Genomic DNA, 142,897 nt, shown 5'->3' with positions numbered 1-142,897 from the left:
GTGGATTAGAGGTTTGATATTATGAAGATGTTAGTACTACCCAAAGTGATCCATGGATTCACAAGAAGCCTATCAAAATCCTAATTTTTTTGCAAAAAGAGAAAAACCTATCCTATGCATCACAGGTAAGTTTCAAAACTTACTACAAAGATATGGTAATCAAATACCATATGGCATAAAGACTGACAGATAGATCAGTGGAATAGAGTAGGGAGCCTAGAAATAAACCCTCACATGGATGGTCAAATGATTTTTTTGATGAAGTTGCTAAGACCATTCAGTGGGTGAAAGGACAGTCTTTCCAACAAATGGTGTTGGGAAAACTCTACATCCAAAAGACCCTTATCTAATATTTTATATAAAAATTAACTCAAAATGGATCAAGGACCTAAATGTGGGACCTAAAACAGTTAAACTCTTATGAGAAAACTTAGGAACAGAAGCTTTATGACATTTGATTTGGCAATGAGTCCTTGCATATGACATCAAAGTCACAGATACACAAAAGAAAAAATAGACAAATTGGACTTCATGAAAATTTAAAAATTTTGTGCATTAAAAGACACTATCAGGGCTCTCTTGTCCCCTTCTGGTGTGAGCCAGGAGCTCTGTCCTCTCACTTTATTTCTAAATAAAAACTTCTGCCCTGGCTCTCCTACCTTGAAAAAAAAAAAAAAGACACTATCCACAAAACAGGAGAAAATATTTGCAAATTATATACCTGATAAGGGATTAATATCCAAAATACAGTTGATCCTTGAGCAACACGGAAATTAGGGGTGTCAATTCCCTGTGTAGTAAAAAATCTGCATGTAACTTTTGACTCTCCCAAAGTTTACTAATAGCTTACTGTTGACCAGACGCCTTACCAATAACATAAACAGCTACTACATATTTTGTGTTATACATATTATATATTGCATCCTTAGAGTAAAGCAAGCTAGAAGAAAATGTTTTTTCAAAGTTTTGCAAATCTGCAAAAAATTTCCCAATATAACTATTGAAAAAATTGCATGTATAAGTGGACCTGTACAGTTATAACCTATGTTATTAAAGGGTTAACTGAGTACAGAGAACTAAAACTCAACAACCAAAACACCAACTTGACAAAAAGTGGGCAAAGGACCTGAATAGACATTTCTCCAAAGAACATATATATTTGGCCTATAAGCACATGAAAAGACGCTCAACATCACTAATCATTAAGGAAATGAAAATTAAAACTACAATGTGATACCACCTCATATCCATTAGGGTGGCTAGTATTTTTTTTTTAAATAATAATGTTGACAAAGACATGGAGAAACTGGAGCCTTTATGTACTGTTGGTGGGAATATAAAATGGCATAGCCACTGTGGAAAATAGTTACGGTGGTTCCTCAGAAAAATGAGTAGAACTATCATATGATCCAGCAATTCCACTTCTGGGTATATACCCAAAAAATTTGAAAGTAGGGTCTCAAAGAGAATTTTGTACCTCCATGTTCATAGCATCATTATTTGAAGTAGCTAAAACATGGAAGAAAATCAGGTGGCTGTTAATGGATGAATGGATAAACGGCAGGTACTATGCCCTGGAGCCTGCCAGCCAGTGGTCCCCAGGCATTCTAACTTGTAACAAGGGTGACAGGCATCTGATGCACTCACTGGTTGCGGCTCGATGTGGCCCTCTTGCTGGTAGCCCTCTGTGGTCCACAGCCACTTCAGGATGATGGCAGTAAAGCTTCCTCCAAGTCTGGCTCCAGCCCAGATTCAGCATCTCTCCTGGTGTATCCTTACTGCCTTCCTGGTGGTGTGGACTCCAAAGTGTGAGTGCGGTGGGGGTGGGAGGTGCACAGAAAGGGGCACACTTGTGCAGCACTCAGGGGGACCTCTCCCAAGAACCCATAGATACCCCTGGAGAGACTTCTGTCCTAGCTGGGCCTAAGGATGGGCAGACGGGACCACTGGAGGAAACACATGGGGTCCTGGCACTGTGGGAGTCCACACCACACTAGCTGATGTGCAGCTAGGAATTCCCACTAAGAAGTGAAGTTACCCAGGAAAATCTGTCTGCAAACTGAGGGATGGGCAGCCTGCAATATGCTGCAACTCAGGTTGAGAAAAAGCACTGGAGGCAGCCTGCGCCTGTTTACAATCCCCCTGTGCTGCTCTGAGACAGCTGCCGGTCTGAGATGATACCAGTTCCTGCCTTCTGCTAATCGGTAAGACACACCTGGGAAATGAGCCTTATGGTTCCAATTCACATACAACTGTATCCTGATCATGTGTTTCTGCTCCTGATGACAGGCCACCTGCCATGAAGGGTTTCTCCATGACAACTGATAAAATGACACAGACGTAATGTTCCTATGATCTTGCCAAAAGAACTGTATTCTTTCCTGAATACACAGTGTTCTGCTTAAGCAAGTATCTGTGTCCGCACGCCCGCACCCCTTCTCACACCCTCTCTGAAGCAGCAGACTTTGGTCATCCGGCTGGTACCTTGCTAACAACTTAATAATAAATCTGACATACTTTCAAGAAAAAAAAAAGTACCAGACATATGAATGTCTTGCCAATGGGTTTCAGCCCCAGGCAAGTTCGCTATGGATTCAATGTGACGAAAGAAATTGACAGCAAATATTCTTTGGGTAAAAGGGTTATTTATACCTAACTTTATTTCCAGATGGCAGGTCAGTCACTAGACTCCCATTCACTCAGAGTGAGTCTGCATTGCAGCCAGCCGGTCTCTGCCTCTGGGCACCTCTGTCTGCACAGCCGTCCCCAGGGCCTCTGTCCTCGGCGCTGCCACCACTCCAGCCTCTGCTCTGCTCCCCTGCAGCCTTGCAGCCCTGCCATCGTGTCGCACGTGGAGCACTGGGCAGAGCTCTTTTTATAGAGTCAACAGCCATGTATTGCCCACAGGTGTGCAGTGAGCTGGTCAACCAGGGTCAGGTGAGAATCCCGGCCACAGGAACTCTCACTCTATCCACACTCCACCCCTCCAGGACTCTCTCCTCTCACTCTATGTGCCCTGAGTCCTCTGCACTGGTCCCTGTGCAAGGAAGCTGGAATATTGTTCTCCAGCCTCTCCAGCAAAAAGTCCTGCAGACACACAAGCCGGACGCGTGGCTCTGTCTCTGACCTCCGCCTCTTTGGTCTTAATGGCTGGACCTGCTGCTCTGGTTTCAGCTGCTGCCATAGCTTCAGGAAGATCCTATTTGGCTTCCCATCTAATTTCCTTTCATCTACTCCTGCCCGTATCAAATCAACCCACATCTGGGTCCTCGTAACCCTCATGAGGCCCCTCAAATTCCTCCTGTAACAGGTCTTATTTCTTTCTGGGTTCTCGTTGCTTCAGCTACTGTATGTGTCACCTTGCATTTTGTAATCACTGCCTCAAGGCGGGCTGCACTGCCAGGGAAGACAGCTTTCCCATCTCGGATCCCGACAGAACTATCCCATCCACCCCTAAGTCCCACAGCCACCAGCTCAGCCTGAGAATAGGGGTGCACCATAGAGTGCTCCCCGACCTGGGGAGGGGCTGCTCCTCTCCTTGGGGAACTCTCAGCTGCTGGGTCTTTATTTTTTACAACCACTGGGCGTGCTTTCAATACAGGAGGGGCCAGTGCCTCCGGCACCACCCCTTCATCCTTCCCCAGCTCCTCTACTTCTGGGGCTGATGGCAACTTTCTCTCCCCTCCCCCGAGCACCTGTCTGCTGCAATCTTTACCTTTTCTCCTGTGCCTCGCAGCAATGCCGGCTCAGTCTCCAGGTCTCTTACCTTCAGCTCAATGCCTCACAGCTGATGTTCTCATGCCACCTCCGCCTGTGCTTCCCTCAGGAGTTTGTCCGTTTCCTTGATGGCCTCTTCCTCCTTCAGGACACCTGGCAGCGCTGCTGTCTCGTCTCCAATGGCTCCTTGCTCCCTGCGCTCTCGTGCCGCTTCCTCCCACATCCAGGCCATCTCCTTCCTCAGGGCATCCACAGAAGTCTGCAGCTCATGTTCTCGTGCCGCCATTCCTTGGGTCTCCTCTGTAGACCTTTTTAAAACTGTGAGAAGCAGCCAACCCACAGTCCCCGCTGCCTCCCGGGCACTCCGCTTCTCAAAGGATCCGCTGACTATACCAAGGGCCACCCCTGCTGCCTCAGGGGTCACCTCCCCTTGACTCCAGTCCTGGGGTGGGGCCCAGCCCTCTAGGAGGCAGTCACCTCAGACCACATACCCATTGGGGGACGATCCACTGTCTCCCCATTCACAGGGGCAGCCCGCTGAAGCACCCCTCCCATAAGGGCAGCCTGTCTTTTTCCTTGGTCAACAATGAACCCTGCCGACTTTGGTCAATTGTCTTGCCAGTGGGTTTCAGCCCCGGACAAGTTCACTATGGATTCAGTGTGACCAAAGAAATTCACAGCAAAACATTCTTTGGGGTAAAAGGGTTTGTTACCCGGCTTGTTCTCCCGGTGGTAGGTTGAGCACTAGCGTCTCTGTCCCCGCCCAGAGCACTGGGCCGAGCTCTCCGTATAGCACAATAATAGCTTATTGCCTAAAGGCGTGGAAGCGGCAGCCCAGCAACAGGCCAGTTACACCATCAGGTGGTTTAAGTTCAGTGAGGATCCTGGCCAGAGGAGCCCCAACTTCCCCACAGCATGTAATTAAGGTTCTAGAAGGGAGAGAGGGAAGGACAGGAAAAGATTTGAAGAATTAATGGCATAAATTTCCCAAATTTATAAAAATTACCAATGATTACAAAAAAGCTCAATGAACCCCAAACAGAAGAAACATGAAGAAAACTACAGCATGGTGCACCATATTCAAATTGCTTAAAAACAGTGATCTTCAAAAGACACTCTTCACAAAATTAAAAGGCAATCCATAGCCTGGGAATAAATCTAAAATATCCTATAAATACAGGTCTAGACGATTTACAAACATTAGCAATAAAGTTAGGAAATGCAATTTGAACATTTACAATAACAATGAAAAATATGATAGTTGAAAATAAATCTAACACAAGATGTGCAGGACCTTTATGTAGAAGATTATATAGAGCACCTTACTGGAAGACAACAAGAAACCAAACGGAGAGCAACATGATGTTCACAGATAGAAAGATTCAGTACTATAAAGTTGTTATTTCTCCTCAATTTATCTATAGCTTATTACTTATTCCAACCAAATCCTAACAGAATTTTTCACACATAAAAATAATAATAATAATATTTGTAGCCAGGTCCATTAATGCATTAGGAAGACAGTACAATAGAAAAAATTTTCAAAAACATGAGCAGGCATTTCACAGAAGAGAAAACACAAATGGGTCATTAAATTTACACTCAACTTTATTAGTAAAAACGGAAATGCAAGTAAAACCACAAATTACTATTTCATGCCCACTGGTTTGGAAAAAATTAAAAGACTGGCAAAATGCTGGTGAGATGCACCAAACTGATGTGGGACTAAAAATTATTACACTCATTTTGAAGAACAATTTTGCATTATTTAGTGAGGGTGAACATTCACATACCCAAAGACCCATCAGCTCCACTCCTGGAGACATGAACAGAATATTCACAGAGCTCTGTTTATAATAGCAAAAAAAAAAAAAAGGAAACAGCCAAATGTCCATTGCAGTAGAGTGAATATATTGTAGTTCAATCACACAATAGAATAGTATAGTAAAACAGAAAACTCCATGCTCAATGAGGATGTAGCCCATTATATGTCCCAAACATGGCCACCACAATACATCCCGTACCGTATGTTCTTCCTTCCTTCTTAGGCACCGACACAAATAGTAGATCTTTTGTTACAGTCCTACAGATCCCTGAAGCTCTGTTCACTTTTTTTTAGTCTATCATCTCTCTGTTATTCAGATTTGGGTTTCTTTAAAACCAATATAATTTCTTCCAGTTCTTTCTTCTGAAGGAGATTCTCCCCTCTGTCACCCTCCATTCTCCTGTTGAGCACATCCACTGGGTTTTTTCATTCTGGTTATCGTATTTTTTGGTTCTAAAATATCTATTTGGTTCTTCTTTATACCTTCTTTTTCTTTGCTGAGACTTTCTCTTTTTTCCCTTTGTCTCAAGTGTGTTCATAATTGCTTATTAAAGCATTTTATGACAGCTGCTTTAAAATGTTCAGTTAATTCTAACACCTCTGTCATTCTGAGGTTAGGATCAATTTGTTGTCTTTTTTCATTCAGTGTGAGATCTTCCTGGTTCTTAGTAGGGCAAGTGATTTTTTACTGAAACCTGCGCATCTTAGGTATTATGTTATAAGATTCTGGATCTTACTTATACCTTCTGTTTTACCTGGCTTCCTCTGACACTGCTCCAGCAGAGGAGGGGAGGTGCCACCTCATTACTATAAGGTGGGGTTAGAAGTCTCGGTCCCCTAAACTGGTGGTTGCCATAGGAGAAGTGTGTGAGGAGACAGAGAAGATAGGTGGAGGGAATAAAGAGGTACAACCTTCCGATTACAAAATAAATAGATCATGAGAATGAAAAGTACATCATAGGGAATATAGCCAATAATATTGTAATAACTTTGTATGGTAACAGTAACTACACTTACTGTGTTGAGCATTATATAACGTATGTGATTATTGAATCACTATTTGTACACCTGAAACCAATATAATATTGTGTATCAACTATACTTCAATTTAAAAGAAAAAAAGAAGTTCAGGTCTCCCACTCAGCCTCTGAATTAGTCAGGTAGAGTTTAAACAACAGAAATGCATTCTCTCACAGTTCTGGAGGCTGGAAGTCCAAGATCAAGGTGTCGGCAGGGTTGGTTTCTGATTGGCTTCCCTCCTTGTCTTGCAGACAATGGCTTTCTCGCTTTGTCCTCACATGGCCTTTTCTCTGTGGGCACATCCCTGGTATCTCTTCCTTTTCTTATAAGGACACTAGTCCTGGGGACTTTTTAGGGTCCCATGCTTATGCCCTCATGTAACCTTAACTACCTGTTTAAAGGTCTTATCTCCAAATACAATCACATTGGTGGGGGAGAGCTTTAGTTTATGATTTGAGGGAACAAAATTCAGTTTATAACATCCATCAACTCTTGAGATGGGGGTACTGCTCGACACTGCAGAGAGGGCATGGCAGTTCTGGCTCCTACAAGACCTCCACTGCTACCTCCCTGGCTGTTGGGGTAGGTATGTCTCCTTACCGCTCCCCGTATGGCTTCTACTTACATCAGATGATTCAGGATAGTAGGAACCTGGGGAGTGGAGAGAGGAGATGTGATTAAGGAGGATACCAGGAAGCTTGAGGAGTTTATTTTTTAGTTGGGAAATAGATGTACAAGTGTTCATTTTATTGTTATATTGTTATTATTTAGGCTGTACATATATGTTATATAAGGCATACTTTTGTATATATGATATATTCCAAAATGTTAAAAATAAAAACATAGAAAAACCTAACCACAGCAAACTGGAAACATAGTCTCTGTACTTGTAAGTGGGCAGAGGATCTGAATAGACATTTTTCCAAAGAAATCATACAGATGGCCAACAGATAAATGAAAAGATGCTTAATATCTGATCATCAGAGAAATGCAAATCAGAAACACAAAGAGATATCAATTCACAACTGTTAGAATGGCTATTATCAAAACAACAAGAAATAACAAGTTTCAGCAAGGATGTGAAGAAACGGAGCCCTCACACACTGTTGGTGGGAATGTAAATTGGTGCAGCCAGTAAGGGGAAAACATTACGGAGGTTCCTTAAAAATTTTTAAATAGAAATACCCTATGATCCAGCAATTCCACTTCTGGGTATTTATCTGAAATAAAAAAACAGTAACTCAAAAAGATGTGTACAGCCTCATGTTCACTGCATTATTTATAATAACCAAGATATGGAAGCAACCTAAGTGCCCATTGATGGATGAATGGATAAAGAAAATGTGTGTGTGTATACACACACACACACACACACACACACACACACACACACACACACACATGCAATACAGAAACACAATGGGATATTATTCAGCCATAAAAAAGAAGGAAATGTTGCCATTTGTGACAACATGGATGAAACTTGAGGGTGTTATGCTAGTGAAATAAATTAGAGAAATACAAATACCATATGATCTCACTTATAGGTGGAATCTAAAACAAAAAAAAAACAGAGAACAGATTGCTGTTTGCCAGAGGCAGGGGTTGGGGGTGGGCAAAATGGGTCAGAAGATGCAATCTTCCACTTATAAATAAGTCATAAGAATGTAATGTATTGCATGATGACTATACTTAATTAAATTGTATTGTGTATTCGAAAGTTGCCAAAAGAGTAGATCTTAAGAGTTCTCACCACAAGATTAAAAAATTTTGTAACTATGTATGGTTATAGATGTTAACTAGACTTATTTGGTAATCATTTTACAATATATACAATTATCAAATCATTATGTTATGCATCTGAGCCTAATATTATGTTAATGTCCTTTATACATCAATTAAAAAAACATTTGTAACATAGTTGAGCTCCTCAAAAATAAAAATCTATCGTCTGTGTTATTAAGCATTATCTGTGTACCAGGCATTGTGCTAAGCACTTCACATACATCTTATTTACTCCTCACAACACCCCTAGGAAATAAATATTAACCCATTTTACAGATGAAGAAGTTCATGTTGAAAGACGTTAACTCACAAGTCCAGAATCACAGAGATGGCATTCGCACCCAGGCCTGTCTGCAGATCTCATTCTCTTCAACCCCATAGCACACTGAAGTTAAAACCAGTTAGTATCTTTCATCACGATCATCATGTGCCATGCACCTGCCACAGCTGATAATGTCTGACAGAGAACATTAGACTCCAGCAGGACAGACAATGACTCCTGAGGGCAAGGTGAATACAAGTGGTGGCTATACCCAAACTAGCCCAGGTCATGACCTGAAGTGGGTCAGAATCCACCCAGGTGAGAAGGGCTTAGGGCTGGCCAGGAAGAGCTGTGGCTGAGGCTTGTTAAACCATGTGGGCAAGGCCTTGAAGAGCAGTAGAATGGGGAGGAAAAGGAGCCAGAGATGGAGAAAAAAGTTCTCCTCTTTCAGAGGGAGAGATTCCAACAATGCGGCAAGAGCAGGTGGAGCTGGAGAGATGGAATGGTGTCTGAAGGAGGAAAGTTCTAGAGATCAGAGCTCCCAATTGAGGCAGGGGCCAGACTAGGGCCACAGAGAGACCCAGACACAGTGTGACCCAGCCTGTATCACTTCTTTCTCTGTGGCACAGAAGAGGGAGACCACAGAAATAAAGTGACGGTAACCTAAGGTCTATCAGCCATGAATTGTGGCCTATTGGGGAGCTGCAGGTCCTATCGAGCTTGTCCAACAAGTCGGGGACAAAGACCTGCCTCTCCAGTGGTGACAGGAAGAGGCCAAGCCACCAGTCAGGAGCCAGTACATCCTGGGGATAGGCAAGGGCGGCCAGTCCGTAGCTAGTAAAGACCTGGAACCTGGTCTACTCTATGAATTGGGCCAAATAGACAATGACTTAGGGATTTTATTATTATAAAAATTCCTCTTTTTCTCTCAGAATACTTCTGAACTTAAAGTCTACATTTCTAATATGAAGGTATCCATATCAGCTTTCTTTTGGTTAGTGTTTACATGACATATTGCTTTCTAACCTTTCACTTTGACCTTTCTGTGTCCTTCTAATTAAAGTGAACCTTTTGTAAACAGCAGGGTTGGATCTTGTTTTTTATCAAATTGGATCCTTTTCTTTTTTTTGAAATCTCAGGAAGATTGATGAGTTCAGTTTCACTTGGATGCTTCTCTTTTAATAGCATATTTATACTATGTACATTACTTGTAATTACTCATACTGTTGGGTTATCTTGCTATTTGTTTTCTACTTATCCTTTGTACTTTTATTTCTCCTTTTCCATTTTCCTTTGGGTTAATCATGTTTTTTATTATTATATAATTTTGTTCTACTATTTGCATTCAAACTGTATATTCTTTTATTGTCATTTTAGTGGGCACCCTAGAGATTAGAATATGCATCATTGATTTACTTCAACTTACTTCAAATCAGTACTTTTACAGAGATAGTATTTAAGCAATGCAACAACCCTGGAATAGCTAATTTCATTTAGTCTCCTCCCATTTCTGGACTATTGTCATCATATGTTTATTTTTATGTTAAAAATCTTATGAGATATTATTATTTTAAATAGTCAATATTCACCTACAATTACATACATTTTCCCCCTTTGTTGTGCTGTTCCTCCCTGCAGTTCCATCAGGGGTTATTTTCCTTCAGCCTATAGAACTCTAAGATAATTTCCTGTAGTGCGGATGTCTAATAGTGACAAGTAGAATTCTTTTGAATGTTGTCTGTCTGAACACATTTATATTGCTTCCCATTTTGAAGGGTATTTTGCTGGGCATCGAATTCTAGATTGGCAGGGTTCTTTTTTTCTTTTAGCATTTTAAAGATATCATTTCATTGTCTTCTGGCTTCCACAATCAGCCATCAATTATATTCTTGATATCCTCTCTCTCTCTCTCTTTTTTTTTGTTATTTTTTTAAATTTTATTTTGGTATCATTAATCTACAATTACATGAGGAACATTATGGTTACTAGACTCCCCCCATCACCAAGGCCCCCCGCATACCCCATCACAGTCACTGTCCATCAGCATAGTAGGATGCTATAGAGTCACTACTTGTCTTCTCTGTGTTATACAGCCCTCCCCATGCCCCCCTACATTATGTCTGCTAATAGTAATGCCCCCCCTTTCCCCCCTTATCCTTCCCTTCTCTCTCTCTCTTTTTAAAAATGTATTTGCTTCTGAGATTTTCTGCTTTGTCTTAGATTTTCAGGAATTTAACCCTGACGGGCCTAGGTGTAGTTTTCTTTATACTAACCCTGCTTGGAGCATATTGACATTCTTGAATCTGTGTCTTGATGCCTTATCATTTTTGCAAAATTCTCAGTCATTATTTCTTCAAATATTGCTTTTGTCCTATTCTCTCTTGTGCGAGAAAATATTCTTGGCACCATCTCTTCTCTCCTTGTGAAACTCCAAATACATATGATAGATACTTTGAGCATTTCCCACACATTCCTTATGCTCAGTTCTGTTTATTCCTCTATTGTTTTTCACTCTGTGCTTCAATTGGATAATTTCTATTGACTGGTCTCTATTCCTGTCTTCTACTTTTAAACAGTCTCTTGTTAATACCATCCAGTGAGTTCTTAAGTTCAGATACTATATTTTGCAATCTTGAGTACCAATTATTTTCGTTTTTATAGATTCAAATTTTCTGTTTACTCAGACTTTTCAACCATTTTACCCATTTTTTGCTCTATTCTCTTTTACATATTAATCTTACTTATTTAAAAGCCCTTGCTTGCTAAATCCAATATCTGAACCATCTCTATCTGTTTTTATTACCTCTTTTGTCTTTTGATTTTTGTGCCACTTTTTCCTGCTTCTTCACACTATCCAGTAATTCTTGATTGTAGTTGGTATATTTTAGAACCTGTGCATGATATTATCATCCTCCAAAAAGTATTAGGTTTTATTCTGGTAAGCGCTTAAATTACTACTGGATCACCTTCATTCGTAGAGGCTTTGTTAGGATAGGTCTTTTCTGTTTTGCCCTTTCTCCTAGAGCATAGCCTTTCTGGAATTCCAACTGAATCTCCGGGGCATTCACCAAGATCTCCCTCTTCCGCCTGGATCTGGATTCCAGGACTGTTTGGCCTCTGAAGTCTGTTCAGCAATCCAGCTTCTCAATGGCTACTGTCTGCAGGATCTCTCAGAGTCTCACCCTGAACATGCGCAGGTTAGTTGTTGGCCAAGGAATGAAGGGGAATTTTTAACAAAGATTTTTGTATCCTACACTCTAAATCCAATAGCAGATATCCATTTTCTTGACTCCGTGAGACTATTAATTCCAGCTTGGTCCCGCTTCCCACACCTCAGCTTGGAAAATGGCCTCGGGGAGAAAGTGGGTAAATGTGGGGCTCGCCTCATGGGCCCTCTATCTGTCAAAGATCATAGACCTGCATTGGCTGATGTCTAGTGCCTGAAAACGGTTGTATATATTTTGCTTAGCATTTATAGTTGTTTACCGTGGAAGGTTCAACCTAAATCCAGTGATTCTGTTAAGGCTGGAAGTTCCTTCCTGGTTGGGGATTTGAGAGGTTGGGGCTGAGTAAGTTGAGAGGGTGAGTGTCAAAGAGACCATGGAGCTATGTCTGGACTTGGAGGTCATGCCCAGCAAACTAAAAGATGAAAAAGTAGAAAAGATGAACTTACAGGAGCTGCAGGAAAGAGAAAAGGCAGACATATGGTACAGGCTGTGAGAAGAGACCCTGAAGGAAGTCAAGATGTGCCAAAGGACCATCCACTATGCCCTGACGTCCTGACCCAGTAGTGCCCTCCAACCAATGCCACACTCCAGCCTCAAAGTCCATGCAGCAGGGAGAGCAGAGCATCTGAGCAGAGGTGGAGGTGCAGAATGTCAAGCCTCAGGGCTCCGGTAGGCCATAGAGGCCCCTGTGGGTGGCTGAAAGAAGACACAGGGAAGCAAAAGCAGCCCTTGGGCCTGGGTCTCCCATCCAGAGGGACCCTGGGGAAAACCTGGGAGGAGGTCAGGGCAGCTCTGTTGGCACTACCCTCCACCCAGAGGAAGCCAGTGTCCCCCGTCCATCAGGAGCACCGGGGCCCTGGCTACTGTCCTCATGTATTTACATCTTTTTGCATGTCATTTGTCATTTGCATGGGGTCTCATTTTATGTCAGACTCACAGATTAGAAATTCTACTTATTTCTCCCTGTTTGGGTACAGAAGAAGTACACCTTTAGTCAAATCCCCTTGAGGAATTTCATTTTAACTCTAAGTATACCATCAGGACCCATTAGACCCAATTTAAATTTTTTAGTTTCTTTTTTGAACAGTTCTAAATATTTGTAAGGATTGATATTTTATTACTTTTATTCTGTCACAGAGGGTTTCCAAAAATCAAAGAGAAATTTCAATCAGTTTTTAGTAGAATGAAACTTACTCTCTTAGATCCATTGGATCCTTTATAAATCTAAGGTACATCATAAGATTTTACTGATCTTATTTTTCCTAAAAAAATATTTAGTATTTCACCTTCCTAGGAACTATTCCGTCATACTCACCAACTATTCCCAATATGCTTAAACATAAAAATGATGGAATTGCCTGGCAGGACAATTCAGCAGTGATATGAATCGTTATTACACCATCCTTCAGTTTTCTTACTACTTTGTCCAAAGTACGGCCACCTTTCAAGAAGGCATAAAAGACGTCTGGAGATGTCACCTTTGGTTTTTTTTTAGCTTTCATTGCACACGGATGAGAATTCAGAATATCTCATTTTCTTACAATGAGGAAAGGGAAGAAAACTGACAGAGGAAGACATTTCAGTTACTGGAAGCATCAGTAGGTGAATGCAGTGCAAGACAGCAGCCCTCTAGACTATCATGATGATGGTGAAATTACTGCACAAGCAAAGTTGCTGACTATGAGTCTACAGATAAGGATATCCTAGATGAATTTTTTCAAATTCAAGAATTGCCCCCATCTTCCCAGGAAAGTGGGGAGACCAGCGAGGGTCTTTCCCCAGGGCTTACCAGCTCCACCCTGTTTCTTGCACAGAGACCCAGGAGTCAGTATTTCTCACGACATCCAACAGGTGCTGCCCTGCAAGATGGAGCAGTGCTGGCCTGTGAGGTGACAGGCTGTCCACATGCCCGCTCCCGAGTGCCGGCTCTCACCCGGCTCACCCGCCACCTTTCCTTGGGTCTTCGGGCTCTTGAAGCTGTGGTTTTCCTCTGGACAGTGACCAAGTGCCCATGGCCCACCCAGCAAGCGCTCCTCCCGTCCCCTTGGCCTCACTGACCGCTCTGAGGAAGAGGCAGCTGTGTTTTCCCCTAAAGCAGCAGCCACAAATTGTCAAGCCCGCCCCACCTGTCCTCCACTACCCACTGCACCCCTCAGTGTGCTAGCCCCAACCACAAGGTGCCCACTCAAAGAGAACTGGGGAGGCTTCATACATCCACGGGACATGGTGCTGATAGTGAGCTTTGCCTTTCACAGCATGAGTGTAGAAGTGTAGAAGATCTATTTAATAGATGGGGAGAGTGAGGCCAAATGCCTTAGGGGCTTCTTTCAAGGTCATCTGTTTATTCATTCATTCAGTCATTCATTCAAAAAGCATTCTTGAAAAGCTCACTAAAACCCAGGAGAGTAGGCATAGAGATGCGATGCCCTGCTCCCCTTCGGGGAAGGACTTCTTGCCTGGCAGCAGGAGTGCCGCAGCTGTCAGCTCCTCCAAGGAGTCCCTCAGCTGCAGATGCTTGCCTCACCAGAGGTCATGCCCTTCTCTAAGAGATCTACGTCCAAAGACTAACCCAGGTGTGGCAAAAGGGCCCGGCTATTGTAACCCAGTATGGGACTGTGACAGGCCGTTCCCGCTCCAGAGCTCCCGGTGAGGCGCCGAGGCTGGGCCTGCATTGCAGCTTGACTTCTCCTTCTGCCCAGTTTTGCCTCTTCCACCCCCTTCCACAGGGTTCACGTCAAGAGCTCCCCCTAAAAACATCCAGCACGCTGAGCTTCAAGCCAGTGTCTGCTTCCTGGAGGGCCCACTCCGCAGCGCTTGACTTTCAGAGAGCTGCCAGCCTAGTGGCAGAGAGCTGCATGACCAGCCACAGCGGGGAGACAATGGGCCTAGGGCGACAAGGCCACCAGAGGCCCAAAAAACAGCATTGGGATGCAGGCTGGGAGGATTTGGGGTGGTACTGGGAAGGCCACTGGGGCAACAGCCCAAGGGCCTCTTTCCACCCTGAAGCTGCAGCCCAGCCCCTTGGCTTGGAGGAGGGGTAGGGCTCCCACCTGTCTACCATGATCTTCTCCAACCAAGTCTGCTCCCACAGGCCGCCTCCACCAGGGTGACCCTCTCCCAACTTCCCTTTTCAAACACATACTCTCACTGTGGGTCCGGAAGTCTCTTGCATCTCCAGTGCCTCGGGGCCACCCACGGGTAACTGGAGGGCTGGGCAGCCACTCAAGGGAGCTGCTCTCAATGTGGAGGACTCAGAAGTGAAAGAAGACCCTTAGGTTAAGCAGAGGAATCCCACAATTGTGGGGAACACAGCTGGGTTCCAATCCCAGAAAGGGAAACATGGCCAAGAGAGCGAGTGAGCTCTCCCCTGGAAGACTGGATACAGCCCCATACTGTGATCCAACCAATCCTAGCCATGCATCTGATAATGAGGAACTATGACCCTCCGTGCCCTCCACTAGAGCTGCCGGGGCTGGGCAACTCAGATAGTTAAGGCCTTCCTTCCCCGGAACCTCTTTCTGTCTCCCTGAGCCTTCTCCAGGAGTCCTCTTCTGGCCTGCCCAAGGCTTATCGTCATCACCAAAAATCCACACTTTGGGCCCCCATTCAGTTCCCGAGTCACTGTGGGATCTTGGGAAATTCCTTCACCAGGGACCTATATCTCCATCTGTCTGATGTGGAGTCAGGAAAGGAGGGCTTTGAGCTTCCTGACAGTCCTAGTATTTTATCACTCAGTGGTGTATCAAGACCATGATCCTGTGCCTGCCCCCTTGTCTTCTCCCCTTCAGGTTGCCCAGACCCAGTATCTGCCCCTGCCCCTCCCTTGACCTTCCACCTTCTCCTGGGCCTAAGAGATGAGAATGGTTAGAAATCAGCCTTCCAACTGACCCTAGAGGACTGCCTGGAGGAGGTGCCTGTCACTAACAGCAGGGCAGCAACTGTAACAAGCCAGCATTCTGGCGACTCCTGGAAATCACGGTGGAGAAATGCTTCCCTGGTGAGAGATGGGAGTAAAGATTCCAGGGTGGGAAACAACCAATTCATAGTCGTTCTTGATTGATGAGGTTACTCTCTTGAAACTGAGAAGCCAGAAAGAATGCTGCCCATACCAGACTTCCTTGTTTTGAGCAAGAATGACTCATCACAGACGATCTTTGCTCAAAGTGTACCATGGGTCTCACAGTCCTCCACCCACACAAAGAGGAGCAGTGTGAGGGCACCGACATGGATTCACAGGCTGTGGCCAGGATGGAGTGGAGCCATAAGAGAGTCTGGCCAGGACACAGCTACACATCTCTGCCCTTGAGACAGCACTGGAGAGGGACAGAACCCATCCACCCATGTCTTCTACCCCAGGCCCAACTTATGCTCAATTGTAAACTTTATTAAGGGAGTTAGTGGCAAGGGATAGGGGCTCAGTCTTTGACCAGCATCTGGGCTCAGCCTATGACCAGGATGAGAGCTTGATGGGTGACAACATCAAGGGCCCTCACATTAAGGATCACCGCCAGGTGGGGCTCAGAGCCAGGGAAGTTGTGGAAAGTGTCTGCAGGCAAGGTGGGGTCAGATGGGGGAGAGGGGAGATGCGGCAGCATGAGTGCTAAGAGGCACCTGGGCCTGATGCCAGCCGAGTGCAAAGAGGACAGGGAGCCATCATCCCAGCTCAGCCACCACCTGGCTGTGATTTGGGGGGTTAGTTCCCTTTTGGGGGTCTCTGTTTTCTAGTATATGAAATGGGGGTATTTACGTCTGTCTTCCTTGATAAACATGCAGCTTCATATTTTACAGAGCACCATCTCTTTTGACCCCATGATGTCTGCCTCCTGGGGCTCCTTTTAAGGGTGAGGATGCACTTTACAAGACATCTTAAAAAATGGAGAGGGTTGTTTGCTCAGTTTTAAAAGGGGAATTGCTTCAGAGGACAGGAAAATCTCAAAAGGGAAGACCCTTACTGTCATGGTTTCCCCTCATATATCCTTCATTAATTTTTATTTTCCCAAAGTAATACATGCAGAATCAAACAGTGCTAAAGGGTTATAACAAAAACAGCACTCTCCTACCCCATTCCATCCTGTTCTCCAAAAGCAACCACTTCAACTCATTTAGTTATTCTGGTTTTTATCCCCTAAATAAAGTATTTATTGCTATCATTGCTATCTCCAGAGAGGTCCAATTTAGATACTGTCTCTATCATGACAGATGAGGTTCACTTACACCCTTTCTCTTCACCTTTCAATATCAAAAGACCATATTTCTTCATTACATTCACAATCAGTAAATAGTGTTTAGAGCTGAACCAACAAATATGCTCTCATTACCTTCCCTTTGTAAACTTCTTTTCTCCAGATTTAATCACTGACTCATTTTTTTCCATTTGCTTTTTTTCTTTTGAACCATAGTTAAACCTTCCACATCCTGCAAAAGTCCTAAAAAGCAATTCTCAACATATATTTTCACTAACAGTTCCAGATCTTTTTAAATTTTTTTTTTCCTCTGAAAAAGAATTCGGTTCTCCTGCCTCCATCTGAACTGATAGATCATGGCCCTCATCCTTAAACTTCTCTTCGTCAACATCCTGAAACTATTTTTCTTCTCTTTCCTTAATGGATCTCTGGCTTCCCCAGATTCTATTTCTTCTTTCTTGGTTTATGCCCATCTATGGCTGGATCATGACCTCCAATAACTTCCTGAGGAAATTTGCATGGGATATAAATTTTTTCAAGTCTTGCATAACTGAAAATGTTTACATTCTACTCTCACACTGTAGTGATAGTTTTTCTAGGTATAGAAGTCTCAGTTGAAAATAATTTTCCCTCAGAATCTTTAAGGCATTGCTTCACAGACGACTAGATTTTAATGTTGCTATTGAGAGATCTGAAGACGATTGGACCCCTGATGCTTTGAATAATATTCAATGTCACTCTCTGCAGTCTTCTAGGATTTTCTCTCCATTTTTTTTGTGTGTGTGTTTTTTTTTTTTTTTTTGAGAGGGCATCTCTCATATTTATTGATCAAATGGTTGTTAACAACAATAAAATTCAGTATAGGGGGGTCAACGCTCAATGTACAATCATTAATCCATCTCAAGCCTAATTCTCGTCAGTCTCCAATCTTCTGAAGCATAACGAACAAGTTCTTACATGGTGAACGAATTCTTACATAGTGAATAAGTTCTTACATGGTGAACAGTACAAGGGCATTCATCACAGAAACTTTCGGTTTTGATCAAGCATTATGACCTATAAACAATCAGGTCAAATATGAATATTCGTTTGATTTTTGTACTTGATTTATATGTTGATCCCATTTTTCTCCTTCTATTATTATTATTATTTTTATTTTTAATAAAATGCTGAAGTGGTAGGTAGATGCAAGATAAAGGTAGAAAACATAGTTTAGTGCTGTATTTCTCTCCATTTTTTAAAAACAGCTTTAGTCAGCATTAGACTCATAGACACTGAGAAGTGACTAGTGGTTACCCAGCGGGAGGAGAACGGGCAGGGGCAGAGGGAGGGGGGCTGTTGAAACACTGTGATGTACATTTGATAATAAAAAATAATAATTACAAAAAGCAGCTTTACTGAGGTACAATTCACATACCCTACAATTCACCCACATAAAGTGTGCAATTCAATGGTTTCTAATGCATTCAGAGTTGTACATCTATCATGACAATTGATTTCAGAATATCTTCAACATCCGTAGAACACTTTGTATCCACTACCAGTTACTCCCCACCCCTCCCAAAGCACCCAGCCTTCGGCAACGACTATCATTCTCTCTATATATAGATTTGCCTTCTGGGGACATTCATATAAATGAAATAATGTAATGAGGAATGAAATGTCTTTTGTGCCTGACTACTTTCACTTAGCATGTCTTCAAGGATCATTCATGTTGTATCATGCACCTACTTCATGCCATTTTATGTCTGAATAATATTGCATTGTATGGATATGCCTTATTTTGTTTATCCATCTGTCAGTTGGTGGACATTTGGTTTTTCAGCTCTTTGGCTACTGTAAATAAGGCTTCTCTAATTATTCCTGCACAAGTTTTTGTGTGGACTTATGTTTTCATTACTCTGGGGTACATACCTAGGAGTGGGATTTATGGCTTATAAGGTAACTCTTGTTTAATCCTTGAAGGAGCAGCCAGACTGTTTTCTATAGCAAATGCACCATTTTGCTTTCCCACCAGCAATATATAACGGTTCCAATTTCTCACATCCTTGCCAATACTTGTTATTATCTGTCTTTTTTATTATTGTGGATGTGTTGTGGCATGTCGGCATGATTTTAATGTGCACTTTCTTAATGGTTAATGATGTTGAGCTTGTTTTCATGTATTTACTAGTCAATTGCATATCTTCTTGGGAGAACAATCTATTCATCTCCTCTGCCCATTTTAAATTGGGTAAAGTTTGTCTTTTTATTTTTGGGTTGTAAGAGATCTTCATATATTCTAGATACAAGACCCTTATCAGATACACAACGTGCAGCTGCTTTCTCCCATTCTTTGGGTTCTCTTTTGGCATTCTGTTTTTTTTTTTTTGTATAATTAATCTACAGTTACATGAGGAACATTATGTTTACAAAGCTTCCCCCATCACTAAGTCCCCCCACAACCCCATTACAGTCACTGTCCATCAGCATAGTAAGATGCTGTAGAATTACTACTTGTCTCCTCTGTGTTGCGCAGCCCTCCCCATGTCCCCCACGCACTGTACATGCTAATCGTAATGCCCTCTTTCTTTTGTCCCCGCCCTTATCCCTCCCTTCCCACCCATGGTCCCCATTCCCTTTCCCTGTGGTAACTGTTAGTCCATTCTTGGGTTCTGTGATTCTGCTGCTGTTTTGTTCCTTCAGTTTTTTCTTTGTTCTTATACTCCACAGATGAGTGAAATCATTTGCTATTTGTCTTTCTCTGCCAGGCTTATTTCACAGAGCATAATACCCTCCAGCTCCATCCATGTTGTTGCAAATGGTAGGATTTGTTTCCTTCTTATGGCTGAATAATATTCCATTGTGTATATGTACCACATCTTCTTTATCCATTCATCTACAGATGGACACTTAGGTTGCTTCCATTTCTTGGCTATTGTAAATAGTGCTGCAATAAACATAGGGGTGCATCTGTCTTTTTCAAACTGGGCTGCTGTATTCTTAGGGTAAATTCCTAGAAGTGGAATTCCTGTGTCAAATGCAATTTCTATTTTGAGCTTTTTGAGGAACCTCCATACTGCTTTCCACAGTGGTTGAACTAGTTTACATTCCCACCAGCAGTGTAGGAGGGTTCCCCTTTCTCCACAACCTCACCAACATTTGTTGTTGTTTGTCTTTTGGATGGTGGCCATCCTTACTGGTGTGCGGTGATATCTCATTGTGGTTCTAAGTTGCATTTCTCTGATAACTAGCGATGTGGAGCATCTTTTCATGTGTCTGTTGGCCATCTGAATTTCTTCTTTGGACAACTGTCTGTTCAGCTCCTCTGCCCATTTTTTAATTGGATTATTTGCTTTTTGTTTGTTGAGGTGTGTGAGCTCTTTATATATATTGGATGTCAACCCTTTATTGGATCTGTCATTTATGAATATATTCTCCCATACTGTAGGATGCCTTTTTGTTCTATTGATGGTGTCCTTTGCTATACAGAAGCTTTTCAGCTTGATATAGTCCCACTTGTTCATTTTTGGTTTTGTTTCCCTTGCCCAGGGAGATATGTTCATGAAGAAGTTGCTCATGTTTATGTCCAAGAGATTTTTGCCTATGTTTTTTTCTAAGAGTTTTATGGTTTCATGACTTACATTCAGGTCTTTGATCCATTTCAAATTTACTTTTGTGTATGGGGTTAGACAAAGGTCCAGTTTCATTCTCTTGCATGTAGCTGTCCAGTTTTGCCAACACCAGCTGTTGAAGAGGCTGTAATTTCCCTATTGTATGTCCATGGCTCCTTTATCATATATTAATTGACTGTGTATGTTTGGGTTAATACCTGGAGTCTCTATTCTATTCCACTGGTCTGTGGGTCTGTTCTTGTGCCAGTACCAAATTGTCTTGATTACTGTGGCTTTGTAGTACAGCTTTAAGTTGGGAAGTGAGATCCCCCCTGCTTTATTCTTCTTTCTCAGGATTGCTTTGGCTATCAGGGTCTTTTGTGGTTCCATATGAATTTTTGAACTATTTGTTACAGTTCATTGAAGAGTGTTGTTGGTATTTTGATAGGCATTGCATTGAATCTGTAGATTGCTTTAGGCAGGATGGCCATTTTGACAATATTAATTCCTCCTAGCCAGGAGCATGGGATGAGTTTCCATGTGTTAGTGACCTCTTTAATTTCTCTTAAGAGTGTCTTGTAGTTTTCAGGGTATAGGTCTTTCACTTCCTTGGTTAGGTTTATTCCTAGGTATTTTATTCTTTTTGATGCAATTGTGAATGGAATTGTTTTCCTGATTTTTCTTTCTGTTAATTCATTGTTAGTGTATAGGAAAGCCACAGATTTCTGTGTATTAATTTTGTATCCTGCAACTTTGCTGAATTCAGATTAGTCCTAGTAGTTTTGGAATGGACTCTTTAGGGTTTTTTATGTACAATATCATGTCATTTGCAAATAATGACAGTTTAACTTCCTCTTTACTAATCTGGATGCCTTGTATTTCTTTGTTTTGTCTCATTGCCATGGCTAGGACCTCCAGTACTCTGTTGAATAACAGTGGGGAGAGTGGGCATCCCTGTCTGGTTCCCAATCTTAGAGGAAAAGCTTTCAGCTTCTCGCTGTTAAGCATGATGTTGGCTGTGGGTTTATCATATATGGCCTTTATTATGTTGAGGTACTTGCCCTCTATGCCCATTTTGTCGAGAGTTTTTATCATGAATGGATGTTGAATATTTTCAAATGCTTTTACAGCATCTATGGAGATGATCATGTGGCTTCTATCCTTCTTTTTGTTGATGTGGTGGATGATGTTGATGGATTTTCAAATATTGTACCATCCTTGCATTCCTGAGATGAATTCCACTTGATCATGGTGTATGATCCTCTTGATGTATTTTTGAACTCGGTTTGCTAATATTTTATTGAGTATTTTTGCATCTATGTTCAACAGGGTTATTGGTCTGTAATTTTCTTTTTTGGTGGTGTCTTTGCCTGGTATTAGGGTGATGCTGGCTTCATAGAATGAGTTTGGGAGTATTCCCTCCTCTTCTATTTTTTGGAAAACTTTAAGGAGAATGGGTATTATGCCTTCTCTATATATCTGATAAAATTCAGTGGTGAATCTATCTGGCCCAGGGGTTTTGTTCTTGGGTAGTTTTTTGATTACCGCTTCAATTTCTTTGCTGGTAATTGGTCTGTTTAGATTTTCTGTTTCTTCCTTGGTCAGTCTTGGAAGGTTGTATTTTTCTAGGAAGTTGTCCATTTCTTCTAGGTTTTCTAGTTTGTTAGCATACAGATTTTCATTGTATTCTCTAATAATTCTTTGTATTTCTGTGGGGTCCGTCATGATTTTTCCCTTCTCATTTCTGATTCTGTTGATATGTGCAGATTCTCTTTTTCTCTTAATAAGTCTGGCTAGGGGCTCATCTATTTTGTTTATTTTTTCAAAGAACCAGCTCTTGGCTTCATTGATTTTTTTCTAGTATTTTATTCTTCTCAATTTTATTTCCTCTCTGATCTTTATTATGTCCCTCCTTCTGCTGACTTTGGGCTTCATTTTTTCTTTTTCCAGTTTCAGTAATTGTGACTTTAGACTATTCATTTGGGAATGTTCTTCCTTCTTTAGATAGGCCTGGCCTGGATTGCTATGTATTTTCCCCTTAGAACTGCCTTTGCTGTGTCCCACAGAAGTTGGGGCTTTATGCTTTCAGTGTCATTTGTCTCTATATTGCTTGATCTCTGTTTAATTTGGTCATTGATCCATTGGTTATTTAGAAGCATGCTGTTCAGCCTCCATGTGTTTGTGAGCCTTTTTGCTTTCTTTGTACAATTTATTTCTAGTTCTATGCCTTTGTGGTCTGAGAAGTTGGTTAGTAGAATTTCAATCTTTTTTAATTTACTGAGGCTCTTTTTGTGGCCTAGTATGTGATCTATTCTGGAGAATGTTCCATGTGCACTTGAGAAGAATGTGTACCCTGCTGCTTTTGGGTGTTGAGTTCTATAGATGTCTATTAGATCCATCTGTTCTAGTGTGTTGTTCAGTGCCTCTGTGTCCCTACTTATTTTCTGTCTGCTGGATCTGTCCTTTGGAGTGAGTGGTGTGTTCAAATCTCCTAGAACAAATGCATTGCATTCTATTTCCTCCTTTACTTCTGTTAGTATTTGTTTCCCATATGCTGGTGCTCCTGTATTGGGTGCATATATATTTAGAATGGTTATATCCTCTTGTTGGACTGACCCCTTTATCATTATGTAATGTCCTTCTTTATCCCTTGTTACTTTCTTTGTTTTGAAGTCTATTTTGTCTGATACCAGTACTGCTACACCTGCTTTTTTCTCCCTATTGCTTGCATGAAATATCTTTTTTCATCCCTTGACTTTTAGTCTGTGTATGTCTCTGGGTTTGAGGTCTCTTTTAAGCAGCATATAGATGGGTCTTGCTTTTTTATCCATTCTGGTACTCTGTGTCTTTTGATTGGTGCATTCAGTCCATTACATTTAGGGTGATTATTGAGAGATATGTACTTATTCCCATTGCAGGCTTTAGATTTGTAGTTACCAAAGGTTCAAGGTTAGCTTCTTTACTATCTAACTGTCTAACTCAAGTCACTTATTTAGCTATTGTAAGCACAGTCTGATGATTCTTTCCCTGCCTTCTTATTTCTCCTCCTCCAATCTTTATATGTTAGGTGTTTTATTCTGTGTTCTTTTGTGTTTCCTTTGACTCCTTTTGTGAGTAGTTGATTTTATTTTTGTGCCTTTAGTTAGTATTTGGTTGGTCTTCTTTGCTGTGATTTTATTTTCTCTGGTGACATCTATTTCTTCCATCTAGAGCAGTCCCTCTAAAATACCCTGTAGAGGTGGTTTGTGGGAGCCAAATTCCCTCAACTTTTGCTTGTCTGGGAATTTTTAAATCCCTCCTTCATATCTAAATGATAATCATGTTGGATTCAGTATTCTTGGTTCAAGGCCCCTCTGTAACAGCTCTTGCACCTCATCCAGTCTGCTCTTAAGTCCTTCCAGAGATTGTTTTACTTCTGTCGTCTCCCTCTGTACTTGTTCCTTTAGCTCTTGCATATTTCTCTGCAGATCCATCAGCATGGTTATGACCTTTATTTTGAATTCTTTTTCAGGGAGACTGGTTAAGTCTATCTCCCCAGGCCGTCTCTCGGGGGTTGTCTGGGTGATTCTGGACTGGACCAAATTCTTCTGCCTTGTCATGGTGATAGAGGTAGCTGTAGGCAGGCAGCGCATGTGTCAGCTGGGAGAACAAAGTCCCTTCCTGCTTGCTGGTCCCTTTGCCCTCCTCCGCTACCTGTGTCAGTTACCCGCACACCTGGAGCAGCCTCCAGGTTAGGTCTCTGTGTGCGGGGTCTCTGTCAGGGTAGCACAGAGCCCTGCAGGGAGTGGCAGGGACACCAGGTGTGCTCTCCTGTGAAAGTGGTGCCCCCCCTGGGCAGCTGTGTGCTGGTGGCGGCCTTTGGGTCTGGCCCAGGCAGCTGTGTGCCGGGCTGAGATTCTGGGTGGCCACTGGGGGTGCGGCTACTCCTGGGCTGCTCCTCTGCCACTGCTGCGGGCTCGCACGGGCCGCCCCCAGTCCCCTCTAATGCCATCACCGCTGGCGCACGCGGGTCACTCAGCCCCCGCAGCCACGGGCTCACACGGGCCGCTCCGCTGCTACCGCCACCAGTTCACATGAGCTGGTCCCAGGTCACCCGGCCTCCACCACTGCAGGCTTGTGCATGCGCTCCCAGGCCCCTCTGGCGCCACCGCAGCAGGCTCTCTTGGGCCTCTCCTGGGCCCCTTTGGTGCCACCACCGCCGGCGTGCATGGCCACTGTCCCGCTACTGGGCTGGTGTGTTGGGGTCCACACCAGTTGGGGGAATGACTGGCAGGCTGTTTATCGCTGTGAGAGGCTTCAGAGCTGCGCTGCTGCCCAGGGGCTTAGGTCGTGTAGAGTTCCCCAGGATTCCCAGGTGCTGGGCTGAGTGTGCCCGGATGACTTCGTCCTGCTGTGAGGTCCCTGCCCCTTTAAGACTTGCAAAAAGCACTTGCTTTTCTTTTGTCCCAGGGGCGCCCGTTGCAGGGACCCACTCACAGGTTTTGCTTTTCTGTTTCTCTGCTATCCAGCACACTGTGCACCATGTGTCTGTGCTCCCGGTGTGGATTACTAGAGTTGGTTGTTTAGCAGTCCTGGGCTTTCACTCCCTCCCCACTCCGACTCCTTTCTCCCTGCCAGGGGGCTGGGGTAGGGGGGATGCTTGGGTCCCACCGGGCCACGGCTTGTATCTTACCCCCTTTGTGTGATGCTGAGTTCTTGCAGATGTATATGTAGCCTGGCTATTGTACTGTATCCACTGGTGTCTCTTTTAGGAATAGTTGTATTTGTTGTATTCAAAAATATGTATGTTTTTGGGAGGAGATTTCCACTGAACTACTCACACCATCTTGGCTCCTCCCTCTTTGGCATTCTTGATAGTATCTGTTATGGGTGGCATTGTGCTCTCTGAAAATATATGTTGAAGTCCTAACTCTCCAGGATCTTAGAATGTGAACTTATTTGGAATAGAGTCACTGCAGATATAATTAGTTAAGCTAAGGTCAAACTGGAATAGCAGGCCTTAATCCAGTATAACTGATGTCCTTATAAGAAGATGATGTGAAGACATACATGGAAACCCTTGTATCCATTTGCAGTTACTGTGATGCAAGAGAACACCCTGTTATGACAGAGGCAGAGATTGGAATTATGTAGCTGCAAGCCAAGGAATGCCAAGGATTGATAACTACCACACCAGAAGCTAGGAAGTGGCACAGATTCCCTCCTGCCGGTTTCAGAGGGAATGGCTCTGTCAACACTTTCACACTTCTAGCCCGTAGAAGTGTGAGACAATAAATTTCAGTTATCCTAAGCTACACGGTTTGTGGTACTTTGTTACAGCAGCCCTAGGAAATTAATACAGTGTCCTTGTAGTATAAGTGCCTGACATTAAGCTTTTGATTGTTGAGGCATCAATTTCAAAGATATCCATCTTGAAAAAACATATTGCAAGCTATATGACATAGCTACTAGATAAACAACTAGATAAGGAGCCAGGCTTCCCCCACCCATGAATTTCTGCTTTCAGAAAAAGCAAGGTAACCTAGATAACTAACCACTTGACTGACTGCCCTGATTCCCTTCCCACGCCCGAATGTGTTTTGAATTTGCCAATAGTGAACCCATGAAACACTAGGCACTCCACCCTCAACCCAGGCATGCGTTTCTCAATCTCTCTCTAACTGAAAGCCTTTCTGTGTGACCTTAGGGGATGCTGTGTACCCTCTATCTAGGACTTGTAAGTAAAAAACCTTGTTTTATCTAAGTTCTCTAATGGTTGTTGCTAAGATGTGTCTTGCAATCAAAATACGAACCACAAGGGCCAGGCCAGCCTCAACACTGGCTCCAGCTGGGGAAATGTCTGTGGAAGTTTGCCAAAAGTATAATGGGCCCAGGTGAGTATCGTAGGCATTTCCAGCCAATAACATCACTATCAATAGGCTGAAACTAACACAAAACAGTCCTTTGGTGCACAAAGGATTTAATATTGATGAAGTCTAATGTTATCTGTTTTTTTTTACTTTGTTGCTCATGCTTTTGGTGTCATGTCTAAGAATACTTTACCAAATGCACAATCATGAAAGTTTACCCTATATTTTCTTCTGAGGGTTTTTTAGCTTTATCTCTTACACTTAGGTGTTTGATCCATTTTGAGTTAATTTTGTATATATGATGTGAGGTAAGGATTCAACTTCATTCTTCACATGTAGATATCCAGTTGCCCCAGAACCATTTATTGAAAAGACCATTCTTTCCCCACTGGATGGTCTTGTCACCCTTGTTGAAAACCAATTGACCATAGATGTATGGTTTATTTTGGGACTGTCGATTCTGTCCCCTTGATCCATATTTCTATTCTTGTGCCAGTACCACACTGTCTTGATTATCATTGATTTGTAGTAAGTTTTGAAATCCAGAAGTATGAGTCCCCCAACTTTGCTCCCTTTTTTCAAGATTGGCTATTCTTGATTCCTTGAATTTCCATATGATAACCAGCTTGCCAATTTCTATAAAGAAGCCAACTAAGATTTTATTACAGATCATATTAAATTTGTACATCAGTTTGGGGAATATTGCTATCTTAACCCTATCAGTTCTTAAACACTGGATGTCTTTCTACTTAGGTCATCTTTCATTTATCTTAACAATGTTTGAGTTTTCAGATATAAGTTTTGTACTTCTTTAAAAAAATTTACTTCTAAATGTTTTATTCTTTTTGTTGTTAAATGGAATTGTTTTCTTAATGTTCATTTTACACTGTTCATTCTAATGTCCATTCATAAAAATTCAGTTGAACTTTGTATATTGATATTATAATCTGAAAACTTCCTGAACTTGCTTATTAGTTCCAGCAGTTTTAGTATATTCCTTAAGATTTTCAATATTCAAGATTATTGTCCTCTGCAAGTAGAAGTTCCTTTCCAATTTCAATGACTTTTATTTCTCTTTCTTGGCTAATTGTCCTGGCTAAAACCAGTACTATGTTGAATAGAAGTGGTGAGAGTGGACATTCTTGATCATAGGAGAAAGTTTTCAGTCTTTTACCACTAAGTATGTAGCAGTAGTGTTTTCATAGATGCTTTATATCAAGGTAAGGTAGTTTCACTCTATTCCTAGTTTAGTTTTTTTTTTATCATGAAAGGGTATTGGGTTTTTTCGAATGTTTCTTCTGTAAGGTAGTTTCACTCTATTCCTAGTTTAGTTTTTTTTTTATCATGAAAGGGTATTGGGTTTTTTCGAATGTTTCTTCTGCATCTACTGAAATGATTGTGTGGTTTTTGTCCCTTATTCATTAATTTGGTATATCACATTGATTGAATTTTTTGTTGAACCAACCTGCATCCCTGGGAAAACTTCTAGTCGGTCATGGTATAAAGTCCTTTTCATGCTGTTAGGCTTAGTTTGCTAGTATTTTGATGATTATTTTTTGCATCTCTATCATAAGAGATATTGGTTTGTAATTATATTTTCTTGTTTTGTCTGGTTTTGATATCAAAGTAATACTGGCCTTACAGAATGAGTTGGGAAGTTTTCCCTCTTCCATTTTTTGGAAGAGTTTGTAAAGAATTGGTGTAAATTGTTCTTCAATGTTTGGTAAAATTCACTAGGGAAATCTGGGCTACTTTTGTGGGAACTTTAAAATTATTAATTCAGTCTCTTTACTCCTCATAGGCTATTAATATTTTCTATTTCTTCTTTTATCAGTTTCAGTAGTTTTTGTCTTTCTAGGAATTTGCCCACTTCATCTAAGTATCTAATTTGTTGGTGTACAGTTGTTCATAGTATTGATTTATAATTCTCTTTATGTTTCTAAGGTCAGCAGTGATGTTTTCTCTTTCATTCCTGATTTCAGTATTTTGAGTCTTCTCTTTTTTCTTTGTCAGTCTAGCTGAAAGTTTGTTCAAATTTTGTCTGCTTTTCAAAGAATTGATTTTTTTTGTTGCATTGATTTTTCTCTTTGTTTTTCTACTCTTTAGTTCATTAATTTCCACTCTAATATTTATTATTTCCTTCCCTCTGCTTGATTTAGGTTTAGTTTGTTCTCCTTTTTCCAGTGTCTTAAGACAGAAAGTGGGATTACGGATTTGTGAAATTTTGTTTTTTAATAGAGGCATTTAAAACTATCTTTCCCTCAAAGCACTACTTTAACTGCATCCCATCAGTTTTGATATGTTGTCTTTATTCTTATTCACTTCAAAGTATTTTATAATTTCCCTTGTAATTTCTTCTTTGCTTCATTGGTTTTTTTAGGAGTATATTCTTATCTTCCCCTTACTTGTGAAGTTCTCAAATTTGTTACTGATTTCTAATTGTGTTCCATAGTGACCTGAGAACATACTTTGTATAATTTCAGTCCTTTTACATCTAATGAGGGTTGTTTTATGGCTACCATATGGTTTATATCAGAGAATACTCCATGTGCAGTTGAGAAGAATATATATTGTTTTCTTTGAGAGTCTCCTGGATATTTCTTAGGCCTATTTGGTTCACAGCGCTGTCCAACTCTTACATTTACTTGTTAATCTGCCTGGTCGTTCCACCCGTTACTTAGAGCAGGATATTGAAGTCCAACTATTAGTACTGAATTGTCTATTTATCCCTTCAATTACGTTAGTTTTTATTGAATGTATGTTGGTGTTCTGTTTTCAGATGGATATATGTTCTGAAATTGTTATGTCTTCCATATGGTTTGGCCCTTTTATCACTATGATATGCTCCTCTTTATCTCTACTTACATATTTTAAGTCTTTGATATTAGTATAGCCAATCCAGCTTTCTTTTCTTTGTTATTTTTTGTTTTGTTTTGTTTTACATAACAGATCTTTATCCATACTTTTACTTTCAATCTATTAGTATTTTTTCATCTGAACTGGGTCTCTGGCAGACAGCATAGAGTTAGATCTTGGGGGAGTGTGTGTGTTGTGTGTGTGTGTGTGTGTTGTGTTGTGTTGTGTTGTTTTTGTCCAATATCACCACCTCTGTCTTGTGACCAGATTGTGTAATCCATTCACATATAGTGTTATATTGAAATAGTTGGATTTATGTCTGCTATTTTACCTTTTGTTTTCTATTATAAATTTTGTATCTTTTTTGTTCCTTATTCCTCTTTTACTGCTTTGTTTTTCACTAATACACACTAGTATAACATTTTAATTTCTTTAATAATTTTTCACTATATTTTCACTTTTTTTGAGTTATTTTCTTAATGGTTACCCTAGGATCTATCATACACATCTTAATTTATCAGAATGTAGTTAAGATTTATCCTAGTTTAATTGCAGTAAGATATAAAATGTTACTGCCATACAGCTTTATTCCCTCATCTTTCGGCTATTTGGTTATTATATATTATATGTAGTTATTATGTATTACTATTTATAGGTCTATATAAGTCACAAATCCAATAACACCCTGTTATAATTATCACTTTTATATATTAGTATGTCTTTTAAAGAAGCTGAGGGAAGAAAGGAGAGCAAGCACATATTTATAGAGTTTCTTATTTACCAATTCTGGTTCTCTTCACTTGTTCCCATTGATCCAATTTATGATCAGTTATCATTTCCTTACTCCAATACAGCTTCGTTTCCATCCACTTCCTTTGTGCTGTTATTGTCAAATATATTACATTTTTATATATTATAGGCCCAAAAATACAACTATAAACATTGTTTTAAATAGTTGTTTTTTAAATCAGTTAAGAGAACAAAGAAACAGAAATATACATGTACAGTGTCTTTTGTAACTATACAGCTTACCAGCATTCTGTTTTCTCATCTGGTTTCAAATTATAGTCTGGTATCACTTGCTTTCAGCATGAAGAACTTTTAGCATATTGTGTAAGGTAGGGTTGCTAGCAACAAATTCTCTCACGTTTTGTTTGGGTCTGTCTGTATTTCACTTTTACTTTTGAAAGCTTATTTTGCTGAATATAAAACTCTTAAGCTTTTTTCTTTCAGCATTTTTAATGTATCATCCCTCTGCCTTCATTGTTTCTGATGAGAAGGCAGCTGTTATTTTTATTAAGGTTTCCTTTGAGATGATGTCATTTTTCTCTTACTGTTTTCAAGATTTTCTCTGTGTTTGACTTTACTACAATGTGTCTGGGTGTGCATCTCCACATGTATCCTACTTGGAGTTCATTAAGCTTCTTCGATGTATAATTAATGCTTTTCATCAAATTTGGGAAGTTTTTCAGCCATTAGTTCTTCAAATATTTTTTATGTTCTTTTCTCTTTTCCCCTCTGGTACTCCTATTATACTTATGTTGGTGCACTTAATAGTATCTCACTTTTCTCTAAAGCTCTGTTCATTTTTTTTTTTTCATTCTTCTTTCTCTTTGTTCTTCAGTGTTGAGTCTCTCTAGTGGGTTTTCATTTGAGTTCTTGTACTTTCCAGAATTTCCATTTGGTTCTTGCTTAAAATGTCTCTTTATTGATATTATCTATTTGACAAGATGTTATCATCATATTTGCCTTTCTTTCTTTACACACGGTTTCCTTTGGTCTCTGAACACACTTTTACTGGCAGCCGCGCGGTCTCCGCCTCCTGTGTCCGGCACACTCGCCCTCTCAGAGGCAGCTCTGTTGCCTGCTTTTTTTCTTGCACATTGGTCACACTTTCCTGTTTCTTTTCATGCCTCATAATTTTTTTTTGCTGAAATTATATTTCATTTATATATATGTGTGATACAAAAATACATGAAGATTTTAGGTAATATATCACAGCGACTCTGAACACTAGCCACGATCCACACACACAGCTGCTGCTTCTTGCTGTTCGTTTATTTTTGACCTGGCTGGACAGCTTCGAAGTTTATTTCCTCTTCAGTGTGCGGTCTCTGATGTCACTCCTAGGAGCCAAAGCCTTGGGATGTCACCCTGGGCTGACTGTGGTTTTAAGAGCGCTCTGCCCCTTTCCTTGATCGGTTGTCTTTATTGGTGTCACACCCAGCTGTTAGCCCCCGCTAATTGCCGACTGATCGCTCTATTGTTTTCAACGATACCCTGGGGCATAAATTGCTTCACAGCCTGATCCAGTTAAAGTACGCTCCTTCAGAGACAGTCTTTGAGGCCAGTCTTTGTGGTTTGTTCTGACCCCAGGAGGGCTCTTCTCAGCTGTCTCTTACCCTGCTTCTCTCTGGTAAATTCTAGTTGTTCTTATGTTTAGCTTATTTTTCTCACAGAGTTAACAGACTTTTTAAAATTTCTTACCACCAGTATCTCCATTGCTTTTGAAATCACCTGTAGATCACTCTATTACAAATAAAGTCAGTTTCCCTGGAAAGCGTGTCAGAGCTCTGTTCTCATGACACTCCTTTCCCTGTACAAAACCTTTGTGCCCCTGCTCTGAAGCTTGGAATGGCACACCTTGCTTTACAAGATGCTGGGTTGGGGCGTGTCTTGCCAACGGGTTTCAGCCCCTGGCAAGTTCAGTATGGATTCAATGTGACCAAAGAAATGACAGTAGAACATTCTTGGGGTGAAAGCGTTTATACTCAACTTTATTTCCACGGTGGCAGGTCAATCACTAGAAGCCTGTCCATTCAGAGCGAGTCTGCATGCTGCAAGCCGGTCTCTGTCTCTGGGCCTCTCTGCCCACACAGCCATCTCAGTCTCTGTCCTCAGTGTTACCACTCCAGTCTCGTCTCTGCTCTCCTGCAGCCTTGCAGCCCTGCCACCATGTCTCTCAGAGCACTGGGCGGAGCTCTTTATATAAAGTCACTAACAACATATTGCCCACTCGTGTATAGCGAGCTAGCCAACCAGAGCCAGGTGAGAGTCCTGGCCATGGGAACCTTCACTTTATCCACAGGGCAGTAGCCTCTCATCTTGTAAACTGGCTTCTCCCAGCATGGAACATCTGCTCTGAGTGAATTGGGGTGAGGGTGGTCAGGGTACCAGATTTCTCAGCCTGCCATGCCTGTTCCATCTATGAGTTAGAGAAAGAGAGATGAGAAAGAAAGCTCCAGGCTTCTCACCTACTGTTACCTGAATACATCTTCTGCAGAATGGAGGTGGGGGAGATGAGAAATGCTGGTGGGTCTGGCAGTTCCAGGGAGATACAGTAGCTCTCTGTGGATAAAATGAGAGTTCCTGTGGCCAGGATTCTCACCTGGCCCTGGCTGACTAGCTCACTGTACACCTGTGGGCAATTCATGGCTGTTGACTCTATATGAAGAGCTCCGTCCAGTGCTCTGGGCACGACACTGTGGCAGGGCTGCAAGGCTGCAGGAGAGCAGAGGCTGGAGTGGTGGCAGCGCCGAGGACAGAGGCCCAGAGGACGGCTGTGCAGAGAGGCTTGGAGGATAACTGTGTGGGATGGCTGTGCAGAGGGGCCCAGAGGCAGAGACCAGCTTGCTGCCTGCAGACTCACTCTGAGTGAATGGGATTTTAGTGACTGACTTGCCACCTGGAAATAAAGTTGGGTATAACCCTTTCACCCCAAGAACATTTTGCTGTCGATTTCTTTGGTCACAGTGAATCCATAGCGAACTTGCCCAGGGCTGAAACCCATTGGCAAGACAACTGACAAAAGTCGGCAGGGTTCACTGTTGACCAAGGAAAAAGACAGGCTGCCCTTATGGGAGGGGTGCTTCAGCGGGCTGCCCCTGTGAATGGGGAGCCAGTGGATCGTCCCCCAATGGGTATGTGGTCTGAGGTGACTGCCTCCTAGAGGGCTGGGCCCCACCCCAGGACTGGAGGCAAGGGGAGGTGACCCCTGAGGCAGCAGGGGTGGCCCTTGGTATAGTCAGCGGATCCTTTGAGAAGCGGAGTGCCCGGGAGGCAGCGGGGACTGTGGGTTGGCTGCTTCTCACAGTCTTAAAAAGGTCTACAGAGGAGACCCAAGGAATGGCGGCACGAGAACACGAGCTGCAGACTTCTGTGGATGCCCTGAGGAGGGAGATGGCCTGGATGCGGGAGGAGGCAGCACGAGAGCGCAGGGAGCAAGGAGCCATTGGAGAGGAGACAGCAGCGCTGCCAGGTGTCCTGAAGGAGGAAGAGGCCATCAAGGAAAAGGACAAACTCCTGAGGGAAGCACAGGCGGAGGTGGCACGAGAACATCAGCTGTGAAGCATTGAGCTGAAGGTAAGAGACCTTCTGGAGACTGAGCCGGCATTGCTGCGAGGCACAGGAGAAAAGGTAAAGATTGCAGCAGACAGGCGCTCGGGGGAGGGGAGAGAAAGGTGCCGTCAGCCCAGGAAGTAGAGGAGCTGGGGAAGGATGAAGGGGTGGTGCCGGAGGCACTGGCCCCTCCTGTATTGAAAGCACGCCCAGGGGTTGTAAAAAATAAAGACCCAGCAGCTGAGAGTTCCCCCAGGAGAGGAGCAGCCCCTCCCCAGGTTGTGGAGCTTTCTATGGTGCACCCCTACACTCAGGCTGAGCTGGTGGCTGTGGGACTTAGGGGTGGATGGGATTGTTCTGTCGGGATCAGAGATGGGAGAGCTGTCTTCCCTGACAGTGCAGCCCGCCTTGAGGCAGCGATTACAAAATGCGAGGTGACACGTACAGTAGCTGAAGCAATGAGAACCGGAAAGAAATAAGACCTGTTACAGGAGGAATTTGAGGGGCCTCGTGAGGGTTACGAGGACCCAGATGTGGGTTGATTTGATACGGGCAGGAGCAGATGAAAGGAAATTAGACAGGAAGCCAAATAGGATCTTCCTGGAGCTATGGCAGCAGCTGAAACCAGAGCAGCAGGTCCAGCCATTAAGACCAAAGAGGCGGAGGTCAGAGACAGAGCCACGCGTCCGGCTTGTGTGTGTCTGCAGGACTTTTTGCTGGAGAGGCTGGAGAACAATATTCCAGCTTCCTTGCACAGGGACCAGTGCAGAGGACTCAGGGCACATAAAGTGAGAGGAGAGAGTCCTGGAGGGGTGGAGTGTGGATAGAGTGAGAGTTCCTGTGGCTGGGATTCTCACCTGACCCTGGTTGACCAGCTCACTGCACACCTGTGGGCAATACATGGCTGTTGACTCTATAAAAAGACCTCCGCCCAGTGCTCCACGTGCGACATGGTGGCAGGGCTGCAAGGCTGCAGGAGAGCAGAGCAGAGGCTGGAGTGGTGGCAGCGCCGAGGACAGAGGCCCTGGGGACGGCTGTGCAGGCAGAGGGGCCCAGAGGCAGAGACCGGCTTGCTGCACGCAGACTCGCTCTGAGTGAGTGGGATTTCAGTGACTGACCTGCCACCTGGAAATAAAGTTGGGTGTAACCCTTTCACTCAAGAACGTTTTGCTGTCGATTTCTTTGGTCACACTGAATCCATAGCGAACATGCCCGGGGCTGAAACCCATCGGCAAGACACCCTGAAATGGGAGGGGGGTGTAGAGAGAAGCCTGTGCTCTTGGCTGTACCTGCCCACACGGTCACAAACAGCTGGAAGAGGGAGGGAGGGGTGGATCACAGTGCAAATGCTGTAGCCTCTCACTCTTCTTACCAAGATTTAGTAGGTTTTCTTGAATAAATATTTCTTGATTTGCTCTATGCCTTTAGGAAAATTTCCAGAGAATTTACATGTTTAAGTGCACCTCATCAGTTATGCTTTTTAGCTGGGGAGAGTATCTGCAGAACTGCTCATGTCACCATTTCAGGAATCATCTTCCTAATCTCTCTTTAATCCTGGTGTTCTAAGATTTCAGAATGATGAGCCTGGGTGAGAGGTTTCACTTTTACATTCATGCATTGTGGACTCTTACTTAGAAATCTTTGTCTTTTCTTAAAATGTTTTATTGCATGTTTTTTAAAAAACGTCTTTCTCCTCGCTGTTCTCTCTCAGGAAACTGAATCAGTCAGATGTTGAATCTCAGATTGATCTCATTTTCTTATCTCTTTTATCCAACTGTTTCTGCTGAACTTTCTGAAAGGTTTCCTTGATTATCTTTCTAGCACTGTTACTACATTGTGTTTTACTTGTTCTCTGCCTGTTCCCCTTTTTGTGTCATCTTGCTCTTGTTTCAGGACACAAAGATCTCTTTCAGTCTTCCTGAAATTATCAGTAGTAGTTTCTTTGAAGTTTTCTTCTGTTCTTTGCAGCACCTTTGTTTCTGAGTTCCTTTCTTATGTTGTTTTAGCTTCTCCTACATGTTGAAGACTTCCCTCAAACGTCTGGAGATTGACTTTTTGTTTTGGGGTTAATACATCCCAACCTGAAATCATGCTCATGGCACCTGGAGATCACTTTCCACGGGAGAGAGGGGAGCCGGCCTTGGAACTGGACATACCTGGCTCAAAGCCCATGTCCACGTCTTCCTGCTTTTCACACTAATTGGGTGAATCCCCTGAGCATCAGTTTCCCTCTTAGCAAAATAAGGATAATAATACACCCTCTCAGATCACACAAAGGCAAGTGACTTGCACAAAACAGACACTCAGGAAATGCTGACATCCCAGCCTTCCCCATTCAGAAGTTGATCTAGGGTATTTGAGTCGATCCTGACCATCTGATGTGCACTTCTCTTCCTTCTCTCACCTTTTCCTATTTGATTTCACGTGCTCATGGTCATATCTGTACATGTCATGGAAGGACAGGCCATCCCTAATAACACTTTGCCACCATGCTGTCTTAGAGTGGTTAACAAGACAAATTTTGGTGTCAGGTGGATCTGTGATCCATGCTCTGCAATGAACCCTGAAATAATAGACACGATGTAAAAGCAAATGCTTGCCCAGTGTCCCCAAGCCTTGGGTAGGAGCCCTATTTGTTACAGTCAAAGAGATGAAAGGAGGCAGGAGCAATATGGTCTGAGTGGCTTAGAGCCCACCCAAGGGGAAGACCCTCCATAATAATTGGCATCTGGACCCCAGAAAAGAAATCCCTCTATGCTCCTCAAAGAACTGGAGGGCTGTGTCTTAGAGCAAAGAGTGCAACTTCAATCTCCCAAACACCCTGGAGATATGGTTTCCAGGACAGCTGTCGGGCTTCATGTACCACATACCCACGCTACCCTGCCTTCCCACCTCCCTCCAACTCCTTCCTGCTGCCCCATTTTTCTGTTCAAGCCCAGGCCAAGGCTCTGTTTCCTTAGGCATACCATCTCCCAAGAAAAGCAATGAACCAAGAAGTAAGGGACACTCTCCCAACAAGGGCAGCCAGCCGGCCAGGGAACTCCTGGCATCCGAGTGAGAATCTGTGTGCTCAGACCTCCCTCAGAGCATTCTGCATCAGGCATCCGAATTCAAAGGCTCCTCCCTTCAAAGGCCCCATTCCTTCAGCTCTCTGAACTTGCTTTGGTGGGTGCTCAAGCCAGGGATCTCTGGGCCCAGGATGGGAGCTTAGCCAGCTCCATGCTATAGCCAGTGCCCCATATGAAAGGCCTGAATCTAGAACACCCATTAAGCTAAGCAGGTGCCTTCTCCCAATCTGGTCCTGAAATATCCTGCTCAGATATCTCCAGAGCAGGAGGCTCACTCCCTCACAGCAGCTCACTTTAGTTTTCAAAAGCCCTTGCTACAAGGAAGTTTTTCCCTCTATGGGTTGAATTTTGCCTCCAGGAGATTCCTCAGTGATCTGGGACACACCCCTATCCCCTGAGGCTGCCCCTCTCTGCTCATCCAGCCCAGTTTTTGTGTACCCTTTCTGCATTCTGGCTCTTCTCCTGCAGATGTTGGGCAGTGGAAGCCCTGACAAGATCACAACCCTTCAGGTACAGTCTGAGCCAAAAAGGAGGAAAAATCACCTCCTTTGGCCTGAATGCTATGCTACTATTAATGAGGCCCAAACTTTTGGGAAAGCTATATATATTGTTGTGTTTTCTCATTTAGCTCATGGGAAAGAGAGAAAGCTCTCATTTCACAGTCATCTGCTTTGGTTTCCTACAGCCTCTTACTGCTCCCCACATCCCCAGACGCTGCCCCACTGGGCTTCTGTCCATCCTATACCCCTTCACCCATTACCCTCTGCCCTGTTCACAACCCTTTCAGTTCCCTGCTAGCCTACTCCTTCCCACCTTTGTACATACAGTATCCTTGGCCTAGAATGTCCTGGCTAACTCCTCACCACTCACCTTTCTTCTGCTCACTTCCTCCAGGAAGTCTTCCCTGAAGCTCCCTTCTTGCCCTCACTAAATTAAGCCCTCAGTTATCCCTCTCATAACACCCTGTACTTTTCTTTCATGATGCTTATCAGAGTGTCTCTTTTTCCTTATTCAATAAAGGTCTGCCTCTCCCACTAGATAGTTAGCCCCTGAGGGCAGAGAACACACTGCTTCTACTCCTCCACTACATTCCCAACAGCCATTACTGCCCGACATGAGGTGTACGTACAATAAGGTGGATCAAGTAAATGAATGAATGAATGAGGCACACTGTCATCCTACCTGCTCAGGCAGAACACTTCAATTGCCACAGCGCCCCGCCCCACTGAGACGGAGCAAGAGGATGCAGTAGGGCACGCGGGCCGGACTCCAGCACTGCCACCTACCAGCTGGTGCCCTTGGTGTGTCACTTCCTCTCTCCACACCTTCACTCGTCAGTGAAGCTGGGATGGTAATAATACCCACCTCCCAGGATGGCAGGTGACATAGTTTTGTATGTAGAGGGCCTGGACCTAATGCTCAGAATATGCGAGTCTCCTTTCCAGGACACTGGCGAGAGGGGCATCCCACAACCTCTGACAGGTCCTTGTCACCTGGACGGGGCCCCACTGCTGCAGGCCCAGAGCACAGGCCAGGAAGGAGGGCTTCTCTGGGAACTCTTTAATCAAGGACGGGACCACCTTTGCCCTCAGATGGCATTAGAGCCCCTTCATCCTTGTTCCTCTTTCAGAGCCACAGGGAAAGGGCATAGTTTACTACTTCCATTTTCTGAATGAGCAAGCCGAGGCCCCGAGGCCTGGCTCCATGGGGGGCCCTGGCATACTCCAGGCCTGGCTGTTGCCCCTCATGGGGGCCCAAGGGGGCCAGGTGACTCTGGTTGTGCCTTAGGCTTGCTTGGGGAAAGGGGTCCAAGTCCTTGCCCTCCCTGTGCCTTGGTTAGCCCAGTCTATTAGAAAGGGGTTCCTTTTTCTCATGTACCTTTTTCCTGGAAACACCACCAGGGATGAATAAATGGAGAAAATCTGACATGATCCAAGAAGCCCTTCTAGACACAGACTTGCACCAAGTGGGCCTTATCTTCTTCTTTGTAAGATGTGACTGTTGGTCAAAGTTATATCTGTGCAGAAGGGAAGTGGGCACCAGCCCCCGGGCCATCACAAAAATGACCCTATCCTCAAGGGGCTGGCACTTGAAGCATCAAAGTCTTGATCATTTTCAGAACACATTTAAAGCCACAAATCGCACAACCCAGTACCTCAGCTTTCCCAGATTCTCCCAAGGGTTAGTGCTGGCACCATTCACACCCATAAGCCCCTCCTGCCCGCTCTGGCCCACCTGAGCTTTAAGCTCTGCGGGATGGGGCTCCTCCTGCCTCCACCCACCTCACAGCCAGATGCAGAACCTGAGTCGGATGGGCTATCGCGCCCCAGGCTTTTGCACACATTGCACCCCACTCCTGCCCTCCCTGCCATCTTTGCTAATATCTACACCTCCTTTAGAATTCAGCCTAGGTAGAAGCCCTCATTCCTCAGACCCCCTACAGCTGAGTAGGCTGTCCTGCAGGGCTCCCTTGGCACCCTAGGCTTGCTTACCGCCACCTCTTACCCCCTCCCAGGGCTGGTCTATCTATTCTTTCATTTCACTGAACTGGAAGTGCCTTGAGGACAGGGTACGGCTTTGGTCCAGGACACTGGACACAGAGTTTAAAACATGGATGAATACAGGGAGGCTGTACATGTGTGGGCATGGGGGTATATGGGAACTCTCTGTACTTTCCACTCAATTTTGCTGTAAACCTAAAACTGCTCTAAAAAAAACAAAGTCTACATGCATGGAGGAAAGAAGAAGCATGATCAGCCCCGATTATTGGCCTGCAGAGGCTTCATGTTGCTGTGCCTGTTTAAGGTATCCCAGGCAGACTGGTCACCCTGAGGGCAGGGACTTCCCTTGCCTTGACCGCCCTGACAGCCTGTAACCTGCCCAGGCCCGAGTACACACAGGTGGTGTGGTCTTGCTGGATAGATGACCAGCGGCCAATTCCCTGACCATCCATCTGTGATGCGGCAAGTCAAGGGGCCTGCAAAGGACATCTGAGCTTTGCACTGGGCCCTCTGTTGTCTGTACTACAGCTGCTGACCCACTCCTGCAAGGTCAGGCTGGCTAAAGAACATAGCAGAAACTAGCCCTGACGTTCACAAACCCTCCATGCATGCACTACCTTGCACTTTCTGCCACTAACCTACAGTATCCATGTATCTCAGGCCACATTCTCTCTGGGAATCCCAGCAGGACTGAACTGGTGCCAGGGAGGATCTGTAGACCAGAATAGTCCTGGCTCCACAATACTTGTCGTTTGATTTCCCAGTATTCCTGTTCACCAGGCATAGAAATGGGACAATTATGTGGACATTTTTTCTTAGAAATTCCCTGCCTTGACCACTGCCCTCTGGAGGTCCACGTAGGTCAGGGAAGGCTACAGAAGCCTTTGAGGACTCTGCCCTGCCCCAGACCCCCACAGCACACTCACTCACTTTTTCCAGCCACTACTCACGTGCCAATCCTGGGAGAGGCCACACAGTGACTGTAGAGACAGCCTGCTAAATGACCCTTCCCACGCCAAACCTGAACCTCCTATAGCTCTGTTTCTCCAGCGGGTCTCTTCCTCTGATCTTCCTCCAAAGGCCCTGGGCCTGGGCGGCAGGGGCCTGAAGCCGGCCAGAACCTCTGCCACTTAAAAGCTGTGGGACCCTGAAAAAAATCTCTAAGTCTTTTCGCTCATCTGTCCAATGGGGATAACAATAGCCACCTTAGGGATTGCTATAAGGATCATAAATGGGGGCTGCTGCTTCAGAGCAGCACCTCCTTCTGGTGCTCTGTATACAGGGTGACCACGCAACCGGGTTTGTCCAGGACAGTCCTAGGGGATATCTTTTGTCTTAGTGTGTTTTATTAGCCCTTTTGACTCTCAGAAGTGCCCACTTAAGACAACAAAACACATGGTCAGCCTACTGTACCTCTTTCCATCCCCAACTCAGATGAGCCTGTGTGAGCACCACCACCCGTTTCTACTCTCCCCTCTTGAGGCCACATCTTGGTTGGTAGTTAGGACAATTTTTACACCCACGTCTGTGAGCCTCAGGTTCTTTTTTTTTTCTTCAATGGGGATAACAATGACTATCTTGAAGGATGATTAGGAAGATTAAATGAGATAAGGCATGCAAAGCATACATCAGGTGCTTTGCCAGATGCCGAGTAACTATGCGTTCCTGCCGTGGCTTTCTCTTGCTGGTACCATTCTCTCAATTTCCCCCTGGAGTGGGGCTCTGAGCTCAACTTCTCCCCGACCAAGAGAGTGATTTTCAGCAATTCCTGGTTAACATGTGAGCTCCCAAGCCATGATCTCTCCTGAGAGCAAGAAATGATCTTTACTTCCACCCCCAAGTGCCACTGCAGGCTTTGAGGGACAGCCCAGCCTCCCCTTCATACATGCACCCACGTGATTCTGCCACTGCCAGCTGCTTCCAGGCCCACTGCTACAGCTGCAAACCTTTCAGCCCTCACCCACCTAGCCCACCGCAGCAGAAGGCACCTTGGAGCTCTGCTCCCTCTTCCAAGAATCCAGAGGCCCAAAAGGGAGTCTGCCGGGCCTTCAATCCCCAAGGACCTGCTATCTGGGCCAGCAGGCATAGGGTAACCACGTAATGTCAGCAGATGAAGCCACCATGAGGCCAGCCTGTTGCAGCGCGGAGATGACATGCTCCCAGATCACACCTGAATTAGCAGCACGGCCTCATGAGGGCTGTGAAGCTGAAATCTCCCATCTGCCTCTTGCGCTCACACCTATCTACTCCCAACATTCCTTTGCTATTAGGCAACTGGCAGTCCTTCTGGCCTGACCCTTCCTGTTGCTTTGCCCCAGGTAGTACCAAACCTGCCTTGAATATCGCAGAATATTTGGTTCCACCAGGAAGCTCTCGGTGTAAACAACCTGTCAGTCACTGGGATCTGATTCCAGGGTTCTTTGTTCAGAGGCAGTTGCGTGACATTTTGGATTTTTGTGCTGCCCTAGAAACCACAACATAAGTATGAAGGAAGGTACAGAAAGAAAAAGGTAATGAAGCAGCTGCTATATTAGGATGAAAAAACAGGTACCTGGTGGCGGCAGTGGTGGTGGTGGTGGTGGAAGGAGGTTTCAGCAGACTCAGGGAGATAAATGCTCATGAGTTCGCAGGAGCAGACTGTTTGGGGGTCGCTGTAGAGCAGAAAGAATGGCTGGGGGACCCTGACTTTCCCATCTATAAAATGGAATTATTACTAGTTAACTCTATCACGAAGCTGCTCTATTGGAGGGTGAAAAGAGATCAAGGCAACTGTTAGCGGTGCAGAGAACATGTGACACATGTGAATGACTTGAATACAATCTGGGCTCCATATGGCTCAATCCTGCCAAGTCACACTCAGAGAAGCACACACTGACAAAGGGATTTAAAGGGACTCCAATCTTTACTTGGTTGTACTAAAGAACATTAAAGTATATCCAACTCACAATCCTCTGGAACATTCCCCAAAAGTCCCTTTATCCCCCCATCTTCTTGTACCTTCTACTGGCTTGGAGACACTATTAGGACAACCCCCAAACTGTACCCCAACTGCTGGCAGGCCTGCATGGCTCTGCTGCCACCCTCTCCACTCAGGCCCCTTTCAGCTCTTTATTATGGAGTAATCGAGTCTCTGCTCCTTACTTTCTCTCCACCTTTACTCATCACCAGAATCTACCACACAAAGGAGATGCAACCTAAAAAGGTAAGACTCCCTTCCCCTTCCCATCTTCTCAGTTCAGTATCTCAATCATTTTTTCTACTTCCACACAATGCCCAAGAACCATGAAGGCAGACTGGACAATCCTGAGAGAAAAAAACTGTAGTAAGCAAAGCAAAATTCTTTTTAGTGGGTGGCACTATGGACTGTTGTTAAATCTTGCACCAACACACACACAACTGTCATTAAGTTCCCTTCCCCACTAACCACAGGGTAGTTTTTTACACTTTTTAATCATGCTGACTGTCCTTCGCATTGTCCCTCACTTCCACACCCCCTCCATTTCCAGAAGCACAGGTGCAGCTTCGGCACACCCTTGCTTTCCCTCCGTAGCAGCTGGCTTCCTTCCTGACCCCAGATTCTCAATTGTCCAATCTGACCCGCACACCACACAGCCGATCCTCGCCGCACTCCTCGCTCCCCATGCTCCCCTGCCGAAGCTCTCAACTCGCTAGCATGTGGAGTCTTAGGCACCCCACACCGAGCATGAGGCAGCACGTTTCCACGCTTTGGATCCACTTTTAACAGGCTGGCCGGCCCCCCAGTGAGCACGAGCCCCAGCTCTGCTCGCTCCACAAGGCCCCCCTGACTACTTCTGGCTCTGAACCACTGCACTCCACTGTCGCACTTTTGATTTTCACTGTCATTTGTGTTGTTTCATAGCTTTGAAGTCTTTTTCCCATAAGACCATGAGCTCCCTGGGATAAGAAGCCCCCAGTAGTGCTCAGGTCATCTTCCTCTGTTAGCTCATGACAAGAAGAAAGACCCGTTCCTACTCCAAAGGCCTTGACGGAAATCCCCAGATGCCTTCTGCCGAGTCTCTTGCATTAACTCCCTGTCAAGTAATTTTTGAGAACTTCTGGATAAAGGGAAGAAGGAACCCTTTTCTAAAATATATGTATTTACTGCTTTCATGGTAGAGAATACATTCTTCTGGCTCAAAACTTAAAATGAAATTAGTCTTCCATCTTTGTTTCTCAACCACCCAGTCCCCCTCCCAGAAGGCAAAAAAAATGTTTTCCTGTTTGTTTTTCAATCGGTATTCGATGCATTTATAAGCCACTATGAATACGTCCTCCTTTTCTCCCCCTACTTTTTTTACCCACAAGCTAGCATGTGATTACAGTGTTCAGCATCTTGCACCTTCTGTTCAGCAGTTTATCTCAGGCATCATTCTGTATCAGCAACTAGGCAGTGTCCTCACACTTTGTCTCATGGCTGTGTAATGTTCCAGTGGGGGAATGACCCAATTTATTTAACCAATCTCCATCTGTTAGATGGGGAGGGTATTTCCAGTCTTTTACTACCATGTACAAGGCTGCAATGAACAGCCTTGTTCAGACATAATGAAATATAGGTGAGTGTATCTGTGGAACAAATCCCGGAAGTGGAATTGCTGGGTCAAAGGGTAAGGCATATATATCGTTTTGATAAATATTTCCAAATTGTTCTCCAAAGAAGTTGTGAAAATTTACACTCCTACCAGCAATTTATGAGAGTGCCAGTTCTCCACACCCTCACCAATCTACTAGGTGAAAACTTGTTTCAGTGAAGTTTGTCTCTTCACGAATGTGGGTGAGCACCGTTTTGTTTAAGGGCTGTGGGATGGGGACCCTGTTTTTATCCTCTGCTTACTTTTCTTTTATGTTCTTGGTCTTTTTCCAATTCATGTATAGGAGCTCTTTACATATTAGAGGAATTAGCCCTTTGTTATATGAGCTGCTTGTAATTTTCTGACTTTGTTGTCTTTTGACCTTGCCTAGGATAAATTGTTTCCCTGTAGTCAGATTTCTCAGTCTTCTTTGACGGCTCCTAGGCTGTATGCCTTGCAGGACCCCCAGCCCCGCCCTCCACACACACCTGGTTTTATTTGTTAGTACAAGACGCTTGGAATGACTTACCAGGTGTTGCAAGGACAAGACAACTACTGCCCTCCAGGAGCCCTGAATTTCAGGGGGACATTTGCATTCCATGTTATAATAAATAGAAGGGGGGCACAATGGCAACCTGGGCAAGGACCACCTAATCCAGCCTGAGTTGGCCAGGGCAGGCTTTACACAGGAGTTGGCACCCAGGTGCCCCACAAGCACGAGCAGGAGTCAGCCAGGTGAAGAATGGCGTTCCAGTAAAGTGGCGGCATGTGCAAACGAAGAACACAAAGCGGTGGGGCTCTGTCCAGGTGGTCCAGCCTGGCGGGAGGACAGGGAGCTCTGCGGGGCTGACAGGTGGCGAGGGGTGGAGCTAGAAAGGTGGGCAGGGAACAGATCACAGAGGGTCCAGGGTACACTGCCCAGAATCCAAGGCCTTCCCCGGAGGCAGCAGGGAGGCAGCAGAGGGGCACAAAAGAAATGCAGACAGTGCAGACACTGGGCCCTGGCTTGGCGGCTTCTGCCTCCTGTCCAGCAGCAGCCACAGAAGCCGAGAGAGGCTGCAGCCTGCCAAACAAGACTGCGAATTTCACACCCAAATGTTCTACTCTGTCGAACTTCCAGAATTCTATAAAAATCATCAGGGAAACTAGCATCTTCTCTGAGATTTCTACCCAAGATGACAACTTCAAGAGCTTGGACTCTTGGGTGGTGAAAGTTGTGGCATCACTCCTACTTCAGCCCTCTTCTGGCAAGTAGGGCCAGGAAAATGCAGCCTGGACACTAACCCTCTCCTCTTAGCTCCAGCCGGGCTCAGCGAACAGCTGGGCTCTTCAGTTTCAGCCCACGTCCATTCACCCAGACCCCGATTCAAAATGCGCAACAGGGATGGGGCCTCCAGCTAGTCCCATCCACGGGACATCTCTGTCCTTCCAGCCAGCAAGGCTATGTTGGTCTGAGCAGCCAAAGCTATTTTCAGAGGTAGCAGGCAGAAGCCTATCAACTTCTCTGCTCCTGTGGTCTTTTAAGACAGGCATTTTATAGCGGGTCTCCTGGGCAACTGTCTTCCCTGAAGTGCCCAATACAGAGTCTTGTACACTGTAAGCACTCAGTACGTGAGCAGTTTCTGTTAAAACTGGAAAGCCTCACCATTTATGAGCAGCTTGCTGAGGGAAAGGAAGAGCAATGTGGACAGGAGGGGCGAATCTGGAAACCATTTAAGTCGAACTTTGGGATTGCCTCTGGATTTCAATTGTCCAGGCCCTCCCTGCGCCCCAACACCCAGAGAGGGTGGTTCTTGATGCTATCATCTGGGTTGTATTTTCTTTAGTGCCCTAAGGGAATTTAATCCCAAAGGGTCCCTTGGTTAAGTCAAGTCTATAGAGACAAAGCTCTTAGAGGCCACTGGACGTCTTGCTTATGGCCAACAGGCCTGGTGTTCCCTGAAGGAACCTCTACACTCAGTGGCCCGAAGGCGCGCACAGGGTGCCCACTCTCCCCGCCTGGAGGGCAGGAAGCCAGCCCAAACAGCAGCTCCAAATAGGCAAACAAGCCCCTCCCCACTGCAGCCACCAAACAGCAATTAGGTCAAAGGCAAGGGGACAAGGGTTTCAAGAGCAGAGCATGTTTCTCTGTGGAGTCTGCTCCCCTCGTTCCTGTGTGCCGTGACAAGGCGGCGTGGGGGGGGGGGGGTTAGGAAGAGGCACGGCCACCAGGCCCTGGTCTCGGTAACGTAAAGCTGATGAGGACGATACCAGGAAGCAAGGGGCCTGGGGTCCAGGGCAGGTGCCAACCCCGCTGGCTATATTCCTGTCACTTGCATAAATGCCATGTCTGCTTGTGGTCGAGGATTTTATTTCTCCGAAAATAAGAATGTTAGATGCTCTATTTCAATAAATGTTAGAAAAGCTCCCTGGTATGAATACATACCTAGATTTAACTTCTATTTATTTGACATTTAGTATGTAAAAGGCAGTGGATCAGGTATTCTGCAGACACTATCACATTTAACCTTCCCAACAACTCCACAAGGGTGGGATAACACAGATGAGAAAAGTGAGGGTCAGAAAGGCTGAGCTCTGAGCCAAGTTCCCACTGCTAGTATGGCGGAGCTGGGATTCGAACTAGGGGCTAGCTGGCTTCAAAGCCTTTAATCACACTAGTACGGGGATGAAGAAGCGCCGGTCAGTCGTCAGCCCAGACCCTTCCCCAGCCACACCTACAACGCCCTCATCTCTGAGACCACAGACCGGCTGTAAAGGAAGGACAGTCCCCCAAAGGTCACTTTTCTTTATTCCCCAGTACCCCCAATCTCACAGCATGGTCTGGGCAAATCTAAGGGTCGTGCCAATTCACCCACGTGTGAGCAGGCTTAACTTATTCCGTGTGGGACCTGGGCACCCCATAAGGGGCTGAAGCTCCAAAGGCCTGGCCAAGGCCCACCACCCTGGGGGTCTCCACAGCGACTGTTTCTGAAAGCAGCTCCCGGGAATGATGCAGAATCAAGGTTTCTCAGTCACTTCTCAGGCCCCTTCCAAGAGCACAGGGCGACACAGAGGCTGACTCCTCCGGCTGCCCGTGCCCACCCCAAGAAGGAGCTCCAGAAAGCATGTGTCTTCTAGTTGGAAAGAAGTCTGGATTTGGTCTAATTCAACCTGGGGCAAGTCAAGCCCCTGGGGAGGGTCCAAAGCAGACCCAGGCCAGACCCCTACTCAGCAAATGTAGGAGTCTTCACCGGATTTTGCCAATGTCCACCTTCTTCACCAACTCGGCCTGAAACACGCTGAGTACAGACAGATGCATGTGACAGAAATCCCAGTTCAACTCTTCTGGGAGCCGCAGTGCCAGGAAAGGACTTCTTTCACTTTGTCCACAATGGTGCTCACCTCAGCCATGGCCCCCAGACCTGGGGAGCAAGGTTCTGTTGTGGCCTGTAGAATGAGGCAGGGGCCCAGCCCCCACCTCCACCCCAACCCTGCACAGTGCTCCCAAGTGCTCCACCCAGAGCCCAATACCTGAGGAGGCCAAGACCACCTCGGCCTGCGCCAGACTCATCAAATCCCTTCTAAAATGCCCCCAGCTCCCAGGAAGAGTTGCAGCAGCCATCATGAGTACCATGCTTGTGTGGCACGGACGATACCGGGCACCTTGCATATACCATTTCATTTAATCTAAGAGGGAGACATCATGATTTCCATTCCCCAGATGAGAAAGCTGAGCTTAAGGACAGTTTTGCCCAAGACCACAAAGGGCTGGGATCTAAAAGCAGAGCTAATCCCCAAGCGGAGCCCTTCCTCAGCCCCAGGCCGCAAGCCTGGCCAGATGCTCACCTTGGTCTCCACACACCAGCTTCTTGGCCACACACTGGATCTCAACGTAGCCAAAGGCCTTGAGCTGGTCCACCTGCCGTGCAGTGACGGGGTGCTCCCACATGGTGGTGTTCATCGCAGGGCAGAAGAGCAGGGGCTTGCTGGGGTCCCAGGCCCGGATGACACAGGTCTGTGGAGAGGGGCCAAGGTCGGGGTGGGGGGCATGCTGTAGCTCTGCCTGCCAACACTCCCCAGCCCTTCCACATCCTACCCACTGTCCCCTGAGTCACAGCCAACTGTGGGCTTGGGATGACTAGGTGTTGCCTGTCTGCAGGGAGCTGCCTCATGTCCCTTAGCGGGTGGGGCCACATCTCCTCACCCCTCTTTGCTTTCCCACCTCCCCTGGCCTGGGGCCCTACACACAGGACGTCCCCCACCAGCACTTGCAGTAGTCCAGACACTCGAGCAGACCTCACTCGTGAGCAGAAAGGTCTTCCTGAGCCCAAGTGTGATGCCTCTCCACAGCAGGCCACCCCTCACAGACAGAAGCAACTCTGGGGGGCAGAAGGCAAGCTGTGTAGTGACCCATAAAGCTAAGGACCAGACTGCTCATCAGGCGGGGCCCACCTGCCCCATACCAGCCCTACTCTAAGGCCAATAAAGCCTGGTAATGAAAACAGTATCTTGTACATGACAAAAATCCTTTCACATATAGCACTGCCTGAACTCTCACTGTGACTCTGTGAAGAAGGTGCTGCCCTGTTTCCCGGATGGGGAAGCTGAACTCCCCAGAGGTGAAAGACCACCCAAGGTCACACAGAGACAAGGATGCAGGGCACGAGGCCTCGTGCGGCCCACGCAATCCTCAAGTGCACCGCGCAGCCTTACCAGTGCCCACTCCAGGCCATCCCACCAGTTTCAGGGCAGAGCAGCAGTGAAAGGGGCACATCAGCTCACAGTCCTCGGTGCTACGGGCTGTGAAATCGGAGCCTGCGTTCAGATGCCTCTGTGCTATCTACTATTACGGGCCAGCAGAATTCAAGACAACTCAGTGTCAGGAGTCAGCTTTCTGTCTGCAAAAGCCTCCTCACTGGGGGGCTGTGAGGGCGGAAGCTGAAAATGCTGGAAGTTCTTTGCACAGGGCCTGCCACCAAGTATAGGCTCCAGAAATGGTGGCTCCTGTTATCATTAAAGGCTCAGGCTCCCTAGGCCACAGGCTGCCTGGGGGAGAAATGAACTCTGGGGACCCCAGGTGTGAGCTCTCCTGTGCTCTGACTGCTCCACGTACCTCTTCCCCAGCTGTGGGCCCTTCAGGGAGACAGTGGCTGCACACCCCTTTTTTAAAGTGAAGCCCATCTGGGGAAAGAGTGAAGAGTCCAGAGAACAGTGCCCTGACAGGCTAGGGTCGGTGCCTGCCCTCAGAGCTCCTGCCCTCTCCTGGGCACAGGAAGGACACGGCAGCACACAGCCTCAGGACCTGGATGCTTGCGCAGTCCCACCCCAGCGCTTGTTTCCCACCAACTCCTCTCGGCACCCGGGCAATGAGTGGACAGTTTCAGTCACACTTCCTCTTGGCCCTGGGCCAGCTGCTGCTGCTGCAGAAGTCATGAACACACCTACAAGAGCCTCCTGAGTGCGCATGGGGTGGGATGGGGGCTAGGCTGAGGTTTCTGAGTGTCCTCCGAGCAAAGCACAGCAACCAAAGCAGAGACCTAGTAACCCCAGGGCGCACACCCTCCAACTTCTTCCGCCTCATCTTGGAGCTCAGTGCTTCCTGGACAGACCAGAGCACGTCCGAACCCGCCGGCAGCAGGAGGGATGAGAAGAGAGATCAGTTCCCAAGTCCCTTCTGTTTGGCCAGTGGTGTGGTTCGGCCCATCAGGCTCTGCCCCTGGAAACCCACTTGGACAGAGAGAAGGCCTAGATCCAGGCCAGGAGACCAGCTCCTGGCTAGGCTGGGGACCCAGAGAAGGCACCTCCCCTTTCTGGGTCTGCTTGGCTATTTAGCGCAAAGAAGGACCCAGAGCCTGAGCAGGCCAGAGGGCAGATGGAGATGCACGTCACTCAGGCCCAGAGCCACGAGGCTGAGGGCCCAGGACCCCACCCAGCACGCTGCTCCAACAGCACCCCGAGTTCCGGGCGCTAGAAAGGGAAGAAGTCTGAGGAAGTAGGCAGCAGGATGAGCTGCTGTTCAGGGGTAGAAGGAAAAGACACCTTTTGAGAGAGAACAGAGCCACAGACCAAGGATGCTGACAGTTTAAACTTCGTAGGATTTCTAATTTCTTTAAAAAGGTGAGACTTGCAGTGAAGCCCTTTGAGACAGATGGCCTAGGGTCTGGTCTTGGGAACATATTCCACTGCTCAGCCAATGCAGAAGGATTTCTGAAACCCCACAGACTTGGGAGACGGGGCAGGCAGGGCTCTCATGAGGAAGGAAGGGCCCTCAGAGAGCTGGCCGAGGCCCAGGCTTAACTCCCCCGCGTGTGCTTCCCCTCTCAGCTGGCTGCTGGCCAGATCGCGGGAAGAGCCGGTGAGATGGCGCTGGTCACGCACGCCTCGGACCCACGTGGGTGAAGGTGGCCAGGAGCCTCACCTACTCCAGCTGCTCCCTGAGCCCCGGCTCCAGCCCCTGGGAGCCTTCTTGCTAACGCGGCCGCCCGGCTCACCCCTCTCCCACACCTCCGCTCCTGGCCGCGTCATCCGCATGGCGCTCATCTTCTGGCCCCTCTGAGCTCTTATTCAAATGATGCTTCAATTACCAGTAGATTCTTTGAAAAATGTATTAAGTGCCGTTCAGTAAGCATACAAGGAGACTAACCTCCTGTCTTACCTCAAAAAATCTTGACCCAGCTTCATGATTCACTTCTTCACCATATTAAACTCTGGGAAACCCCTGGCTCTTTGCCAAGTAAAATCACTAATCACCTCACATAGATAATAAGCGCTTATTGAGCACTTGCTATACACCCTGCACTATGCAAGGTGGTGCGCCGTTGTCAAGGGACTGACTGGGGCCGTGTAAGATTGCATCACACACCAGAGCATAGTCCCTTCTTCCCTGTATTGGCAACTAAAAGTCCTCTCCTTCCAGATTCTGAGCACCCTGTGTCCAGTGCATCCCCCATCCTGGTTCACTGTTGGTAAAAGCTCAACTCCTGAGGGCAGAGCGATAATAAGGGGGAGGGAAGGAGGGGAGACATCACACTAACTTTTCCCAGGATGACCAAATAAACAAAGGCTCTTTAGGACAGCAGATTCCTGGAGGTCCCGCGGGCCTAAGACAATCCCCGCTTCATGCGGCTGGACTTGTGTCCTCTCCTCCACCGTCCGTTAGCTCGCGCCCCTCACCTTGTCCTTCTCTCTCTAAGCTTTCCATAATATCCAGGAAAACCATATCTGTCTGTGGCTAAAGCTATAGGAGAGATAAGCGTTCATGAAAGATCCATGAGGAAGTGACACACTATCACACTGCCCGTGTGGGTATTCAAGTCCTGGGGAGAAGGCAAAGCTGGGCGAAGGGGCCGGCAGTGGGTCTGGGCAGGGAGGCCAAGGGAACGGCACTCTGAGGGCAGCCTGTCACAGAGGACGAAGGGAGAGGAACTGATGCCAGGGAACAGGGAGGCGTGGACACCCTCAGGGAGTCAGCCTATCAGGCCTAGGTGTTCCGCCCACGTTACCAGAGGACAGGTGAGACCAGGGTATGGTGGGGAGGGGCCAGGGGGACTGTAGCAAACCAGCCTACCCCAAAAGGATTCCGAAGCAGAAACCTTGCATAAAGGCAGTCCGGCAGCTCAGCACACTGAGAATGAGGCCCAGGGAGGGAGGGGGGCACAGGGAGTCACTCACAAGCAAGTTGTCACAGATGCCACTGGCTACCTTCCCCAGGGTGTTGGCATCAAGAGGAGCCACCAGCATGAGGTCTGCCCACCTCCGTAGGTCAATGTGGAGAACTGGGTCAGACCGGTGCTTCCACATCTGGAGGATGAAAAGAAATGGGGTCGCAGGGCAGATCGCCCTCTCAGTGTGTAGGGGGAGGGGGTGGGCCAACGCAGACCAGGCACACAGAGTCAGGACCCCGAGGAGACCACCTGAGCAACCCCTGCCCGACGCCAGTGCCACTCCTCCCGCAGCATGGCTGCTGAGCATCGGCCGTGCAGCCACAGCCTGAGAGAAACCAGGCCCAAGGAAACAAACACCCCCTGTCTCTCCAAGCTATTCCCTTTATGGTTTGGTTTTCAAGAGAACTGACATCTGGCAGGGAACTCCTGGCCTGTCTGCTAGAGGCGGATGCCTGGGTTGTCTGAGCCAGTGGAAGCGCTCTGGGGCGGTGAGAAATGGAGGGGGTGGGGTGGGGAGGACGGCCAGCCAGAAATGTTCTAGGCTGAGAATGTTTAAAAACGCCTGGCAGGGCACCCTGGTGAGGCCCACACTCGATGTCTGGTGAACTGGCAGTGCCCGCCCCTCTGCAGGAGAGCAGAAGCAGAGCCCAGTGGCCGTGGGAAGTGAGGCGCTCTCAACAGGCCTGACACTGAGAGCCACGTGGACAGGGGTGGTGGGAACAGAGCTCCTCTGTGGTTTCATCAACCCAGATAAGTACAAGGACAGACCTCAGGCTCAGGGCCAAAGCTGAGCTCTGCCTGGGGTGGGAGGAGCCTGTGGGCCTCCCACAAGCCAGAAACTACACAGATGTTTTCCTCGTTGCCTGTGTCCAGAGGGCCCTGACCGCTGACTGGAGCCTGGCCTGCCTGCTCCAGCCATCATGCCCGTAAGATGCAGGGAAGACAGTCCTGTCCTGTTGGTAAAAACACAATGGAACTCAGCCCTGGGGCCCCCAGCACTGACCTCCCATTCATCGGCGTCGCTGTACAGGGTGACAGGAACATCCTGTGGGCTGTAGAAATGTTTGGCTCTCTCAGTTGTGACCACGGCTACTTCCAGCTGTCACCAAGAAAAAGTGGACAGGGGAGAGAAATTGTTGCCAGAGCCACCAGCCTGAAGGCCATAGGAGGCCAGGCCAAGCAAGTGCTTTCCTCCTAGCCTGGCTGGGTAGAGGACTTCTCCCTCCATGGCAGCAAGTCCTATGTTTGCATAGCTATTTCCGCTGTCACCCAAAGGTCAGGCCCCACCAGATGCAGCCGTTTCACTTCCCTATCTGCGGGGCTGCTGAGGAAGGAGTTACCAAGTGCCCAGTGTATATAAAGCTGCAGAGCGAGGTGAGCTCAGGGCACGGGGGCCACCCCAAGAGGCTCACTGGTCCTGTGGTCTGGGCCACCCGCAGCCCTGCCCCCCGCAGGCCACAGCACTGGGAGGCTGGGGCCCCGCCTGTGGTGTCTGCACCCATGCCCGAGCGAGACAGCAGGCAAGGTCCTTTCTTGTACTTCTGGTAACACAGCCTCATGGGCTCCAGCTGCAGACAGTCTCCAGTGAAACAGACCTGTGCACCCCACACTCAGGGAGCAAGAATGAAGTCATCTTCACACTCCTCATTTACTAGATAAATGAATGATGTACACAAAGGGGTGGTTAAGGGGCTGAACGAAGTAAGTGGCTGTGAGAAACAGCACTCGGTAGTTTGAGCCACACCAGACCAGCTGCCATCATTTGCAAAATGAGACGTTAGAGTAACAAGCTGGCAGAATAAAGGGGCCCAACCGAGGTGGCGGGAGGGAAAGGGTGGAGGAAATCACATCTTCAACAGATGCTTGTCCAGGAAGGAAAAGAGTCAAGGGGGACAAGGACAGAATCAGCGACTAACCAGAGCAATGTCTGGGTAGCAATGTCTGGGCCAGATACAGCCTGCAGACATGCTATTTGGCCTGCATGAAATTATAAACATTTTTAAGCCAATATATACAAACCGGGAGACTTCACATAGAAAATCCAATTTCCTGGCCTCTCTTGAAAAACTGAAAGCTCTGGCATTGCTGGGCCCGTATTCCTACTTGATAATGACTTGGTGGTATTGAGTAGCAGCTGCCTCTTTGGATGGGACATACCTGTGCCAATCCAACCCGGTCCCCTATCGCCTCACTGTGGTCTCCCTCTCTCCTCATCTGTTTCTGGCCTGTCGCAGGACAGTGTTCGGCACAGCACCTAGTAGCAAAGCTGGCGCCAGGGAGCAGAAGTCTCAGAGAGGCAGACTGTGGAAGAACTTCAGAAGGTCCGGCACTCCCAGCTCTACCAGAGAGCTCAGACTTGCCTGTTGTCTCTCTCCCTCCCCGTTAGAATCTGCCACCGAAAGACCTTGCACAAAACCTCAGGGACCTTTCTGTAGGTTATTTAAACAGAACTCCCACTGAGCACTGGAGACCCCTCTAGGATAACCCTGTAAAAGCCTTGTCCAGTTCTGAACAAGATGGCAAGTGAACAGGGCTGCCCTCCCTCCACAGAACCCAGCCCTGGAGGATCCACGGGTCCAGCGCAGGCCGGGAGAACAGAGGGTGAAGTCAGGATGGTGCTGACACCCCTGGGATGCAAGACAGCAATAAGGTAAGACAGGGGGCATGGGAAGTCAGACACGAGAAGAATATATGACTTTGACACAGCAGAAGAAAATTCAATCTATACAAAGGAAGGCGGGGGGAAGAAGCAGAGAGAACATATGGTAAGTAGAAAGCATTAAATAAGATAGGAGAAGTAAGTCCTAACATGGTAATAATTATAGTAAATATATAATGGTCTAAACTCCCTGATCAAAATTCAGACTCCAACACTGAATGTTTTGAAATCCACAAACCACCTCAAACTGTGTCTAAAAAGACACATTCAAAACAAAGGGATATATAAAAGTTAAATAAAACAATAAACTTTCAGTTAAATAAGATAAACTCTATTCCCTCCCAAAAGTCTACTGAAATAAAAAGAAAGGGATTTTTTTTTTAAGGTAGGAATCACCAAGAACAAAGAGAAAATCAAAACAAAACAAAAAAACATCACTTAAGATAGGTAAACACAGTTTTGGAAGATGGCAGTAGGAGGCATTAGCAGATCAGATCATATCAGACAAGATCAGATGCTTTTTTTTTTTTATGAACATTCAGACAACAAAAAAGAACTCTTGGAAATTAAAATTATAAATAGTAAAATAAAAAACTCAATAAAAGTATAGAAGAAACCTTTCAGAAGGTAGAGCAGAGAGATGAAGAGATATATAATATTAGAAAAAAGGGTGAAAAAAAAACCAAGATCAGCTCAAGAGGCCCAAAATCTGACTAATAATGAGTTTTAGAAAGAGAACAGAAAAATCCAGTCAAGAAAATTATGAAAGAAATGAGACTAAAGTTCCCAGAACTGACGAATTCAGAGGTAGGAGCCATCTCTTCTGCACTTCGGGGTTCGAGAAGGCGTCACATCGTTAAGGCTCAGGGAACATGGAGCATCCCTGGCACCTGAGTTCCGCCCATGACGCCTGAGCCCACATCAGCTCTTCTGGAAGCCACATCCTCCTCCCGATGTATTTAGGGTTTGCAACCAGCAGAAACTCAAGAGTTCTTCTCTCCCATGACGCTACTGAGCCACAAGCCCCACACTGTACCTGCACAGTCACTTTTCTGGCCCCTCACATCGCCCTGGTAAATTCCACCCTTGCAGAGTTGGCCGCTGTTTGCTTGCTCTATGGAGAGCTTCTCGGATCTCAATCCCGCTCTTCCTGGTCTGCTCTCAGCCAGCACTACCATCACCAGCCCCCTGACACATGAAGCCACATTACCAGCCCAACAAGCTCAAGAGCAGAGCCCTTCCACAAGGTCCGTCGTGGAGGCTGGGAACCAACAAGGAACCCTTTCCACATAGGGTCTCTCCCTGGTTATAAACACGCTGATAACATCACCAGGTGGTCTGGGTGGGGTGTCAAAGGCCTCACCTAAATACAAAAATACTTTGTCTAATATCCAAAAAAATGACTAAACTGATCAACCTGATTCCAGTGAGCCCAATGACAACCATTTCCTAAGTGCTTTCTAAGTGTCTGCAATCCTCCCCTATACTAATGTGTGGAGCCCACCTCCTTTGCCTTCTTGATAAATGGACATCAGTCGTCTCTAGCCCTCCACTCCCGCTGCTGTTCCCCACACGCCCTGTAGGTCACCAACCACAACCTCAGCCCCCGGGACAGAAACTGCCCAGGTCAGGAGAAGAATCACCCATCTTGGGTTCAAGTCCCTTCTATCACCATTTGTCCTACTTTTTCAAGCTCAAAAGAAGATGGAAACAAAATGGGACTTATTTATTTCTGTCCCCTCTTAATGTTACACCACTAGCCTCCAGGACAAGGCACTGTTTCCTTGTTCTTTTCCCAAATATATGTAAGAGCCTCCTTGGTCCCCCTGAGTTCCACTGCAAACTGCAGCTTGCTCTGTGGCCTCTGGATCACGTTCTACCTTCATCTTTGGCTACATGTCCTCCTTTCCAATCTCCTTCAACAGGAGGCTTCCTAGGAAGCCATATCAGTTTCCATCATTGCCTTCTTTTCTTCAGGGGGCCACTCTCTGTCATTTCTAAGGGCTTCCCAACCATCCTGAACTATCTACCACTTAAGAGCATCCCAGCTCATCCTCTCTCTTTTCTGAAAGCTGCTTCCTGAAGATCTAATTCCCTTATTCCCCCTAACTCCCAACTGTGTGCCAGCTCTCCAAGTGAGATCTATGCCTAGGCCGACCTTCAGAAACATTCCCCATTTGGTAATGGTCCAGTTCAGGGGCGCCCTCCTCCCTCTCAGCTGTACCCTTTTTCTCCTCTATGTCCCCTTCACCGAGTCAGAGCTTTCATACGCCTCCCCCTCGCCCTGGTAAGTCCCACCCAGGGGTCCAGAAGGCCTACCACCCTGGACTCTAGCCTCTGTTCAGGATATTCCTCCCAAGCTCCCCACCCAGTCTCTCAGTGGGTCCCTCTCCGGCTGCCCCTCGAGGTTACAGTCCCTGTTAGGGAGCTTTCTGGGGTCAATGTCTTTACCTGAAGAGTATGTGATGAGTGAGGCCCTTCCCGACATCCCTTCCCCAACCACACTGAAGCCGCCACCTCCTTGGCAGCGACTCTGACTGCTGCCCAGTGCTGCCCAGCAAGCCCAGGCCAGTTTTTCTGGTTTTAGAGGGATGTCACTTGATCTGATTCATCAGCCCTATGGGCTTTGTTCTTCCATTTTCATTCACTCTGCCAAAAGATCCTGGGAGCCAAGGGCTGGGCCCTGCGTTTGTGCATTATTAAAAAAGAAAAAAAAAAAGCATACTATGTTACCACCTGAGATACTGAGTAACTCAGACTCTCTGCTCATTTTCCTTGACCTCCCCCCAGCAAACGCCTGGCAGGACAAGGAACTCCTGAGATCAAGAACCCTCCTTGGCTTTCTCTTTCACCCTCTTAGGTCCTGGCAGCAGCAGGGCTGGGCACCAAAACAATCTCCACCCACTACAGAGTTCCTGAAGGGCAGCTCTGTGCTTGATCCCCTGGTGAGACCCCTGCCAGTTTTTATATCTAGTACTTTAAATCTGAACCTCTTTGTGTAACATGACCAAGGTTTGGCTAGGTCCTATTACATAAGCTGCCTATCTTTTGCCCAGCATTTATAGCAATTCCTTCCTGAAAGGAAGTTGGCAGGTCTGGTTTCCTTTTCTCTGCTGAAGATATATTAGCAATTCCATCTCGGGGTTCTGGAGGGGCAGGGAGGGGAAATGGAAACAGAATTTGGGGTGATAAGTCCACTCCTACTTTTAGGCCCCTATTCTGGCCCAGGCTGCTTTTGGGGCAGATTTCTATCAAAGGGACCTGGGGAGAAAGCCTTCCACAGCCACAGGATGAGACGAATCCCATGACCTGAATTTCCTCCTTGAACTCCATCTCTCGAAGAACCATGAGCCAGTAACCACCCTCCCCAAGTTATGACAACCAAAAATGTCTCTGGACATTGTCCAACATCCCCTGGGAGGCAAAACCGCCCCAGCTGAGACTACTCCTCCACGAAATTATCCAGAACTCGGCAGTGATGAAAACCTGTCACACCTGTGCTGCTCAGTAAGCCAGCCACCTGGCCACATATGTCCATGGAGCATCTGAGCTGTAGCTGGTGTGACTGATAAACTGAATTTTTGGTTTTATTTAATTTTAACAATTAAAATTTAAATTTGAATGTGGCCAATAGCTACCATATTAGATAGCACAGCTCTGGTACATACAAGTAAAGGGCCCCAGCTGGAACCCCAGCTGACTGGCAAAAAAGAGCAAGTGTTTCTGGTAGAGCATGTGGCGACGGCTCTACAGGAGACCGATAAGGATTCTAAAAAGGAAGCACCAGCCGTGACTTAAGCTGCCGCAAGGCAACGCACCCAGAGCCTTGGTGGCTCGGGCCTCGGGGCTGGCACACACGGCAGAGGCCCCTGACACTGGGCCAGCCTGTGTTGACACAGGCAGTGCCCAGGACCTGGGGGCCAGCCAAGGAGCTGACAGGAACCTGAGCGTGAGGGAGGCAGGCAGACTCTAGGAAAAAGGACTCTTGGTGCCCAGGGCAGTTGACACATGGCTGGGGAGCTACAGAGGAAGTGGCCTCATTAACAAATCCCCGAGGGAGTTCCGGCTGGCTAAGTGGGTGTCCCAACTCATAATGTCTCGGCTCATGATGTCTTAACTCCACAAACATTTACTGAGCCTACTAAATGCCTGGGAGCCAGAACCAGTAAGATACAAGCTCTGTCCTCAGTAAGTGCTCAGTCTGACAAGGGAGTGGGGTATCTTTGACCCCTGACCATATGGAAAGCAGACCAGGTGAGACTCCACAATGTCCTGGGGACTGTCATCCTCATGGCCGCGGTAGCTTAAGCGGAGAATGCCATGCTCCGTATCCGAGCTCCTCAAGTTCACCTGCTGTCAGGAGTCAGGAAACCTGGCCTCCGGACCCAGTTCTGCTAGCTCACAGGCGGGGGGGCTCAGGTGAATCCCTTTTCTGGCCCAGGTTTCCCCTTCTGAGCCAGAACTATCTGGAGCACATGCCCTCCAAGGTCTCATGCAGCTCACTGTAGCTCACTGTGCCATCCCAGCCCTCTGTGACCCCTGTCCTTTCCAACCAGGCTCTGCTGATAAAGGTCTTCTCGCCCCTGCCTCCAAATAGGTCTCATGGGGGAGCTAGCGTTCGGGTCAGAGCAGTCCTTCCTGCCATCGGACCAGGACCAAACTTCCAGTCCCTCTTTGACCTTCCCCAAAAAGAGAAAACTCTCAGTATAGCTAGAGAGGCCGACTGTGGAGGGCCTCCATGAGGATATTGCTCTGGGGTGTCAGGGAAGGACCCGAGGGTGCAGGACCCCTCAGCCAGGGGCTGGCTGCCTCTGACCAGCAGCCTGCAGAACTCACCCCCTAGAGGAAGAGTCCAGGGAAGGAAGGGGCCAGTCAAGCCAGGAGAGGCCCAGATGAATGTCTCAGAGCACTACGGCTGAACAGACCAGTTTCCACAGCAGGACAACAGAGCAGGCAAATAGCCCCCACCTGGAAAGAAAGAAAAACCCCAAACAGGCCTTATTCTCCTGCTCTCCTTTCCTTAGTAAGCATTAGAAAAGAAAAGAGAAGAAAGAAAGCATACAGTTACAAAGAATGTTACATAATATCCCCACAAAAAAGCCCTTTTGACTTTAAAAATAAAACAAAATAAATACACAGAGATTAGAAAATTAAAACTGAACAGAATGATACAATATACAAGCAAGCCTCCCCTCCTGTTCTTATGGCTTCACAAGGGGGAAAAAATGAATGAGTGTGGCTGTGCTCCAAAAAATGTACAGCCACTGCAATTTGAATTTCATACAATTTTATGTGTCACAATATACTCTTCTTTTGATTTTTCTTAAACCATTTTAAAACATAAAAACCATTCTTAGATTGCAGGCTACACAAACACAAGGAACAAAACCAGATTTGGCCCATGGGCAACGGTTTGCCGGCTCCAGCACCTTGCTCATTTCACTTGCATCTTGAGGACTGTCCCACAGCAGCACACAGACCCACCCATTCTTCTGAACTGCTGCCTTGGAATCCATTTGAGACTGCATGGTAATGCACCACAGCTCCCTATTGTTGGACGTTTTGTTTTGGTTTTGCTTTCAAATGATAACTAATGCTACAATGAACATCCTTATATGATATAAAAGTGGGTTCAATCGTGTGGGTGAATCAAGGGCTGTGAACATTTCTGATTCCTTCAGATACTGCCAAATGGTCCTCCAGAGAATTCACTCCATACTGCATACGTGTGGGCCCTCTTTCCCTTGCCCTTGACATCCCTGAATGACCTGACAGGCATTCCAGAAGCTTACCTTTCTCTAAGCCTAAGGCCTGCCAACACCCCAAGTAGAAGCTGTTCTCCACCATCAGAGACTCCCTTCTGGCCCTCAGCCCTGCTAGCACCCCCCCCACCGGCAAAACGTGGGGAGGTGTCTGTCCTCCCTTCCCAAGTCAGAAGGGTGCCAACCGAAAGGCAGAGCCGGGCTGAGCAGACAGCCCGGCCAGCCACCCAACTGCATGACACCATGCGACTGCATCCCAGGGCTTCTCTTAGGCTGCTTTGAGTTCCAGTCCTTTTTGCCCCACATCTAGAACCTTCTACTCTAGTACCAGAGGAGGCCTTGGAGATGGATCATGTGAGTGCTCCCCACCAGCTCCATTGCAGGCATAAGAAAACTGACACCATAAAGAAGACCTGACTTCAAGGGATGGAAAAGATATTTCATGCAAACAACAAGGAGAAAAAGGCAGGTGTTGCAGTACTAGTATCAGACAAATAGACTTCAAAACAAAGAAAGTAATAAGAGATAAACAAGGACATTACATAATGATAAAGGGCTCAGTCCAGCAAGAGGATATAACCATTACAAATATATATATATACCCAATACAGGAGCACCAACATATGTGAAACAAATACTAACAGAATTAAAGGAGGAAATAGAATGCAATGCATTCATTTTAGGAGACTTCAAGACACCACTCACTCCAAAGGACAGATCCACCAGACAGAAAATAAGTAAGGACACAGAGGCACTGAACAACACACTAGAACAGATGGACCTAACAGACATCTACAGAACTCTACACCCAAAAGCAGCAGGATACACATTCTTCCCAAGTGCACATGGAACATTCTCCAGAATAGACCACATACTAGGCCACAAAAAGAGCCTCAGTAAATTCAAAAAGATTAAAATTCTACCAACCAACTTCTAAGACCACAAAGGTACAAAACTAGAAATAAATTGTACAAAGAAAGCAAAAAGGCTCACAAACACATGGGGGCTTAACAACACGCTCCTAAATAATCAATGGATCAATGACCAAATTAAAATAGAGATCAAGCAATACATGGAAACAAACGACAACAACAACACAAAGCCCCAACTTCTGTGGGATGCAGCGCAAGCAGTTTTAAGAAGAAAGTATATAGCTATCCAGGCATATTTAAAGAAGGAAGAACAATCCCAAATGAACAGTCTAGAGTCACAATTATCGAAATTGGAAAAGGAAGAACAAATGAGTCCTAAAGTCAGTAAAAGAGGGACATAATAAAGATCAGAGAAGAAATCAATAAAATTGAGAAGAATAAAACAATAGAAAAAATCAATGAATGTTTTTGAGAAAATAAACAAATTAGATAAGCCTATAGCCAGACTTATTAAGAGAAAAAGAGAATCAACACACATCAACAGAATCAGAAATGAGAAAGGAAAAATCAAGATGGACCCCACAGAAATACAAATTATTAGAGAATATTATGAAAACCTATATGCCAACAAGCTGAAAACCTAGAAGAAATGGACAACTTCCTAGAAAAATACAACCTTCCAAGACGGACCAAGGAAGAAACGGAAAATCTAAACAGACCAATTACCAGCAAAGAAATTGAAGCAGTAATCAAAAAACTACCTAAGAGCAAAACTGCCGGGCCAGATGGATTTACCATGGAATTTTATCAGATGTACAGAGAAGACATAATACCCATTCTCCTTAAAGTTTTCCAAAAAATACAAGAGGAGGGAATACTCCCCAACTCATTCTATGAAGCTAGCATCACTCTAATACGAAAACCAGGCAAAGACCCCACCAAAAAAGAAAATTACAGACCAATATCCCTGATGAACATAGACGCAAAAATACTCAACAAAATATTAGCAAACCGAATTCAAAAATACATCAAGAGGATCGTACACCATGATCAAGTGGGATTCATCCCCGGGATGCAAGGATGGTACAACATTCGAAAATCCATCAACGTCATCCACCACATCAACAAAAAGGACAAAAACCATATGATCATCTCCATAGACGCTGAAAAAGTATTTGACAAAATTCAACATCCATTCATAATAAAAACTCTCAACAAAATGAGTATAGAAGGCAAGTACCTCAACATAATAAAGGCCATATATGACAAACCCACAGGCAACATCATCCTGAACAGCAAGAAGCTGAAAGCTTTTCCTCTAAGATCAGGAACAAGACAGGGATGCCCACTCTCCCCACTGTTATTCAACGTAGTACTGGACGTCCTAGCCATGGCAATTAGACAAAACAAAGAAATACAAGGAATCCAGATTGGTAAAGAAGAAGTCAAACTGTCACCATTTGCAGATGACATGATATTGTACATAAAAAACCCTAAAGAATCCACTCTAAAAATACTAGATCTAATATGTGAATTCAGCAAAGTTGCAGGATAGAAAATTAATACACAGAAATCTGTTGCTTTCCTATACACTAACAATGAACTAACAGAAAGAGAAATCAGGAAAACAATTCCATTCACAACTGCATCAAAAAGAATAAAATACCTAGGAATAAACCTAACCAAGGAAGTGAAAGACATATACCCTGAAAACTACAAGACAGTCTTAAGGGAAATTAAAGACGACACTAACAAATGGAAACTCATCCCATGCTCTTGGGTAGGAAGAATTAATATTGTCAAAATGGCCATCCTGCCTAAAGCAATCTACAGATTCAATGCAATCCCTATCAAATTACCAATAGCATTCTTCAACGAACTGGAACAAATAGTTCAAAAATTCATATGGAAACACCAAAGACCCCAAATAGCCAATGCAATCCTGAGAAGGAAGAATAAAGTGGGGAGATTTCACTTGCCAACTTCAAGCTCTACTAAAAAGCCACAGTAATCAAGACAATTTGATACTGCCACAAGAACAGACCCACAGACCAGTGGAACAGAATAGAAACTCCAGACATTAACCCAAACATATATGGAAAATTAATATATGATAAAGTAGCCATGGACATACAATGGGGAGATGACAGCCTCATCAACAGCTGGTGTTGGCAAAACTGGACAGCTACATGAAAGAGAGTGAAAATGAATCACTATCTAACCCCATACACAAAAGTAAATTCAAAATGGACCAAAGACCTGAATGTAAGTCATGAAACCATTAAACTCTTAGAAAAAAACAGGCAAAAATCTCTTGGCCATAAACATGAGTGACTTCTTCATGAACATATCTCCCCGGGCAAGGGAAACAAAAGCAAAAATGAACATGTGGGACTATATCAAGCTGAAAAGCTTCTGTACAGCAAAGGACACCATCAATAGAGCAAAAAGGCATCCTACAGTATGGGAGAATATATTCATAAATGACAGATCTGATAAAGCATTGACATCCAAAATATATAAAGCTGACACACCTCAACAAACAAAAAGCAAATAATCCAATTAAAAAATCGGCAGAGGAGCTGAATAGACAGTTCTCCAAAGAAGAAATTCAGATGGCCAACAGACACATGAAAAGATGCTCCACATTGCTTGTCATCAGAGAAATGCAAATTAAAACCACAATGAGATATCACCTCACACCAGTAAGGATCACCATCATCGAAAAGACAAACAACAACAAATGCTGGCAAGGATGTGGAGAAAGGGGAACCCTCCTACACTGCTGGTGGCAATGTAAATTAGTTCAACCATTGTGGAAAGCAATATGGAGGTTCCTCAAAATGCTCAAAATAGAAATACCATTTGACACAGGAATTCCACTTCTAGGAATTTACCCTAAGAATGTAGCACTCCAGTCTGAAAAAGACAGATGTACCCCTATGTTTATCGCTGCACTATTTACAATAGCCAAGATGTGGAAGCAACCTAAGTGTCCATCAGTAGATGAATGGACAAAGAAGATGTGGTACATATACACAATGGAATATTATTCAGCCATAAGAAAAAAACAGATCCTACCATTTGCAACAACAAGGATGGAGCTGGAGGGTATTATGCTCAGTGAAATAAGCCAGGCAGAGAAAGACAAGCACCAAATGATTTCACTCATATGTGGAGTATAAAAACAAAGGAAAACTGAAGGAACAAAACAGCAGCAGAATCACAGAATCCAAGAATGGACTAATAGTTACCAAAGGGAAAGGGACTGGGGAGGATGGGTGGGAAGGGAAGGATAAGGGCAGGGAAAAAGAAAGGGGGCATTACGATTAGCATGTATAGTGTTGGGGGGGCACAGGGAGGGCTGTGCAACACAGAGAAGTAGTGATTTTACAGCATCTTACTACTCTGATAGACAGTGACTGTGAAGGGGTATGTGGGGGGGACTTGGTGAAGGGGGGAACTTAGTGAACATAATGTTCTTCATGTAATTGTAGATTAATGATACCAAAAAAAAATAAAATTAAAAAATTAAAAATTAAAAATTAATCTCTTGGACATAAACATGAGTGACCTCTTCTTGAACATATCTCCCTGGGCAAGGGAAACGAAACCAAAAATGAACAAGTGGGACTATATCAAGCTGAAAAGCTTCTGTACAGCAAAGGACACCATCAATAGAACAAAAAGGTACCCTACAGTATGGGAGAATATATTCATAAATGACAGATCCGATAAAGGGTTGACATCCAAAATATATAAAGAGCTCATGTACCTCAACAAACAAAGAGCAAATAATCCAATTAAAAAATGGGCATAGGAGCTGAACAGACAGTTCTCCAAAGAAGAAATTCAGATGGCCAACAGACACATGAAAAGATGCTCCACATTGCTAATCATCAGAGAAATTCAAATTAAAACCACAATGAGATATCACCTCACACCAGTAAGGATGGCCACCATACAAAAGACAAACAACAACAAATGTTGGCGAGGCTGTGGAGAAAGGGGACCCTCCTACACTGCTGGTGGCAATGTAAATTAGTTCAACCATTGTGGAAAGCAGTATGGAGGTTCCTCAAAATGCTCAAAATAGACATACCATTTACCCAGGAATTCCACTTATAGGAATTTACCCTAGGAATACAGCAGCCCAGTTTGGAAAAGACAGGTGCACCCCTATGTTTAATTACAGCACTATTTACAATAGCCAAGATGTGGAAGCAACCTAAGTGTCCATCAGTAGATGAATGGATAAAGAAGATGTGGTACATATTCACAATGGAGTATTATTCAGCCATAAGAAGGAAACAAATCCTACCATTTGCAACAACATGGATGGAGCTAGAGGGTATTATGCTCAGTGAAATAAGCCAGGCAGAGAAAGACAAGTACCAAATAATTTCACTCATCTGTGGAGTATAACAACAAGGAAAAAACTGTAGGAACAAAACAGTCGCAGAATCACAGAACCCAAGAATGGACTAACAGTTACTAAAGGGAAAGGGACTGGGGAGGAGGGGTGGGAAAGGAGGGGTAAGGGGGGTGGGGGTAAGAAAGGGGGCATTATGATTAGCATGTATAATGGTGGAGGGACACGGGGAGGGCTGTGCAACACAGAGAAGACAAGAGTGACTCTACAGCATCTTACTATACTGGTGGACAGTGACTGTAATGGGGTTTGTGGGGGGGACTTGGTGAAGGGGGGAGCCTAGTAAATGTAATATTCCTCATGTAATTGTAGATTAATGATACCAAAATAAAAAAGAAGAAGACCTGACTTGCCCAGTGTCCCTGCACTAGAAATCTTCTATGCTCCCTGCCTCTCTTGAGGTAGGGCTGGCCCCCACTATCCAACGCCCCCTTCCTCACATAAAGGGTCCCCGGCTTTGCCAGTGACCACTCCCTAAGACTGCTCATGTGTGAGACCTGAAACCAAATTTATCCTCTCCATCACTCCCTCAGTATCCCTGGGCTTGCTCTAGGTCAGTGGCTCTCCTGGGTTGTGTGGACATACTGACAAATCAGCAGTTAGGAGCCATGTCTGCAGCATCACCCAGTTGCCTGCAGCCCACACCCCAGCTGTTCATTTGCTAGTCAAAATCCAGGAGTGCCTAAGGGAACTCAGGAAACCTTGAGCATGTGAACCCTTGACTTAGGCAAGAGCTGAGGACGGTTCCAAGGGACAAAAACTGCTTCGGGGGGGGACCCAGAAAGGGGGCAATGAGATCAGTGCTATCAGAGTGCAGGGGATTGGGGGAGGTCACTGCCTTGGGGCTAATACACGGCAAGTAGGGATGCCCCCTGGCTACCAACACCTCACCACGACCCATCGGAGTTCTTTGGAGAGCTGTCCCCCGCAGAATGAGAGGGCCAGCAGGGGACAGGGACGCAGGCCCCTCAACATGAGCAGATGCACTGTGGCCCCCACAGCCCTTCCCACATGGGCTGTCTTGCCAACCCTACCACCCCACACCATGTGGCTAGCCCCAAGGACACGACAAGGGGAAAGGACAGGGTGAAGGACAGGAAAGTCATGCACTTCCGTGTGCCAGGAGCTGTGCTGAGTTGTTGGCACAAGATGACAAACTGCTTCATGTGTGTCTCTCTCCCCGAGCCCTGATGGGAGCCTGAGGGAATGGGTGGCAGTAATTACCTTTACTTTATTTTACTTTTCCCACTGGAAAATAATTTTTATTGAGTTTCCACGAGCTGCACAATCTGCTGCACGGCAAGATCTTTCAGTGGCCCCGTGAAGGCTTTCTTCCCCTCCACCACCTTCATTTTAAAATGAGAAAGGCAGGGTCCAGGTGGCTGGGCCAGGGCCCTTCTGGCGGCCTGGCTTCCAGCCTTGGCTCCAGCCAGAGAGGGAGCTCCGAGTCCCGTTGCACACGCGGCCTGCCCTCCCAGCAGGCCAGGCTGACAGGTCCAGGCTGGGCTGGAGAGCCCGCCTGCTCAGCAACCCTTTCCTCACACCCCTGTAAAGGCTGGCTGCGTGGGATGGAGGAAGTGGTGGGGCTGCCACTTCCCTGCACTCTGACGCTGCCCATCTGTTTCCTGGGATAGGACTCCCTGCCCCCACCCACCCCGAGGCCGGAAACTCACTTGCTCTGGGGCTGTGGGAAAAGGCACCGCAGGGCTCCCTCCCTCTCCAGGGGGCAGTGGCAGAGCCTGTCACCGTTGCAACCCCTGCAGGCCTCCCACTCTAGCTCCCTCACAGCTCTAGCCGGCCAGCAGCGACCGATGGTCCTGGGCACATGGGAGGACCAGGGGGACGGCGATGGGGAGTGGCAGGCCCCAGGCTGTCCTGTCCTGCCCCAGCAGCACCGGTGCCCAACCTCAGAGCAACCACGAGTCTCTCCTCCCTTCCCCCTTCTGGCCCGGCTGGCATCCCTGGCAGCCTGCTACACTGCTTGTCCCAGGCTGGTGGGGAGGGGTGCGGGGGTGACTTTCTTCTGGGTAGAAGTTTGTGGAAAGTTAACAAAAAAAAAAAAAATGAAAAGATTTCCGGCCCCTGCGTGCAGCCGGAGAGCCATCTGCAAGTGAGCACTGCCCCCTGCTGGAAGGGCCGGGTATATCCACCTGCATTAGGTGCTGCGTGGATACCAGCAAGGAAGACACAGCAGGGGCCCCAGCGGCCTAACAACACCCACTGAACTAGTGTCCAACAGCACAAGCAGTGTTAAAGGCCACTTACGGCTCCACATCTTGGTCAAATTCTAGCCAGGCTCTTCTGAGCCAGTTTTTCAACTAGGCATCCTTGGGCCCTGTCCTCAAGAGCAAGACTCAGGCTAAGTTGGTTTCGCCAGAATCCCCTACCCACAATATCTGATCAGCCTGGATGCTGAGAACTTGCTGCATTTCTCCAGCTAGCCTCCTCCCACGCCAGGACCATCAGGCAATTCAGCCTCCCAACCTCCCCCAGACGATGTCGATCACTTGGCATGCCTTCAGTAAGAATACTATCAGGCTGGGTTAGCCAGAATCCTTCTTACCCATGAGGTCACTTCCACTGACCCCCACCTGCTCCTGGGCTATAAGTCCTGACTTTTCCTGGTATTCAGAATTCAACCCAGTCCTATACTGAGGTCTCTTTTCCTTTACTGCAACAGTTTTTCCTGAATAAAATATGTTTTCACCATTTTACTGCCCAGCTCTGGTTTTTAATACATCAAGAGTTTTAAAAGGAAGGGAGCAAAACCACATGGGCTGAGGCGGGCCAGGAAAGCTTTTGTGTAAAGTGTTTGTGCAGAACTTGGGAAGACAGAGAGGAGCGGGGAGGGCAGCACAGCCTGGCAGGGCCCAGGCCCAAGTAAATGCCATCTGGGTAGAGGGTGGGGCAGTGGGAGATGGATGCACCAATCTAAGGGCCTTTGGTATCAGACGAGGGAGTGGGGTCATCACCGCTGGCTCTCACACTGTTTAAAACCTTGAACTTTTCCCACAGGAAAATCTTCCCCAGAACCTAAATATACGAAACTCTGATCAAAGTAAGGTGGTCTGGCCAGTGGCAGGGGCTGAACTCCTTACCCCCTACACACTGTGGTTGCCCCCAGGCATCTATGAACACTTGAAGGAGTGAAGTTTGAAATGAGAGCTGTGGGCAATGGGAAGCCCCTGAGGTTCCAGTGCATTTGGACTGACAGCACAGCCACCGCATCTAACAAGGAGGGAGAGTACAGCTGCAGTGTTCAAGAGGGAGTGAAGGTGGGGGCAGAGAGCCCAAGGCAGCAAGGGGGCACTGAGAGCTTGCTGCATTTCTCCAGCTAGCCTCCTCCCACGCCAGGACCTCAGGGAATCTCAGGATCTTCATAGGGGAACCCACACCCTCCCCTCACCAGAGCACTCCTTTCCTAGTCTTCCCTCACACTCTGTCCAGACTAAGTGTATCTAGCCCCTGGTACACTATCACACTGCTCCCTGTCTCCTGGATCTCCCACATACCGACGCACACAGAGGACTTCCACAGACACAACAATTAAGAAATAGAAAACTCCATGCACAGCACAAAAATGGTCTGGCCACAGGAGCAGCAGCTCCCTAATGTCAGCAGCTGCCGTGCCGTGCTTGCCTAGTAAGGATACTTACACCAGGAATTTCCAAAAGCCTTGACACCAGAAGAGGCAACTTCAGGGCTGCAACACTCCCAGTGACACCCACGAGAACATGGAACTGTCTCCCCACCAAGGGGACAGCAGCTGCACAGGAGGCCCTTGGTTCCATGTGGGGTCTGGTGGCTTCAAGTTCTGGGAGTCGGCCAGGACTGGGCTCCATGACGCTCTGTCAGGATTTAGGATCTAAAAGCGGAATAAGGGGCACCCACTTCATTCATAGATTCCACCAAAATGTATTGGGCATCCTGTGTTAGACCCTGGGCCAGATGCTGGGGTTCCTGAGAGGTCAGCAGTCCCAGCTATGGGAGCACACAGTCTGGCAAGGTCAGACACCCTTGCCACACACAGGTCAGTTCCAATGTAATGTGACCAGTGCTGAGGCTGCCCAGGAGTAACTGTTCAAGGAAGTCAGAGACCAAAAAAGTGACATTCAGATTGAGTCCTGAAGGACAAGTAAGTTTTCCAGAGAAAGGAAGTAACTTTGCAAGATGGAACAATCTTACAAAGGTGAGAAGGCCTGAAGAAGGGTGGCAAATTTGGGCAAAACCTACATTGTATATGCTGGACCAGCAAAATGGACTCACTCCATCAGGAACAATAACTGAGGACCAACTATATCCAGCACTGGGCAAGCACCCAAGGAAGACACAGTTGCTGCCTTCAGGGAGTCTGTAGATGATTTGAGAAGACAAGAGTGACACCTGGCATCAACTGAGATGGGTCCTTCTCTGGGATGCACCTGTCTGGTGATCACTGATTCAATCTGGTCATCAGTTTTCTTACCTCTCCCTCTCCACTTCACCACCCCACTGCTGCTCCCCGAATGTGTGACCAGGTCTAATCACCAACCACCAGGCATCTGGGAAGTCCTGAAACTCTAAAGCAAGGTGTAGCAGCGGGCAGAACCCTGGCCTGTGAAGCAGGAGCCCCGGGCCCTGACCCTGGGCCCTGTCCCTGGTTGTGCTCCTGACGTGGTGTGGCGCTGGCCCAGGGTACTTGGCTCCCTGGTCTTGTCTCTTCACCCAGAAAATGCAAGGTAGGACCAGGTGATCTCTGAAGCTCCTTCAGCAAAAACCTGAGTCAATGCATGAAAAACTACGGTAAGGGCTCTCTGTACAAGAAGATCCCGGAAGATGAATTCAAAGTGGGCAGAACCAGCAGGGAAAAAGGACACCAAGGTAGACCCCAAGGAGGAAGTGCCTGTGAGTGGTCCCTATGGCTGCACACCTCCATGGCTGTGCACCTACAGAGGCCTCCTCTTTACTCCACAGGCCCCTTGGCTCCCTAGGGCTCCTTTGCCCAATATCTGCCTTCAAGACTCAGGCCTACACACATGAGCTAAAGATCACGCTCGGGTCCATTACCACACTCCTATCTGGAAGGGTCTCTGAGGCTCAGATGCTTCTCAGCAGGAGTTAAGCACATCCCAGTTCCCAAAGTTCCATCTGCCAGTGATCTCAATCTCTGCTCTACGTCAGGGCTTCAAAAAGGGCCAAGCTTGCCCAGAGCAGAACTGAGTCTACTCTGAGGAGCTCTGTTGGCAACTGGCAAGGTCTAGGGGGCCTATCGACCAGCGTCCTCCTAGCTTGCTGATTAGCAGCCACAGTAGGCAATGGAGGCCCACCCTTGACTTTCTGGGGAAACCTACCTACCAGATCACAAACCTTGACCCTGTCCTGTTCCAGCCAGCTGGTGCTAGGGCAGGGAGGTTCTTGCAAAACCAGAAGCTAAATCCAATCTCTGCAGCCCCTGAACCTCCATCACATCAAACTGATACCAAACCTAAGGAACAGGTTCCTGAAAGCTATCAGTTCAACTTGGGGCAGGAATCCATGTTAGTGACTTCAACTCCTTCCACACAGTAGGTGGTACAGCCTAAGATTTACTACTTAGCCTGCTGAGCAAGCTCTGTTAAGAATCAAAGCCTACCTACCTTTCTAGAAAAGGAATGGAAAGTAGAAAATTTAACCAACATTTGAAAGCAAGGTCAAATTGGTTCAATCTGATAGTTTCATGGAGGGTAACAGCTGGCAAGAGTTCTTTACATATACTCTCATAAAACACCAAATGCCAAACCAGTAAGTCTGTGACTCTATCCAGTTCCTGTTAGAACCATCTATTTGCACAATCAAGGTAGCTGCAGATAGCACCTCATTTTCTTGGGCTCTGCTGAGCTGAAAGGAACTCCTGAGCAGCAGAGTTCACAAGCACAGAGATTACAGGGCTTAAGGCTGTGATTACTGAGCTGCAAGCTCCCAAGGCACCATCCACTGGCAGTAAGCCACAGCCAGAAAAATGGCAGGTCCTCTGTCCTTTAGAAAGACAGGGCCAGAGTAAAGAGCCTTGGCTTGTGGCAGGCTCATGATATGTAAGTCTCCTCTGATGAGTTTAATTAGGGCACAGTTAAGTAAAGGTTTCAGGGATAGTTTCAGAGTTTGAAGCAAAGGTTTCAAGGCTCGTCACAACACAGGCACATGTGCAACCTGTGCAGAAATAGAGCTAAAAAGGGGCCAGGCGGGGTATAAGCCCAACCCAAAACAGGAACGAGGGGCTAGAGGCTTCGACAAAGCAGAACCAAATGTGGAGGATGGGGTCCAGGAGCAGGGATCCAGGATCCCTCAAGAGCTCGCACCTTTTACATTGATGTCAAAGCCTCTCAGTACTGGCTCCAAGCTCCTGCTCTGGCCTCATCTCCCACCAGTGAACACACTACTCTCTGCCCCAGTAATAATGAACAACTTGTAGCTCCCCAAAGTGTCACCCTCCCTCAAAACTTAGAGGCATTAAAAGAAGCCTCCTGGCCACAGGGGCACTTTAAACCCCTGCCCCCAAGGAAAGGTAAGGAACTCTTTAGGGAGAGCTCAAGGTCTTGCATTCTGCTAAGACTGTTCTTCCCTCAAACTAGAGGCAGGCATGCTTGACTCCCATCTATGCATCTCTCCTGAAGACCCCATGTTGGGGGTATATTATATACTATACTACACATATTTTAATATATATTTACATTAATTCATATACTCTATATTATATTCACACACACACACACGAGCTACTAACAAGACAATTATAGCCACTGGGAGAGATGTGGAAAATAAACCCTGCTCCCGAGAAATCCACCACTTCCCTATCTTGGGGATCTCTCTGGCTCACCATCTGGCACAGGCCTCCAAATACTTCCAAGGACAGCATGAAGTTTTTCTCTGGCAAAATTTGGCCTCATTCTAGTTTATAAATGCCATTCAGCACTTTGGACATATCTAGGGGATAATTCCAACATACCAAGGCTTCTTTTATTTCTATTTTACCAATTTTTAAAATACAGTTTGTACTTTGAGCAGCCCTAGTCCTTTTTGGAAGTAGGCCCATGATTTTTTTTTTAAGTAATCTGTTAAATGTGGGGAGTCTTTTCCCCGACCTTTTAAACTTAAATGGCACACAACGTTCGCAGTGTGCAGCACAAAGCGGGGATGGTAGCGCACGGATACAAACCCCCTACTCCAGGGCCGAACCGGGAAGGGGTCCCTATCCGGGGTCCCTAAGGCTCTGGCCCCACGAGCAGGCGGGCTCCACAGTCCCTACAGACACAGCGTAAAACCAGTGAGCAGAGCGTCACATGCACAAAAAGGAAAGTGAGCCCTTTCTCCACCCCCCTTCCCCCCCACACACACACAGCCACAGTCTCTTCCGAAACAGAGACCTCCCTTCTGCCCCGCTGAAACACCCCGGCCTCTGGCCCCCATGACTCCTCACCGGCGCCAGGAGCTTTTCGGGACAGGTCCCAAATATCGCGATATCGTGGCCGTCTCCCCTCCCCCTCCTTGCCCGCCGCTGGTCCTAGCTAGCACGCAGGCTCACGAAAGCACGTGGCAGCCTACGTTATCGCGCAGCCTTCTGGGAGTTGTGGTCCATTCGGGGGAATCCTGGCAAGGAACCGAAGCTCCCTGTTCTTGGTATTTTGGGCGCGGACTACTGGGACTACTGGGCCTGGTCTAATCGCCCAACCGCCTCACTTCACATCCCATCCCACAGTTACTGCTCATCACTGGGGCACTTAACACTGAATATTTACTGAGCCTCTTCAATGTTTTAAGTACACAGAATAAAGATTGACTACTCCTGGCTTTTGAGATAAGGAGGGCCACAGAAAATTCCAGAATAAGGTCCTCCATGAGGAAGCAGAGAAGCCTAGGAAACAACTAGAGGGCCTCTCAGGAGTCTGTGGGTGAAATTCCAGAATATCTCGCCTGGCTTTAGTACATCTGCATATCAATAGGTTTTCAGAGGTGGAGAGAAGTATGGCTTTAGTACATTTTCATCATTGCTCAGGGGTGGAGAGAAGTTTATCTCCGTATCAGTGGGTAATTACCTGGGCAACGGAGGGCTTATCTGTGCCTGAGAGGGGTGGGGGGGTGGGGCCGGTTTTGCTTCTGCTGGTGCAGGAAAAAGAGAAGGTCCCGGACTGCAGTTTGTGAGCAATAAACGGATTTTAAACTTTATTTTTCCCTTTGACTGATTTCGGCTTTAGAGGTATTTTGCCCCGGGATTTCCTCTGTCCGGGACTTGCAGAGACACTCAAGGTGAATCTTGTAGGATGACCAGCAGCTTAGACTGAGTGCCAGAGCAGCAATCCAGATGGAGGGCCCAGCACGGGCAAGGGGAAGCAGGAAGCATGCTGGGTGCGCCCCACTGCCTTCCATCTGCAGCATCCACAGGGCCCTAGAACACCTTGTGATTATTAAGGCTGCTCGGTCGGTTTTCAGTTTCCATTGGTGCCAGCTGAGGTGAGGCCTTCTCTGCTCTGCCCATGCATGCTCTTTCCAGCAGTGACCATCTGAACCAAACTGCGCCTCCCCCACTAATCCAGCCTTTTACTTTCTCCTCAGGGAACCTAGGACTCCTCCTTCTAACAGGCAGGAGGCCTCTGTGGCAATCTCAAAGGAACCTCTGAGAAGAACTGCACAGAAGTGTGTGATTTGGGGCCAGTGGGGAGGACAGGCCACAGACCCTTTTGACCCACCCTGCCTCCATGCCCCACAGCCCACGGTGACGCTCCACACAGGCCTACAGGAAGACACATGACACAGCAGGACACAGAGGGCCATATTTTCCCCTTTATTATGGTTCACTCAGTTACCACAGACAGACACATTGGCTGAGGCAGGTCAAACTGCCATTTGGAGAATAGTCTGTGTGTGTCCCAGAAACAAGGAGCAATGCGCCCCAGCAGAATGCAAAAGCAGGTCACTGGCTGGCTGCAGACCTGGGAATTCCCAGAACTGATTTGGGCCTTCAGCCACCCACACCCAAGCCAGACCTTCCAGCAGAGATGAACCTGGGCTCAGTCCCCACTTCTCTAATGGATTCCCTCTCCAGGAAAGTGCATAGTTGCCTGGAGATGCAGCATCCCAGGGCCTGGGACAAGCTGGGTCACACCTAAGTAGCAGGCCTTCCCAGGGACAGAGCCAGGGCATGGCCATATAGGCCTGAGCCGGGAAGGAGGAAAGGCAAGTAGGACAGGAAATTGACAGGAGGTGGCATCCAACAGGTCGTGGATGTCGAGCTGGCAGCTAGACCATACGCCTCCTGGTGCTACCAGAGAAACTAAGAGAAAGGGGGCCGGAGGTCTGTGGTGGTTGAGAGGGAAGGGGAGGAAAAGCCTAGACCTAGGGTGTCTTTTCAGGTACTAGGGGCTGTGACAGCTACTTTCTGAAGAGAGAGAGGACAGAACCAGTCACACTCTGGCCCAAGCTTAAGGGACCATTAGTAAAAGGACTTTCCAGAGGCCTGGCTCCCCTTACAGGAAAATTAAGTACCTGGAGCTCAAAGGTCAGGATGGTACTTGTAAGCCCAGGGGTCAGGTTCCAAGCTGGAACTAGCCCTGAGTGGCCAAGTGATGTTTGGTTTTTCAGCCAAATAGCCCAGGCAGGAGAAGGGAGAATGGGAAATAGGTAGCTGCTCTTTTGGTGAGAACCCACCCCCTTCAGGTTTCAGAGAGCCGGGCCTCCACCAGCCACATTCTCACACTGCTCGGAGCAGAACAGCCCCACAGGCCTGAAGTCACTGTCCTAGAAGAGAAAGGGGGTTCTGACGAGGCAAAGAAGGGCCAAGAACCAAGCCTGGTAGGCAGAAGCAAACAAGTAATCTTGATTTGAAAAAAATACAAAAGCCAGAGAGGCTCCCCTCCCACCTGCCTAACCTGAAATCCCATTCCAGCCATTGTGCTTGTGGATAGGATTAGATCTGTGTTTCTTCCTGGGCCCGGAGTTCAAGTGCCCAGAACTTTCCTGTGACCAAGAACGAGCTGGGGTGGGAGGAGACATGCTCCTGGATCAGGAGGCCCTGCACGCCTTCTCTGATCTTTCCTCTAGGCCCAGCCTCTGATCCTGCCCCTTGTACGGGACCCAGCAGGACATCTACTGCTCCCAGGAATCCAACGGTCATTCAGATACCTAGTAATTGCCCTGTGGGCTTGGGCCAGCCAGATCTCAACCAGGGACCAATAATTATTTAAATATCCTCTGCTCCAGTGGTAACTTTATATCTGAAAATTGCCTAGGACACCATCTAGCTCTTCAGAAAAGGCAGTAGAATCTGCCCTCACGGATGGCAGATGCCACCTAGATGTGGCAGTAGGGTAGAGGAAATCAGGCCACAGCAATTGAGGGTATGGAGAGGGACACAGGCAGAGGGGCTCAAGGGCGCTCTGGGGAGAAGCAGGTCAGGGAAGAGAGGAGCCTGCCCCTGCAGGCCAAGCTCTGAGAGTCAAGGAGAGGACCCTGCATTTCCATTCCCTGGGAGTCAGGTACCCACATGGGCTCTGGGGCTCTGGCTGTGCCCTTCCACATCACGGCTAAGGCTCTGCTTCCTGTTTGCTTCCTCGATCTGGGAATGGGCTCAGTCTCAGGAGCAGATACAAGAGGGACACGCAGCCTTGGGAAAGACAAAGAAGAGCCACATGGGGAAGAGAGGGATCCTGGGCAGGAGAAGAGACCACAGGGAATCTGACAGCAGACAGAGAGGAAGGGAGGAGGGGCTGGGGAGGAGGCCTGGACCACGAGCAAGGGAAGACCCCCTGCCTGTGCCCACCCTCTCACCTACCACTCCCATGAGTGCTAAATACTGTTTCTTCCCACTAAAACCAAGAGTGGAAAGTTTCATTCAGCTCATAACCCTGGGAAGGGGGCGAGGCTCTCCTCTGTGCCTCCCCCTAGCCCATGAGGGGTCCCGGGCCAAGGTCAGAGGGGCAGCCTAGAGGAGGGTGGGGGGCTGGTTTAGTTCTAAATGGACACCTAGCACCACAACAACAGAGACCTCCACTGCATATACTACTCCACAGGGGGACACAGACAGCGCCACGTGCAGCCCCTGGCTCTCGAAAGGGCCGAGAGCAGAATCCAAGCGGGTGACGGGGGTGGAAATACACATACACATATACATACATACATACATATATATATACATACACACACACACACACACACACACACGCACACATATATATAACTCTGATTCTTTGTACAAAGTTGGGGAGGAGAAAAGGGAAGGGGAAACCCTGCTTGGTCATCCCAACAGACGATGTGGCTCGAGCCCCCATCCAACGGGCCCCCAGCCCTGCCTCCCATAGGCTTAGCTGGCTCACATCTCATTGGAGTATGTGTAGTTGGGGGTAGCGGAATACTGAGTCTGAGGCTGATTCATGGCACCCTGGGCCGCCCCCATGGCTGCATTCTGGGCTGCCTGCTGCACGTGCGGGTTCTTCCATGCCCCCGTGGTCCACTCCTCCTGAGCTTTGCTGAAACTTCCCCCACTGCCTCGGTAGAATCTATGAACCTGTAGGAGGAAGAGCACAAGAAAGGGTTAGTCAAAGGGAAGAGGAAGCCCCTCCAGGAAGGACAAGGGAGCCAGAGACAAGTCCCTAGAAAAGCAGTCCTCCCTCCCCACGCTTGCCCGGTGCACTAGGAGCGAAGCCCACCAGGCCACTCCAGAGTGAGTCCCTTGGAAGGGCTCTGGGTCCTCCCGTAACTTGGAGGTGGGCTCGCTACAGATCGCACCCGCTTCCCAAAGCCACCCTTTCACCCTTGAGGTGGCCACATACCATGCTGAGGGCGATGAAGGAAAAAACAGCCATGACCGTGAACATGACAGTGGGAATAAGCATCACCACCGCTGAGCCAACATTTGTTCCAAAGAAGGAGATGGTGGCGATCCAGCCACTGCAGGGAGAGGTCAGCTGTGAGACTGTCCAACATGGTGAGGAGTACCCGGTAGCCACCCCACGAGAGCAAGGGACCACCTCACTGAGTGCAAAGGAACTACTGAGATCCAAAGGGCCCACGTCAGTGGTTCAGGAAGCACCCTTCCCCATGGCGCAGGAGATGATGAGCCCCTCAGAAATAAGGCTTCCTTCTCTCGGGTTCTCCCATGATGCTTGACACCCCTCGGCACTCCCAAAAACCACTGCAAGTTTCTCCTTCCCTTCTGAATCTACGGCTTTGTCTACGACACTACCCTGAATCTTCTCACACTTACACGAACTCATGGTGTCCCACAGGCTAGGCAGCTTAGCATACAGAGGTAGGCAAAGGACACACCCAAGGTACCACCCATGCCAGCCCTGGGTCAGCCCCAGACTCCAGTCTCTTACCAGACGCCCCAGCCTGGGATGCCCACGGCTTGGATGACGCTGATGGCCAGCTGGGCCATGAAAGTGAAGAAGAATGCCATGAAGCTGAAGGAGCTGTCAGTCCTGCGGCAGAGAAGGTGGCTCCCGTCACCTGGGCAGGAAGCCAGGGCTCCCCTGCCTTCAAGACCCCCAAGTCCTTCCAAGTTTAAGTGAGTATACAATGCACAAAAGACATTTAAAGGCCTTAACTGAGAAGCCAAAATAGGACAGCATTTACCCACGGATCTTTGCAAGTTTCCGTGTGTTAGGCTTGTGTGTGCAACATTACACAGGGAGAGATCTCCTCATGAATGGACCACTCACAGTACATAGATGGTTTCCTCCACTGGCACAGAAATAGATGGGTCCACTGTGGCAGGAATAAATAACCCCAATGCAAGGGGATGGACTACCCTTACTGGCACCAAGCTATCTAGCTCCACTGGTACATCATTGGATGGTCCCCTAAGCTGAGAGACAGAAAGTCCCAGTGGCACAAGAATGGACACCCTATTGGCACCGAGATAGTGACCTATCTGGCATACAGATGGACGGTCTGATTGGCAAAGACATTTGAGGCCCCAGGGGCACTGAGACAGATCCTCTACTGGCACCACGACAGCTAGCCCCCCCAATACAGGCATGGTGGTCCCTTTGGCAGAGTGGGATCACGTCATTAGCACATAAACAGTGTCAGTAGTACATGTATGGCTGGTTCCATTGGCACACGAATAGATGGTCCACGTGGCATGAAATCAGCTAGCCCCACCAAGACAGGTGGCTCCATGGGCACAATTTAACATGCAGATGCCCAGCAAAGGCAAAACAAAAACAGGCCTGGTCTCTATGTTGATCCCACCCAAGGGGAGAGTGAGTAAGGAATCGAGAGGAAGGTGCGGCCTCCTGGGCCTCTCAGCCCGGCCTAGAGCTCCCAGGAAGCCCAAGTTCTCCCTTGCAGTCTGAGCGGAGGATAAACAAGAGAGTTTTTGGGACAGCAAATAAAAAAGTGAGAAAATATGGAGAGAAGAGACAAGGCAGATGGGTAAAGAGACAGGGTTAGGGGCTGGGGTCAGCACCAACCACTTACTTGAAGGCCTTGTAAATGGGCCGAAACCAGCAAACGTAGGAGCAGGGTGTGAAGAGGATGAGCCAGAGAAAGGCGAGGCCAAAGTTGGTGGCTCCCCCACCTCCGATCAGCCACGCGAGACAGCCCACCAGGTTCACGGCCAGCGTGACGCTGTTCACTGCAGACCCAGGAACACATACACACTCAGAAATAAACACCAGACACACACACAGACACCCAGGCCCATGCAGAGATACATAAGCACCCAGACATAGACACACACACCCATAAACAGAGACCCACCATCAAACACGTAAATAGCACAGGCACAGAGAGATGATACAGACACACACACAGACCGCATTGACACACACTCACACCCATAACCCACATCAGTGAACACACACAGATACATGACACATGCATGCAAAGAGGGAGTACAGACTGTAAGAAAGAAAGCTGGGAGCTCAGATAAATTCTCCTCCCCACACCTGCCCCTGGGGATTTTAGAAACCCAGAGAACAAAGAGTCTCCAGAGCAGGAACCTAGAGCCTCAGAACCACCCACCCCAAGCCCCACTGAAGAGCCCCAAAGCCTCAGGGTGAAATGCTCTTCTTCTAAGAATCGCCCAGCCCCTGGTCCTCCCAGAACCATAGCAGTCACTACGCGTGAGGCACAGGAAACCCACCTTACATCTTCTCTTGCAGGGGGCATGGAAAGGGGAAAACAAAAGACCTCGGAGAAACATCTCTGGGCCATTGTACCACCCGCTCTGCACTTAAGCGGAGCAGGCGGCAGTGGCTGGAATCTCAGTCCCCAATCCATTTCTTAGACAAGTGTCACGGTACCTCCTCTAAGGCTTCCCTCACTACTGCACCTCATTCATGACCCATCCCTCCGACCTTCTGCAGACCTGGGCTGCTGTCGGGTTTCCCTAAGTACAAATCCCAGCCCATCAACCAGACTAGAAGTTCTTCAAGAGCAGAAACCCAGGCTCCCACTCCTTGGCACCCTCACAAGCTGAGCCTTGAAATCACAGCATCACTGCGTCATGGGGAGCAGGTGACTGCTTGTCTGATGCTGGCACTAACACACACCCAGGTCTTGACACCAAGGCGTTCCCTTCCTTGAACATTAGGCTCCCTTCTTTTAAGTCTCCACAAAGACCTGCTGAATAAAGGAAGGTGAGCTCAACCTTGGCCTCTAAAAGCCAGGCATCTATGGTCTTAGCTTCTGAATAGAACCCTGAGATACAATGATTTATAAGAAATATGTTTGGTCATTTGGATGACCAAAATATATTCCCTAGATATATTTGGTGTTCATCCACAGTTCCTGAAAATACTTCAGGGTCATAAAAGTGAAATGGATGTCTTGTTATGCTAATGAGGAGACTTTTGGACCCCACTCAAGGGTGGGGGCTGGTGGCCAGGGGACCAACCCTGTGATTAGAGGGTTTCAGTCCCACCCACCCACCTTGGGGCTGGTGGTTGAAATCAGCCAATGACTCAGTCAATCATGACTATGTAATGAAGCCTCCATAAAAACCCAAGAGAACAGCTATTTGTCCCCTTTCCTCTACCCCTTTTTCTGAGAGCTTCCACACTTAGGGAACTAGAATGCATCTCTGTGCCACTAAGGCAGGTTCCAGGCGTGAGGATGGAAGTTTTTTTTCAGGATTTTGCTCTATGTACCTCTTCATCTGGCAATTGATTTGTATCCTATATCATATCCTTTAAGAAACTGGTAAACATGTTTCGCTAAGCCACTCTAGCAAATTAATCCAATCTAAAGAGGTCAATGGAATCTTCAATCTAAAGCCAGTTGGTCAGAAGCAGATACCAGCCTGGGGCTTGTGACACATCTAAAGAGGTTGGGTGGAGGGGTTAGTCTTAACACCCTGTTGATATCCGAGAGTTGCTTGGTATTGCTTGGTACTGTGGCAGGGGGACGGCGGGGGTGGGACTCCCCCACCACCTCCAATGTACACACGCACATTTCCTTAGAAGTAAATCATCGAGTGAGCACTGTGAGAGCTTAACAAGATATTTATAACCCTTAAATCCAGCTCCTGCATGAGACCTTCTGAAGGGCAGAGTTCCCAGAGTCCAGGGTCAGGTGGGGTCCTCCCCAAGTCTGGCCTGACAACGCAGTCACCTGTGCAGGTACACCTACCTCAGGGCCCTCATACCAAGGGTGAACATTTCTTCCTGTTTCAGCTGTATTTCCTCCAGGTGTTGTTTATTGCCCCCTAGTTTCCAGGAACCTTAGTGTTACTGATTTATTTGCTCTTTACATAGAATAGACATTAACCTGTTTTTATATTGGTTTGCATCTCTCTTCCCAGCCCCACCTCTCTCCAGATCACTTGATCTAATGCCTCTACGACAATTACTCTACTCCCTCTTTGATAATATGGGTGAATATAGTAACCACAATGTTTTTCATGTGAAACCTTCATAAGTGTGTATATCAATGATAGCTTAATAAAAAAATTTAAAAAAAAGAAGAAGGTGGTAAAGAATGCTGCCATTGCAGCAGGTCCTTTTTGGAGTGGTGGAAAGAGTATGGGGGCACACAGACTCAGCTTCACATCCCACGTGGCCCTTGGATGGAGAAGGGATCTTCCCCCCTGTAACAGAGAAGGAAGGGACGGGGCAGGTGTGAGTAGGTCTGCAAATGAGGATGGGGGAGGGGGAGAGAACGAGGAAGTAGCCTCTGATGGCCTCCATCTCTGTGCATCGAATATGACGTAGAAGTGGGGAGGGAGCTTTGAGAAGAGCCGGATTAGAATGAGAGCGTGCTGTGGACAGAGGCTGAGGACACTATCCAAAGGAACATGGCCTGTGAGATTTCTGGGTCACATCGAAGGTCCATGTGAGGTTGGCTGCCGCGAGTTTAGTCCTCCCAGGCTTCTCTATGGGACTCCTTTCTGCCCAGCAACACTCAGCTCAGGTCCAGATGGGAGTCGTGCTCGTCTAGGGAGTGTGTCACCAGAAGACAGAACAAGGGGTGGCATAAGAAGATGGGTGTAATGAATGATGGAATCTAAGTGGCACAGAGAGAAACGTGAAGACAGAAAAAAGCTGATGGCTAGAGACAGAGAGTGGCCAGCTCGGTGGATGCTTGTTCCACGCTCCCATTCTAATCCCACTCTCCTCGAAGCTCCCATCCCCACTTCTACGTCATATTCGATGAACAAAGATGTGTCATATTCAATGAACAAAGGATGTGAAGCTGAGTCTGTGTACCCCCGTACTCTTTACACCACTCCATAACAGACCTGCTGCAATGGCAGCATTCTTTACCAACTTCTTTTTTTATTATTATTAAGGTATCACTGATATACACACTTATGAAGGTTTCACATGGAAAACATTGTGGTTACTACATTCACCATATTATCAAGTACCCCACATGCCCCATTGCAGTCACTGCGCATCAGTGCAGTAAGATGCCACAGAGGCACTACTTGTCTTCTCTGTGCTACACGGTCTTCCCCTCCCACCTTCCTGACACAATCAATCATCTCCCCAGGTAAGCAGCCGAGGGCAGGCTTCACTCAAGGCAACATTACAGATGACAGTCTTTGGCTGCAGTTACACTGCAAGTATCCGGGATTCCTCGGGGCTGGTACCCAAGACAGGACGGCCAGCCTGCCCTCCTTGCACATTCTTAAGAGGTACCTTTGAGAGCCTGGGCATAGCTAAGCCCTAGCCCCCTGAGATGACACCTTTTCCACCAACCTGCCACAGGCCATCAGAAAGTGGGGCCTTTAAACTCTCAACCTTGAAATCTTAATGTCAGAACTCTAGATTAGAATTACAGACCGCACAACACATCTACATGGAACCACAGCGATCACTGAGTCAGCGCTGTCTGTAGGAGAGGAACCTGCTACTTGGGAAGTGGGGGACCAGCCCAGCTTGCCCCTACATCTCTTACCTCCTAGCTGAATGCTCCTTTCTGCGAGCAGTTTTTCAGAGAAAACAAGAAGGCTTTGAGGGACAGATTTTTTTCTTAATCTAGAATCTGAGGTCCTGGCAGCTTCCAGTTTACTTGGAAAACTCCAGTGGGAAAGGGTAGGGTCAGCAAGAAGAGGAATTACACAGCAGACAGAGACCCCCGTCCAGGCGCTCGGTGAATGGGAGTTAGGGAGAGAGAAGGGAGGAGAGGCCCAGATGAGAGGCTGAGAGACACTAAGGCGCAACTGGGGAGCGGGCCCATGAGAGGAGCCTGCTGGGTGTCAGGCGGGAAAAGGCTCCTCAGCCCACGCAGATGCCCTGAGTGGGGCTGAAGGACCACCCACCCCAGTGCCCAGCGCGCGCCAGCCCTCCTCCCTGTCCTGCCGTGGCCCACAGCACCCCACAACACTCACACATCCAGAGGTAGTAGAGGCGCTTGGTCATGCTGAGATGCTGGGGAGGGATGTCTGCCTCAAAGTCTTGGTAGAAACATGGCTTCAGCGGGATGAATTTCGGCAACGGTGGGAAGTTGTTCACCTTCTCTGTGAGCAAGGCACATCACATGACATCACCTTGAAGTTCTGCTCCCCAACGATCCGACATGACCACCTGTCAGATCATTTTTCCCTGGCCAAGGCTACTCCCTTGGTCCCTGTGGCTACAGACCACTTTGCTGTCTCACCCAGCCATCCCTGCCTCCTCGGGTGGGTCTGCCGTGAGGTTCCCAAAGTAACCACAGGCCCTGAGGCAGCATCACTCACTCTCAGAAGAAAAACAATTAACACTATCTGTCTGGGGTACAGCACCCCCAACAGGGAGCCAGCTGCAGACAGATGGAGCAGGATGGGTGGCTCTGGAGATAAGGGTTCCAGCCTCCACTCCAATATGCATGCTCTTGGACAAATGACCACCCCTCTGTGGCTCTCAGCTTACTCAGTAGGGTGGGGGTTGAGCCAGATAGTACCAAAAGGTCACTCCAGTTCTGGCATTCTGTACCTGAGCCTTTGGAAACCAACAACTCAGCAACCAGAAGGAAAATCTCAGAGTATTAGAGAGCAGAGACAACAGAGGGGATGGCAACTGAGCCACCCATGCCGCTCATCAGTCAGATGGCCAGGAGCACTGGGACACTTGGATGCTCGATCCCTGGTCTTCAGGGTCAGAGGCCTGATAGAAGGCTAGACCCTGTCAGGTTCAGGTCTTAGATAAATAGGCCTCAGTGGGGAACCACGGAAAACCTGGGGACAAAAGCACTGCAAGAACCTGACCTCCCAAGCCTAGGAGGGATGAGGGGACCAGGAAATGGGCCTGCCCCACCCTGTGATCACATCCACGTCCTCCCCACAGGCTCACCCTCTCCTTACCCGCCATGATCGCACCAGCGAGCCCAGAGGCCTGCCCACGTCTTTTAGTGCTGAACTGGAGGGAAAGAAAAGCCAGAGAGGGATGAGGTCGTGGCCCAGCCCAACCCAGTCCCTCTCTCGGACCAGGCGGGCTGCAAGGTTCCCACGGTGGGATGAACCCAGCAAAGACAGCTTCCCCCAGCTATCTCCTTCCGGGCACTCCTGCCATTTGCTTCAAGGCACAAAGTCTGTCCTCAAAAAACCTCACCCAAGGGTGGGAAAGGAGCCCCGCAGGGGACCCCATGCGGGGAAAGGCAAATGACAGAGAAGGTCTGAGGGGACCAGAGATCTCTGAAAAAGGAAATCTATTCCTCACTCCTAAACACGGCAGAACCCTGACCTCAGTCACCGGCTGGGCCCCCCTCTAGCCCACCTTTGTCTCCAGTCATTTGTTCACTCATTAGGGGTCTGTAATCTGCCCGGCATGAGTGAAATAGCTGTGGTCCCTGCCCTCTACCTCAAACAGTCAATAATGTCTGCAGTAAGTAATATAAAACGGAAGGATGGCAGCGATGAAAACTGCACAGCCTGTCGCAAGGTGATCCGACCTGGTCTGGGGAGTCAGGGGAATTAAATGCAAGCAGTAATCCAACACAGAGGCCTTGGCCAGGACGGGGCGGCCTTCGAGAGGGCAGAACGCATGCCAGACCCTGATGGGGGAGGACGCCTCACGCTCTGCAGTAAGGGGACAGCAGGCCGGGGTGGGGGGCGGCCAACGCAGAGCGCAAACCAGGAAGCAGCAGGGGCGAGGCTGGAGAGGCGGGGGACAGGAAGTGATTCCTGGGCACCTTAGGGGGCGAGTTTGAGGCGGGGCGGGGGAGGCCGTCCAGAACAATCCCTGCCTGCCTAAAGCCCTGAGCAGATGGTAGGGCTGTTGACCGACCGCCCCGTCCCAGGAAGCGCCCGAGAAGAGGCACAGGGTTGGAGGGAAGACAAGAACCTGACGCAGAGCCAGGCTGAGTCCCGGGGTCCGTGAGAACCCCCAGCGGGGCTGCCTCGTAGGCCCTGGGAATATCCTGGCTGGGAGTTCAGCGGGAGGGAGGCCTACACGTTGACACGCAAGTGACGACTGTCAGGCTAAGGCCAAGGCAGAAAACGAGCAGTGAGTTTGCTACAGAATGGAAATTTGTCGGAGGTATATATAAATCAAAATCAGAAAATGGTCTATGACCAAGTATAAAAGTTGGGCAGAGATTTCTCTAAAGTTTAAAACAGACAAAATAAATCTGTGGTGTTAGAAGTCAGGATAGTATTACCCTTGAGGGAGCAAGGCTGGAACACTGGTAATGGTCTGTTCCTGGATCTGGGTGCTGGTAACGCGGAGGTGTTACCTTCAAGAAAACAGAGCAAGCATACAATTATGATTTGTGCACTTTCCTATGTTATACTTAAATTAAATATTTTCTTAAAAAAAAAAAAAACCTTCCTAGAGTTCCAGTCAAATTCCTCTGGATCCAACTAAAAGTTTGGGCAATTATAATCTTCTGTGGCCCCTCTGTGATATGAAATCAAATAGATATACAAAACTAACACCTACCACAAAAGCAAAAAGACAGGCATGAGAGAGGCCCACATGAACTGGTACGTTTACACAGTTGCATTAACTGTTGTATTGCTTGTAATATGAAAGACTGGAAACATTCTGCATGTCCATCAATACCAATAGAGGACTGAGTAAATAAATGGTACAGTCATACAATGGATTGCTCTGTAGCTATTTTTTTAAATGCTCTGCAACTATTTTTTAAAAAAACACTAATATGGAAAGATCTCTACAGTTACTAGTCGCTGAAAAAATGCAAGATTTAGAATAGTCTGTACAACATGCTACCTTTCATATAAAAAAAAAAGAGGGTAGCGGAAAATAAAAATATTTTTTCCTTTTGGCCCAGTAATTCTACTTCAGGTTATTTACATATGAATAAAAAATAGCAAATACATATGTTATTCAGCATGACACTATTTTGCAATAGCAAAATGTTGGAAGTGACCTAAATGTAACTGTCTGAATAAACTATGGTACATTCCTCAATGGAGTATTACACAGATGTAAGAAAGAATGAAGACGATCTCTATAAATTGCTATAGAATGATTTCAGGACATACCTACAGTTCAGTAAAAAAAAAACAAAATACAAATATAAATGGTATGTTACCTTTCATGTGAAAAAGAAGGAAAAATAAGAACATGCATATGTGTTTGTTCATTTTGCAAATGAAATGCAGGAAGAGTAAACCAGACAATAATAAAATGGTCACCTACCTGATGGAAAGGCTAGGATGAGAAGTGAGACTTCCCAGCGTGAAATTTTTACATACTTTTGTACCTGTAATGCCTTACATAGTCAAAAACTTACACCAGAAAGAAAAGCAAACCCTAAAATTGAAATAAACAAAACCAAATGAAGCTAACTGTACAGCAAATTGAAAACACAACTACACAGAAAAAAGAACTGGCCAAGTAACTTCATCACAGTACTCTGTGTTCTCTTAAAAGGGTCTCTCTCAAGGACAGAAACAACTCGAAAGATATCTTAAATATTAGCAGGTTTACTGCTACTACTGGTAGTAACATGGTGATTCTGAAACTTTGGCAGGTGTACTGTGGGAGAGAACGTATGAGTAAATGTGTTCATGTTGCTGGATCCTAGATTGTCGCTGTTAACAGAATGCAGATTGAATACGCAATGTGGGAAAGTAAAAAAGAGCCCTGTACTGTTGGATTTGATTTGGAGAAACCAGTATAAACTCATGACTTAAAATATATATATATATATATATGGCTGGACCCATGCCAGGACAAGGAAATAGAAGCATAACTGAGAACACCTTGTGGTGCCAGCAACAAACAGGTATTCAAATAATGGGGGTATGTCAAAAAGACACCAATTTGAAAGGGCTACCACCAGCCAAATCTGGGGCAATAAGAGTATCAAAAATAGTTATGACAGTAATGTATATGACATCTTGAATTTAAAAAATAATCCATGAGTCCAAAGTGATGCTCTTATTATAAAAAAGAGAGAAAAGGCAAGAGAAAAATTCCTCTTTGCAGAAGGATGATGCTAGCTGTAAATGTATGAGTGACAGAATTGGAAAAACTCCTGATTCTGCAATTACTAATGTAATAGCTGATGCAGGCAAGGATCATCAATGGCTGCTAAAACCACTGGGTGGAAGATCTTTGGGGAGAAGAGAGAGTCTCAAAGTGCCAGCCCAAAGGTGAGTTATTAATTACAAAGGGGAATGGTCACTTCTACTGTAAAGAAAGCTGGCAGGCGCCACCTTAACCAGGTGATCAACTTCAACCTCACTAATAACAAGACAATGGATATTATGGCCTTCAATGTGATGTACAAGTGGGGCACACATCACCTATATAGTATTGTGCATGAAAATGTTTACACTGAATCTAAGTGTGACAAACAATTAGACAAACCAAGTTGTGGAGCATTCTAAAATATAAACTGGCCTGCACCACTGAAAGATGCTGTCATCCCATGATATTGTACATAAAAAACCCTAAAGACTCCACTCCAAAACTACTAGATCTAATATGTGAATTCAGCAAAGTTGCAGGATACAAAATTAATACACAGAAATCTGTGGCTTTCCTCTACACTAACAATGAACTAGCAGAAAGAGAAATCAGGAAAACAACTCCATTTAGAATTGCATCAAAAAGAATAAAATATCTAGGAATAAACCTAACCAAGGAAGTGAAATACCTATACCCTGAAAACTATAAGATACTCTCGAGAAATTAAAGAGGACACTAACAAATGGAAATTCATCCCATGCTCTTGGGTAGGAAGAATTAATATTGTCAAAATGGCCATCCTGCCTAAAGCAATCTACAGATTTAATGCAATCCCTATCAAAATACCAACAGCATTCTTTAATGAACTGGACCAAATAGTTCAAAAATTCATATAGAACCACGAAAGACCCCGAATAGCCAAAGCAATCCTGAGAAGGAAGAATAAAGCAGGGGGGATCTCGCTTCCCAACTTCAAGCTCTACTACAAAGCCACAGTAATCAAGACATTTGGTACTGGCACAAGAACAGAGCCACAGACCAGTCGAACAGAATAAAGACCCTAGTTATTAACCCAAACATATATGGTCAATTAATATATCATAAAGGAGCCATGGACATCCAATGGGGAAATGACAGTCTCTTCAACAGCTGGTGTTGGCAAAACTGGGCAGCTACATGTAAGAGAATGAAACTGGATTACTGTCTAACCCCATACACAAAAGTAAATTTGAAATGGTCAAAGACCTGAATGTAAGTCATGAAACCATAAAACCCGTAGAAAAAAACATAGGCAAAAATCTCTTGGACGTAAACATGAGTAACTTCTTCATGAACATATCTCCCCGGGCAAGGAAAACAAAAGCAAAAATGAACAAGTGGGACTATATCAAGCTGAAAAGCTTCTGTACTGCAAAGGACACCATCAATAGAACAATAAGGCATCCTACAGTATGGGAGAATATATTCATAAACGACATATCTGATAAAGGGTTGACATCCAAAATATATAAAGAGCTCACACACAAAAAACAAAAAGCAAATATCCAATTAAAAAATGGGCACAGGATCTGAACAGACACTTCTCCAAAGAAGAAATTCAGATGGCCAATAGACACATGAAAAGATGCTCCACATCGCTAATCATCAGAGAAATGCAAAGTAAAACCACCATGAGGTATCACCTCACACCAGTAAGGATGGCCACCATCCAAAACACAAACAACAAATGTTGGCGAGGTTGTGGAAAAGGGGAACCCTCCTACACTGTGCTGGTGGGAATGTAAACTAGGTCAACCATTGTGGAAAGCAGTATGGAGGTTCCTCAAAAAACTAAAAATGGAAATAGCATTTGACCCAGGAATTCCACTCCTAAGAATTTACCCTAAGAATGCAGGATCCCAGTTTCAAAAAGACATATGCATCCCTATGTTTATGGCAGCACTATTTACAATAGCCAGGAAATGGAAGCAACCTAAGTGTCCATCAGTAGATGAATGGATAAAGATGTGGTACATATACACAAGGGAATATTATTCAGCCATGAGAAGAAAACAAATCCTACCATTTGCAACAACATGGATGGAGCTAGAGGGTATTATGCTCAGTGAAATAAGCCAGGTGGAGAAAGACAAGTACCAAGTGATTTCACTCATCTGTGGAGTAAAAGAACAAAGGAAAAACTGAAGGAACAAAACAGCAGCAGACTCACAGAACCCAAGAATGGACTAACAGGTACCAAAGGGAAAGGGACTGGGGAGGATGGGTGGGAAGGGAGGGATAAGGGGGAAAAAAAAGGGGCATTACTATTAGCAGACATAATGTAGTGGGGGGCACGGGGAGGGCTGTACAACACAGAGAAGACAAGTAGTGATTCTATAGCATCTCACTACGCTGATGGACAGTGACTGTAATGGGATATGTGGGGGGGACTTGAAGAAGTCTAGTAAACATAATGTTCCTCATGTAATTGTAGATTAATGATACCAAAATAAAAAAATAAAAATAAATAAATAAATAGAGATGCCATCATCCTGAGAGATGAAAAAATAAAATAAGGGATTATCTAAACTAATGGAGACTAAAGGTAAAGGACAACAAAAACCAATGTTGTAAACCTTGATTGGCCCCTGGTTCGAGGGGGAAACAGTGTAAAGGACATCACTGGGATAACAGAGGAAGCCTTACTATGGACTCTAAACTAGACAACATTAGTGACTGAAATGTTACATTTCTTGAGTGTGACCATGGTGTTGAGGTTGTATAGGATAATGTCCTTATTCTTAGCAAATATGTGCTCAAGTGTTCAGGGCCGACATGTCATGATGTCTGAGACTTGCTTCAATTCAGAAAATAAGAAATGATGGATGGATAGAGAAAGACGGAATCAAAGCAAATGTGGCAATCGTTAACAATTGGGGAATTGGGGTGAAACTATATGAGTGTTCCTTATACTATTCTTTCAATTTTAATTTAGTATAAAATTTTTCAAACTGAAAAATTGGAGAAAAATATGAATGTCAGTAATGGATTATAGCATACTGAATGAAAAAAGTCACAGGTCCGTGGTGATACACAAAACAAAGGGAAGGGAAGGGGAAAGTTCTTCTAATAAATATACAAGGAATGGTAATTTTTTAAATCACTACTTTGCAACTGATACAGGCAAAGATCTTCAATGACGGCTAAAACAACTGGGTGAAGGTAGCTAGAAAAGAGTCACACAGTCTGAATGTCACCCCTCAGATTACTTATTCATCACTATAGAGAAAAGGTACTTCTATGATGAAAGACCCTTCAGGCCAAGTGACCAAACTTAGCATTTCTGATAATGAGATGAAAGGACATTATGGGCCTCCTGATGTGACTCACATGGGACACAAAATCATCTATGTAGTATTGTTGCCAAAGTGTTAAACCTGAAAAAAATTATGAAAAAAACAATCTGACAAATCCAGATTGTGGGAAATTCTCTAAGACAAAGGCTAATGTGGTGAAAGACAAAAAAATTGGTAGGAAGACCCAGCTAAATTACAGGACACTAAAGAGACATGCAACCAAATGCAATGAGTGACCCTTTAGTGGATCCTGGATTCTTAAATCACAGCTACAAAGGACATTTTTTAGGACAAGTAGGGAAATTTGAATATAGACTGCACAGTTCATATCTTTCAATGTTACACTCCTTAGGCATTGTGGTTATGCAGTAAAATATCTTCTGTTGGGAGATACATGCTTAAGTATTTAGAGATACAGTGTTGCGTCTGCAACTTACTTTCAAATGGTTCTGCAAAAAAAATGAAAAACACAGTACGCAGGTAGGTAGATAGATTAAGCAAATGTTGCAAAATGTTAACAATTGGCGAATCCAGGTTAAGTACCCTAGTACAGGTGTTCATTGCACTGTTATCTTTAATCTTTTTTGTAGCTTTGAAAACTTCCAAAATAAAAAGGGGGCGGGATTAATATATATATTTGGTAATATATGCACAAAGAATCTCTAGTAGGGTATTAAAAAATAATAACTGTGGCTCACTGGGGGACAGAGAAACTGAATAGATGTAGAACAGGTGGGAGGAAGAATTTTTACTATGTATCTGTATACCAGCTAATCCAAGACACCATCAGTTTTAAGACAGATCATTATTTTATTTAGCAAAAGGAAGAAAATACACTGCCAACTTACGATTGTAAGATGCCAAAAATTTTAAGATACAGACATTAAAATGTTTTCAGAAATATCTAAATGGTCATCTGAGAATTTATTAAATTTGGGACATCTTTTTGAATTATGAGTCATGTAAATTCAAGAAAATAAAATTCAAAAAAATAATGAAAAAAAAAAGGCAGAAGAGGATGAGCTAGCAGAGAATGAGAAAGAGCAACCAATGAGCAATGCAGAAGAGCTTGGAGTCTTCAAAGCCAGGAGACAGCGGATAAATGTGACGTGCCATTGGGGAGCCCAGCATGAAAAGACCTGAACACTGAAGTGTTCGTCAAATTACCTGGGACCCCAGCAAGGTTTATTTAATGGTTATTTAATAGAGGAGTGGGGGGATGGACAGAAGTAGCAGCCAAATTAGAGCTAGTTGAACAGGTAGGCTGGGCAGGTGTAGACAGCTCTTTGAAGCCGACTGCCTAGGAAGAAAATAAAGACAGGGCACTACCTTTCGGTGGGACATGGGATTCAGGAAGGATTGTGGCTGAGGGCTGTTAAAGATGGAAATCAGGTAAAGATGTGAAGGGTCCAGGGAAAAAGCTGCAATTATAAAAGAGACAGAGGTTACCCAATGGAGCAAGCCCCTATAAAGGGGAGAAACACAGGGTCCAGTGCAAGAGGGTACGACAAGCCTTGATCCTAACTGGTGGGAAGAGTGATGCAAGTAAATGTAGGTCTGAGGCCTTGGGAAGGACAGTGAGAGTCCCAAGTACCTGCTCAGTTTTCTCTGTTGGAGTTGAGAGGGAGGAGGTAAGAGCAGAGGACTCAGCTGAGTCCAGTGGCAATAACACAACCTGAGAATGTGCTCTGGAAGATCAAGAACAAAAAGCCGTAGGCACACAGAGGAGCCCCTCCCTGGCTCCTCCAGGCTGGACCGAGGAGGGCTTCATAGAGGAAGCAATAATGGAGCTGCGTCCTGAAGGATTAGTAAGAGCTGGCCAGGAAAAGAGTCAGGAGAGCAACAGCACAGCACAGTCGAGGAACAGAAGGGGTAGAGCCAGGATGCAGCTCAACATGGAGGGAGGGAAGAAAAGACAAAACCACATTGAGCGGGGAGAGAGGCCAGGTCATCCTGGCCGTAAAGGCCTCGGGCAGGATTTGGGCTTTCTCCTCAGACTCTTGCACGCCACTGAAAGACTTTTTCTTCTTTTAAAAAATATAGCCTCCAAGTCTTTTTTTAATAAATTGGAAATACATTGCTTTTTAGCTATGTACAAAAATAGCTGCAAGTTAAAAAAAAAATCAAAGTGCATAAAGTAGAAAATAAAAGTTCTTCCAAATCCACCTTCTCAGAGGCCACCCCTCTAGAACTTTAAGTTTTGTTTTTTTATTTTTGATGTATACATAAGCATATATGACAAAAATGAGATCATTTTATACATGCCATTTTATAACCTAATCATTTCCACTTGAAATTTTTTCATGTCAACAAATACAGGTTATCTCAATATCTTTAATGACTGGTCAGCTGGGCAACAGCATCCCTGGCCACAGAGCAGCCAAGTGTGACATGGGCTATTTTGGCAGTTAGGAGGTCACAGCTCCAGGAAGTGGAGGGGCAGGGGCCAGCTGCCAAGAAATGATGAAAACATGAGGGAGTGGAAACGGACAAGTTTAGCAAGTTGGTCTTCCAAAAAACTTGGCTGAAATTTTAATGCACGTGCAAGTGTGCACACACAGACACAAAGAATATCAGCGGCAACAATGAAACACCATACACCAGGGGACAAATAGTAGTATCGCAGTCATCTCTTGGTTGTGAGATTGTGAATTGTTTTCTTTCTTTTTATCTTTCTTTTCCAAAATTTCTACAATGGTCATATACCACTTTTGTAGTAAGACAATGTCATAGGTTTAAAATGGCAACAGCTAGAGGAAGACATAGGGTTAGAAAGGTTCCCAGATAGACTTGAGCATATCTGTAAGATGGGAGGAAGGTTTTACAGAAAACAGTGGAAAGGCTGAAGATACGGTAAAGGAGAAAATACATGGTGGACACTGGGATCTCAGGAGACAGGAAGGGCCAGTATCCTTAGCACAGAGTGGGCGCCTTAGACTAGGAGCCCTCCATCTGCAGAGATCTGAGAAGTGGGGAAACATGGGTGTGGTTTCACCTCCCATACACACCCCCAACCACCCTCTCTGTGAGTACAGGGCTTCGGGAGAGTAGTCCGGTCTGGAAGACCCCTCTCATGGAATGGAATGGAGAACTGATGGGAAGAGGGAAAGGGTTTCTAGGAGTGACAGAGGCAGCTGCGGGTGGAGACCCTGCATGGAAGCGAACCAAGCATAACATACCCAGCCTGGCTCCTCCAGGCTGGACCAAGGAGGGCTTCATAGAGGAAGCAATAATGGAGCTGAATCCTGAAGGATTAGTAAGAGTATGTGATGTGCACATGTGGGTATGTGATGGCCCCCAAGAAGCTTTCCACATTCTGAGGGTAAAGCCCAGAATTTGGGGGGATCTGCTGCTGGGGTGGGACACACAGGCAAAGTGGCAGGATAGCTGAGGGCATGGTCCAGAGTATGGTTAAAATCCTAGACCACAGGGAAAGATATGGAAGGTGTGCTGCTCATGGGATAGAAAAAAATGGAGGTGTTGGGAGAACTACAGGTCTCCTGGAGGTCATGAAGTAGGTAAAGAAGATGCAGGAGACTGAAGTTTATGACTTCAGAGGAGGTCACAGGCCAATGATGACCGGACTCAGGTGTGGCTGACAGAAAGGGTGACTGATTGCTTGTCCTATGAGACAATGGATATGGACGGGAAGACTGGTCCAGCACTATCGTCCTCCAGAAAAACAAGGAAGAGAGGCAAGGAGTAGAATCTGAAAGGAGGAAATAGATAAAAAACCCCAATCCTGGTCCTAGGCTGTCTCCCAAAGGTGTGCCAATGGTTACAGAGAAGTCACTGTAGCTAAGGATGGATGACCCAGTTCAGAAGCCAGAGTTCCAGGACCAGAACACAGGGCAAGGCTGCCTCATTTGTATATGAAGATGAGCCCAAAAAGAATTAAAGCTTGGGAGGTTTGTAGGAGGGTGAGGTCACAGGAATGGAAGGCTCTGGGTGCCTCTGCCCTTATTTCAGGGCTAGCGCGCGCGCGTGTGTGTGTGTGTGTGTGTGTGTGTGTGTGTGTGTGTGTGTGTCAGAGATGCAGTCATCACTGGCCTCACACTGCAAAATGGGAGAAACAGCAATTTGCTTCTCAACTGGGAGTCTTTCATAATGTTGCAGGGAGGGTTGGGGGTGCTACATATACTCCCAAAGATGTAGAACTAAGGAAACACCTCCTTAGTTACTAATAAAATAGCAAATATTACCTGGATTTTGTCCAAAGAACTCAGGCTATAAGTGATTCCATTTCTTACTGTGAAGCTCCCACAGTGGAGAGAGTGAGGTCCATGGCAGACAGAAGGGGGTCCAGCCTGCCTCCGATCAGGCCAGAAATCTGGGGCTAGTTCCAGGGCTCCCTGATCACCAGCCTTCCCTTCTCCCCAGCAAGAGTCCCTCATCCTTGGCACAGTAACAGTCATTTTCTTCCTTTTTGCCCAGAGCCTATCTAACAAGATGGAAGTTTCCCCTTCTTGCTCCACCTCTGGTCCCCTTATCCCATCCCAAGCCCTGGAGTCCTAGAGTCATGACTCATCCTCAGCAAACAGCAATCTCCTGGCCTTGCTATGACTGTCCTGTAACTGGCTCTTCAGGAGCCCCTACTGATCCTATGCCTGACTTCAAGGCCTTGTGTCAGGTCTCCTACCCTGCCACCCTTTACTTCTCTACCACAGGCTGACGTGCTTCCCACACAACCCAGCGTCAGGCAGGAGATTGTGTCTACCTACCCCCCTCTACTTACAATGACCCTAAACCAGAGCCTTGTCAGCTCCTCTAAATCCTACTGTTTTCTCACAGCCTCTTCTGGGAAGCCTTTGCAGACATCTCTGCTGTGCATCCCACTGCTTAAACTCCAAACCAGTTATTGTGTGCCAAGTGCTCACTCATTCTCATCCAATCTCTTTCTCACTCCCTTCTCATGGACTAGGCTTCCAGGAGAGACACAGCCCAGGACAGGACACAGAGCATGGTAGGTCCATGTTCATAACACCTGGACACACTCTCAGGGGGTGTGGCAGTGAAGCAACAGATGCCCTCCCCCAATTAGGCTAAGCCCATCACTCTGTCAACCCTGCCATACCACACTTCCTCCAGGGATCCCTCCGGGTCCCTGGGTGCCATCAGGGAAGGAAGTGCAGCCTGCAGAGGAAATGCTGTGAGGCTTGGGGCAGGAGCAGGGAGAGGGAGGCGGCGGCAGGAGTTTGGAAAGAAAAAGGAAAAGGAAGAACGGGGAGGGAGCTGCAAACTAGAACAAGCACCTTCCTCGAGGGAGGTCAGAACTTAGTCCTACTATTTCTTCCTCGAGAAAGGTGCTGGCAGAGAGATGCATGAGAGGAGAAGCAACTTGTTAGGAGGTAGTTAGCCAACCAGAGAAAGGGTTAAAGAAACACAGCCTAAGGGCCCTCTCCAGGGCTTCCCTCTTGGTACCCCACTAACTCCCCTCTGGTTTTGCTAAACCTAAGAAGACCCTCTTTCTGTGGCCCGTTCACTAGAGGTAGTCCTCTCTCAACTCTGGGAACTTTGTCTTCAGGCTCACCAAGCAAGCCCAGGTCAGATTTAAACTAGCAAGACTTGTGTTAGCCCCAAACAAAATCTATCTGCCAGTCATGTCCCTGCAGGAACCATCGCTCTCCTTCAGAGTCCTGCCCAGTGGAGGCAGAACAGACAGGGCACAGGCTGCAAAGTTCTCCAGACTCTCCCACCCCACAGGCACAGTCACCTGGCTGGGCTCAGGGGCCAGGCTCCCCCACAGCTGTGCTGAGTTCCCACCCTTACCCTCTGCCTGCACCACTCCCAGGGGATGCCCTCTCTTGCCTCTCCTCCCACCCAAATGTCCCCTTTTCCGGCAAGTCTATCACTGGCTCTTGCCTCCTTTTCTCTTTCTGTGCGTGGTAAAGTCGGCCCGGCCCTAGCTTATCTCCCCATCCCGGAGCTGGGGCATTACCAGTTCGAACCGCCTGAGAAGGCAAATCCTCAGTCCAAGTTTCTGGTTCCCCCAACCACCAGACCAGGAGCTCCCTAGGGCAGGGACAAGGATGGATTCCCAAACACCTCACCCCCACCCTCATGACCAACTCCTGCCAGCACTGGAAAAAGCTGCATCCCGCGCTTCCAGCTCACCACCCCAGCGTACGGATGAAGCACAGGCTCAAGCCAGTGCACCCATCCCCCGCCGACCAAAGGTCGGGCCGCCAGGAGAAGGCGGGCGGGGATACAGCCTCGGTCCATCCGCAGACGCCTCTTGGGAGGAAGGACCCAAAGGAGGCCACAGTCACCCCGCCTCCAGTCGCCCCCATCCTCTGCCGCGTGAGCCATCCCAGGAGGAGGCCGGTTTCCAGGGAACGCCAGGTGGTGGCTTTGGGGGATGCAGGGCCCAAGGCTCAGGATCCAGAATCCTGGGGTCTGACGTCACCCAAGACCCGGGTTCCCTCTGCGGGGGAAGCCGGGAATGGGCACGGTGGGGGCTGGGGGACCTGGAGCACCCGAGGCGCCCCTCCACCGCCCCAAGCAAGGAAGGTCACCTCGACTCCCCATCTCTCTAGCAGCTCGGCCTGCCCCTGCATCCAAAGGTGATGCAAAGGGAGTACAAACCCGGAGAGGAGTTGAGCCCCTCTAGCCCTGAGCCCAGCTTTCCCGCAAAGCCCTTCTCCAGGCCTTCAGACCCGGGACTCACCCGCTGCTGAGGCTCAGCTGCGGGAAGACCACCGCGCCACGCTGCGCTTCGCTGCACCCGGTTATGCGGCGCGGAGCGGGCGGTAAGCCGCTCGGGGCTGGGGGCGGGGAGCGCGCGCGCGCCTGAGCCGGCTCCTCGCACGCCCGCACCGCCCGAGCCTGCAGCAGCCGCTCTCGCGAGACTTCCGCGCCACCGCTGAGGCCGCTGCTCCTGCGCTCGCGAGAAGGAAGGCCTGGCCGACCCAGCGCCTTGCCGGCGCTGTCCGAGGTGCTAAGTTCCGGGGCCGCGGCCTGGTGAAGTGGTCGGCGCGCGCCGCGGGGACAGGACCTGGAGGAAGAGACCCAGAGCTGGGAGCCTGGTACCCGCAGCCAGAGCCTCAGCTTCCGCATCTGCAAACTAGGGAGAATGACCTCCCATGCTGGTCCCAGGGCCAGAAAGGGGTGAGAAAGCTTGGTGAGCAGGAGAGCAGGTGACTAGTGTTTCCTTCCGATCCACAGGCCCAAACTCACAGAGAGGGGATGGAGGATGGAAAATCAGAAATGAGACAGGAAAAGACAGAAATGAGACGAAAAGAGAATGGGTCCACGGAAAGATAGACATAAAAAGACAATGTCTATGTCTTCCATAAAGACACAGAAACATGGAAAGACAGAAATATAGAGACATGGAGAAATTAAGATCTGGAGAGAAAAAAGACATGGTAAGAGAAGATAGAATGATGAAGTGAGAAAGAGACAAGACACAGGGACACACAAGTTGCAAGAGAGGCTTGGAAAGAGGAAGAGACACAGAAAAAAGAACTAAAGTCACTGTGGTATGCAGAGATGAACACCTAAAGAGTACCACCGATCAGGGTAAATGTTTAAAAACCCATAACTAATGATGGTTGAGAGAGACCCAGTCACAGAAAGAGGAGAGTGAAAGGCTTTTATTGTGAGTGGTGTTTACATTATAAACCTGTGGGATCTCTACAGCCAGGCCCACCTTCTGTCCTGCCAGCCAATGGCTCCTGCCCTCCACAGTGCCCTCCGCCCACACTGTCCTGGGCTTGGGAGAGGGCCTCAGTGCATGGTAGACACTGCTGGGATTCTTTGCCCAGAATAAAGCCCCATTGTCTGGCTCCAGCCTGCTGGGAGCGGGCCTCACTCTCATAGCCGGGATAGAAGGAGGCAGGAGTGAAGAAAGGCAAACAAGAAATAGTGAAGGAGAGGGAAGGGAAAGGAGGGAGCCTCAGGAGCTGTGGAGGATTGAGCAGGAAGCATAATCTAGCCACCAGGTCAGATGGAAAAAAGAGCCATAGGCTACAGGGCAGGACAACAGGGTTCTGCTGGCCCAGTTGGTCCTGTCTCTGGTTCATCCTCATGGCCACTGCTATAATTTAAACTTGAGCTGATTTACATAACTGTGGGGAAGAGCCAATGAGAAGATGAATAGGAACTTGAGGAAGTTATCAAGCATGGCTCTGAACAGGAGACATATAGGGAGTCCATGTAGGCCTCAGGAAAGATATAGGGGTTCACTTGACCCTTCACAGAGGGTCTGAGATCTGCATTGAAGTTTACAGGGGAGCTGTTTAGAGGGGAGATGAGATCCACATGGAATGCACAGGAGATATCTTGTGGTTCATGTGGGTCCTAGAGGAGAAATGTTTGGGGTCCCCTCTGATGATTTTTTTTTCTATTCAGGAGAATCAGAAGGCCCTCCTATTTGGCTAACAACTGAGGCACGAAGTGTCCAGGTCCAAAGTCAGAAGCCCATCTTTGTCCCAGTGGATTGCACCTTCAGAATTTGGGTAAACAGAAAGGGGCAATGTTGTCAGTAATGCCAGACATTTAAACAAACTTTTATTCAAGTATTTGCTGATCACCTATTATATACCTATAACAACATAGTGCACTGGCTAAGAATATGGACCTAGAAGGCAGACTGCCTGACCCCTCCCAGTGTGTAAGCTTGATCAAGGTACTTATCCGTTTTGAACATTCGTTTTCCCCAGGTGTAAAATAAGGGTGATGAAAATAGGACCTGTGTTTTAGGGTTCCTATGATGATAAGGTGGTGTAGCACACGTAACACATGGGACAGTACCTCGTACCTAGTGTTTAGTCAGTGATACTTCATGCATGCTGAGTGCCAGGTACTGGGGACATGTCTTTCTCATGGTGGAGGGCAGGAGTGAAAGAGCCTGAGCCGAACCATCCAGTGACAGTCAAAGCATCTTCTCAGATGTGTTGAATGTCACATCTGCTTACATGTCATTGACCAAAGCGCGTCATATCATTGATGTGTGAGGGACAGGAAGACATGGTCCCCATAGAGAATGCAGGGCATGGCAAACAGTGGGGATGTTTAATCCCATTGCAGGAAAGGAGCAAGTAACTGGGGACAATAGTCTAGTCACTCACAGGGCCAGCTGCAGGTTGCTCGTCTTTTCCTGCCCAGCTGTGGCTGAATGAAGCATATCCACCCAAGGGTCTCCAGGAGAATATCTACGTTACAGGCCAGTGAGCAACCAAAAAGAAAAGAGGACTATCATTTACTGAATCCACAATATACTTGAGTGAGACGCTGAGTAAGCCTCATGGCTATTCTATGAAGTATGTGCTATTATCCCCATTAAATGAGGCAAGTGGGGTTCAGAGAGGTAAAGTGATCTGCCCAAGGACATAGAATGGATATATCTAATAAATGGGAGAATCAGTATCTTTAGGTTGGGTTTCCCAGGAAGCAGACACTGAGATAAGGATGTGAGTATAAATGGTCTATTGGGGAGATTATCCCAGGAAGCAATATTAGAGAAGTGGAGGAAGTTGAAACAAGGAAATTAAAGGAGACCAGTTCAGGATACAAGAATAAGCAGGTTGCCACTGTGGGCAATGGTGGGGAGGGTGTCCATCCTACTGGGGACCCCTGGGACACAGTGCAGAGTACGATGCATTTGTCCCACCAAAGGAATGAGGATGCCCCTGGCACTTCCAGACTTCCCAGCGAGCCTTCTGAGCAGAGAAAGCCCTCAGGCAGAAAATCCCAGGGGCTTGCAATAAGAAGCCATCAGGAATGACTAAGGGGTTATGAGGAAGGCACTTATGTAAGCAACATCTACTACAACCAAGATCTATATCCAGTTTTGTCTGGCTCTCAAGCCACATCATGCTGCCTCCAAGATAATCCATTAGTTCTTTGGAAGTTTGTCATGGGGAGTCTCCTTTCTTAAGACCCTGCATCCCACTCCTGGTCTTGTAAGATGCCAAGTCCCTGACACTTAGCATGTATGTCTGATCACACAGCACTGAGGACACAATAACACGCATTTTTGCCTACAGAGCCATGGCCATATCAGAGCAGCCTGTCCAGTCCACACACTACTACTCATGTGGGCAACCTGAAGCTCAGAGAGTTCACCCTAGACCTCCCTATACGAGCTTCTCCCATCCCCACCTCCTCCCCACCACCCCACTTCCTGTGTTTGTGTTCTCTCCCCAGCCACACTGGAGCGTCCCCAAGGCAACCCACAGAATGGGAGAAATTATTTGTAAATCATATATCTGATAAGAGACTTTGAACTAGACTACGTGAAGAATTCTTACAATTCAATAATAAAAAGATAAACAGCCCATTTTAAAAATGAGCAAAAGATCCCAATAGAAATTCCTCCAAAGAAGGTATCCAGATGGCCGATAGGCACATGAAAACATGCTCAACATCATTAATCATCAGGGAAATGCAAATCAAAACCACAGTGAGATACCATTTCACATCCACTAGAATGACTATAATCAAGAAGACAGATAATGGCAAGTATTGGAGAGGATGTGGAGAAATTGGAACCCTCATATACTGCTCATACATTTACATGTAAATGAATGTAAGATGGTGCAGCCATTTGGGAAAACAGTCTGGCAGTTCCTTAAAGTTAAACATAAAGTTATCATTTGACCTAGCAATTTGACTCCTAGGTATATACTCAAGAGAAATAAAAATATATGTTCACAGAAGACTGACAAATTCATTGCAGTTTTATTCACAGTAGCTAAAAACCAGAAACAGCCATCAACAAGAAAAGGTATAAACAAATTGTTGTATATTCAAGCAATGTAATATGATTCGATGATAAAAATGAATGAACAGCAGATACATACAACAAAATGGATGTATCTAAAATATTCCAGACCAAAAATTACATAGTATATGATTCCACTTATATGAAGTTCAAGAACAAGAAAATCAATGTCATAGAAACCAGACTAGTAGTTGCTGGTTGGGGATGGGGGTAGAAAGGGGCAGAAAAGAAATTTATGGGGCGATGGAAATACTCTAAATCTTGTTTTGAGTGGTAATTGCAAGGAATATAAAACTTTCAAAACCTATCAAACTGAAAACTTGAGTTCTGTGCATTTGATTGCATATAAATTACAACTCAATAAATTACTGTTAGCTTTCAAAGAAATGGGGGTCACCTGGGCTGCTTGAGTCTAGGGAACAGGGATGATTCCTGACCTCCAGCCTCTTGCCTGAATGTGAAGTCCCGTCAAGAGCCACCAAGGTGCTGCTTCCCTTCTTCAGTGCCTCCAATAGACCGCTTGGGGGCACCGAAGCCTGTAGTGATTGACACTTGCAGAGCTAGGCAGTCCTCCACCAGCTGTGTTGCTGGCAGCTAGAAGTGCTGGCCTCTGGGTAGTCTGCTGGCCTGCACACAGTTCATCTTCATCACCACTATCTCTTGCAGCCTAGCCAGCAGCTCTGCACAATCAGTGCCCACTGCTCACTTGAGTTAGAGCAGGAGTGCCCCACCAACTGCTCCTACTTAATGCCTAGAGGAAAAAAATGCCCTTTACAAGTCCCACCTAGGCCTGGGCCTGGCAAGCACTGATCTTGGGCACTGGCTGAGCCCCTGGATGCCAAATCCAAAGGACATGTTCCAGGTCTCACCTGCCTGACGATTTAGATATATTGCAAAGCCAGCCTTGCTTTTACCTCCACTGTCTCCCTTCCCCCTCTGCAGCCTGACCTTTCTCCCTGGCAATCTTGCCCCTCTGAAGTACTCAGCTACCTCTAGGTGCCTGGCACTCCCAGAGCTCTGTCTGGTCTGAATTCTCTTCTGCACTCCAGCCCCATCCAAGAAGGGGCTGAAACCCAGATATTTTCCTTATATTTGTTCCTCCAGTGATCCTGCCTCCAAAAACAGCCCTATCGTAAGTAACAAGACATGTTGACATCATGTATCTCCTAATATGATTCACTGATTTCTGTGATATTCATGCCAAAAAATGCATAACCTCAATCTGCTCATGAGTAAACACCAGACAAACCCAAACTGAGGGACATTCTACAAAACAACTGACCAGTACTCTTCAGAAATAATTGTGCCAACCCTCAGCCACCAGGTCAGACCCCCGGAATATAAGTCCTGTCCATTCTGCTTCCCTGTATCTTCAGAATCAGTTATCCTGTTTGTACACCCATGCCCACTACCCTGTTGTATCATCTCTGCAGTAGTGTCCCCCAAAGGTACCATCCTCCAGTTTTCCCCACCAGACATCCTCTAAGCTATTCTTCTCCAAGCAGCCACAGAGACTTTAACCATGCCTCTCTCCTCCTTAGGACCTTCCAAAGGCTCCCCACTGCTGTGGGCACATACGCCCCCTCTGGCCAGGCTCATAGCCCTCCTGACCTCCCCCTGGCCACTTACCCAGCCTCATTTTGCACACCCTCCTCTACAAGCACTCCAGCCCCCCAGAACTGCTTGTCAGTATAAGAATTCAGATTCCCCTTCACCCCTTGCTTTTGCACATGCTCTTCTATCCTCCTTTCCCTGCACCTGACTCCCATCCCTGTTCTTTTGCCCAGAAAATCTTACTCATCTAGGACTGGGGTCCGGAAGACTCTCTCAAGTAAAAGCTGCTCTTTCCCCATCTTCCAGCAACCACATAGCCAGGAGGAGCAACCTGTGGCCAGCTGGTTTCTCTCTTGCCTGCAGACATACCATGCCTTGCGTCCTTCAACTTCCTGCTCTCGGTCCCTATTGTTTCTGTCAACACCTGAGCACTGCTCTTCGTTCCTCTGGCTGGCTGACTCCTACGCGTCCTCTGAGTGCCCGCATGAGTTTCACATCCTCTGGATACCGCCCTGGACTAAATGTCTCTGCTTGGCGCTCAGCACCCTCCCTCCATGCCTCCCAGTGCTGCGTTGTTATGTAAGTGCCTGGTTCTCTATGAGACTGTGAGATCAGGGGCAGTGGGGAGGGAGCAGGTGCGCATCTGTATTGCTCACCATCGTCCCACTGCCAGTCTTGGGGAAAGAAGATCTTAGTGAGACAACCAGCTTTTCAGGGAAAAATGTATTCATAAATATATATATATATATATATATATATATATATATATATATATATATATAATTTTACTGGTACAAAGGACTTATAACATACAACCTACACATAATAAAATATACAGTACTCTTTATTATAAATTCCATATAGCCAATTGATTCTCACAAAAAGTACTTTCATTGGTTTTTCCTTACAATAAAACACCTACTTCAGAGAGGAGAGGAATTCTGCCCGTTCCCGTGACTTCTGGGGTACAGAAATGATAGAGCTGGTGATACCCAATCATCACTCAGTTATCTTTCCGAGGCAGGTTCACTGGGCAGGTCATTAATCAGTAAGTATGCATAATTTCTGGCCAGAGAAAGAATTCTTCCAGGAGTTTTGCAAACAAAATATGCTCTTATCTCTTGCTGAAACATATAAAATTTATCTTCTGGGCTAGTATGTACAGGGCACCTTGTGATTTGCGTCAGAACTATAGAAGACAGGCATGCTTGGTTAACTTCACCTTTTGCTCAAGAGAAGGGAAGACATAATTAATTGCCTGCTGGTGACAAGAAACCCTCATGGCCATAAAAGGGATCTGACCAAGTAGCTTCCTTAGGAACCCCAGTTCATCCAACTTGTTTTGGGGCTTTGCTCTGGGCTGGTGGGCTGAGGGCTGGAGGTGACAGGGGTGTTATGTGAAAAGAGCTGTTTCTACTCTCCCCACCACGGAGAGGTGGGGAAGGAGCAATTGCCAGGAAGAGAGGTGACCCAGGAAAGAGGAAACTATCTCCTGGCTTCTTCCCAGTCCCCTAGACCCTATGGGCCTCTATAGCAACAAAATTATAATGTTTGTCTTAAGCCTGACCCCAATGAGAGATGATAGGAGAAGGTCTCTCTATATTTTTCATTCAGAAAAGCTGATATAGGTACTCCCCATTGAAATGAAGCAGAAAACATTAAGTCACACACAAGCAAAATAAAACCACCAGGTCTGCATTCCTGCTGTCAACAAACAGCTGGGCCCAACAGTTCTGGCTGCCCATGGAAACTGACAGCCTGCTCTGCCCATCTCTCTTTTTTTTCCTGCTCTCCATACTTGCCTATAGGTTTTACTGCTCAATAACCAAGTTTCTGGGTAGAAGATTCAGCCTACCTCTGAAAAACGCGAGTCATGATCCCAAAGAAATACTAGGTGGATGACCTGAGACAATTCAAGAGATAAGTACTATCATTATTTCCATTTTACAAGAGAGGAAACTGAGGCACAGAGAGGTTCCATAGCTTGACCAAGGGCGCAGCTAGCAAGTGGCAGAGCTGGGTTCAAACCCATGCAGTTGGGCTCCAGAGTCCATACTCTTAATCACCCCACTAGCTGCTTCTGAATGTTAGGTGGGCAAGCGTTTCGTAAGCTGTAGAAACTGAGTGCCTCCATGGAGGATAATTGTAATTCTGGGAAGGCATGAACTAAGCACCCTAGCTGTGCCCAGGTCAGAGCTGGAGTAGGAGGAGCAGCCCTGGTACCCCCCCCATCCAGGCAGCACTTGGAGGAGCAGACGGACCTCTACCCTGGAGTCCCAGGACCTTCACTGCGGGTAGCCGGAGAGGCCTATTGCCGAGGGCTTCTGCCCTGCCTCCCCCTCCTCTTGCAGGTAGTCCAGCGCCGTGACCGAGAACGGAGCCGGACTGTCTGACTTTGGATTCGGCCCTACCTCACTTATGAAATGGGTAGCAGCTACCACCCAGTGCTTGTTGTATTAAGTAAGTTAATACATCTAAGTGAATAGTCCAGTGTAAGAACTAAGTAAAATATCACCTATAATTGGAAACTGTTCACTCACCTTATCAGCTCTATACCTTCCTCCTACCTTAAGATTCTCAGACATCCTAATTCTTTTGTTTTTGATCAATTCCCACCATAGAACTAGGAATATAACCTTATCTTCAGAGGACAAAGGTGGAAGCAATAATGGGGGAATCTCAGATATCACAAAAGGCTCTTGGGAAGTCTTTTGGGGACAGACAAGTGCTCTCCTGGGACCTCTAACCTTGCCCAGGTGGGTAGCTTTTTACTGCACTTGCCTCTGGAGTCTGGAAGGAGGTGGCAGCACCCAGCCTCAAGGGGAGAGGGAGAAGGAATCCCAATGGCTTCTTTTGCCTTACTTCCCCCTTTACAGACACCTCTCCTCACTCATACCTCCCCTCTCCTTCTCTCTCTCTCCCAGAAGTCAGGTGATTTGGCTCATCTGCTAGGAAAGCAACTGAATTCCATGCAAGGTTAATGGCTCTTGTCTCCAAATGGCACCACTCACTGGATCTGCAATGCAAACCCCTACTCCCCATCTGTGGGGCCAGAGCCATCACAGGGGGAGCAGCAACCAGAAGGCAGAGGGCTTGGCTGCTGTTGGACTCCTAGCTCCTGTCCTGGCTGGCCTGAGGGGAAAAGCAATAACTGGAGGTGAGATATGGTAACGAAGCTGGACTGGGGTGAAGACAGAGACAGGAAGCAGGAATCAGAGCACAGCTACAGAGCCTGGGACTCAGTCTAAGAAAAAGAGGCACCGGACCTGGGCAGGGACTCTTGTACGGTGGAGCTCTCTCGCTCTCTCCCTCCAGGCATCATTGCCTAGCAGTATTAAATTTACAAAGAGTTCTGATAACCACAATCCCACTCAACCTTCAGGAGAGCCCTGTAAAGTGGAGACTGCTCTTGTGACAATGACCAAACACTTGAAAACAATCTCAGAAAAGCTGTCACTCGTGCATCCATTTAACATTTACAAAGTGCTTGCTGTACACCAGAAAATAAATACAGCTTTCCTGACGCAAGGTCTTTCCACATATTTGCTTCAGTATATTGATTCCTGATTCCATCTCCTCCTAAATTTGCCTCCCAAACACTGACCTTCTTGTTGGGATTTTGAAATGTATACAGATTCTCTGATATTGCTCCCTTCAATAAGTGGAACCTAATTCCCCTTTGTAGGAGGCTGGGCCATAAAAGATACTTATGAGTAAAATTGCAGTATTTCCAGAATCTCTCGCCTGGCTTTAGTGCATCTCCTTATCAACAGGTGTTTCTAAGGGGTAGAGAGAAGTAGTCCATCTCCATATCAGTGGGTAATTACCTGGGCAACTGAAGGTTTATCTGAACCTGAGAGGTTGGGAGGAGGATTTCACTTGATTCTGCCGTGGCAGGAGAGATATCAGACAGCTTTTCTGTAAGCTATAAATTAGTTTTAAACTTTATTTCTCCCTTTGACTGATTTGTTTCAGCTAGGTATTTTGCCCCAGAATTTCCTCTCCCTGGAGTTACATCTGGCGTAGTTAGCAGGACCTCTGAACCCGAAATCTGTCTAAATGGGTGTGACCTTTGGGTGGGCTGCCCCTAGAAATGATGAGGAGATGCCCAGAACCTCCCCACCCCACCCCCCATGAATACTGGGGAGGCCCCAGTGGATGCAGCAGCAGAAGGTGCAGCTTCACCTAGGAGCCCCAAATCTGTGGAGCTTCCAATTTAGAAGCCCCTAGTGGGGAATTGATCTAGGGTAAAGCACCTCCTAGAGGGGTGGAGCCTTCCCCAGAACTGGGGAAGGGTGGAGACACCAGAAGCTGCAGAATTAGCCCTCCATGAGACAGAAGACTGCTTAGAGACCCTGAGTGACCATGTAGCAGCTGGCATTATAGGGTCTCTTTTCCTCAAGATAGTGGAAAATGTTATCAAGGAGAGAGAGGGTTATACAGGAGAGAGAGAGAGCTATCAAGGAGAGAGAGAGAGTTATTGAGAGGGTTATCAAGGAAAGAGAGGGACTTCGGCAGGAAAGAGACACACTTTGGCATCGCTTGGAGGAGCTGGGTGATAACCTATGGGATGCCATCAAAGAAGAGAGACAGTTATTGAGAAAATGGATCGCATTCCTGGAAGATTCCTTAGCAGTGGTGGTGGGGGACAGCAGGAGAAGCTGTGTTGCAGGAGGCTGTGGGGGAGGAAGAAGAAAGAGTGGTGCCTTCAGCCCTGGAAATGGTGGAGGAGCGGGGGAGAAGATGAAGAGGCAGGGACACGGACCGATCTGCCGCCAAGGCCACCGCCCGAGGTACCAGCCTCTCCTGTATTAAAAGCCCTCCAGGCTGTAATTAAAAAAATAAAAACAGAACACCCCCAGGCTCCCCAGGGCGAGGAGCCACTCCCTCCCCAGTTTGTGGAGCACTCCATGCTACACCCCTATACCCAGGATGAGCTGGTGGACATGAGTGTCCGGTATAGGCAGAGGCCATCGGAATCTCTGCCTACATGGCTTTTAGGTCTCTGGGATATGGGGGCGGAAAACACTGTTATGTTGAGTAGTGAGATGAGTAGACTGACTTCCCTAATGACTCACCCTTCCCTCCCCCAGGGTTTCCAAAGTGCCCCTCATGCCTCAGGAAATCAGACACTTCTGGAATGGCTGACAGCTGCCATCAGGGCAGTTTTGCCTAATCAGGGTGATTTACCATATTTACCCACTAGCTAGAAAACGTATGCAGAGCTCCAACAGGTATTGTGGAAATTAGGCATGAAAATATTGCATATAATATGGACACCATAGGAATGAGAAACCTGGTGCTGCATATAGCTCCCACATCTCTCTGTGGGCCCCTAGTGGAGACTCTTGCCCCCCACCTAGGGCACCCCATAAGTGAGGCTACTCGTACTTTAGCAGATCTGGGAGAGGTTGAAAAAATAAGGGCTTGGAAGGAAGTACGGGCTATGACTGAAAGGAGAAGTGCAAAAGGCCCCATGAAGGTCTCGGGGATCCAGATGTGGGTTGATTTGATAAAGGCCGGGGTAGTCAAAGAAAAACTTGATGGGCAGCCCAATAGAATATTGTTAGAACTGTGACACGATTAAATCCAGAGAAGCAGTTACAGCTGCTGAGGTCCAGGACATGGAAACCAGAGTCAAGGCCTCATGCCTGGCCTGTGTCCCTGCAAAACTTCCTGGGGGAGAGTACTCAGGATTCGCCCGGCCGTCACCCCCACAGGAGGACGATTGGGCCTCACGGTTTGACTGAGAGGGGTCAAGTCCCCACCTTGGGGGACATGGTGGGGACCAGAGGCCACATGTAGAATAGCAATTCATAAATCCCCTGTGAATGTACAATGTGTCCTGGAGGTGGTGGACACAGGAGCTGAGTGTTCTCTGATTCATGGCAACCCTGAGTGATTTTCCAGGACCCCTGATGTGATAGATGGCTATGGAGGGAAGGCAGTTAGAGTGAAGAGAGCCCAAATCTCATTGGGGATAGGGCGTTTACCCCCAAAGGAGTGTACTGTGTACATTTATCCCTCCCTGAATAGATTTTGGGAGTAGATTCCTGCAGGGCCTGTGGTTACAGACCACTGCAGGTGAGTTCAGGCTGAACGTATGTGTGATTAAGGCAGTTCTGAGGGGACATGCTAAGCACCCACATGTAGCTCTGCCTGTACCTTGGTGGGTGACAAATACTAAGCAGTATAAATTGCTTGGAGGGCACAAGGAAATTGGAGAAACTCTACAGGAGTTAGAGAAGGTGGGCATCATAAAGCCCGTTCATAGTCCTTTTAATTCCCCAGTGTGGCCAGTGAAAAAGCCAGATGGCTCCTGGCGTATGACCGTGGATTACAAGGAATTGAATAAAGTCAATTCAGTTGCATGCCTATTGCGTGCTGCTGTCACCTCTATAGCCGCAATTCTGGACACAGTCATGAACTGGGCACATACCATTATGTTGTAGACCTTGCTTTCTTCTCTATTGACATAGCACAGGAAAGTCAAGAACAGTTTGCCTTCACATGGGAAGGCCAGCAATGGGCATTTACTGTCCTTCCACAGGGATACCTCCACAGACCTACCATCTGTTGTGGACTTGGAGCCCAGAACTTGGCCACATGGAGGAAACCACAAACAGTGTGGTTGTATCACTACATTGATGATATTATGCTCACACGTGATTATCTTTCAGATTTAGAAGGGGCAGTTCCTAGACTGCTGCAACATCTACAGGAGAAAGGATGGGCTGTGAACAGCACCAAGGTTAAGGGACCTGGTTTGTCTGTAAAATTCTTGGGGGTTGTCTGGTTGGGTAAAACTAAAGATATTCCTGAAACAGTCATAGACAAGGTCCAGGTTTTCCCTACCCTTACCACGGTGGCAGTATTACAAAAGTTTTTAGGTCTTTTGGGCTACTGGAGAGTGTTTATCTAGCACTTGGCATAAATTCTGAAGCCCTTATACCAGTTGGTACTAAAGGGCATCAGGTGGGACTAGAATGAGACATGTGCAACTGCTTTTACTGCTGCCAAGCGGGCAGTCAAGGCCGTACAGGCCTTGAGTGTAATGGACTCATCAAGGCCCTGTGAGCTAGGTGTTCATGTAACTGAAGATGGTTATGGATGGGGCCTTTGGCAGTGGCTTGAATGAACACACCAACCTTTTGGATTCTGGTCCCACTATGCAAAGAAGCAGAAATCCAGTACAGCTTGATAGAGAAGCAACTGGCTGCTGTGTACCATGCCGTGCTGGCTACAGAGCCCATCGCCAGAACAGCTCCGACTAAGGTAATAACCACCTATCCCATCACAGGGTGTTTGCAAGACTAGACTCAAAGGCCACAGAGTGGCGTGGCACAAATGCCTACTCAGGCCAAATGTGGTGCATATTTACAGCAGTGTAGCACCCTCTCTACTAGCCCTTAAGAAGTGGAGAACTCCAAACTTATTGGGGTCAGTGACCTATACCAGTGGAAAGCAAGAACTTGCTTTTGAGCCATTAGTAGCTGAAAGTCCTTATCAGGAGGGAAAGCCCCTATACCTTAAGATGCTTGGTACACAGACAGCTCCAGTCATGGGCAGCCCCCAAAGTGGAGGGCTGTGGCCTTCCATCCTAAGACTGAGACAATATGGATGGAGGACGGAGAGCAGAAGAGCCACCAATGGGCTGAGTTGCAGACAGGATGGCTCGTGATCACCCAGGAGCCCTCCCCTATAGTTGTCTGTCTCATAGCTGGGCCGTCTATTGGTGCTTGACCCTGTGGCTACCAACCTGGTACCATGCCAACTGGATGGTTGGTCACCAGCCCCTTTGGGGGCAAGAGCTGTGGCAAGACCTATGGGCCTCTGGTCAGACTAAGACTGTTACCATATATCATGTGACTGGCCATTTGCCTTTGGCATCCCCAGGGAATGACGAAGCAGACACATTGGCCCACGTGTGCTGGCTAGAAGGAAACCCTACCTCTGATGTTGCCCAACAGTTACATTAGCATTTGTTGCACACACAGGAAAAGGCAATGCAGGCTGTATCCCGTCGGCGGGGTTTGCCATTGACTGTTGAGGAAATCAGCCGAGCCCAGAAGGAGTGCCTTGTGAGCTCTAAGAGGGACTTACACTGAGACCCACAGCAACATGGGACAGCAACAAAGGGGCCAATACCCCTTGTCAGGCGGCAGATAGACTGTATTGGGCCTCTGCCCATAGTAGAAGGATATCGGTGTGCCATGACTTGTGTGGACATGGCTACTGGACTATTGGTTGCTTTTCCTGATGAACAAGATTTGCCTATGCTAGTGTCATTAAAACATGTGTCTTATTGCCCTTAAGATATTTTCTTCTACAGTCCTTGTGGCCTGGATGTACCCCCTGGCTACAGCTGCCACGTGATGATTGCTCTGAACCCTCCACCTCTTCAGCTACTGCCTGCCTGTGGAGTGGGCAACTGTGGACTTGATCTGCGTAGGACTTTGAACCTAGCTTAATCCTCCAGTTTGAGATTTATCATGATTTTATTGCTGTTGCTACTGTATGTCATTAGTCTGGTTACAATCCTCCAGTTTTCTAGGCAAGATTTCCAGAGGGGTGGCCTGTGAGTAAAACTGCAGTATTTCCAGAATTCTTGCCTGGCGTTACTGTGTCTCCATATCAACAGGTGTTTCTAAGGGGTAGAGAGTAGTTCAGCTCATCTCCAATATCAGTGGGTAATTACCTGGGCAACGGAAGTCTTATCTGAACCTGAGATGTTGGGAGGAGGATTTCACTTGCTTTTGCAGCGGCAGGAGAGAAAGATGTCGGATGGCTTTTTTGTAAGCAATAAGCAAGTTTTAAACTTTATTTCTCCCTTTAACTGATTTCAGTTTCAGCTAGGTTTTTTGCCCCGGAATTTTCTCTCCCCTAAGTTGCAGCACTGTTTCCTGCTTATTCTCTCTCTCTCTCTTTGATCCCTTGCTCTGGGAGAAGCCAGCTGTTCTGTCTTGAGTAGATCTATGGCGAGATAGATTCACGTGACAAGGAGCCAAGGCCTCTCTCTGATGTGGAGAAAGCTTGGCAGAAGATCCTCCAGCCCCAGCCAACCTCATGACCGTAACCTTTGGAGAGGCCCTGAGCTGGAACCACCCCATAAGCTGCTCTTGGATTTCTAACCCTCAGAAACTGTGTAAAATAATGAATATTTTTGTTCCAAGTTGCTGAGTTTAGGGATAATTTTTTACATAGCAATAGATAACAAACATCTTCCCCACTATAGGAACCCCCTGTCTCCCCAAAACTAACTCATTCCATTAATGGGCAATTCAAATCATTTTTTTTTTTCTTATACTCAGGTGAGGTAGTAAAGTGAGTCAGAGCACCTGTGTTCAAATAGCTGCTTTCTAGCTGTGGTACATTCGGCAAGTTACTTAACCTCTCTGTGCCTGAGTTTCCACAATGGAAGAAAGAAAGATTATGAAGATTAAATCAGGGAATAAATAGATCTGTAAGAATACCTGGCCCAATGCTGGGCACTTGGTAGGTTCTCCCTCTGACCCCCTGTAACTTTCCAGTTCTTCACTCTTTTGCATGTTCCCAAGCGCCTGCCCAGAGAGGCCAGGACCAGGAGCTTTAGGAGATCCCTACCCTCTTCCTGCCCTCAGAGACAGAGGATACCTGCCCTGCACTAGGGATTTTCTTCCAGGCTTGCAGTGAGTCCACAAGAGGTGGGATGTACTGCTGGAAAGGTGCCTTTGCAGGGCAGGGGCTGGTGCTGCACTGGCTAGGCCTGGGCTGAAGCCTAGCCACCCCACCACCCCTCTGAGGGCAAAGGGGTCTAATTTCCCATTCACTAGTCCTCACCAAATTAGGAAAACTGCGACTGCCAAGGCTTTACCCATTTCCTTTCCTTTTCACCAGCTTTCTTCTCCCTTCATCTCCCTTTAAATTTTTAAAAAATTTATCACAAGTAATATATGAAAAATAATATCAGCCAGCACTTCATGATAATTTACTAGCCAAGGTTTTTAAACTGTATATGTGCGTCTCTGTGGGGAGGTGGGGTTCCTATGGCCAGGATCCTCACTGAACTTAAACCACCTGATGATGTAACTGGTCTGTTGCTAGGCTACCGCTTCCACACCTTTAGGCAATCAGCTATTATTGCACTACATAGAGAGCTCGGCCCAGTGCTCTGGGCGGGGCAGAGACGCTAGTGCTCCACCTCCTGCCGGGAGAACAAGCCGGGTAATAAACCCTTTCACCCCAAGAACGTTTGCTGTAATTTTCTTTGGTCACATTGAATCCATAGCGACCTTGCCCGGGGCTGAAACCCACTGGCAAGACTTTCTCACAACCACTTTATATGGCAGGTTCCTAAGTCAGTCCCATTTTACAGCTGTGAAAATCAAGGCACGGGGGTTAAGTAAATTGCCCAAGGTCACACAGGGGCATAGAGAAGTTAAAGAAGCTCAGGCTTCAAGGACAGTCCCTCACTTAACGCGGGCTCTTCAGAGACTCATTGCTTAATTTTGTATTCATATTTGGTGGTGCTACCACCAAAATTAGATGCGGCCTCAGAGGTAACAGACGCAGTGTGCATTCTAGCTGTGGTACATTCGGCAAGTTACTTAACCTCTCTGTGCCTGAGTTTCCACAATGGAAGAAAGAAAGATTATGAAGATTAAATCAGGGAATAAATAGATCCCTGTTTTCAAAGTAAATTTTCAAAGTAAATTTCAAAGTTTTCAAAGTAAATTTACATCTATAAATATACAAATAGGTCCCACCACCCCCTTTTTTTAAAGGGCTTGTGGTTTTTACTGCGTGTGTAGCGGGCGCCCGGCTCTTTGGACAGTCTTGACTGTGTTACACTTGACTGTGTTTCTGTCCCTTGCGGCGTGTGCGCCACGATGCTCAGAGTTACTTACCCGCCTTCCCAGAGCTGAGCGCTACTTCCCTCCCCTCCCAACCGCACCCGCCCCTCTTCCCCCACCCCGGTTCCTCCCCGCCTCCCGGCATTTCCTTCCTTCGCTCTGCTCCCCATTCCTCTTTTCTCCCACCCTTCGACCCCGTACCCCCATCCTCGCTCCGTCTGCATCCCCTCTCCCCGACGTGCCCTAGGACCACACCTCCCACCCCGTTTGATCACCGGCACAGGCCGCTCTCCTGCCACCCCTGCCAACTTCGCCACCCTCATAGCTCCCCCCAACCCCCTCCAGTCCTTCCACCCCCGCCCCCAGCCCTGCCAGTTCGCGGCCCCGCTGCAGCGCGCAGCCCGCCTGGCACGATGCGCGCTGACACCGTAAAGAACGGCTTGAGCCGTAATTAGCGGCCTGGCGGCTAATCACCGTGTACATTTACAGGTTAAGTGCTGCAGGGGGAGCCGGGGAGAAGGAGGGACCTGACGCGAAGGGATGCGGGCCTTTCCGCGCTCTTCCTTCACTGACGCGAGCGAATAAGTCGGAGTCGTCTATGGCTGCCGACAGTGCAGTGAGGTTGGGGGGCCAGCGCCTTCGAGGGGTCGCAGAACAGCCCCATCTTCGCCCTTCGCAAATGCGGGGTTCGGAGGCCCCTTGGCTCCAACGTGCGGCCCCTGCCTACATCCCTTCCAAGTGAACGTTCGGCCCCGGCTGGCACGCCCCTGCGGATGGAGAGCTCGCCCTTCCTGATCAGCCCGTTCTAACTTAGATTCCAGCCGCTGCGGGGCATTTTCTCGGGCCTAGTCGAAACTGCTGCCCTGGAAGTCCCACAGCTGCCCGGGTCTGCGGTTTCCCAGGCCCCGCCATACGCTGCAGTTTCTGTGCCTCAAAGCTGCTGTGATTCCGACTGTGCCCCGTGGGCCCCGCGGGAGCTGGGGCGGGGCGGAGGTCCAGGTTTGGAGCGGGACTTCCTCCTGAGGGCCCCTGACCCCAACGTGCGAGCAGATCCGGGAGCGGGTCCGTCACCCATGCATCGTGACGCAAAGGTCCACCTGCTCACTCCTCCTGGGGGGCGGTGACGCGCTCCGCAGAACAGGGCCTGAAGGCTCGGAGGTGCGAGCTGCGGAAGAGGCGAGGACAGCCGTGCGGACGGGGAGGGAGCCCGCAGCGGCCCCCGGCACTGTCACGCCCCCAGGCACTCCCGGCGTTTCCCGGCTCGCTCGCCTCCCCGCCAGGCCGGGCCGTGGCAAAGCCCCCGGGTCAGGTGCGCCCCACTCTCCCTCTCCGGCTGCGTGGGCGTGAAGGGGTGGAAGGATAACGGACGAGGCCCCAGAGCAGCTCTAGGGAGGGTCAGCCTTCTCCTCGAGCTCCCGCCCTCCCACCAGCGCTCCTTCGACCCCACCTTACCTCTACATTGTTCATCTCTGGCGGCAGGAGATCGGGGCCGCTCTTGGTCCTGTGAAGTTCCCGGAAAGGGGCACCCAGTCGACTCACAATGACCCTGAGGCGTCAGCTTCTCACCTTCTTCCCTTCTCCTCTCAAATCCTGCCTTCATCTAGTCTCCTTTCTGGAAAAGGACCCCACTGGGTCTCAGGGGGCCATGGCTAACTGACACCGAATCCAGCCTGGGAAGAAGGGGGGTACACCTTAGCGGGAACAACGCCCGCCTTACCGTAAAGCGTGCTGCGCTAGTAATGGGCTGTCAGGCATGGGGGGAGGGAGTTTAACTCCCCTCGAGAAGGGGGCTCCTTATTCTCTTCGCGTTCACCTCGGGGAATAGCCTGGCCCAAAGCCTCGCTCCCCGCACCCCAGGGGTGCACGGCGGCCTGGGAGCCTCCAGCTTCCGCGGCGCAGCGAGGCTGAGACCGGGGTCTCCGGCTACCCGGAGAGCACCGCCCGGAGCAGTGCCGCCGGAGCCAGCGCCTCCCGCGTCCCGATGACCGCGCGCAGGCCGACCTTGAAGCTGGGACACCGGCTCCGCAGCGGAAAGGACGGATGTGGCGGGGCCCCCGGTGGGGGTGTCCCCTGAGGAGTCGGGGGAAGAGGCCCGAAGCAGGTCATTTGGAAATCTCTCCTTGGGAGGGGACAAGCGATGGTGTTCAGTTGGAACCCGGAAGGGCTCGGGGACTCAGCCTGGAGCGGCGTTGGCACCGCAAACGCAGTTTTTATTTAGGCTGCCCGTTTATGAGGGTTGTCTCAGTGAGAGCCAGTGGCGATTATATTATAGGGGAACTTCTGACAAGTCACCCCTCGACACTACCATGGGGCCCCACGCTGCGCGCCTCTCCCACGCGCGGGTAGGTAAGGACCTTGACTCTCTCCGAGGGCCGGGCCGGGCTGGGGGCGGGGCCTGGAGGTAGAGGCGGGGCTTCAGGCTCCAAGGCGGAGCATCCGCTAAAGGCGCGGAGCACAGATCCCCGAGCAGAGCTGCGCCCTCTGGAAGGGAGTGGGAGACGAGGATTGCGCCGTCCCCGCGCGCCAGCCCGCGTACGCGCCTCTCCCGCACCGCTACCCCTGCTGGCCCCAGCCCGGCACGACCGGCAGCAATGCAGCCTCAGGGCTGAAGCGGCCCCGTGGCAAAGCCCGAGTCCCCGCGCTACGGGCAACGACGGCGCATGGAGACCTTCCGGAAGGTGCGCTCAGAGGAGGCTCCGGTGGGGGGCGGGGCCGAGGAGGGCGGCCCCGGCTCCGGCCTCTTCGGCGACCTGGCGCCGGGCGCCGTGCACATGAGAGTGAAGGAGGGCAGCAAGATCCGGAACCTGCTGGCTTTCGCCACGGCCCGCATGGCGCAGCCAGCCACGCGCGCCATCGTCTTCAGCGGCTGCGGTCGGGCCACCACCAAGACCGTCACGTGCGCCGAGATCCTCAAGCGCCGCCTGGCCGGCCTGCATCAGGTCACGCGGCTGCGCTACCGGAGCGTGCGCGAGGTGTGGCAGAGCCTCCCGCCCGGGCCCGCACCGGGTCAGAAGCCCGGTGAGCCAGTCGCCAGCCTCAGTGTACTTAAAAACGTGCCCAGCCTCGCCATCCTACTTTCCAAGGATGCTCTGGATCCGCGCCAACTTGGCTACCAACCCCCGAACCCTCATCCTGGCCCTTCGTCCCAGCCAACCGCGCCAGTGTGCAAGAGGAGCCGTGGGGACCCTGCAACCGGAGAAGGCTCCGCGAAACGGGCACACACTGAGCCAGGTGCTGCTGAAGAGAACTGGACGGCCTGAGAACTCCAGGCTCTGGGTCACCCGGACTGCTGGGTCTTACCCCCAGGGCCTCGACTTTTTGATGCACGTCCAGTCTTTCATGCCCCGGTACCTCGAAATTCGCAACATGGACACAGACCCTCTCTGACTGGCAGCACGGACCCCAGAGGAGTTCGTGGGATGATTGCTCCTCCACCTGTGTTGCCTGAAGACGCAGAACTCCACCTTCAGCTTTTCTGAGCCTTGCTGGGACCTTCCTCGGGGAAGGAATGGTGGGCAGTGGGACTGTTGAGTCTTGCTCAGGACAACCCATGGGTTAGACACCCAGCGCTCATGAGGGGATCCCAGAGTGTGGAAGCCCAGGAGAGCTCTTGGCAGCATCCCCGTCACTGGCAACAGAGGGCAAGGAGTGAGAAATCAACTGCTTGGGGAGGGCAGGGGGATCTGAGATGTGTGTGGTGTGGAGGGGGCCTGTTCTGTCCCTCACTCCAGGATACAGTTTCCTTTCTAGTTTTCCTTCCCTGCTTTTAAGGAGCATCCTGCGATGTGCAGGCACTGGTATCTCCATGGGTTTTAGCTCTTCTGACAACATCCCCCCTTCCCCATACTGGGCCAGAGGGAAAGACCCTGGATAGAACTCTCCATGTCTCCTCCCCTGAGCACCACAGCTGGAGTGTTGCTTCCAATCAAACTTGAAAATACCTCCATCCCCAGGTTTTTTCCTGACCCCTTACCTGTCTAGCAGATACTGCTCTGGCCTGCCCCCTTGGTCTCAGTCCCTTCTAGCCTAGAGTCAGCCTTTGGAGTCTTCAGGGTCAGGCACAGAGACTGAGCAGCTTCAAAATCATGCAAAGGGCACTCTGCCCAGTCCCTGGCTTCTCCCTGTACCCAGCCCTCCTTGACTGGCTCCGACCTCAGGGGCGTGTCGCTGGAAGCAGGCCTTTGTCCCCTTGTGTATCACCGCTAAGGGAAAGGGAGCAGCGCATCGCTCTTTGGGAGGAGAAGGAAGGCATGCATTGATGAACTCTCCTCAGGATCACTGACAAGGGTGGCAAGCCCCACCGGGGTCCCTAAGCCCCCTGCCAATAGACAGCCTTGCCCAGAAGGCTGGCACAAAGCCCCCCATCCCCATGGATAGGATATCCCCTTCACTGCTGTCTCTGAGAAAGGACAGCACCCTCTGGGGACAGGAGAGACAGCACAAATCCACTGCTGGAAATTACTATTCAGCAGAGAATCTGGGACTTGGACTGTGAATCACTGCAGGCTCCCTGATAGGCTGCTGCCTCCAGCCCTGCACAGCTGTCTGTTGAGAGATAACGGCCTCTCTGCCCAGCTCCAAGTCAGCTGCTCGTGGGGTGGGGGTGGGAGGCAGATGGGAGGTACTGTGGGCTGGAAGAACTCTTTCCGGTAAGGGAATGGACACACAACCCCAGGATCTCAAGCAAACCCCACCCTATGCAACTCAACAGCCACCCTTGGAAAGGAAGAAATGGAGAAGAATTTAAGTCACTTTGCTGGCAGAACCCTGAAATAAATCCTGTTGGTGACAAGAGGTAGGTTTCTGCAGCTCACAGGAGGGGCTCTTCTGAGTATCACCCCCCCACCCCAATATCTCTGCTTGAGACTGGCACTCATTGCCTTTCCTAAGTTCTTGGTCTCCATGAGTCCCTGGGGAGGGCCATGTGGTTTGGGTGTGCTGGTCTGACCCTCTCAGGGATGGCCCTAGACTCGTGGGAAGAATGTAAACTACCCTGACAATTGAGGTGCCCTGGCTGGTACTGGCCTTCTGCATCTAAAGTAAATGTTAAAACTTGGAAGAGTCCTGCACAGTGGCAGCTTAAGGAACACTGGTCTTGGTTCTGGAACAGGGCCAGCTTTCCCAGACCATCAGTCTGGGATTGCCAGGTCACCAGGACTGTGCAAGCAGCTTGCCAGTGAGGAGAGGCTACACAGCCTTTCTTTTCTGATGGCTTGAGCCCAGTAAGTCCCCTTCCAGCCTAGAAACTCATCCTGTGGCATGGGGAGGAGAGGGGCGTGTGTTTTCTCCATCTTCAGAGTATGAACCTGCCCCCTGGTGGGCTGGATTTCTGCCTCCCATGTTATGAAACTGGCTTTCTTTTATGCAGCCCCACTCCACTCTAGCAGGTTCAGTTCCCAGGCTTTTGATAGAAGCTCATGGAAGACTCCAAAGGAAGGTGTCAGACATCCCTGTACACCACCTTCCCCAAAGTTGGGTTGGGAGCCTGAAAGTGCTGGAATAAGCATAGAGTGGCTAGGGGAGCATCTCAGAGAAGACCCCCTTTGGGAGCTAACTAGTAGTGACAGAATGGGAGGGAGTAGGAAACCACCGTCTGAGATCCCATCTTTTCAATAGTGGCTTCAGTAGAGCATCCTGGGCCCTGCCTTGGGTTGGCCCTAAAGGCTCACACACAACAACTTGTCCGGTCACAATCAAAACCATTTGGGAATATCAATGTGTATAATCCAAGGCCAGAGCTATGGTCAGGTGGGCGGTGGTCCTCCAGCAGGGCCTCGAGGGCCAGGCCGGGGCCCGATCTAGGACTCGGATGGGGCTGGGGGGAGAATCACAGTCTAGTCAGACATTGTTCTTGCCTCCAGGATGGCCCAGTGTAGTGGGAAGAAGGAAGAGAAAGTTACAGCACAATGCAATGGGAGTGAGAAAAGGCAGGCACTCTGAGTAGGGGCACTTAATTCACCCAGAGGTGTTGATGGAGCTGGTTTCCCCAGGACCAGGAGTTAGCCCGCTGAACAGGACTGGGCAGGGAGTTCCAGGCAGAGCAGAGAGGTGATGCTGTCTGGTGTTGAGGGAGCCATAGGTATCTGGAGGATATCTGGTGAGAGGAAGGTGGGACCGGAGTACCAGGCAGGAATCATGCCACAGGGAGCCTCCCCGAAGGAAGTGTGGGGGGCACTGGGAGCCAGGCAGTGCTCTGCTCTTATTGGTGTTTAACAAAGATACCTCTCTGGCACCTGTGGAGGTGGGAGGTGGATTGGAAAGGGCCTGGCTGGATCCCACAGCCTACAGGGAGGTAAGAGATGAAGCAGTGACAGTGGGGGTACCCAGGCTATGCAGAAGTTCACTGCCCTGTCAGGCAGGACCCGAGGCGTGGACCCTAGCCTAGCAGGCCCGCACGGAGACACACACCACCCTCCCCCTCCCACCTCTCCCAAACCCCTCCCTCCATCTCCCAGCCCCTCGTTTTGGGTCATTGCTATGCCCACTCTGGCCACGAGGGACGCTGTAGTCCCCATCTTTCACTGAGATGTGGAAAAACCTTCAGGTTTCCCAGGGACAGGGGTAATGGAAGAAAGGAAAAGAGGGAAGGAGGGATGGCGGAGGGAGGGAAGGCGGAAGGAAGTTAGGAAGCATAGCCACAAGAGTCTCCTTGGTGGCAGCGGGTTTTTTCTTCGCAAAGCACAGATCTTGGTTTGTGATTGTCCCTTCATTAGTGTAATCCTCTGGTTGTTGGTCACTCCAATCAACCAGAAGCCGCGATTGAATGGATCCTGCCTGCCTGGGCCCTGCCCAGCTACTGGCACACAGGCAGCCCACAGAGAACTGCTGACTGAATAAAGAGTGGTGAGCCGGCTTTCTGACCTGTTCTGATGCCACATCAAAGGTAACTGTTCAGCCCCGCGGACAGTGGCCAAAGCTTCTCCTATCCCCACCACAGCTTCTCTTCCTATCTGGCCTCTTTGAATGAAGCTAAGGGTCACCACAGTGATTGGGTTTGTATATCCAACTTGAGGATTCTGGTGTTGTTCATGATATCTACTGACTATCATAGATATTGTGAGTTGAGTTGTGTCCCCCCCACCTCCGAAAAGATATATCAAAGCCCTAAGTCCTGGTACCTGTGAGTGTGATCTTATTTAGAAATGAGGTCTTTGCAGGTGCTATTAATATGTAAGATGCGGCTGTAGTGAAGTAGGAGGGGTCCTTAACCCAACGTGACTGGTGTCCTTTAAAGAAGAGAAGACACAGACACACAGGGAAGAACAGCATATGAAGATGGAGGCAGTGGTTGGAGTTATGCAGCTGCAAGCCAAGGGATGCCTAGGATTGCTGGCAAATAACAGAAGCTGAGAAAAGTGCATGGAACTGGTTCTTCCCTAGAGCTTTCAGAGAGAGCATGGTCCTGCCAACATCTTGATTTGGACTTCTATCTTCCAAAACCATGAGAGAATAAATTTCTGTTGTTTTAAGTCATCCAGCCTGTGGTACTTTGTTACTGTACCCTTAGGAAATGAATATTATAGGTATTCTCACCTTCAGTGCAAATAGAAAAAAGGAATGATGTGGGGTGTTTGCCAAAGTCCTTGTTATCAGAATTTCCAGTCCTGCATGGAGGGAGTCTCTACTTGCAGGCGTTTGCTAGCAATGTAATGCCTGGTGTCATAATGAGCAGATCACAGGCTTTGGAAGAAGTCAGGTTGGTTGTGATTTTGTTCAAGTTAATTCTATGAACCTTGGCTTTCTCAGCAGCAAAATGGGCCAGACTGCTATGGGATAAGGGATATAGTAATACCAGGCTTCCCAACCTTGGTTAATCATCAGAATCACCTAAGGCACTTGTTAAAAATACAGATTGCCTAGGCTGAACTCCAAACAACAGGATCAGAATCTCCTAGGAAGGGCCTGGAAATATTCATTTTAATAAATGATATGATTTTAATAACTAATTGAGATTCACTATTCCCTGAGATAAAATGTATATATAAAGGGCAGCACTTACACTGGTAAGAGACGCACAAACTTAAGTTTCCTTTTTCCCTTCACATTCAGTCAAGGTTTGAACACTTCTGGAGAGAAACTGAACTGTTGTGAGCTGCCCCCTAGAAGTGGCACTGGGAAAGAGAGGCTCTTGGTTCAGGGAACTGGGAGGCAGGACAAACCTTTAGTAGAATAGCGAATGGACTCAGAGCCCAAATCCCCTGCCCTGGGCCCTGTTTCCTGAAAGAAAACAAGGTGTGAGTCGCAGCTCAAAGAGTCCAAACTCTGCTGAAGAGTCAGCTTTGTTTGTTAAAAAAAAGTTATAAGGATGTGAAAAAATGGGAAACTTGCATGTATTGCTGCTGGGAATGTAACATGGTACATACAGGTTGCTTTGGAACAGTTTGGCAGTTCCTCAAAAAGTTAAACATGAGTTACCATATGACCATATTACCATATACCATACCACATAACACTCCTACATAAATACCCAAAAGAGCTGAAAACATGTCTACACAAAAACATGTACACAAATGTTCATAACAGCCTTGTTCATAATGACCAAAAAGAAAAAAACCACCTGAATGTCCATAAACTGATGAATGGGTAAACAAAATGTGGTATCTCCACGTGGCAGAGTATAAATGAAGTGCTGATTCATGTTACAACCTGGATGGAGCTTGAAAATATGCTGAGTGAAAGATACCAGAACACAAAAGAACAAAATGCCCATCACAGGCAAATCCATAGAGACAGAAAGTAGAATAGTGGCTGCCTAGTGGGTTGGTGGGTATCACTGGGTATGTGGTGTCTTTTGGGGGTGATGAAAATGTTCTGGAATTCGATTGTGACAATGGTTAGACAACATAGTGAATGTAAGTGAATATACTAAAAACCACTTAACTGCACACTTATCAGGGTGAATTTTATGTGAGTTACATTTCAATAAAAATATATTTAATGATTTTTTATATTATGAGAGTACTATTTAGGGAATTACATAGGAAACATAAATTATGAAGAAGTACCATTAGAACCCTGCTACCACACTGGATGGTGGCGCAGGATCACCACTGAAGGCTGCTTTCTTTTGCCACCCCTTCTCCCTGACCATGTGCTGTGTTTGTTCACCCTCCACCATGCCTTGTCCCTCATCTCACAAACTTTCCTGCTCTGGGAAAAGAACTGTAATTTTACAAAAGGAAAATACGTTTTCTAGAGACTAACGGTTACCATTTATTAAGCCCTCACTGTGTGCCAGCCAGGACATAGCGTTATACATGAATGATCTTAAGTAATCTTCCTAAAAACTTACTAGGTAGCTTCCATTATTATTTCAACCTTGTAGATGAGGAAACTGTGGTTCAAGAAACTGGAGTAACATGTGGTTCAAGAAACTGGAGTAACATGCCAAAGGGCACATGGCAGAGCTTTAATTCAACAGCAGTAAGAATGTCATTGTCCCAGGTGCCTTCTCTTGTTCATCCCCATTTTCAAAGCAGTCTAGTCATGAGATCCCCCTCATTGGAGGTGCTTAAGTAGGGACCTGAGAAATGGAAGCAATGTAGGAGCGGTCAGACGAATAGTCTCAAGGGTCACTTCCAGCCTTAAAGTGGCAGGATTCATTTTCTTTTGCCAATGCATGCTTCATTCCCACCGGGAAAGATAAGAGCTTTTCTTGAATGTGAACTGCCCTTTACTAGCAATTCACATGGTGGAACAGTATCTTTGTCCTGACAAGCTCCTCAATAACATTATCCCTCCCCTCTGTACACATCAGAGGAAATGCCTCATTAAACTCTTCCAGGATGAAGGCTTAGGCTGCAACAGGAAGTTGAAAGGCTGATCAACTGGTGACGATGACATCCTTGAGGCATCAGAAGTCCAGCTGCAGCATCTCCAGAGGGGCAGACAAAGATTTCAGGACAGAAGATGGCAGGAAACAAAAGGCCCAGATGGCACCGGGCAAGATCCAAGATGTCTGGTGTTAGCCCATCCTAGGAGCACTCACCAGAGGCAGCAGAATAGACTGGAACTTCAGGGCACAACTGGAGGCAAAACTGGGAACAGGCAGGGGCCCTCATACCTGAGTGATGTGATAGGTTGGATTCAAGATGGCCCCCAAGATTCGTGCCTCCTAGTGCACATGCCTTGTACAATCAGGACAGAATCTGTGAAGGGATATCATTCCCATGATTGAGCTACTAATCCATTTTCTGTGAGTTAATCAAAAGATAATGTTACCCTGGATATTCCTGACCTAATCAGTGAGGTCTTTAAAGAAGGTGAAGTGTCAGATGTTCTCCTGTGGACTTGAAGAGATAAACTGGTATTTTAAAATGGCCCACGAAGCGTGCCACGTGGTAAGGCCCTGAGGGTGGCCTCTAAGTCCTGAGAGTGGTCCTTGGCTAATAGCTAGCAAGAAAAAATGGGGATTCAGTCCTACAGCTGCAAGGAACAGAATTCTGCCAATACTCTGATCGTGCTTGGAAGAGGACTATGAGTTCTGGATGAGACCACAGACCTGGCCAACATCTTGATTTCAGTGCTGTGAGACCCTGAGCACAGAAACAGCTATGCCATTCCTGCACTTCTGACATACAGAAACTGGTAAATAAAAAATGGGTATTGTTTTAAGCTGCTTAGTTTGTGGTAAATTGTTATGCAACAACAGAAAACTAATACAGATGACGAGGACTGAGAACTGCCCTCAAGGTAGCATAAAGTCCAAATTTAGTTGAGGTATGCCTTTCTACGAGTTGATTCTGGGTGGAGTCAGTCCTTCCATCTAAAAGCTGGATATAAGCTGTCAGCTTAGGTCCCTGACTCCTGGGGCACAAGCTAGCAGGTAATTGGCACAATGCTGGCAAGCAACATGCTCTGCTTCCAAGGTGATTAGCCCAGAGATCATTCATGGCTTTCACCTCTGCCTATGAGGAGCATCCTTGCCAAAGCAGGACAAGACGTCCCTTCTCTTCCTGAAACTGCTGCAGGGTTTAACAGCACTGCCAAACAAGAGTAGTCAGGCTGGTGACAGCAGGAGCAGGTGTCTCACGATAGCTGGAGAGCTATTTAGATCAGCAAAGAGTAGCCTTGCCCAGACCAAATACTCTTAGTCCTCACAAATTCTTGGTATTTAAAACTTAAGATGAGATTCTCAAGATGGCGGCGTGAGTAGGGTGGTGGAAATCTCCTCCCCAAACCATATATATATTGAAGATACAGTGAATACAACTATTCCTAAAAGAGTGACTGGAAGATACAGTACAGGAGCCAGGCTAAATCTGCGAGAGCCCAACATCTCACAGAAAAGTGTAGGATACAAAGCTGTGACCTGGCAGGACCCGAGCACTCCCCTCACCCCAGCTCACTGACGGGAGGAAGGGAATCAGAGTGGGGAGGGAGTGGAAGCACAGGACCACTAAATAACCAGCCCTGGTGGTCTGCCCTGGGAGCACAGACATGCACTGCACGTGCACTGGATATTGGAGGAGCAGAGAAGCAAGGTCCAAGATGAGACTGCAAACAGGTTCCCACAGCCGGCTGCCCTGGGACAAAAGAAAAGCAGGTGCCTTAAAAGCAGGTGCCTTAAAAGTCTTAAAGAGACAAGGGTTTAACAGGTGGACAAAATCATCCTGGCACAGTCAGCCCAGCAGGCTGGGAACTTTAAGGAACTTCAGGCGCCCTAACACCTGGGTGGCAATACAGCTCCGAACCGCCTCGCAGCGATAAGCAGCCTGCCGTTCCCCTCCTCTGGCACGGCAAGCAAACTGGCTGACCCACCATTGCTGCGGAACAGCCAGGGAGCAGCCCCGCCTACAGCAACCACACAGCTTAGCACAGAGGCTTCTCCCTGTGCATGGTTGACCGGCACAGACAGTGGAGACTGCTGCAGAATCTGGGAGGCACAAATGGGCTTTGTTCCTGTGGCAGAACACATGCCACTCGCCTGCAACCCCTGCCAGTGCCCTAGGCCATCCCAAGGGCCGCCTCGCCCATGGCAGCTCAGGGGATTAACTCAGAAGCTGCTCCCTGCTCGCGCTTGACCGGCACAGACAGTGGAGAAGGGTGCAGAATCCAGGAAGCATGAAGGGGCTCCGTTCTCTTGGCAGAACACACGCCGCTCACCTGGGCCTTGTGCCTGTGCCCTAAGCCATCCTGAGGGCCACCTGCCCAAGGCAGCCAATGGGATTAACCCAGAGGCTGTTCCTTGTGTGTGCTTGACTGGCACAGACAGCAGAGACGGGCGCAGAGTCCAGAAAGCACGAAGGGGCTCTGTTCTTGTGGCAGAACACGGACTGCTGGCCTGAGACCCCCTGGCAGTGCCCTAAGGCATTCTCAAAGGCTGCCCCACCCACGCCAGCTTAGGGCATTAATCCAGAGGTTGCTCCCTGTATGCAGTTAACTGGCACAGACATCAGACAGGCAAGGTGACTGGCAAGCAGGAAGAGACTTTGTTCTCCCAGCTGATCCATGCACCACTCGCTGGTGACCACTCCCATAGCCAAGAAAAAGCAGAAGAGCCTTGTTCACTGCAAAATCCCTAAAACAGCAGAGAGAGGGCTTGGAGAGACTGAAATGACCAATCTTCCTGAAACAGAATTCAAAATAAAAGTCATAAGCATGTTGATAGAGCTACAGGGAAATATTCAAGAGCTAAGGGATGAATTCAGGAGTGAAAAAACAGAAATGAAACAAACAATGGAAGGATTTAAGAGCAGAATGGATGAGGGGCAATTTGCTGTTGATGGAATAGAAATCAGAGAACAGGAACACAGAGAAGCTGACGCAGAGAGAGATGAAAGGATCTCCAGGAATGAAAGAATATTAAGAGAACGGTGTGATCAATCCAAATGGAACAATATTTGCATTACAGAAGTACCAGAAGAAGAGAGAGAAAAATGGGTAGAAAGTGCCTTTGAAGAAATAATTGCTGAAAACTTCCCCTATCTGGGGAAGGAAATAGGCTCTCAGACCGAGGAAGTCCACAGATCTCCCCACAAAAGGGACCCAAGGAGGACAACACCAAGACATAAAATGATTAAAATAGCAAAAATCAAAGACAAGAACAGAGTATTAAAAGCAGCCAGAGAAAGAAAAAAGATCACCTACAAAGGAAAACCCATCAGGCTAACATCAGACTTCTCAGCAGAAACTTTACAGGCAAGAAGGGAATGACATGATATATTTAATGCAATGAAGCACAAGGGCCTTGAACCAAGGATACTGTATCCAGCAAGATTATCATTTAAATTTGAAGGAGGGATTCAACAATTCCCAGATAAGCAAAACTTGAGGGAATTTAGCTCCCACAAACCATCTCTACAATATATTTTAAAGGGACTGATCTAGATGGAAGTATGCCTAAGGCTAAATAGCTGTCACCAGAGAAAATAAAACCACAGTAAACAAAGAAGACCAACCAAATACTAACTAAAGGCAAAATAAAACCAACTATCCACGAAATCAGTCAAGGGAAACATGAACAGGACAGAATAAAACACCTACCATATAAAGAGTGGAGGAGAAAGAAAAAGAAGGGAGAGAAATAAAACATCAACAGACTGCATTTATAATAGCATAACAAATGAGTTAAGTTAGATGGTTAGATAGTAAAGAAGCTGCCCTTGAAACTTTGGTAACCATGAAACCAAACCTGCAATGGCAATAAGTACATATCTATCAATAATCACACTAAATGTAAATGGACTGAATGCACCAATCAAAAGACACAGAATAATAGGATGGATAAAAAAGCAAGACCCATCTATATGTGGCCTACAAGAGACTTGCCTCAAAGCCAAAGACATACACAGACTAAAAGTGAAGGAATGGAAAAAGACACTTCATGCAAACAATAGGGAGAAAAAAACAGGTGTTGCAGAACTGGTATCAGACAAAACAGACTTCAAAACAAAGAAAGTAACAAGAGACAAAGAAGTACATTACCTAATGATAAAGGGGTGAGTCCAACAAGAGGATATAACCATTATAAATATCCATGCACCCAACACAAACGTATAAAACTAGAAATGAATTGTACACAGAAAACAAAAAGGCTCACAAACACATGGAGGCTTAACAACATGCTCCTAAATAATCAATGGATCAATGACAAAATTAAAACAGAACAAGCAATATATGGAGACAAATGACAATAATAGCACAATTCCCAAACTTCTGTGGGATGCAGCAAAGGCAGTTCTAAGAGGAAAGTATATAGCAATCCAGGCCTAATTAAACAAGGAAGAACAATCCCAAATGAATAGTCTAAGGTCACAGTTATTGAAACTGGAAAAAGAACAAATGAAACCCAAAGTCAACAGAATGAGGGACATAATAAAGATCAGAGAAAAAATAAATAAAATTGAGAAGAATAAAACAATAGAAAAAATCAATGAAACCAAGAGCTGGTTCTTTGAGAAAATAAACAAAATACATAAACCCCTAGCCAGACTTATTAAGAGAAAAAGAGAATCTCACACATAAACAGAATCAGAAATGAGAAAGGAAAAATAACAACGGACCCCACAGAAATACAAAGAATTACTAGAGAATACTATGAAAATCTATGTGCTAACAAACTGGATAACCTAGAAGAAATGGACAAATTTCTAGAAAAATACAACCTTCCAAGACTGATCCAGGAAGAAACAGAAAATCTAAACAGACCAATTACCAGCAACGAAATTGAAGCAGTAATCAAAAAACTACCCAAGAACAAAACTACCCAAGAACAAAACTCCCGGGCCATATCAATTCACCACTTAATTTTATCAGACATTTAGAGAAGACATAATACCCATTCTCCTTAAAGTTTTACAAAAAATAGAAGAGGAGGGAATACTTTGCAGATTCAATGCAATCCCTATCAAATTACCAACAGCATTCCTCAACGAACTGGAACAAATAGTTCAAAAATTCATATGGAAACACCAAAGACCCTGAATAGCCAAAGCAATTCTGAGAAGGAAGAATAAAGTGGGGGTTGGGGGAGAGATCTCACAAACTTCAAGCTCTACTACAAAGCCACAGTAATCAAGACAATTTGGTACTGGCAGAAGAACAGACCCACAGACCAGTGGAATAGAATAGAAACTACAGACATTAACCCAAACATATATGGTCAATTAATACATGATGAAGGAGCCATGGACATACAATGGGGAAATGACAGCCTCTTCAACAGTTGGTGCTGGCAAAACTGGACAGCTACATGTAAGAGAATGACACTGGATCATTGTCTAACCCTATACACAAAAGTAAATTAGAAATGGATCAAAGACCTGAATGTAAGTCATGAAACCATAAAACTTAGAAAAAAACATAGGCAAAAATCTCTTGGCCATAAACATGAGTGACTTCTTCATGAACGTATCTCCCCAGGCAAGGGAAACAAAAGCAAAAATGAACAAATGGGAGTATATCAAGCTGAAAAGCTTCTGTACAGCAAAGGACACCATCAATAGAACAAAGAGGTACCCCACAGTATGGCAGAATATATTCATAAAAGACAGATCCGATAAAGGGTTGACATCCAAAATATATAACAAGCTCACGTACCTCAACAAACAAAAAGCAAACAATCCAATTAAAAAATGGGCAGAGGAGCTGAAAAGACACTTCTCCAAAGAAGGAATTCAGATGGCCAACAGACACATGAAAAGATGCTCCACATCACTAGTCATCAGAGAAATGCAAATTAAAACCACAATGAGATATCACCTCACACCAGTAAGGATGGCTACCATCCAAAAGATAAACAACAACAAATGTTGGCAAGGTTGTGGAGAAAGGATAACCCTCTTACACTGCTGGTGGGAATGTAAATTAGTTCAACCTTTGTGGAAAGCAGTATGGAGGTTCCACAAAAAGCTCAAAATAGAAATACCATTTGACCCAGTAAATCCACTTCTAGGAATTTACCCTAAGAATGTGGCAGTTTGAAAAAAGACAGATGCACCCCTATGTTTATCGCAGCACTATTTAGAATAGCCAAGAAAGGGAAGCAACCTAAGTGTCCATCTGTAGATGAATGGGTAAAGACGATGTGGTACATATACACAATGGAATTTTATTCAGCCATAAGAAGAAAACAAATCCTACCATTTGCAACAACATGGATGGAGCTGGAGGGTATTATGCTCAGTGAAATAAGCCAGGCGGGAGAGACAAGTACCAAATGATTTCACTCATCTGTGGAGAATAACAACACAGAAAAAAACTGAAGGAACAAAACAGCAGCAGAATCACAGAACCCAAGAATAGACTAACAGTTACCAAAGGGAAAGGGACTGGGGAGGATGGGTGGGAAGGAAGGGATAAGGGCGGGGGAGGAAGAAAGGGGGCCTTATGATTAGTATATATAATGTGGGGAGGGGGCACGGGGAGGACTGTGCAACATAGTGAAGACAAGTAGTGATTTTACAGCATCTCACTATGCTGATGGATAGTGACTAATGGGGTATGTGGGGGGGACTTGGTGAAGAGGAGAGTCTAGTAAACATAATGTTCCTCATGTAATTGTAGATTAATGATACCAAAAAAATTAATAAATAACAGGTGAAGCGGCACCACCTGCCACTGCGTCTGCTGGGGCCTCCCTACCATCCACAGGAGCAGCCCTCCAAAGGTCACACCAATTATGACGGATTTCGGGTTCAGAGGCACCCTGTCAACTGTCGCCAGGTGTGAGTCCGGGGAAAGGAAATCCCGGGGCAAAATACCTCTAAAAAACAAAATCAGTCAAAGGGAGAGATAAAGTTTAAAACCCGTTTATAGCTTAGAAACTATAGTCTAGGGCAGTCTCTAGACTCTGGAAAGAAGCCAGCCAACCAGCCGGCAAGCAAGCCCCTCCCCTTAAACGCTCAGGTTCAGACAGCCCTCGGTTGCCCAGGTAACTACCCATTGACATGGAGATGAACTTCTCTCCACAGCTGAGGATATGCAAATACACTAAAGCCAGACGAGATAATCTGGAAATGTTACAATTTTACCCACAGGTCCCTTATAATATAATGGCATATAGTAAGTTGCCTTAATGTAAGAAGTTGTTTTTCCCCTCTCCTCTTATTTTAGGCTCAAGTGAGTGTGGGAGCGTTGGGAAAGGGGCGGATGGGAAGTAAATAAGGTATTTTTATTATAACTTGTAGTTGCTATTATTGTTATCATTCCCACTTTGAGGTGTTGGAGTCCGCTCCCAGCTAGACTTGAATCATGATATCGTTGATGCCGGGGTTCTTGTTCACGATGCCGAAGACTGAGTTTCACAAACACTCAAGGTAGGAGAGCAAGGTACAGGCTTTTATTTAGAGATAAAGTGAGAGGACAGAGCTCCCGGCTCACGCCAGGAGGGGACAAGAGAGTCCGTGGTTGGCTCATTGTCTAGGGGTTTTTTGCGCGGTTGAGGATTTTCGCGAATGAGGGTAAAGGGTTAGGGGTGCAGACTTGTTGAGTGGTCCCAGAATTTTTGATGGGTAATACAAGAAATTTTCTGCTCTGATTCTTTCTCAAGATAGCAGTTTCCCTCTGGGAGCATGTTAATGAAGACCGCCTACCCTGCCCCCAAGGTGGGCTGGGTTGTTGCCTGTTTGCTGAAGTAAGTGAAGAATCTTCTTAACTTCTTGGGCTGTTTATAGTCGGGCTTGCTTACTAAATTAGTCTTTTTCTTAGGTTGCAGATTACTTGGTTAGGATCAGAAAAGGAAATATAGCACATAGGTACGGTTAAAATAAGCTGGGCCTTTTAGCAGGCTAAGGTAAAATTTTACATTGTCATGATTTAAATTGTTACAGTGAAGTCACGGGTTATGCTGAGACACTTTTCTGTATCTGCAGAACACTGAAACATTCCAGGCCAAGTTGCTGCTGGCCTTTTGAGTTTTAACTGATCTCACTGAAGATGCCTATATTCCTAGTCCGGTATCTTCACCCTAGAGAATTTGTGTGACTCTGACTCTGCGTAATGCTTATCAGAGTTTCAATCGGGACTTCTTTGCACATTGCTACATTGTTCTGACTGTAATTATCTTGCTCTGCTTTTTCTCCGGAGGCCCTCACCCTACTCTGCCTAATTCCACGGTCCCTGTCCCGCGTCACTACTCGCCCTTCGCATTCCTTCCGTTCTCTCTCCGTGATGGTGGAAGCGGTCCATGGGGCAAGAGAGCCGTGAAGGACGGCGAGGAAATGGTTTGTCCTTAGCGCGTCGCCGTAGCCCGCCCGCGTTCCCTCCCGCCACTGCGCGCGCGCCGCAGTGGGCGGGACCTCGCGCGCCGGCCGCCGTGCGTCGGTGCGTGTGTCCGGCCCCCTGGAGTTCCAGGGCTGTCCGCGAGCTCATACCCGGCAGCTCCTCAGCCTCATTCCGCGCGCCGCCATCGCCGTCATGCTAGGCGCCGCTCTCCGCCGCTGCGCTGCAGCCGCAGCCACCCGGGGCAGCCCTCGAGGCCTCCTGCACCCCCATTCAGCCCCCGGCCCCGCTGGCGGTAAGGCCCCTGTCTGCCACCACCTGCGCCCGCGTGTCCTTGCGGTGACCTGGGCCCCCTCCACGCGAGGGCAGGCTAGCCCCGCGGCCTACCCCCTGCCCTGCGGGCGGGCGGACGAACCTGGCGACCGCCGGCTGCTCTCCACAGCCCCGAGTTGTGGAGACCTCGAAGGCGTGTCCCGAGGCCTCCCTCCGCGCGACTTCCTGGTGCGGGCAACCCGAACCGGTCAGGTGTGGACCTGCTGTGGGCCCCAAGGAGGGGGCGCAGCGCGTCCCCCTCGCCCACTGGACCCCTTCGGTCCCCGGGCAGGAACTGCCCGGCGCCGATCCCTGCAGCCACCTGACTGGAAGTGTCCACCGCCGGCCTGCAGCGCTTCAGCCAAGGTGACATTGAGCTGCCGGGCGCCGCGCTCAGCGTAGGGTCGGGAGTGGCCCCTCCCGGGACGCGGCATGGCCGCCCCCACTGTTTTCCGAAGATACAGTATGCTTCCGTGTGGCACCCAGTGTACCATTTTATCAGGCATTTCTCGGTTTGGGTTTTGTGTTTGAGTCACCTTCACTGACCGTTCTGTCATTTTGAGAGACTGTCCCACGTTCTAATTCTTCAGTGTTTCAGATCGACGTGTGTGTTTTTCCTGAGGTCTGAAGGAGAGCGTGAATATTGATAGGTCTTATGTTAAGGATACTGTTTCAAAAATTGGGTACCACAGACCCAGGAATAGTGGGTTTGCAAACATGGAGCAGCTTTAATTTTTTGCGTCGGGTTAGATTGCTGGGGTATGAAATGTGCTACTACTGATTGATGCCTCTGGTTTGCCACTCCCGTAATACGTGTAACGGGAGACTTAGGAAACAACACTGTGCTGTGAATTGTTGTGACTTCACTTTGATCTTGGTCCATGACGGTAATATATGCTACATTATGGAGTTAAGTTTATGAAAGCATGCATACTGAAACATATGAACTTAGAAACTCAAAAGGTTGTTTTCTTAGATGTTTTGAGTGTTATAACTAGATAGTTAAGAACCTAGAGAATATGTTTCACATCATTCAATTTAGACTTTATTTTCTAGAAAACGGTATGGCTGGCATATTCTTCAGAGACCGTGGAGACCTTATTTTATGGAAGAGGAAACAGGCCCATCTGGGGAAACTGACTCCTTTATTAGTAGTGGAACTGTTTTCTAGCTTTTTAGCCATAATTATTTTTGGCCCACTCTGATGTTTGTCAGATTTTATGTGGTTTTTTTTTTTGTTTCTTTCCTCATCTAGATGCTAAAGTAGCTTTAATTTTTTCATATGGATACATTTTGGGGAGGTTTTTTTATGATCTCTTCAAAAGAATTGCTACATTTGGTGGCAGGTTGGAAACAGGCAGAAGTTTTTAGCAAACTGGATAAACGGGTGGATTAAGGGGGATTCCTCTTAGTAAATTTGGACATAGTGATTTATCTCCCAGGCGTTCTTTTCCTGCTGTTGAGTGTAATTCATAAACAAAATGCTTAATTTTGAGTGTCTGTCCCATAGACCTAAATAATTTGCCACAAGGAGGCAGTATTGGTTACATTTGTGTCAGCTACTTCTAGGTATGCGACCTTGGACATGTTACCTTCTTAAGACTTACCTCATCTCTAAAATTGGGATAATAATTATTTGGTAATTGTCATGTTTAAATAAGATAATGTAAATTTCAGTACCTTGGCTGGCACAAATGCTTAATACATCCTTGTTTTATTATAGTGCATTTCAATTTGCATAGTATAGGTTGTGTTTGTTACCAGTATGAAACTGAAGAGGTCTTAGGCAGTTGAAAATCAAAAAGGACTAAGGTTTTTGGATGAGGTAGTCCTAAGTCAAATGAGAGTATACTTGAAAAAGAGCTCTGGAGGGATTAACCTGAGGGACCTCAAATTTGCTCTAGTTAAGTAGCAACCAAAATTCCATTTTGGTCCACCAAAGCCTCCAACCTGAAACTGAATTAGATAATTTAAATGTTTTAAATAATGGTTAGATGTTCTCATCAATTCTTTAAACCTATACAGTCCTGGCTCCTACATCCTTCCCCTTTGGAAGGATGGGAATTTTTTCTTTCCCTTTCTTGGTGCAGGGCTAAATTGAAGTAGCACCTTTTATCACCTCCCGGCATTTCTAGATTTCCAGCCTTTGGGCCCCAGGCCCATGATACTCTTAAGCCTTGTGCCTCAATAGTCCTGCCTTTGAGTTTGTTTATGTGCCCTTTACACTATTCACTATTTTCCCTTACTCCTTGAGTTACCACCACCAAAATGTCCATTCTTTAGTCCTTCTCTGAGCCAATTATTAAATGGAAAGCTATATAACTAAATTTAAGCCAAAGGAATTAATGAGCCCCTTACTTTTTCTAACTATGTTATATGTTAGGTTTTTTTGGTGGGGGGGGGTGGGAATAGAGTAACTGAATGCCAAAAAGCAGTATTAGAAATAGCTTTTCGGATTTAGGCTGTAGAAATGTCCCAGTTTTTTACAGCTGCTTCCCTTTTCCTACTTGGGAAACTTCAGGTTCTAAAAAAGCACTGAACAATTGTTTTCCAAAATAGTTTGACTTGTAAACTTCAAAACTGGGTCGAAATGCTGCACTTAAGTTGGGTTGGTGGGAATGGAGAGAATGCTAATACAGTTTACCTTAACAACAAACGTTAAGTATGTGGGAGGCATGTCCACAGCTAGGGAAATAGATCCTTTGCTGCCCATTACTGGGATTAGGATTATTTAAACAATGTGGGAGAGTCTGTTTTTGCTGTCCTGGAAGATCTTGGTGCATGCTTTTGGTATTTTAGTTTTTTATAAGGGTTTTTTGGAATACAACCACTGTGTAATTTGAGACTTCCAGAAGGAAGGTGAACAGATCATTGCAGGTGATCCGTTGATCTCGACTAGGATTTGCAGTTGTTGGTCATCTTTTTCACAATCGAGAAACAAAACCAAAACTAACAATTATCTAGTGAAATCCATGCCCGGCAGTGAACAAATGGAATTGGTTCTCATGAAATGAAACATTTTTCTGGGTGGTAGGAAAGGCACACTTAATAATTACCTCTTGAGAGGGAATACATATATGTCAGTTTTCTGCGGTAAATACTTAGAAGTGGAATTAGAATTGGAAGTGGTATGGTAGGTGTGTTTCTCATCTTAAATAAGTCTTCCAAAATGGTTGTGCCATTTTACACTTGCACTTCAAGCGTTCAGCTAAAGATAACTTTAGTATTTGGAAAAAGTAGCTGATAAATTTTGGTAACAGTGGGTTGGAGGGTTGTTGTGATCTATGCTTTCTGATATATTAAATGTGAGTATTAATCCTGTAAGAGTTATTAAATAACCACATAGTTTTGATTAAGTCTTTGCACTTACAAATACAACTAAGTCTAGAGAGTCATTCTTTTTTCTTGTCATATATATTAAAGGGGGTCCAATTCCAGCCCATTTATATATACATGTCCCACTTAATTCTGGGCTTGGATTGTTGAGATAATTTAGGTCTCTGGGAATAATGGTACTTATGCTGTGATTCTCTGTGTATAATGGCAGATATTTTGCTGTAGGCTCAGATGGTAATTTAAGTGAGAATCCTTTCACTTAATCTAGCAGTGACAGTCAATCTTCAGAACTAGTTCATTTTCTATCATCTTATCTTTTTCTGTTTTATTTTTTTTCTCTGATCTTTCTCCTGCAAGTTACTGAATTAAGGATGATTAGGATATTCCTAACATTTAAATTTCAGAGTATTCTTAGAACTGCAGCAGAGGTTTCTGGGTCCCTACCCAGAATCTCTTTATTTTGTTCTGTTTAGTATTAAGTCTTTAAAAAATAACTAGAAATTATACCAAGTTTATCTAATTCATAATAAGTGCAATTTGAAGAACATTTTATTTCTGTAAATTATGATTTCCTTAAATTGAAGATTAAATAAGGTATTTCAGGTAAGGATTAATTTATAGCTACTATTTACTGAGTACCTACCTACAGGGTGATAAGTCCTGGGCAAAGTGTTACCAGGCTTTCATTTTTAATCATCATAATCTGCTAAGGTAGTGGTATCCCCATTTTACAGATAAGGAAAATAAAATTTAAGTTAATTTTCTCAAGGTCAAACAGTGGAAGAGTGAAAAGCCTACAATTATCTGACCACTAGGTTTACCTGCTAAAACCCAAAGGTAAAATTTTCTTCTCTCCCTACTCCTCAGTACAGAGGCTATTTAGAAAGAATCCAGATTTTCTAACTCCAATTCAGTGTTAATTTGACAGGCAAAGATTAAAAATGGAAAGGCTTTTCACATGGTACTGCAAAGGGCATATTGACTGGGGGGAAGAGAGTGCTAAGTGTGTCCTGTTGACAATGTTTTATTTTAAAAATCTCACTTAGAAATCTTATAAAGCAGTTTGTATTTTTTTTCATTGGGTGTAAGGCAGAGGGCTTGTTCTCTCAGGGGATTTATCAGAATATTATGGGAGAGGGCTGTACTTTGATAGAAACAATTTTTAAATTACCACTGCTTAGTCAGGATGTATGATTTATTTTACAAATAATTTAATGAAGAGCATAAGTTTTTTTTAATTTATCAAGAAAATATAATTTTGCTTAAGAACCAGAATGGACATTATTTTAAATTAGGAATTAATACCATGCTTATCATAAAAATTCAGGCCATTATGAAAGTATATAAAGAAATAGTTTTTCCTTCCAGTGATAATCATGAAATTGTTAATAGTTTCAAGCTAGCATTACACTTCAGGAGAAAAAAGCATAAACATAACATAAATAGTACTTCTGGTTCTACTTGCTTTTCTTTACTTTTTTAGATGTTTTTTCATATCATTATATAAGATTTGTTTCATTTGACCTGCTGAATAATTTCCCTATCATGACATATATAGTTGATAAAAAACTTAAGGCATTGAATATATAGTGCACTGTGCATTTAAAAGTGGTTAAGATGATAAATTTTATGTTGTATGTTAACGTAATTTTAAGAAGAAAAAAAACAAACACACAAAACTTAATGTTTTGACAAGGGGTGTCAAGTACTACCTCTGTAGTTTGAAGTTACTGCTTTTTCTCCAATGCAGCTGTCCAGTCAGTTCGCTGCTACTCCCATGGTTCACATGAAACGGATGAGGAGTTTGATGCTCGCTGGGTGACATACTTCAACAAGCCAGATATCGATGCCTGGGAATTGCGTAAAGGTAGTTGGAACATAGGCATATTTTTTGTCTATTATGATGCAGAATTGTGCACTGTTTTATAGTCTCCCACTGCTTTGTTGAAAGCAACTATTTTGAAAACGTGCATCACGTAACTAAGTACCATTGAGCAACTTGCAGTTGGGGAAGTTTATAGTTTCCCATAGTTAAGTGTTTGCGGTAAAGCTAGGTTTTAAAGCAGGCACAGTTGACATTTTGGTTCAGATAATTATTTGTTGCAAGGGCTGGCCTTTGCACCATAGGGGCTGAGTAGCATCCGTAGCTTCTACTCTTCTACACGCCAAAACCCCCACCCTCATTGTGAGAGCCAAAGATGTCCCCTGGGGACAAAATCATCCCCAATCGGAAACCACTGCTGTGATGATAGGTCAGGGTGAGCTGGAGTTAACAATTTTGTACCACTTAGGTAATTTACGTAGGTAGTCATATGGTTCTTTTCCCCTCTCGCTAATATTCAGTGTTTTTTTGTTATTTTTATTGTCAGTTATGATTTGTCTTGCCCTAAATAAGTCTCTGGTCTAAATAAGCTAGAAATTATTTTTCCTAAATTTGCAGCGTTTAACATAAGTAGCATTTATGGTAACTAACTAGTTTAATGGTTAGACTAACAGAGAACTTATTTTAAGTGTATGCTGTTTATCTCAGACCAAGAGTTCAGTTTGTAGACATATTCTAGCATTGTAGTCACTGATGTCCTTTGTTTAAATATTTTAAACTATATATAGGTGCTTCGGATTTCTCTGCAGGAATGTAATACCTCCATTTTGCTGCAACCAGGAAAATTCTTATTGAGTAATCTTGAACAGAAATAATAAAAAGAACAATTCTGCACATCCATTAAGAGAATTTTAAATTGTAGGATGTGTCATTTTGTGCAGAGCCAAAAGTAATTGTGCCCAATCATTTTCTGGTTGAATCTTCACTAATGTTTCTCTGTATCTTCTTAATGTCCTCATTTGGGCCTCACTGACTCTCCTTATGCATTTTTCTGGTCGTTTTTAGATTATTTCCCATTCAAATCTATTTTAAATCAACTAAAGTAAAATACAAGATAGGAGTTGAATATGACCCTCTTATTTGAAAAGAGACCATCTAATCATGAAAATAGTATTTGCATTTGAGAAAACTTCATTTTTTTCCTTCAGTATGCATGCTACTGCATTTCTTTCTACTTATCCACTGTGATTTTACCATTTAGAATTTGTTAAAGGTAGACTCTTTGATTTTATAGGTAAGATAATAGAGGCCTAAACATACAAGGTCACATGTATGATAAAAGGTCACATGTATGTGGTCCAGTAAAAATAAAGTTAACTAAAAAGTGAGGATATTCCAGTTGTTAATGGCCCCTCTTTTTAATTTGACAGGGATGAATACACTTGTTGGCTATGATCTGGTTCCCGAACCCAAAATCATTGATGCTGCTTTGCGGGCATGCAGACGGTTAAATGATTTTGCTAGTGCAGTTCGAATCTTAGAGGTTGTTAAGGTCAGTGAAATAATAATGCTAAAGTTGTTCTAGAAGTGGGTGGGCTGTTGATTAGATATCAACATATTCTGTGTTTTTGAATTTGTTAATATTAGTTCTTATATCAGTAGAGGAAATGTACATTGTAGTTATCCTTCTGGAGAACAGTTAGGCAGAATTTATCCAAGTCTTTAAAAATTGTGCTTGATACCCTTTTGTTCAGCAGTTTGGTAATAAATTAAGTATGTACAAAGGTTTAACTATAATTTATCTTTGTGCTATCTGTGATATGACATTAAGTAATTGTTAATGGTTTCTTAAAATAGGACTTCCCAGAAAAGGTATTATTATCTATTAATGTGGTGGAAATGGTGCTTAACATTATTCTTAGTATGTTAATTGAAGCAACTTATTAAACACTTCCTATGGTGTGACCCCATTTTATTTAAAAAATATACAGGGGAAGTGTAAGAGGATATATACTTATTTTCCTCATCTGATAAAGTTTTTGATTTTCTGTAATGAATAAATACACTGCATTTTAAAGAATTTTATAATTTAAAAAATACAATTAAGGAGACCCAGAATTTGGTAAAGGCAGAAGAACAGCAGCTAGACGTGATCATAGCCCTTTTGACTTTTTAGTATTTGTCCCTGAGGAACCTTGTGACAATGTAAGCATAAGTTATGGTGAGTATTTGTCAAACCTCTCTTGCCCTGGAAATAAGTATTCTCCAAGTGTGTTCCCATAAAAAGACATTATGGTCTTATAAGTAAGAAATTAAAGGTCTGTATGAGGGGAAGTATGACATTACTTTATCCACAATGGGTAAGATAATTAAGGGTTCTGTAGGCTATCAATCCATTCAACACCAGTAGTTAATTCAGTTAGGGTTTCAAATTGAAGGCAAATTTAAAATACTTTCCTCTGTTAACTTAATTTTTTATGTTGCCTGGTGGATGCATTTAATTACCTTTGCAAAATTCTGTCATCACTACCTTCTTTACCAGTAACTCAAGGCTTTAACAAATGCTTTTTTCCCTGGATTTAATCTAATTGTCTTATTCTCAAGATGTCTTAAAAATCTATTTTTAATAGTGACTACATAAATCGATCTCTTAATTGAACAAATATGTTAAAAGTAAAGTGGCTTGTATTCTCTGCTATTAGCCTTTGCATATGTGATTTAAAGCATTTTCAAGTTCATCTTGGTAATAGAGGTGGCTTTTCTGACAGCTAAATGTGAATATTTTCTTTGCCATCAGGACAAAGCAGGACCTCATAAGGAAATCTACCCCTATGTCATTCAGGAACTTAGACCAACTCTAAATGAACTGGGAATCTCCACTCCAGAGGAACTAGGACTTGACAAAGTGTAAATCCCATGGGTAAGCAACTGAACAAGGCAGGAAAGAATCCAGGGAGGGGTGAGTGACACTTCAGTCTCAGTGTAAGACCTTTTAATGGCCTTGTTAGAGGCTGTGAGCATAGACATTTAGAGAATACCAGTGATGATAAGCTGAAATTGTTATTTCTAGTTATAATTATTCTCGGAACTGGTGTGAAGGCAAGTGAAAGCCTCCTTAATTAAAAAGTTTATAAAAATATTTCAAGCATAAAGAATAGCATAGAAAATAACCACACCCAGATTTTCAGATAATATTTTGCCAATTTGTTTCCCTCACTACCCCCAAGAAATGACTGGTTTCACATAGAGTTGAAGCCCTCTGTGTACCCTTCCTTAATTCTAGCCTTTTAACCTCCCCCAAAGAAAGGTAGTTCACTGCATGCAAGTGTTTATCATACATGCTTTTATATATCTGTTTATTTTTAATCAGGATGTTAGTAATCTGAGGCTTTGGTTTTTGTGTGCCCTTGTTAGAATTTAATAGTCAGGTAAATATTCATCAATAATAAAAACTTAATTTGATACCTTGTTCTCTATGGCAAGACAGATTAGGTAATAAAACCAGCCATAAGATCTTCTTTTTAATTAGTGAGCAGTGTGCAGAAAGTCCTTTGTAAAACAGAAAATATGTAAGAAGTAACTCATTTTTATTTTATTTAACTAGTACAGATAGTGTATATTAACTCTCTACCATGTGTCAGGCACTGTTTTAAGTGCTATATAAGTACTAGTTCATTTAATTTTCATGAAGTCCTGAAGAGGAACCCGAGGCACCCCGTCCAGTATCATATAAGCACCGGTAGTGGAACCCATCTCTACATCCAGGCAGTCGGCTCCAGAGTCCATTGCTCTCACTACACCACATCTTGTGTAGGCATGTCAGTCCTGCGGCGTTTACTAAAGCCCTGTTCTTATTTTTCTGAGTCTTAAGTAGAGGATTTGCTTCCTGAGAGTGAGGAAGTTTATTTTTAGAAGGCAAAACTGAAGTATTTTATAAAAGTTTCAATAAAGTGGACTAAAAAAGTATTTAAGGCTAATATAAGATCCCTCATAAGATAAAGAACTAATGAGCTTGGTTAGGCTATCATTAGGGAATACCTGTTGAACTGCTTATTTAAAAATTAGGAACTCAAAAGAATCCATTCAGTCTTCCTGCTGACAAACTAAGCAAAAAAAATGCCTGAGGTTTTGTAATACATCTGAGATCTCTTTTTACAGCTTGCTTTAGAGCAGGAGTCTTAATTTTATCTTTGTTTACCCACATACCTCCACCACCACCACCTTACTAAAGTTATATGGCTTATCTTTGTAATACACAGAAAGGCTTTTTTGTATGTGTGACTAAAGATGAGTAACTCACTGAAGTGAGTACTTAGAGAAAACTAGTTATTCAGAATAAAGGATTTCCTAGGTATATTTTTGAGCACTTGTCTGTGGTTCTTTTTCACATAATGGACTCTTAAGAGGTTATCTAAACTTAGGTTTAATTTTCACTTTACCAAGTATTATTCCAAGGAGTCCAGAAGATCTTTGTTATATGGGATATATTCTAGTTGCAGTAACATTATATTTCTTCTAAAAATTTCTTAAAAGGGCAACTCCCCAACACTTTCTGATTGAAAAAGATGACTAATCAAGTAAGTACCAAGTGTATAAACAACAGAAAAGCCATAGAGCTAGTCCCCTTAATAAGCAGGATTAACTAAGAGCAGAAAAGGCTACACAGAGGCAGTGAATTCCCTGGGCTGTTGCTCTGAAGAATTATTTGTAGTTAAGATTTCCTGGCTTTTATTTCCTGGCTAATTCTTCATGTTTTCTCTTACAGGTGGGCTTCCCAAGGATTCATTGACAATGCTACTTGATTGTAAACAATCACCTGGAAATACTGATGATAACATATTACCTTATTCGAACAAGTTTTCCTTTATTGAGTACCAAACCGTGTAATGGTAACTTGGACTTCAATAAAAGGGAAATCAGTTTGAACTGAAATTAGGGACTGTTCCATGTGTTTGCATTGAAGAGCAGAAAATGAACCAATGTAGGGCCATTGGTAATGGTTTTGTTGCCACCGTATATGCTCGAGGGAACTGCTTTAATTCTACAGAAATCTGACATGAGAATCAGCTATATACACACATCTGGGTGCACTGCCTGGTAAATTAGCTAATGGCTAAAAGTCATTTATATGGAAGTTTCTTGTTGACAGGGCCAGCAGGCACCCTGAGCCTAGGGGATTGGCTGTGTTGGGGTTAGATGGAACTGTGTGCCTCCCCAAGCAGGTGAAATAGAGTTGAGAAGTCTCACTGAGATAGATAGCCTTGAGAATGTGCTGCGGCAACCGGCCTCTCTCGGCGCTCCTCCCCTCCCCCACCTGTTTTTCCCTAGTGGTGCAGTGTTAGCCGTGGACATCAAAGAATTTGGCTGTGGTAGATTTGAGGCTTTCTGCCTAAAGAACTAAGTAAATGAATTTACTTCTTGGGAGACTAAAAAGTTCAAATCCCGTCTTACTTCAGAAGCCCCATAATACCGGAAACCAGCTGCTGGATAGATGGAGGTCTGAGTGACTTCTCGTACAGGCAGTTCAGACTGCAGCATCAGGGGAGTAGGATCAACATTAGGTTAAAATTTAGACGTCTTCTCTCCTAAAGCTAAGTAAGGGAATGTTAGTAAAAGTCAGTTTGAGTAAGGTTTTGACACAAATGGCCTTTTATAAAAGGCAGGTTCCCTATCAAAAAGCCCTCTTTCCCCCTTTTTAAGAAGTAGAAATGTGAAAATAAAACAGCCACACATTGAATGTGTGGTTCTTAGGTTTGATCCCTCTGTGATCCAGTTTTTACCTCATTCCTTATAGTATAATGTTCCAGTCACCATTGCCG

General features: G+C 46.6%; 4 protein-coding genes across 16 annotated transcripts; 2 read left to right on the top strand and 2 right to left on the bottom strand.

The window, feature by feature from the left end:
* Window positions 1-46,583: 46,583 nt before the first annotated feature.
* On the bottom strand, window positions 46,584-72,707 carry PPCDC (phosphopantothenoylcysteine decarboxylase). 9 transcript variants are annotated; one of them, XR_012120809.1, is made up of 7 exons: window positions 72,614-72,707; window positions 68,838-69,046; window positions 52,460-52,555; window positions 51,464-51,592; window positions 47,639-47,807; window positions 47,324-47,479; window positions 46,584-47,214 (listed from the first exon to the last, which is right to left on the bottom strand). XR_012120809.1 is itself a non-coding variant. In XM_017677682.3 (7 exons), the coding sequence occupies exons 3-7, from the start codon at window positions 69,021-69,023 to the stop codon at window positions 47,129-47,131; spliced, it is 666 nt and encodes a 221-aa protein (XP_017533171.1). In that variant the 5' UTR covers window positions 69,024-69,046; window positions 69,647-69,938; window positions 72,614-72,628; the 3' UTR covers window positions 46,584-47,128. The 9 variants fall into 9 exon arrangements, 8 of the variants coding, with proteins under 8 accessions (XP_017533171.1, XP_017533163.1, XP_036866069.1 ...); XM_017677682.3 differs by lacking the exon at window positions 47,324-47,479 and adding an exon at window positions 69,647-69,938 and having other exon boundaries at window positions 72,614-72,628; XM_017677674.3 differs by lacking the exon at window positions 47,324-47,479.
* A 1,255-nt stretch (window positions 72,708-73,962) lies between these two features.
* On the bottom strand, window positions 73,963-115,585 carry SCAMP5 (secretory carrier membrane protein 5). Of its 3 annotated transcripts, none has more exons than XM_073212193.1 (9): window positions 115,448-115,585; window positions 114,899-115,116; window positions 85,216-85,290; window positions 83,921-83,975; window positions 82,970-83,098; window positions 78,613-78,769; window positions 77,508-77,609; window positions 76,959-77,076; window positions 73,963-76,693 (listed from the first exon to the last, which is right to left on the bottom strand). In XM_073212193.1, exons 2-9 carry the CDS (start codon window positions 114,911-114,913, stop codon window positions 76,499-76,501), a joined length of 846 nt encoding a protein of 281 aa, XP_073068294.1. In that variant the 5' UTR covers window positions 114,914-115,116; window positions 115,448-115,585; the 3' UTR covers window positions 73,963-76,498. The 3 variants fall into 3 exon arrangements, with proteins under 3 accessions (XP_073068294.1, XP_036866060.2, XP_073068295.1); XM_037010165.2 differs by lacking the exon at window positions 115,448-115,585 and adding an exon at window positions 115,260-115,422; XM_073212194.1 differs by lacking the exons at window positions 114,899-115,116; window positions 115,448-115,585 and adding an exon at window positions 97,002-97,010.
* Window positions 115,586-115,867: 282 nt separating this feature from the next.
* Window positions 115,868-120,919, top strand: RPP25 (ribonuclease P/MRP subunit p25). 3 transcript variants are annotated; one of them, XM_017677635.3, is made up of 2 exons: window positions 115,868-118,241; window positions 120,197-120,919. In XM_017677635.3, exon 1 carries the CDS (start codon window positions 116,107-116,109, stop codon window positions 116,704-116,706), a length of 600 nt encoding a protein of 199 aa, XP_017533124.2. In that variant the 5' UTR covers window positions 115,868-116,106; the 3' UTR covers window positions 116,707-118,241; window positions 120,197-120,919. The 3 variants fall into 3 exon arrangements, with proteins under 3 accessions (XP_017533124.2, XP_017533115.2, XP_073068296.1); XM_017677626.3 differs by having other exon boundaries at window positions 120,160-120,919; XM_073212195.1 differs by having other exon boundaries at window positions 115,868-120,329; window positions 120,604-120,919.
* Window positions 120,920-131,689: 10,770 nt separating this feature from the next.
* Window positions 131,690-142,010, top strand: COX5A (cytochrome c oxidase subunit 5A). The gene is made up of 5 exons (XM_017650940.3): window positions 131,690-131,903; window positions 137,007-137,123; window positions 138,509-138,630; window positions 139,876-139,998; window positions 141,844-142,010. The coding sequence occupies exons 1-4, from the start codon at window positions 131,804-131,806 to the stop codon at window positions 139,987-139,989; spliced, it is 453 nt and encodes a 150-aa protein (XP_017506429.1). The 5' UTR covers window positions 131,690-131,803; the 3' UTR covers window positions 139,990-139,998; window positions 141,844-142,010.
* The last annotated feature ends 887 nt before the right edge of the window (window positions 142,011-142,897 follow it).

The sequence above is a fragment of the Manis javanica genome, chromosome 8 (assembly GCF_040802235.1).
Source record: "Manis javanica isolate MJ-LG chromosome 8, MJ_LKY, whole genome shotgun sequence".
Taxonomy (NCBI): Eukaryota; Metazoa; Chordata; class Mammalia; order Pholidota; family Manidae; genus Manis; species Manis javanica.
This window is presented reverse-complemented; position numbering and strand designations above follow the sequence as displayed.

Coding starts and splice junctions, on each gene's coding strand:
- PPCDC (XM_017677674.3), bottom strand. CDS start 69,023: ATGGAGCCCAGTCCTGGCCGACTCCCAGAACTTGAAGCCACCAGACCC. Junction 52,556..68,837: donor GGCTTTTGGAAATTCCTGGT/GTAAGTATCCTT, acceptor TCTTGGTGACAG/CTGGAAGTAGCCGTGGTCAC. Junction 47,808..51,463: donor GCATCTGTGACAACTTGCTT/GTGAGTGACTCC, acceptor CCCTCTCCACAG/ACCTGTGTCATCCGGGCCTG.
- SCAMP5 (XM_073212193.1), bottom strand. Junction 83,976..85,215: donor CCAGCCTTGCTCCCTCAAGG/GTAATACTATCC, acceptor CTTTCCCTCCAG/TTCAGCACTAAAAGACGTGG. Junction 76,694..76,958: donor CCTTCATCGCCCTCAGCATG/GTATGTGGCCAC, acceptor TTCCTCCTACAG/GTTCATAGATTCTACCGAGG.
- RPP25 (XM_017677635.3), top strand. CDS start 116,107: ATGGAGACCTTCCGGAAGGTGCGCTCAGAGGAGGCTCCGGTGGGGGGC.
- COX5A (XM_017650940.3), top strand. CDS start 131,804: ATGCTAGGCGCCGCTCTCCGCCGCTGCGCTGCAGCCGCAGCCACCCGG. Junction 131,904..137,006: donor AGCCCCCGGCCCCGCTGGCG/GTAAGGCCCCTG, acceptor TCTCCAATGCAG/CTGTCCAGTCAGTTCGCTGC. Junction 138,631..139,875: donor GAATCTTAGAGGTTGTTAAG/GTCAGTGAAATA, acceptor CTTTGCCATCAG/GACAAAGCAGGACCTCATAA.